The sequence below is a fragment of the Dermochelys coriacea genome, chromosome 2 (assembly GCF_009764565.3).
Source record: "Dermochelys coriacea isolate rDerCor1 chromosome 2, rDerCor1.pri.v4, whole genome shotgun sequence".
NCBI lineage: Eukaryota > Metazoa > Chordata > Testudines > Dermochelyidae > Dermochelys > Dermochelys coriacea.
The window spans coordinates 152697068-152818963 of record NC_050069.1 but is presented as its reverse complement, the minus strand read 5'-3'; the positions used below and the strand labels follow the sequence as shown (position 1 = coordinate 152818963).

Sequence of the window (121896 nt, the reverse complement as noted above, 5' to 3'; positions counted from 1 at the left end):
ACCTCAAACTTTCCCCGATGAAGCTTAAGCAGATCTGAGATAAAAAGGATTGGGACCCAAACATCTTTTATACAGTTCAGGCCTTCTTTGACAGGTTGGAATCCCTCAGGGAACAATAGGCCCTCATTTCCTAAGCATTGTAATTAATCATTCACACAGATTAACATAAGGCAATTGCCTGTTTTTCCACCATTCACAAATGATTTACTATACACTTTAAAGAGATGAATACAGCGATTTCCTATGTTTACAGTTCTTTTGATCTCTGAATAAACAGAATACAGCATAGACAGGGACTGTTTGATTACATTGTTGACCTTTACCAAAATATATATGTAAATACACAAAAACACAAACATTATCTCCCCATATGTTTTTAAGGGTTGAATTTGAGTTATTCATCCTGCAGGATGCTTAACCTTTTCTGGTCATGTGCCACAAGAGTGTATCAGGGAATTATAGGTACTGATGAGGATGGATTTTGAGAGTAACTGGCTTGGGTTAGAGAGGGAAGCAGTAGCATGGGGGATATATAGCGGGGTGGAGGGAAGTTGTTTGATTGTGGGATTACTGCATTTGGGTGAGTACTGAGGTGGGGACAAGGGGCTGTAGCGTAACAAGGCTAGATGACCTCCTGAGGTCCCTTCCAACCCTGATATTCTATGAGACAGTAATGTAGAGGTGACAGTAATGCTGGGGGGGGCCTATGGAGATGACTATCACATAGGAAAATAGCATGTAGACAAGTGTGGGAAGAGGCTGTGTGTGAGTGGCTGCACTGGGTTGGGGGAAGGGGTGGTTGTGTGTATGTGAGTAGCTGCACTGACTTGGGGGAAGGAGCTGTAGTGTGTATATATGCCCTGGGTTGGAGGAAGGGGCAGTAGACTGTGTGCGTGTGAGTGTGGATGCACTGGGTTGGGGGAAGGGGCAATAGTGTGTGTGTATGCACTGGGTTGAAGGAAGGGGGAATAGAGTGTGTGTGGGTGAGTGGATTCACTGGGTTGGGAGACAATGGGGAGGCTGTCCTCTGTGTATGTCTGCACCAGGGAGGATTTGATTTAAATCATGATTTAAATCACTAGTCTGGAAAACTCAATTGAATCATGGATTTCTACATAAAAGTGCATTCTTGTTGGTTGTTATAATCTTAATACATATTCTTCACAACTCAGAGATAGATGTAGGTTTCATTTTTAAAAGGTACACACTATACATTTTTAAAGTGATTTCTTTTGAAAACTGTTCAGATTAGTTTTACAGCTATATCAGAAAATGAATGAGTGTTTGGTTATTTCATTTACCAAATGCAATTGAAGCAGATAGTTCACCTCCCAATGACTTCATAAACATCTCCAATTCAACAGGTTAATCATTAATATTTGGAGGATTTTCTTGCCATGCTGTCTTAGGAGAACATCACCAGACAGACATTTAAATTGTTTTATTTAACTAAAACAACAACGTTATGTATTGTGGATTTTTTTCTTCAACAGCAAACATAATATTTTAACAAAACAAGCATATGATTTTTGAATTTAGTTAAACATTAAAGTTTTTTTAAAATCAGGTTTGGTTTTGTTAAAATTGTTTTTAACTAAAATAGTTAAATGAAGTATTAAAAAAATAATTATTGAGTATGTCAGCCAGGTCAACATGAGAAACTTAAAATATTCGCTTCTGCAGCTAATGCCGTTGTCTTCATCTTCATTTTCCTATTTGTTCATAATCTGGAAAAGAAAAACAAGCTTTCCTGCTGTTTGAGGTCCCAAACAATTTCTCAATTTGGAATGAATTAGTCCAAAGGAAGAAAATATTCTTTCTACACCGGCAGAAGAAGCTACTGCTGTTGAAAGTGAGATTATCACTTCAACAGTCTCTGAATCCAAGTGCTTAAGTGACTTCCAGTGACTTCCACCATTTCACTGGTGGGATTTTCTTTAAAACATCATCAGCAAACATCTATTTCTTGAATGGTTCACCTTTAGCTCTGAAGTTTATTATAGTTGCCATTATGGAGGGATGATTGCTAGATATCCATGTCATAGCCAACTCCTCTTCTTCAGCAGATAAGGTTTGACCCTTGTACTGAGTGTTAAGAATATTTGCAAGAAAATGTGCTTGTCCCATTCGTTTTTTTAATGCTTGTAATTTAACTGTCATTGTATATTTCTCTTTTTAAGATCTCACTCAGTTCCTTCCAAATTTCAACAGCTTCAGCAATAAAACAGCTATTTCCCTTCATTTTGTTCAAGGCTACAGAATATCTCTCTTAAGACCAAAGTTGAGAACTTTGGCTGTGATGGTGCCACCTATTTTTTCACGATTTTGTTCATAAACTGTCATCAGATTAGGCCCGTTCTTGCTATAGTGCTCAAAACCGTCCACTACTGAGTTCCATCGCACGTCTTGTGGGAGAGTTAGCTTGGTTCCTCCCACTTTTTTCAGAACAGCTGCTACAAAGTGGTTGTTACAGAAGTATTTTGCAATTTCAACATTAGCCTTTATTTCTGGAGCACTGAAGTCTTTGGCTAGGAGGTTTCAGAGTAGCAGCCGTATTAGTCTGTATTCACAAAAAGAAAAGGAGTACTTGTGGCACCTTAGAGACTAACAAATTTATTTGGGCATAAGCTTTCGTGAGCTACAGCTCACTTCATTGGATGCATTCAGTGGCTAGGAGGTGCATCAAATGAGCACTGCAACTGTATGTTATTAGCTTGGGACTCTCTTCTAAATAATTTCTTCTCATCTTGGATACATTTGCACTATTGTCTGTGACCAAGCGGCATACTAGACATTTGAATATTTTTTCACAGTTTGTTATAGCTTTTACTGCTGCTACTTGTAAGTATTCTGCTGTGTGTGCATTTCCTGATGTATCAATTGTTTCTGTAAGGAAGACATTCTCTTCTTCTGTTGTCACACAAGCACATAGGATCATTGTGCACATTGCTCCACCCATCAAGACTCAGGTTAACAATTTCGCCCTCTAGACCATTCTTTTTTTTGGACACTGCTCAATTTCTCTTTCATACACTTTATCCAGCAATTCGCCTGTGACATCTGCTCTGTTGGGTGGACTGTATCCTGGTCTTAATGACTGAACCATGTTAATGAAGTGTGGGTTCTCAATCATATGGAAAGGAGAGCTTGTTGAATAAACAAAGCGAGCAATTTTTTCATCAATTACCTCTTTTTGTAATCTGCTGGTTCTTATCACAAACTTATCTATGGTTGTTTCTGGATGATGGAGATTTTTTTTTCTTTTTGCTACAGGTGATATACTGTGGCTATGTGACATACATGATGTGACTGAAACACTATCACTGGCCAGATAACTCTGAAACTATAGAAAATGATAGTAATCTTGAAGGTGGATAGTCTTCAGAATCCTGTATGTTGAGGATAGATTCTCCTAAACAAAATAAGTCAATGCAGTTATTTAATTATTATTACTATATTGCTCATTTAGTATTACTCATTGCATTCACTGACACTCAGTACTATGTTAAAGGTGAAATTGTAAAAGGGAGATCTGCCTATTTCAGCTATTTTTTAAACATAACTGCATCTATGTACCATAGAGTAACAATTATATTTTTTGCCCAAAAATGAGAATTCAAGAATAGTCCAGAAGAAAGAAGGTAGTCCTTAAGAAAGAAGTATGAAATAAAAAAGTTTACCAACCTGAAGATCCTGCATGTTCAGGCATGTTCCTTTCATCATCTTCAACACAGCTTCCCCCTGAGAAGGAACACTTCTCATGACGTTAGGTTTCAGAGTAGCAGCCATGTTAATCTGTATCCGCAAAAAGAAAAGGAGGACTTGTGGCACCTTAGAGACTAACAAATTTATTTGAGCATAAGCTTTCGTGAGCTACAGCTTACTTCATCGGATGATGTTGTTTCATTCAGGCAACCAGGCCTTACATTTCTTTGTTGCACTGTTTGCATTTTGCACGCATGCCTGTCTTACCCACAGGTAAAGGAACTTCATTAAAATATTCCCAAACTGGGTCTCTTTTACGGCCTGCTGCCATTAAAGGTTTTCCCTTCTAATGAGAGAATGGTATGGTAGATCTCAAATCAATGAAGGCTACTCTCAAGACTTCAGTAATATGCTGCTCAAACAGTTTCACTTTTGTTTCTACTGCCTGTCCCTCCCGTCTCACATTTATCTCCAGACTTCTTCTCCTTGTCCAGATCTGTTCCATCCTCAACAATTTTCTATTCATTGAACTTTCTGGAACTTTGCACTTTTAGAGAGAGTTAAAGGATTGACTCTGAATACACAAATTTGCACCTCTATATATTATCTATTTATTTAAAAACATTTTTGCTGTTAACAAGCATGTTACCTCTGGAGGCACAAATCCAGTTTGAGAACTGCAAAACTAAGCATCTCTGATGGTATCTTCTAGACTGAGCACTGAGTCCCATTGGGTAGATAGAAAGATTAACTTAAATAATCTATACAGAAGCCCCTGAAACTCCATAAGATTGGGTCTCTAATCCATGAACTATTGGAACTCATTTACAAAACTTTTCTTAAACATTACATGAATTGTCTCATACTATAGAATTAGAATTTATAATCCCTATTCCATGATGAGATATCTTCGAGCTATATTGTATCTTAATTAAAACTATCTTTAGATAGGTTTTTTCCTCAAAAAGCATTTTATAAAAAAAATTTCAATTTAAATAAAAAAAATCTGACTTTTAATTTTTTTTTTAAAAAAGCATTGGTTTTTATCCACTCTGAGCTGCATAGATTGGGGGGGGGCTGTAGTGTGGGGTGACTAACGATCGGGGGGATGGGATCAGGAGTGAGGGGGGCTAGAAGGTGAGTGTTTTCAGCCGTTCCTATTCCGAGCGAGAGCCACCCCTGCTGCCGGCGGACATAGAAGCTGTGCTCTCCCCTGGCCTCAGGAGCAGCCCCGCTCTGCAGCCACCCCCAGGTCATATTATAAACTGCTGCCTGTCACAATTTGCTGTTTTGCTGTTACTGAGCACACACAAAGAAAAGCAGTACTTGTGGCACCTTAGAGACTAACAAATTTGTCATGAAGTTGACAGATTTCCACTCTATACGGCTAAATTCAGTGCCTTGCATAATGACAGGTTTCAGAGTAGCAGCCGTGTTAGTCTGTATTCGCAAAAAGAAAAGCAAAGCTAAGGTGCCACAAGTACTGCTTTTCTTTTTGCGAATACAGACTAACACGGCTGCTACTCTGAAACCTGAGCACACACAGTAATATCTGCTGAAGCCTCTGCGTTCCCTGGCATTTACAGTCTGCTCCATCCCTGCTGCTCTCGAGGACTAGAGGGGTCAGAGGAGGCAAATCGGATGGGAGGGCTTGGTGGAGACTGTGCAAGGGGCTGAACTGAATGTTGGGGGTCAAACAACTGGGGGCAGGGGAAGGAGAAGGGCCAGAGCAAAATCAGTGATGGAGATAGGAGCTGGGGTTGAGACAGTGGCAGAGGGAAGCCCTGGGATAGGGCAGGGCAGAGGGGATGAAGTTTATCACCAATGAGGTGAGGTGAGCCATCAGCAGTGTTTGCAAAAATGAGTGTTGAGGGGCGGGGCAGAGCAGAGAGGCTTTCCCCTTCACACTTTCATAGGACAGTACAGCTCAGCACCAGCTTCCCAGGGCTGTGCTCTTTAAAGGCACAGTGCACTCCAATGCCTAGGCAATATGACTCTTCCCTATCTGATATGATGTATTGAACTGCTGAAGGAAACTTGATTCAGCTAAAATATTTTACATATGCTCAACCCCTCCAAAAAGGAAAATTGTCAGTGTCTAATACAATCCCTTATCAGTTTATATGTCTGTATAAAGCCTCATAGCAGTTCACAAATTTGTCTTAAGTGGTGGTCTGATTGCCTGAACTGGATCGCCTTTTTCTTGTAATCCACTGTAAATAGAGTGTCACGCCTATATTTACTTTTTAAAATGTTATTTTTATTACCCTTAGCACTTCATCATTTACCTTTGTTAACATAGTGTAGATGGATATCTTTTGTGCAATTCAATTGATATTTTTAATAGCAAATAATCACTGAAAATATGAATAGTTGCTCGTCACCTCAGCAAGCACATTTCACGATATTTCTAGTATAGGTCTTCCTGTTTATATTGGGATATTAGTTATTAATTCTAAATGTTTGTTTTTTCATTTTTTATATACCAGTTTTTTCTTTGGAATCATATGACATCAAGGCAGGCTGATTTCCTGGTTTGGTGTCAAAACTTCTTAAGTTTCCTTTGATCCACCAAAGGGATTGCCTTTATAAACTGTTATTTTGCCTCTCTATCAAGCACAATAGTGGTTTTTCACATGTCACATGTGTGTAGAACTTGGTTCCCATATATTCACCACAGGCCAGAATTTTAAAGGTTGAAAGCACCTAGATGCTTTTGAAAATCTCACTAGTTGCCTAAATACCTTTAAAAATCTGGCCCGAAGGGCACTATACTATCTTTTATAAAATCCTCCTCAAAGGCAATTTCTACTGTATTTTTTACTTAATATAGGTTAGCTATACAACCCCAAGGCAGATTGACAACCACAAGTATTCAAAAATCATGAATAATATCTCCAAAAATCATGACATTAAAGTAGATAGATAAATACGTTTGGGGTTCTTTTAATTTTCCTTTCTGTTTTTGAGCCCGTAGGGCACATTAGCTCAATACTTTTGCTGTCACCTCACCCTAAAAATCATATACCTAAAGGAGTTGTACATTCCCATAACATTCCATACCATTTTGAACTTCTAGTAACATGATTTCTACCAACTACAAAAGCAGTTTCTCCTCCCTTGGTGTTCACACCTTAACTGCTAGAAGAGGGCCTCATCCTCCCTGATTGAACTAATCTCGTTATCCCTAGCCTGATTCTTGCTTGCATATTTATACCTGTCTCTGGAAATTTCCACTACATGCATCTGACGAAGTGGGTATTCACCCACGAAAGCTTATGCTCCAATACGTCTGTTAGTCTATAAGGTGCCACAGGATTCTTTGCCGCTTTTGCAGATCCAGACTAACCATGGCTACCCCTCTGATACTTGACTACCTTCTTTTGTAATTGAAAACATATTAAAATTCCTTATTTCTGTAAGTAATTCCCTATCCTGAAAAAAACGAAGTGCACATTTTACTCTCCTATTACTTCATTTGTTGCATAAATAAATGTTGATTTTTCTACGCAATTGTTTATATTTCTAATTGCATGTTTTAATTTCATAGCCTTTTATGTATGCTACATATTTGATTATGATATATTTCAGTGATGTTCTTCTTTCTGACAAGTTTACTGTTCTGTACTGCTAAAATCAAGGATTTGTAAGATGATTTATCCAGTTGCTCCTTGCATTGGTTGGCTGGGGTGGCATAGTGCTGACACATAGTGCTTGATGAAACTATGTCTACACTGGCAACTGAACGACAAAACTTTTGTCGTTCAGAGGTGTTAAAAAAACACACCCCCAAAAGACAAAAGTTTTGCTGACAAGTGCCGACGTGAACAGCTCTTTGTCGGCAGGAGCGCTCTCTTTCCGACAACGCTAATGCTGCTCATTGGGGGTGGAAGTTTTTTGTCGGCAGGAGAGCGCCTGCTCCACTCCCCTGGCTCCAGCGGCGCCGCCGGCGAGTGCTGGGGGGCAGTTCCCCCCAAGTCTGGGAGCCAGGGGAGCAGAGCAGGCTGGGGCCTGGTCACTCAACTTCCCACAGAAAGTGTCCAGCCCCTCCTCCCCTGCCCATCCCCTGCGGAGGCCTGGGGCCCCACACAGCCCCTCCCTGCTCCTGCCTGGGACCCCAGGCTGCTCTGCTCCCCTGGCTCCCAGTCTTGGGGGGGGAACTGCCCCCCAGCACTCGCCGGTGGTGTGGCTGGGGACCAGGGCCAGCAATGCCCCTCTGCCATGTACATTGGCCAAACTGGACAGTCTCTACGTAAAAGAATGAATGGACACAAATCAGACGTCAAGAATTATAACATTCAAAAACCAGTTGGAGAACACTTCAATCTCTCTGGTCACTCGATCACAGACCTAAGAGTGGCTATACTTCAACAAAAAAGCTTCAAAAACAGACTCCAACGAGAGACTGCTGAATTGGAATTAATTTGCAAACTGGATACAATTAACTTAGGCTTGAATAGAGACTGGGAATGGATGAGTCATTACACAAAGTAAAACTATTTCCCCATGGTATTTCTCCCTCCCACCCCACCCCCCACTGTTCCTCTGATATTCTTGTTAACTGCTGGAATTAGCCTACCTGCTTGTCACCATGAAAGGTTTTCCTCCTTCCCCCCCCTGCTGTTGGTGATGGCTTATCTTAAGTGATCACTCTCCTTACAGTGTGTATGATAAACCCATTGTTTCATGTTCTCTGTGTGTGTGTATATAAATCTCTACTCTGTTTTTTCCACCAAATGCATCCGATGAAGTGAGCTGTAGCTCACGAAAGCTTATGCTCTAATAAATTTGTTAGTCTCTAAGGTGCCACAAGTACTCCTTTTCTGTACATAAAATGTTTGTTTACTATAGAAACTATATGGCCAAATCTACAATGGAAAGAGACTAATAAAGAAAGAACATCTTCATTCAGTTTTACATACACTAGCCCTGCAGTTTATCTCTGTCAAATGGTTTTCCAAATTACCAAAATGTGTCTTTGTGTCCAAATTGAAAATGCAGATTTCACAGTAGTAGCAAACTGTGACAGTGCACCCCCAACCATCGCAACGCCCTGCCCCAGGAGCTGAGGAAAGGGAGAGCTAGCTAGTTGTGACAGGTTTCAGAGTAGCAGCCGTGTTAGTCTGTATCTGCAAAAAGAACAGGAGGACTTGGGGCACCTTAGAGACCACCACATTTATTTGAGCAGAAGCTTTCGTGAGCTACAGCTCACTTCATCGGAATGCATGCAGTGGGGAAAAAATTCCACTGAATGCACCCCATGAAGTGAGCTGCAGCTCACGAAGGCTTCTGCTCAAATAAATAAATGTGGTGGTCTCTAAGGTGCCCCAAGTCCTCCTGTTCTAGTTGGGACAGGCCGGCCCCCATCAGCCCCCGTTCGCCGCCCCTGGCCCAGAGGACGGGGAAGGCGAGGGGCGGCAACGCGCCAAGGCGCACCACGCTGCCAGGGAGCGCGGGGTGTAACCTTACACCGGCTGCCCCCCCCCCCGCGGGCGGAGCGCCGAGCTCCCCTTCCAGGGCGGCGAGGCCCGCGCCGGGGGCGGACGTAGGAAGCGGAGCCGGCTGCTGCGCGGCCCGATGGGGGAAAGCGGGGTTCCCACCCAGGTCCAGCTGTTTCTCCGCGCCTGCGACCAGGGGGACTACGAGAGCGCCCGGCGCCTGCTGGGGCTGCCCGGGGGCGGCGCGGAGGCGGCGGGCGGCTCCGCTTGCGGAGCGGAGGAGGCGGCGGAGGCCGGGGCAGGGGAGGCGGCGGCGGCGGCGCCTCCCCCCTCGGTGCCAGTGGACTGCACGGACGAGGCCGGCAACACGGGGCTGCAGTTCGCCGCGGCCGGGGGCCACGAGCAGCTGGTGCGGTTCCTGCTGCGCAAAGGGGCCTCGGTGCAGAGCCGGAACCACTACGGCTGGAGCCCGCTCATGCAAGCGGCCAGGTAGGGCCGGGCCCTGCCCGTATCCGCTCCCGCGCAGCCACTGAGCATGCTCCGGCCGCCCGAGCCCAGCGCTAGGGTGCCGGGGGCTGGGTGGGGACCGCCCTGCCCAGTGGCCGGGCGGGGGGGGGGGGGCGAGAGCGACTAGAGCGCAGCGGGGCCGAGGTTGGGGGGCAGTGGCCTGGGCAGTGCCTCCTCTCTAGCAGAACGGCTGCGGTTGGGGCTGCTCCTCTCCCCCCCCCCTCCCCGGCCGCCCCGGTTTGATGTTCATAAAGCGGCCCTGTTGTTTCTTCATTTCAAGGAAGCCGGTTAGAAAACAAAACAACCCCCACGTGCCCTGCTGAAGAGCCGAGGAAACCCGGGGGAGTGGTCAGCACAGAGCAGAGACGTTCCTTCCCGAGCGTCATCACTTATACACGACCTGGAGTGTGTCTGTTCTTCCACTTAGCCCTAGTTAGAACCCCTAATAAGCAATAGTCAGTTTCCCTAAGAGTAGCCCAAGTATCATAGAGCCAGTCCTTGGGGAGAATCAACCTGCACTCTGGACCGATCAGGGCTTCCTTTTTTGATCATTCAAACTATTATCAATGGCTCCAAACATCTTGTAAACGGGGTGGTCCTGGGGAGCCAGCTTGGTCGCTCCATTAGGGTGAACTGCAAAGAATGGGGCAGATAATCCCCATAAAGCTGGTAGATATTCCAATACCTAGATTTACCAAGCCAGCATAAAACAGCTTTTTTATTGTTACTCAGAAGTCCAAACAACACAGTTCCTTTAAAGTGATCCGGCCTCAGGCCTCAATCCAGGTACCCATGTCAAATATGATGAAAATTTCTGTAAATCTTATTTAATCATATAAAATAAAAGGTTCTACCAATCCCAGAGGATCTCGCGCATTACCTGCCAGGTTAATGAATGTTTCAGATCTTACCCAAATACACTCTACAGCCAATTCTTATTAACTAAAAGCTAAAGGTTTATTTATAAAAAGAAAGAAAGGCGAGAGTTAAAATTGGTTAAAGGAATCAATTACACACAGTAATTGCAAAATTCTTGGTTTAGGCTTGTAGCAGTGATGGGATAAACTGCTGGTTTAAGTCAAATCTCTGGAGTACATCCACATCTTGGATGGGTCATTCAGTCCATTGTTCAGAGCTTCAGTTTGTAGCAAAGTTCCTCCAGAGGTAAGAAGCAGGAATGAGGACCAAATGGAGAAGATGCAGCTGCCTTTTATAGTCTCTTGCCATGAGGCCTGTGCTTCCTTTGTTTCAAACACAAGCTGCCCAGTACATGGCTTGGAAGCCTTAGAGTTCTCTCCATAGGCATGTCCCCGCATAATTTTAAGTTCAAAGTACAGACATGTCTATAACTCATAATACAAACATATAAACAAGATTGTCATATCTGGCAAATTATAACATTTTTGCAGATATCTTACATGGCATATCTGGATGATTACTTCTTGGGCGTTACCTCAGGAGCCAACATTTGAAATCCAGGCATAGAGTCAATACTTATAACTTTAAAAACAAAAATGATACACGCATACAGATAGCATAATCATAACCAACAAATCATATCCTTTTCATAGACATCTTACTCTACAGCCTTTGTACAACATTTTCTGCAAATATATAACAGTGGTTGCAACAATGATCTATATGGTCAAATTTGTATCTGTACATGTAGGAGCCATAATGTGCACTTCTGTATGCTGGAATATTTTTGCTTTTAAAAAAGTTATTTTAAAATATTAGTTTAAACAATCCCATAACTTGCAAGAAAGTTACATTTTGCTCGTGAGGAAAGGCACAGCAAGTGTGAAATTGAATAAATGTCAGAATTTAGTGTTAGCACATTTCTTTTCCCATTGGCCTTTAGTTTATTATAATTACAGTAAATAGTGGTACAGGTCATGAATAGAGATCTATAAATTACATAAATTTTACCAAATCATAAGTGAAACCTGTATTTTTAAAAGTGATGTATAAATAAAAAATAACTGTTTTGTACCTCTTTCTTCCCCTGTGGGAATACAATATGCCTGAAAGTTTATTTTATTTGGTTTTGTTTCTTTGATTAGGAAATCTTGACTTAGAGAACTTGATCCAAAGGCCACTAAAGTCAGTGAAAAGACTCCTATTTCAAGGGCTTTACCTAATTTTTCTAAAAGTCTCACTGGACAAAATGGAAGACTATTAGTTTATAACAGTCAATAAATGGAATCAGATTTCATGTGCTGTATCAGTCATAGAATTTACTGGTTTCAGAGTAGCAGCCGTGTTAGTCTATATTCGCAAAAAGAAAAGGAGTACTTGTGGCACCTTAGAGACTAACAATTTTATTAGAGCATAAGCTTTCGTGAGCTACAGCTCACTTCATCGGATGCATCCGATGAAGTGAGCTGTAGCTCACGAAAGCTTATGCTCTAATAAATTTGTTAGTCTCTAAGGTGCCACAAGTACTCCTTTTTTTTTAAATAGAATTTACTGTATCATTTGTCACTGTACTAAGGCCCCAGCATTTGCATGTGTTATTTTTACATATGTGAGTACTTCATAGGTCTTAAGTCTTTTGCAGGATTGGATTGCAGAACCTAAGAGTTTACTAAAATAATCGAGCACTTGATTGAGAGGGAAAAATATTATTTTTTAGTCCATTGCTTTAAAACATTTGAAGAAAAAAATCTTGTCAAGAGTCAACAGCTTCAGCTAAAAACCACAGAAAGCTCCCAATGTACAAGTCCTTCAACTAGTTCTCAAGTAAGAACAGGGAAGACAAAAGTTAACAATCCTGGTATTTCTGAAATAAAAAACAAACAGAAAAGGAGTACTTGTGGCACCTTAGAGACTAACAAATTTATTAGAGCATAAGCTTTCGTGAGCTACAGCTCACAAATGCATCCGATGAAGTGAGCTGTAGCTCACGAAAGCTTATGCTCTAATAAATTTGTTAGTCTCTAAGGTGCCACAAGTACTCCTTTTCTTTTTGCGAATACAGACTAACACGGCTGCTACTCTGAAAAAAAAACAAACAGAAACCTTTGTTTGTTTGTTTTCCTTAAAATAATATACACCTTCTCTAAAAACAATAAAATTGCACAAAAAAGGGCACAAGACTTCCTCAGGTCACTTTTTAGAAACTGCCATTTTTTAAAATACTGCACAGAGATTTCTGCTTCATTAAAGCTCATGGAGAAAATTAAAAGTGGCTGGAGAATAGCCCTTGTCTTTAGTGAATTATGTCAGTGACACAACAAAAAATACTAAGGAAATTTGTTGCTTGCACACCATGTACTTTCACTGACTAATGCTTTCTACAGTCCTTACAAAGATAGGCTCCAGATCACAGACACTTACGCATATATATCTCTACCTCGATATAACGTGACCCAATAGCTGTCATTGCTTCTCCTCTTGGAACTTACGAAAACCTCTTTTGTCAGGAGTTAACGGGGGAGATTGTGGGGGAGAGAAGGTGAGGCAAGAATGAGGGAAATATCCTGATTCTTATGATATAAAAAAATATCATGGTAGTGTTTAAACAAACAACAAAACAACCCCCCCCAACAGCCCCCCCACCCCAATACTTGCCTGTTTCCAGTCTCCTGCAGGATACTGTGACTGAGATATTTATTAAAAGCCCCACGCATTTGAAACTGAAATTATTGTACTTGAACATTTCCCCCTTCCTTTTGATTTGTACACTGAATACTAAAAAAGGGGAAAGTTAGCATCTTTCACCACAGCCAAGCTTAGGTCTTTCTGGCTCATCCCCAATAATAAATATTCTGCAGTTGGAACTTTTTTGTTCCCCCCCCCCCCCCCACAGAATGGTTAAGAATCTCTCATTCTCTCAGAGCTATATTGGCTCTGCAGAGCTCACAGCAGTAGAAGCTTATTTATAGGAAGGAAAATTGAATTTGAAGTTTTGAATACTAGGCCAGTTGTTAATTGGACTGGTAATTTAAAAGAAACAAAAACCTCCCTTCTAAACTTTCAAAAGCTTGGGGGTGGGGAGAAGTTTATGGTGAAGAAAGAACCCCCCTAAAAGTGACTATATCTGAACTTAGCGATTTACAAGGGAAACACCTGTGCACAGTGGCAGATCAACCATAGTAGTATTAAAACAATACTTCTATTTTTTTAGGCCCTGATTCAGGAAATTCCTTAAGTATGTGCAGAATTTTAAGCATGTAAGTTCAATATGGGATTATTCACATGTTTAAAGTTGCACATATTCTTAAATACCTTCTTGATCTGGGACATTTGTGTTTTGTCCAGATCTTTACAGTTCTGTGGATTCTTCTAATCATAGAATCATAATCAGGATTGGAAGGGACCTCAGGAGGTCATCTAGTCCAACCCCCTGCTCAATGCAGGACCAACCCCAACTAAATCATCCCAGCCAGGGCTTTATCAAGCCTGACCTTAAAAACCTCTAAAGAAGGACATTTCACCACCTCCCTAGGTAACCCATTCCAGTGCTTCATCACCCTCCTAGTGAAAAAGTTTTTCCTAATATCCAATGTCAAAGGATGGGGGCTGGGCAGCGGTGATAGTCTTGAGTCCAGATGGTACATTTTCAGTTGATGTAGGTACAGTATGAGACTTTAGCATACTGGATATCTGCTGTAGCAATATTTTCTCACATGCTCTCTATAGGAGATATTTGTTACAATAGAATTGGTTCTTTTTTCAATTCTTTTTCCTCCTTCTAAGGTTTGGACATCTAACTGTGGCTCACATCTTGTTGGAGAATGGTGCTGATCTCAATGCACAGAATAAGCTGGGAGCCAGTGTACTTACAATGGCTTCTAGAGGTGGCCATGTCAGTGTCGTGAAATTGTTGCTGGAATCTGGAGCTTTTGTTGATAATTATGACCATTTTAATACCAGTTTGGTTGACAACAGCAAAGAGGAACTTCCCGATATAACACCACTAATAGCAGCTGCACAGCATGGATATGAGGCAGTGGTGCACTTGCTACTGGACTGGGGAGCTGATTGTAATTACACTGTGAAGACTGTGGGCTGGAGTCCTCTAATGCTGGCAGCTGTTAGTGGAAAGGTGAGCTTGGCACAACAACTCATGGACAAGGGAGCCAATCCTAACCACCTAAATGTGCTGCATAAAACACCTTTTGAAATCTCTAGTGGCTTCAAACATAAAGAAATGAAAGATTATTTGGAATCACTAACAACAATCAGACGCCTGACAGGTATGGGCTACTATTCTTTTGGTTTCCTTGCTGCAGGGTTTAGGTTAGACATTTTGAGACATAAAAATCAAAGAGGTAGTTATTAATGTACATTTTGTACTTCAAGGCACAGGGATCGTGATCTAGATGTTCTTGGAATGGATTTACTCACCTTTGCCTGCAAGCAGATTTCCTCCAAATAACATGGAGGCATGTTGGTATTTCCATAGTTTTATGGCAACAAGACTGTGAATTTGACTTGAAAAAATAAAACAAAAAAATTGGTGTTCTAAGTGGGATCCTATGTGTGCTCTTTTAGGGGGAAAATAAAAAGATTTACCCAAAGGAGCAAAGATGTTGAAAAACTGAAGACAATTCAGAGAAAAGCTACAAGAATGATTCAAGTTTAGAAATCCTGCCTTACAGTGAGAGACTAAAGGAGCTCCGTCTTATTAGTTTAACAAAGAGAAGGTTAAGAGGTGACTAGATCAAAATCTAAATACCTCTCCATAGAGACAAGAAATCTTATACTGGAGGGCTCTTCAATTTAGCAGACAAAGGCATAGTAATGTTGGAATGGAATGTCTAAATGGAAATAAGACAATTTTTTTTACAAAGAAAATAATTAATTTTTGGAACAGACCACCAAAGAATGTGGTAAATTCTTTATTGGTTGAAGTCTTTAAAGCAAGAGTGAATGTGTTTTTAAAATATATACTGTAGTTCATCCACAGATTGTTGGGTCTGATGCAGGAATTATTGAGCAAAAGAAATTATGCCACAAAATATATGTCGCCCAGGGGGAGTGGTTTTTCACACCCCCGAGTGACAAACGTTTTGCTGACATAAGTTCTAGTGTAGACAAGGCCTTAATCTCTGCCACACACTGGGTGTAGCTATATACTCAGACACGAAGGGCATATCTCTTGAAAGGGACAAGGCAGCAGAAAGGGACACTCACATGAGTTCTGCAGCTCTTAAGTCTCTGCTAATATGCTGTAAAATGGCTGGCTGATGCACCTGGTGAGGGAAGGAGAATTCACCCCCTAAAAACAGGACACTTCAAATTTTCTTCTCAGGGTTTTTTTAAATCCGCAAATATAAAACAAAAACCCCAAAATATTCTGACTGCCCTTCAGGGTGTTGTCTTAACCCTTGTTTCCAGGGCTTCACAGTCCTTATATGCCTTTGTCCAGGTGGTCTCCAGCTGAGGCTTTCTCCCAGCCAACTGCAGTTCCCTGTAGGTGTCTTCCTATCTGGACTTTAACTAGACAGGTGCAAGGAGTCCCCCTTTCCAGGTCCTTTTCTGACCCAGAGTCTCTCCTTTCTGGCCCTTTGCCTAAGAGTTAGCAAGTGTTCTATACAATTTCCTCTCGTGCATGTAACTAGAACCAGATATTACCTTCTACTACAGCTCCCAGTTTTAAAGTGTCCAAGGAATTCAAATTCTTCCTTTGGTTCCTCCTCCCAGCATTTGACACTATGCAGTATTTTGGAATTACTCTCTGTGAAGTCCAGTTATGGACAGAAAACTGTCTGTGTAAAAATGGCAACTTCTAACTTAGTAGTTCTGTCCACCTTTTCTTGATTTCATTTCAAATATGTCATTACTTTATACTCCTGTTAGCACTGAAATGCCAGTAATGCTGTGGAAGAGGGAGCTGGATTTATTATCTGACTCATATACACATAACAGAATATATCACTTCTTTCCTTAATTATGTGGTGCCAACAGTTCCTAGACACTTCACAGAGATTTATGAAGACAAACTCCATGCCCTAAAAACCTTAAAATTGGAATAATTTCATTTGCAGAATTGTGATCCGCTGACTGCCAGGTGCTGGGACTGGACAGCAGGGGATGGATCACTTGATAATTACCCTGTTCTTTTAATTCCCTTTGAAGAATCTGGCATTGGCCACTGTTGGAAGACGGGATACTGGGCTAGATAGACCATTGGTCTGATCCAGTATGGCCATTCTTATGTTCTTTTATCATTGATAAGGATGGAAATGAAGGCCTTGAAAAAGGGGGTTTAGAAAAATATTTTTTTATATGGAACTGAGCATATTTGATGTGAAATCCATGAGTAGGAATGAAAATGGAACCCCTCAAAGCCATTTTTTAGTTATGTTTCAGAGTAGACATGCACTTTGGGAATATTTACCCCAGCGCAGAAACCCACACATTTTATCCCAGAAATTCACACTAATGCTTTGAACCTTATTGTGGGCTTTCTGAAGTGAATGTCATCCTTTAACAGATATTTTACTCTTCCAGACTGTATACATTTACTATATAAATTTAAAGATTTCTTTTCCTTATACAGAACAGATGTTGAGTGGCAAACAACTCTACTGATGCTTTATACAGTCTGTAGTCCTGATCCTGCACTGAGAACCCTGCAGGTGGACCTCTTCTCCCACAGGGCCTATATTATTTTCTTTGTGCTTTCTTCTTTACTGATCAAATAGAAGCCGAAATGTACATAATTATATGTAGAATATTGTGATGGCGGTCCCAGGGAGCCACATTGGAGTTACTCAGTTAGGGAGAGCTGCAAAGAATGGGCCAGACAATCCACAAAGCTGGTGGATATTCCAATACTTAGATTTACCAAGCCAGCACAAAACAGCTTCTCTAATATCTTATTGATTACCCAGAAGCCAACAACACAGTTCTCTTAAAGCAGTGGTCACCAACGGGTCAATCGAGATCAACTGGTTGATCCTAGAGTGTCTCCCAGTTGATTGCAATCTCCAGTGGTGTAGTGTGGCTGCCGCTAAGGCAGACTCCCTGCCTACCCTGGCCCCACGCTGCTCCCGGAAGCACCACCCCTGCAGCTCCCATTGGCCAGGAGAGCTGCAGGGGCAGTGCTTGCAGAGAGGGGCAGCGCGCAGAGCAACAAGCCCTGCCCCTCCCCGCCCAGGGGCCCCAGGGGTGCATTGGCCCCTTCCGGGAGCGTTGTGGGCCGGCGTAGGGAGGGAGCCTGCCTTGGTCTGGCTGCACCTGCTGCAGACTGGGAGCCGCCGGAAGTAAGTGCTGCCTGGTGGGAGGCTGCACCCCAGCACCCAGCTCTGAGCCCCCTCCTGGAGCCAGCACCCCAAACCTCCTCCTGAACCCCAAACCCCAGTCCTGACCTGCCTCCCAGAGCCAGCACCCTATACCCCCTTCTGCACCCCAACATTCTGCCCCAGCCCTGACCCTCCTCCCAGAGCCAGTACCTCATGCCTCCTCATTTACCCCAACCCCATGTCCCAGCTCTGACCCTCCTCCCAGAACTGTACCCCCTCCTGCATCCCAACCGCCTACCCCAGGCTCAGCCCAGAGCCCCCTCCCACACTGTGAACCCCTCAGACCCAGTCCAGAGCCTGCACCCCTTCCCAAACCCCAACCTCCTATCCCAGCCTGGTGAAAGTGAATGAGGGTGGGGAGGAGCGAGCGACCGAGAGAGGGGGGATGGAGTGAGCGGGGCAGGGTTTTGGGGAAGGGCCAGGGCCTTGGGGAAGGGGTGGGGTTGATCCTGGGTTGCCCTTAGACTAAAGAGTGATCTTGGGTGTAAAAAAGGTTAGAGACCACTGCCTTAAAGCAAACCAGCCTCAGGCCTCGACCCAGACACCCAAGTCAAATATGACAAGGATTACTGAAAATCTTATTCATCATATAAGAAAGTTCTGCCAATCCCAAAGGATCGGACACATTACTTCCCAAGTTAATGAATACTTCAGATCTTACTGAAATACACACTTGCAGCCAATCCTTATTAAATAAACTAAACTTTATTTAAAAAGAAAAGAGAGAGAGTTTTGGTTAAAAGATCAATGTACATACGGACATGAGTACAATTCTGAGATCAGATTCATAGGAGAGATGGTGAGCTTTGTAGTTGCAAAGAGTTCTTTCAGAATTAATCCATACGTTATAGTCCAATGTCCATTTCAAGGTGATCCAGATGAGATTGGAGATCTCAGTCTTATGACTTAAGCTTCCCCTGCATGAAGTCTCAAGCAGATCTGAGATAAAAAGAATCAGGACCCAAGGGATTTTTATACAGTTCCAGGCCTTCTCTTGACAGCTCAGAGTCCTTAGGCAAACAATCAGCAATCATGGAGATTTTGAAGTAGACCTATTTCCTAAGCATTACAGGTAATTAGCTACATGGATTAACATAATGCAATTTATCCATTAGGCAGTTTATCACAAACTTCAAAGAGACATATAGACAATGACATTACTTGACCCAAGATTCATCTAAATGTTCATATTCCCTTTTGATCTCTGCATGAATAGCTATAGTGACAGATAGGAATATCTGTTTACATGGATAACATCTAACAAGATATAAATGAACATATACAATTAGTATCACCTCTAAGTCTCTAACAATACAGGTTTGCATTTCACAATTCTAGCCTATCTAACATGGAATGGCTTTAATTACCGTTTGCATAATTTTCTAACATGTCTCTAAAGGTTGACTCTGGGTCATTTAGCCTGCGAGCCGCTTAATCCTTTCTGGCCATGCGTCACACTTTGTATAAGATTTGTTGCAATTATATAACAGTGTTAGCAACAATGATTTGCATGGTCATACTCTAATCAGATAACATCAATATATTTTTACTTTTTATGCTAAACTAATTGTACTACAAATTTTTGTGTATAAAAAAAAAAAGCTACATGACTCAAATTTTAAGACAGATATTTGTATTTTCTCAGATAATGACAAGAGGCAGCCTGATGTCTTTCATGCTTTGAAAATGGGTAAGCATTAAAAAAAAACCACCACTACATCTGTTTCTTGAGACTGTAGGGCAGGCTTACTTGCTAACATGGGAAATTGAGACAGTGTGTACTGGAGTTACAGGCTACTTTGCCCTTTCCTTACTATTTAGATAAAGATATGAACAAAAGCTACATCAATGCTTAGAGTATCAAAGGATGCAAAATCAGAGGTTCTGACAAGCTAAAAGAGACATTCACTGCTCGTGATTCCTTTGACACACTGGGAGGATATCAAAATGAGAAATCCACTCTGACATTTTCAGGACTCAATTACAAGCAAATACCAAGGTGGATAGAGTGACAGTCATCAAGAATTCTTCTTGCAGTGTTGCAGGAGGACAGTACTGTAACAAGAGCTGTGCCATGCTGATTCTGTCAGTCTTTCAAAGTTTGTATATAGTCCCTCAGTTCCTGCCAGTAGACTAGATGATGTGTAACTTGATTAATCTACCTTTGCCCTGGCTGAGACTGATGACCAGGCTGTCAGGAGATGATGAGGTGGATGCTGATGTCCCAACTGGTATTGACAATCAGCTTCTCTAGATGACAACACTGGAGTATCTTCTGTATCCTCATGAGACCCCAGCAAGTCCAGGACATGGCTATCAACATGGATGAGACTTTGAACCTGTAGGCTCCATCAGTACAAGAAGAGACCCATGCATTCTTGAGCATAGCCCTGATCAAACTGACCATCTACATACACCCTTATCTGATATAAGTGTTATCAAGAAGTATAACACTTAGGAACACAGGAAGAACCCACCAGTGACTGGAAAGATAAGCAGATAAGAAATTAAAATCCAGTGTACACAGCAAATAGACTACCCAAACAAAGTCAAAACAGGTGTCCAGAGTAGCAGCCGTGTTAGGTCTGTATTCGCAAAAAGAAAAGGAGAACTTGTGGCACCTAGAGACTAACAATTTATTAGAGCATAAGCCTTTTCGTGAGCTACAGCTCACTCATCGGAGCATGTTTGGTTTTTGCCACAAATGCATCCGAATGAAGTGAGCTGTAGCTCACGAAAGCTATGCTCTAATTAAATTTGTTAGTCTCTAAGGTGCCACAAGTTCTCCTTGTCCTTTTTGCGAAAATCAAAACCCAGATACATTAAAATATTTTACAGCCTTATGCGATCAGTAGAAGGCAGCATGTCAACCCATTCATGCAAAATGAGTTACCTAGTCTACATCATAGCAACCTGGCTTGCTGACACCATTTGTCCCATGCTAGGTCACTTGGGCCCACCAACCCAGTCCACAGAATGCAGTTTAGTAGGTGATGTAGCCATAATTCTCACTTCCAGATTCAAGTGCAGGAAAAATATACTTGAAACAAAATCTTTGTGATTCATCTATCTGCCCGATAAGATCAGGGACAAATCCAGTGACTTTTTAGAAGAGCAGCTTGAGATGCTATCTGACATAGTAATGAAGAGCTGAAGATCCGTTGTCTTAAAACACCAACATTCAAATGGATGATGCCATAGATGCAGCTGCACAAAATCTCTTATCCCTGCTATCAGGTGGGTTCTTTACCTTTCTTCTGCAAACCTGAGGTGGTGTGGTCTAGGTCATTCAGGACAACAAGTCTGTAATATACTGAGTCATCAAGCAAAGAGGAGCAACAATAGCAAAATGTTTTGGCACTCAACAGTGAAAAAGTTCTGAAGGGCCTAGCTAATGTTTTTCTATCAGTCAAAGACCCAGTTACCATCTGGGATCTGATGCTCACTATCCTATCGAGAAAAAGAGGCTTCCTGATGACGGTGACATGAATAAGAAGAGTGAGTAAACTATAGAGTCTTGTGTGTGACCCTCCATTTCAAGTTTTTCACAAGGCCATGGTTGTTATATGTACCCACACCAAGACCTTAATGAGATAATTAATTTTCTGGTGTGTGTATGTTTCTCATAAGCCTCATGCACCTGATGAAGAAGCTAGACTTTACACTGTGGATTTTAAGAGAGCCTTGAGTTTTACTTAGATAAATCTAGGGTGTTTAGAAAATTACTTAGATTTCTTTTTATTCCATATGAGAAACATTGTAAGGGAAATGTCATTATATCTTGACATCTGTCCAGATGGATTAGATTGTGCACAGAGACTTGTTTTTATTTTAGCTAGTGTTCCCAAATTAGAAGGACTTTGTGGTAATTCAACAGGAAGTACCTCCTGTGGTTGTCTTCATCACATTTAAACTGAGAAGCATAAGATTATGATTACACAATGATAATACCTAGACTTGCCTCCAGATCTGATGCTTTTACAATTGATGTTAAATTAAAAACTCTTCAGGCCACTATTTCTGGAGTTTGTACTGCTTGTCAAACTAGTAGTACTGGAAATGGGCAGGGATTACCCTGACACAGAAAGAGATGATACTTGCCAATAACTGCAGTTCTTCAAGGGTGTTGCTTCCCTACATTCATGCTATCCACCCATCTTCCCTTTTTTCCTCGGAGTCCTCTCAAATCTGTTAAGGTGCTAGAGTACAGTAGAAGTAACATGACCTCAGAGGCTAACAGGCTCCTTTGTGGTAAAGTTTTGACACCACGTACAGTCATGAAAGTGAAACAGGATTTTAGGCCTGGTTTAAGTGCAAATCAAAGTGCGACCTTAACTACAGAGTCAGTACCAATGTCTGCATAATATTTAATAAACACATTTTATACACCTGCTCTAGGGATTTATCCTTGGAATTATGGGATAGTGTTGTGCACAGGAAAAGACTGGAGGGAGCACTTTATATGGATATGGACTATGTATATGGATATGTACATGGATGTATATGGATATGGACTACTTTACACTCCGCCAGTTTATGCAAAACAGGACAAATACGCTGATCAGATGAAGGAACAAATAGTGCTACAAATTCTTAGTTATAACATTTAAACTTGAAATAAATGTGCAGTTCTCTAATGTAAATGGAGCTATAGTGTATGTGAAGTAATTATATTTCTGTTGATGTTGCTATTTCATTTAATTTTCATAGTACAATACAACATTTTAAAGGTGATACATATTTTGATTCTTTATTTTTCTTTTTAAGTAAGAATATTTTTGTCAATGTTAGCAAATCAAAATATATATTAATTTAGAGGCTGAGAAATTGTCTATTCCTAATATATAACATTATTATATTTTGTGACTTTCTTCATAGGAAATTTTCAGCTGGTTAAAGAGATTGCAGATGAAGACCCAAATCAAGTTAATATTATTAATGGTGATGGTGCTTCTCCACTGATGATTGCAGCTGTAACTGGACAGTTGGCTCTTGTACAGCTGCTTGTTGAGAGAAATGCTGACATTGACAAACAAGATAATGTTCATGGCTGGACAGCCCTAATGCAGGCCACATACCATGGGTAAGTGATTTTTCCCCTTGATTAGTGGTAGGAGAGGGTTTATTCTACTTCCTAGATATGGACTCAAAAGTAATCAATTAGATATTGGCTCAGAAAAGCAGAGGGCAAGCTAACTAAAAATTCTAGATACTGATGCCAAGGAACAATAAGTCCTATGCCGGTGAGAAACAGGCCTCTCTTAGGTGCTGGAACTTGTGGTATTGTTGATGTGATTTTCCTTGGTGCTAGCTTCAAAAGAAGCATCAGTTTTGGTATTGGGACCCTCAGGTTTCTCTAGTGGGCGCTATCTCCGGTACGTGGTTTGGAGACCCAGGGTACCAAGCCAGTACCAAGTAGAACCCTGTCAGTGCAGAGTAGCACTGGTTCAGAAGCCTCAGTCTCTAGTTCCCTCAACCACTCCTCAACCCAAGGAGAATAAGAGGAGGAAAGTTCTTAGGGAGCCCCAGTTATTGAACCAGAACTCTCTTACGAAGAAATAGCAGAAGAAGAAACATTGCATGGATCCAAGAATTGAATGGCAGATCTGGGGACTTCAGTGCTGGAGACCCTGAGTGCCAAACATTCTAATTTGTTTCAAAGATTTTGATGTGAGGTGTCCACTGTTTTCCCCCCATCAGAAGTGATGCCTCACTTTCTATGTTAGAGGGTTCCTTACTGGTGCCAGTCCCACAGAATTGAGAGCCACCTAGGTTGTCTATAGACAATATCTGGACAAATTCTAATTCAGGAAAAAGAGTGTGGCGTAAGAGGGAAGAGATGGAACATTAACACTCTTTCACATATGTGACCAATTCTTTTTTCCTTAAAGAAATAAAGATGTTGTTAAGTATTTGTTGAATCGAGGAGCTGATGTCAATCTACGTGCAAAAAATGGATACACAGCCTTTGACCTGATAATGCTACTGAACGATCCAGGTATGTTATGTCATAGAGCCCAAAGGAAATGCTTGCAATAACAGCACATGCAACAAGGAAAAAATCCCTTCTAATTTAGAAAATACACTTGAGTTGTAGAAAATAATCTCCCATGAGTTCCATGTGACAGAGAGAGATTATTTTCTGGAAACAGTATGCTTAATGGATTAAAGGGTCAGATAGAAATGTACGGAAATGTATGGAGTATAGCTTGTCCTTTTAGAATCTGTTTATTCCTGCTACCTGATTTTTCAAGTGTGGTGTAAAAATGCATGATTTGTGTCACCAGTGTCTTTTCAGTGATGTTGAATTATGATGGCCCAAAGGCACTCCTGTGACATCACTAAAAATAGAGAATAAAAATATAGAATAATTATGAAAGTGAAAGCGTCCACTTGCACAGATGTTTTAGTAATCAACAGTAAAAGGAAAGGAAAGAGTGTGTGCCATCATCTGGAAAGTGGTAAATCTTGGCAAATCTCTTTTTTAGCTCTGTAAGATCGAGTAAAAGTCACATTTGAGGAGGCCAACATCTTTTTATTGAAAAACATCCTAGAAAGAAAGGAAAAACACCTTAAATGAGGCTTTGTTAAAATGTTTTTAATGTTTCTGTTAAGCTGTCAAATAAATGACTTTAGCTTAGATTATTTGGCACTTTTCTGTTATTCTTACCTATATCTGAACTGGCTTTTCTGAAGCCAAAGAATACTGTTTCTGATGGAATTAACCTTTGCTATCTCTGTATTTCCTTCACTCCATCCGAGAGAGAGAACGAATGAACAGGCAGGGGACTTCTACAAAATAATAATAATTAATAATAAGGAAGGTGAAAAAAACTGAACGCTAAATAGTTCTTACTTCTGTTATCACCCAGTTGACTAGTGTTGAATGGCAATCAGTAGAGCTATACTGACGTCTTGATTGGACAGTGTTCCAAGCTATACTGTGGGTTATTGACAGTACATATCTGCTTGTGACATGTTGCAGTATCACAGGCAAAAACGTAGAGAAAGAAAATGAATTCAGGAATGCTACTGCTTTGACAGGCCCTTGGCACTCGTGCTGATACAGTGCAAGCAGGGAGCAGAGAGGAAGACTGCAGCAGAAGGCTGGGTGATCTGCAGGCAGTTAAACCCTCAAGCTCACAGATCCCAGTCAGCTAGGCAGAACACCTCCCACTCCATGATCTTTTTCATTCAGGGCATCACAACAGAGACTCCTTTCTCAGCTGTGTTCTCTAAAGTTTCCCACTATTGCAGAATCACTTGTGGGAGCTCTGGTGTACACAAGGGGCTGAGGATTGTCATTTCTTTAATAACTGACAGGTACCTGCACTTTATCTGGATTGGAGCTCTCACTAGTAGAGCTGCACCCAGGGCAGCAATAGTGGGGATATTTTAGGTGGGGGGGAGGAAATCTACTGAAGTGTTTTTTCTTGTGGTGAATGTCAACTTGCAGAGCTGATGAAGGTTTCCGGTTTTCTACCCAGTCAGGCTACTGTGTAGGCCAGTTCATTCCTTCTGAAAGTCTCTTTTGGTTCTGTTGGAAATAAGAAAGTTTTACAGAACTTTTTTCGAGCATCAGCACTGCAAAGACACACATATTTAGTTCCAAATACAAAATGTCCATGTTTCCCTAAATGTCATGTTATTCCACTCATTGTGCTTACTAACTCTGCACACTCAAGTCTCCCTCCCAGCCACTGTCAAATCTTCCACTAGTCCATCTCCCCTTAGATCATTCTGTCCCCTTCCACTGCAGCATGTAAAATAATCAGGGATTAGATTTGCAAAAGTGCTTAAGTTAGCAAAACCAGTCCCATTGAAAGTCCTAGCTCCCTTAGGTGTTCCTAATGCCCTTGGATCTTGTCTTTGTGACACGTTACTGCTTGGCAAGCCAGAGTGTGACTCTACAGTGCACTAGCTTGCTGTACAGTAACATCCCATATAGGATGTTGACATCTTCATCATCTGGACCCATGGAAAAGAAGCTCTTGAGGAATTCCACCATGATTTCAACAATTTCCATCCCACCATCAACCTCAGCCTGGACCAGTCCACACAAGAGATCCACTTCCTGGACACTACGGTGCTAATAAGCGATGGTCACATAACCACCACCCTATATCGGAAACCTACTGACCGCTATTCCTACCTACATGCCTCTAGCTTTCATCCAGATCATACCACTCGATCCATTGTCTACAGCCAAGCGCTACGATATAACCGCATTTGCTCCAACCCCTCAGACAGAGACAAACACCTACAAGATCTCTATCATGCATTCCTACAACTACAATACCCACCTGCTGGAGTGAAGAAACAGATTGACAGAGCCAGAAGAGTACCCAGAAGTCACCTACTACAGGACAGGCCCAACAAAGAAAAGAACAGAACGCCACTAGCCATCACCTTCAGCCCCCAACTAAAACCTCTCCAACGCATCATCAAGGATCTACAACCTATCCTGAAGGACGACCCATCACTCTCACAGATCTTGGGAGACAGACCAGTCCTTGCTTACAGACAGCCCCCCAATCTGAAGCAAATACTCACCAGCAACCACACACCACACAAAAGAACCACTAACCCAGGAACCTATCCTTGCAACAAAGCCCGTTGCCAACTCTGTCCACATATCTATTCAGGGGATACCATCATAGGGCCTAATCACATCAGCCACACTATCAGAGGCTCGTTCACCTGCGCATCTACCAATGTGATATATGCCATCATGTGCCAGCAATGCCCCTCTGCCATGTACATTGGCCAAACTGGACAGTCTCTACGTAAAAGAATGAATGGACACAAATCAGACGTCAAGAATTATAACATTCAAAAACCAGTTGGAGAACACTTCAATCTCTCTGGTCACTCGATCACAGACCTAAGAGTGGCTATACTTCAACAAAAAAGCTTCAAAAACAGACTCCAACGAGAGACTGCTGAATTGGAATTAATTTGCAAACTGGATACAATTAACTTAGGCTTGAATAGAGACTGGGAATGGATGAGTCATTACACAAAGTAAAACTATTTCCCCATGGTATTTCTCCCTCCCCCCCTCCACTGTTCCTCTGATATTCTTGTTAACTGCTGGAATTAGCCTACCTTGCTTGTCACCATGAAAGGTTTTCCTCCTTTCCCCCCCCTGCTGCTGGTGATGGCTTATCTTAAGTGATCACTCTCCTTCCAGTGTGTATGATAAACCCATTGTTTCATGTTCTCTGTGTGTGTGTATATAAATCTCTCCTCTGTTTTTTCCACCAAATGCATCCGATGAAGTGAGCTGTAGCTCACGAAAGCTTATGCTCTAATAAATTTGTTAGTCTCTAAGGTGCCACGGGTACTCCTTTTCTTTTTGCGAATACAGACTAACACGGCTGCTACTCTGAAACATCCCATATAGGCATTGCTTCAATACACAAAAGGTCCACAGTGCGCTTTGCAATATGGCTGTTTGAAACAGGTGGTCACACAGTAATCCTTAGACACTTTTGCAAATCCCATCTCTAACCCTTGTGTATTTCATTAAAAACTTTGGGTGAAATCCTGACCCCAGTGAACTTAATACTAAAACTCCTATTGTCTTCAGTGCTGTCAAGGACCCACACTTTGTTTTTAGAATACGTATTGCCAGTACAAAATACTACTTTGCTAATGTATGTCTTGCTTATGGTTTATTCTCCTCTATCTTTCCTTCCATTCACTCCACTTTGTTTTTTTCTGCTTTGTGTCTTGGTGTATTCTCAATCATTTTCACTATCTTGTTTCACATAGATTAATTTTTACACTGTTTTTAATGGCTTTTAAAATGTGCAGTTTATTTTTTTTTCTAGGTTCATTGTCATTTTTTTTGTCTCCCAAATACTTTTTTTGATTCTGTCTCATTCTTCAGCATTTTTTCCCTTCAGGAGTCTCTCTCTTTCCCTCATTTTGCCCTCCCATCTTCACCCTTATATTCATTCTTTCCTCTCCCTCTTTTTCTGTTTTTTCCCTCCTTTTTTTTTTCCACATCTTTTCAGTCTCTTTGTTGTGTAATCTGAGCATTGCTCTTCCCTCTGGAATTTGTCTTCAAACTTCCTCCCTCCAATCTATGCTCAAGGAAAGAGAAGAGAATATCCTTTCTCTCTGCTCTCTTCTTCTGTTTCAGGTGAGAAAAAGTAACTTCTTGATGGTCTTGTTAGCCCCCATCAAGCAGCTGTCAGGTTCATTTGTTAAAGTGCTCTTGATTCTGACTGAGCAGAGCTCTCTTCTTACTGTTCAATACTCCTTAGTCTAGTTCTAGTGACTCAAGCACTGATAGTGCTTCTGTAGATCTGGTGGTATAAGTACCACTGTGTAAGTCAGCAGCTCACTGAGCGCAGGGCCACCATTCAATATTTGTGGTCAATCCACCTTTGTATCTGAATGTAACGGAAGTTTCACCTGGACAAGAATAAAAAGGGAGGGCAAAACAGCACCAGAATTTTAGATCTGTGTGTCTGGTGCTGTTGCCTTACACTCTCATAGAATGCATAGGAGCAGCTTCAGCATATCAATCCTGGTTATACATTTGAGATGAAAGGACATTTACGAGTAAAACAAAACAAAAACTGAATTTGTTTTTTCTAGACACAGAACTTGTACGTCAACTAGCATCAGCCTGCATGCAAGTAGACAAAGACAAGGGTAAGCAGAACAACAAATCATCTTTGCCCTGTTCTAGAAGTAGGCAATCTTTAAATACCCCGATGTTGCCAGATGACAAGGGAGGATTAAAGGTAAACACATTTCAAAAGTACTCTCTCTTTGACGATTTCTGCATAAATAACAAATGTACAATTTACTCTAAGGTATGAAGTATGGAAAGACACCACAAGAAAGTGTTTGGGACCTCGGACATAACTAACATATTTGCTTTCTGCAAGCCAAGTATACATTAGTCCTCTTTGATTTTCTAAGATGTGGATTGTGGTAGACTTTTTGGCTGCTGGAGTGGTGGTAAGGACAGGGGGTGGAACTGTTTCTTTAATTTTAGAGGAAAGTTGATGTAAGCACCCTTACAAAGAAACTTATTCCGGAGTGGGAAAAGTCACTGTGTAGTTAAGATTATAACTGAGTTTCCATTTTAATCCTGATTTTAATTCTCATTCTGAAAAAAGTTGTATTGGCCTAAAATTGGTTAGGTTACATCTGCAGCCAAGTTAGAATTTTTCTACAGCATTCAAAGTGAATGTGATATGGGATTTAATTAGTATTGTGAGTGGAAGAGGGGGTTGTGGGCTGCTCTTATGCTGACAGTAAGATCAGTTCCCTTCACTGCAGTTCCAGCTCTGCCCATCCCCTCTCTGCCAGAGGAGGAAGCTGAGACGGGGCAGAGGTGCAGCAGTAGGGAGCACCAGAGCACTGCTTCATGCTCTGCAATAGAGGGAACTGCTCTAAGTATCAGTGCAGGGCCAGCTATCTGGCTCCAAAGCTCAGGGCTTTTATGTGAGGAAGGGAGCCCCTGCCCTGAAAAAAAGGGGACATTAGTGGAGTTAATCTCTGAGGGTGGTGTCAGATCTACATGTCGTCCTCTTTCTGTGGTCTCACATGCTGCATCAAGGGTAAGGTGATGGGAGCATTCAGACAGCCCCACCAGACTATCCCCTCATAACAGTCCCAGGTGTTGGAGTTATGCTTCCCATCATCCCAGGTAGTGCTGTATTCCCTCTGCCTGGAACTGCAGGTGGGTCACCAGCTGAGGGAAGCTGTTAGAGGAGCTGGGCTGGCACTACAGCACTAAAGTTAGTATTAGAGGCAAGTTGTCCATGTGCCAGACAGCTAAAGCTGCTGTAGGAGGAATATTGCTACCAGCTCCTCTCTGCCAGCAGCAGGCAGGATAGGTCTGAACTCTGCATTCCTTTCAGACCCCTAGCTCCTCCCTCTCTTTGTTCCCTCTAGGCTCCTTGCTAGGCTCTGAGGGGGCAGGAAAAGGAAGAAAGCAGGTGGTAGCGGAAGTCTCTCAGCTCTATTATATAATGGAGTCTGTGCACTCATGTTTGCATTCCATGCATCAGATATGCAGCTTTCTATTGTAAAATGTATTGATGAAGGCTAATTTTTGTAGGCTAGGGAAATATGGATTCCATCAATGGCTCCTGCAAAATTTGGGAAGCACAATTATTTAACTACCTCAGTGTCTGGTGCATTGGCCATCTGGATCACATGCTGCTGTAATGCACTATAGCCCTGCAGACCTTCACCACAACGACACTCATTGCATATTACAACCCCCAAGTGAGACTCACCTGATTGATAATTATCCAGAACAGCTGTCTTTCACAGAACAATTATCATTTTTTTGCAGAATAAGGGGAGCCCTCATATTTGTGATTTGGCACTGTAGTGTCAGGACTTGCTCATCACTGAGCTACAGAGCGGACACTTTATCCTGAACAAAGAAAAGGAGTACTTGTGGCACCTTAGAGACTAACAAATTTATTTGAGCATAAGCTTTCGTGAGCTACAGCTCACTTCATCGGATGCATTCGGTGGAAAATACAGTGGGGAGATTTATCTACACACACAAAGAACATGAAACAATGGGTTTTATCATACACACTGTAAGGAGAGTGATCACTTAAGACGAGCTATTATCAGCAGGAAGGGGAGGGGGTGAAGGAGGAAAATCTTTCATGGTGATAATCAAGGTGGGCCATTTCCAGCAGTTAACAAGAACGTCTGAGGAAAAGTGGGGGGTGGGGTGGGGGGGAGAAATAACATGGGGAAATAGTTTTACTTTGTGTAAACACCCATCCACTCCCAGTCTCTATTCAAGCCCAAGTTAATTGTATCCAGTTTGGAAATTAATTCCAATTCAGCAGTCTCTCGTTGGAGTCTGTTTTTGAAGCTTTTTTGTTGAAGGATAGCCACTCTTAGGTCTGTAATCGAGTGACCAGAGAGATTGAAGTGTTCTCCAACTGGTTTTTGAATGTTATAATTCTTGACGTCTGATTTGTGTCCATTTATTCTTTAACGTAGAGACTGTCCAGTTTGACCAATGTACATGGCAGAGGGGCATTGCTGGCACATGATGGTATATATCACACTGGTAGATGCGCAGGTGAACGAGCCTCTGATAGTGTGGCTGATGTGATTAGGCCCTATGATGGTGTCCCCTGAATAGATATGTGGATAGAGTTGGCAACGGGCTTTTTTTGCAAGGATAGGTTCCTGGGTTAGTGGTTCTGTTATGTGGTGTGTGGTTGCTGGTGAGTATTTGTTTCAGGTTGGGGGGCTGTCTGTAAGCAAGGACTGGCCTGTCTCCCAAGATCTGTGAGAGTGATGGGTCGTCCTTCAGGATAGGTTGTCGATCCTTGATGATGCATTGGAGAGGTTTTAGTTGGGGGCTGAAGGTGATGGCTAGTGGCGTTCTGTTCTTTTCTTTGTTGGGCCTGTCCTGTAGTAGGTGACTTCTGGGTACTCTTCTGGCTCTGTCAGTCTGTTTCTTCACTTCAGCAGGTGGGTATTGTAGTTGTAAGAATGCATGATAGAAATCTTGTAGGTGTTTGTCTCTGTCTGAGGGGTTGAAGCAAATGCGGTTATATCGTAGAGCTTGGCTGTAAACAATGGATCGTGTGGTGTGATCTGGATGAAAGCTAGAGGCATGTAGGTAGGAATAGCAGTCAGTAGGTTTCCAGTATATGGTGGTGTTTATGTGACCATCGCTTATTAGAACTGTAGTGTCCAGGAAGTGGATCTCTTATGTGGACTGGTCCAGGCTGAGGTTGATGGTGGGATGGAAATTGTTGAAATCGTGGTGGAATTCCTCAAGGGCTTCTTTTCCATGGGTCCAGATGATGAAGTTGTCATCATTGTAGTGCAAGTAGAGTAGGGGCATTAGGGGCGAGAGCTGAGGAAATGTTGTTCTAAGTCAGCCCTAAAAATGTTGGCATACTGTGGGGCCATACGGGTACCTATCGCAGTGCTGCTGATTTGAAGGTATACATTGTCCCCAAATGTGAAATAGTTATGGGTGAGGACAAAGTCACAAAGTTCAGCCACCAGGTTTGCCGTGACATTATCGGGGATACCGTTCCTGACGGCTTGTAGTCCATCTTTGTGTGGAATGTTGGTGTAGAGGGCTTCTACATCTATAGTGGCTAGGATGGTGTTTTTAGGAAGATCACCGTTGGATTGTAGTTTCCTCAGGAAGTCAGTGGTGTCTCGAATATAGCTGGGAGTGCTGGTAGCGTAAGGCCTGAGGAGGGAGTCTACATAGCCAGACAATCCTGCTGTCAGGGTGCCAATGCCTGAGATGATGGGGCATCCAGGATTTCCAGGTTTATGGATCTTGGGTAGCAGATAGAATACCCCAGGTCGGGGCTACAGGGGTGTGTCTGTGCGGATTTGTTCTTGTGGTTTTTCAGGGAGTTTCTTGAGCAAATGGTGTAGTTTCTTTTGGTAACCCTCAGTGGGATCAGAAGGTAATGGCTTGTAGAAAGTGGTGTTGGAGAGCTGCCTAGTAGCCTCTTGTTCATATTCTGACCTATTCATGATGACGACAGCACCTCATTTGTCAGCCTTTTTGATTATGATGTCAGAGTTGTTTCTGAGGCTGTGGATGGCATTGTGTTCTACACGGCTGAGGTTACATCGCTGCTACAGTTTAGCCCACGTATCAAAAACAATTCTGCCCCACCAGCCTGTGGTTGTGCGCCAAACCCAGAAGTGTCATGTCATCTACAGAAGAACTGCAAATAGCGTATAAGGCCATCTACTCATACCCCAACCACCACTTCTTACTTGAAACATGAATGCTCTGAATTGCTGGTCTTGTCTCTTTCTTGCCAGAGTTACTCTCAGAACCACCACCACTGTCAACTTGCCACTCACTTTCAGGGACCTTGCTGAGCAAGGAACAAGAACAGAGCTTTCATCCTGGCTTCCATTTTTGAGAAAAAGGATACGAAATAGTGCTGGCACCATGGGATTAACAGGATTTACCCCCAGAGAATTATGGGAGTTTGACTTCTCTTCTGGGTTTTGAGAACCTCAGTAGCTGTACTGGAACTGTAGAGAAGGTAGACAGAGGGCAGATGGACTGCAGTGGTGTAGTATAGTGATAGCGTTGATGTGAGACAAACTGTACCTGAAACTGCCTGGCTAATATGGACATGGTACACTGTAGATACTCACTGGGGAGCCATCCCACCAATTTAATTCCCAATTGTTCAGTTATTCCATGTAAGCTAGGTCTTTGGAAGAAGTTAATAATTGCACAATGTTGCTCATTATGTTGCTGTGTAATATACCTTACGAACATAAAATTATTCATTTACTATCAAGTGATGTACTATGACCCAGTACCTCCTCTCGATGTCCTTGTAACAGTGACCAGGCTGAAACTGCCCACGTCTGCAGGATCCACAGTAGTCAGAGAGAGCTAGACGTCACTGGTTCCCCAGTGTCTCTGAACTGTTGTATCCTGTTCATCAGGTCCCCAGCTTACTACAAAAAAACCTGTAAGGTTTGCCTGGAAGCTCCAGTCCTTTCAATCCATTTGAAAGCACCAATAAAAGTATATGGATGTTTGTATTTTAATGCTTTTTCTACCATCAGAGCCATTCCTTGGGTAGGGTGAATTGGGGTGACTGCTCTGGGCCCCACACTTTGGGGGGCCCTGCGGGCCAGTGCAATTGGCCGGCGAGGTCAATCCTGGAAGAGATGAATCAGTGACTTCCACCCCCGGCCCTGCACCCCCCTAGGGATGGCCCTGTCTACCATAATAAGTTCCTTTTGCTCAAGAAGTACAAAGAATTTTTTAAAAATAGGCAATACACATCCCAGTTTCATCAGCCTTTGCTCTAATGCAAAACCTTAACAGCTATCTGTGCATTGTTAAAATAGAATAACTTTACACACATATTGATGTTATGACAGTAAGACGTGCTAGATCTTGATACTGGAAAGCATGACGTTAGAGTATGAAGTTGTGCGTTGATTGGAAGATTAAATTACAGTACTTAGTACTGTAGTTTTAAAACTTCCCACCCAAAGTACCTGAGTAAATGCACATGCTTTGCTTTCACAGACAACATGACTATAGTGGAAAAAAATATGGAAAACTATTTACTAGGTCCAAAAATTGACAAGAGGTAAATCACATCCCTTCAAATTCACAATTTGACAATGAATTTCCTGTGATAGAAAAAATGTAGGGGGGGAGACGGGGCTTGAGTGGAGCTTGAAGATTCATTCATTTAGATGTATTCTACTTCAGTGTAGCTTTATGTACATAATATTTTATATGTTAAATTAGTTTTACTTTTTACTAATTTAAAAAATGATCATGTTAACACAGACAAACCTGTAATTTTTTATACATTTATATCTACCTATGTCTGTACATAAAGCTGCAATTCAGTCTAGGGCAGAGGTTCCCAAACTTTTCTTATTGCATACCCCCTTCCAGATCTACCAGCTGCCCATGTACTCCTACCTTTCTCATCACTGATACTTCGTGTGTTCTTCTTAACACCACATGTCTTTAGCCATCTATCCATATTTCACGCTTACATACAGATATTGTTATAGTGCTACATATACAACCAAAACCAAAACCCCTGACTAAGTTCTGAGCTCAGACTGGACAGTTGCTGGGCAACTGAATCCACGCTATCCTGTGATTAGAGGTGAAGGCTCTGTACGTCAGCATCTGTATCTGTGTTCTCATTGTACATCCTGAAGTAAATTAATTACCATATTTTATATAACAAATCCCATGGAGTTTTAAAGCTTCATCTGAGTAACCTATTATGAAAATGCAATAAATTAAGTAATTAATGGATAAAATCCAGCATTATACAATTTCTCCCGTGTACACCCCGGAGATGTCTTGCGTACCACCAGGTCTAGGGTATCGGGTGACATTGATAAACGGCTCTCTCAACTCTTGTAGTTTATCACTAAAATTCCTTGTCAGAATTATAGCTTTGTGCGAAGCTGAATTAATGCAACTTTTCTTTTACTTATATGTTAGAACAAAGTTGTCCTGTCTTCTCATCCCCCTAGTCATGGTGGAACAGAATGTCTAATAGATTCCGCAAGCTGAAGTTGACCCAAACATTGCGTCATGGATTTTCCACCAGTCAGTCTGTGCCTTTTACTGATGAGCCTGAGTCATCTTTGAATTCCACAATAAAAGCCACTTCACAGCCAGATGTGAACAACTCTGGAAACTGTGATACTGCAACAGCTTGGACCACAAATGTCAAAGCTAGCGGTAAAGTCAGAACTGCTTATATGATGTATGGGAAGTGTTCTATCATCTGGTAGTTTAGCTGGTGCCATATTTAATGTAATGCATTTGCTACAGATGAAAACATGTAATAAGTATGCAGTATATGGAAAGACACTGCACAGAGAGTTATTTTATCAGACTTGCACTGTTTTTTGTTAGTGATTGCTGTTGAACAATACATTTAGCATCACCCAGGAAGGAAACTGCTTAATACTGTGTCATGCCATTAGTGCAGTGGTTCTCCAACTTTTGTACTGGTGACCCCTTTCACATAGCAAGCCTCTGAGTGTGACTCCCCTCTTATAAATTTAAAAAAACCACTTAATATATTTAATACCATTATAAATGCGGGAGGCAAAGCGGGGTTTGGGGTGGAGGCTGACAGCTCGTGACCACCTGAGAGGTCCTGACCCCCAGTTTGAGAACTCCTGCATTATTGTGTGCTAGAAAATACCCTTGAAATGAGCAGTAGATTCATATTAGAGAGAGAAGGTGGGTGAGGTAATATTTATTGGATCAACTTCCGTTGAGCTACACAGAGTTTTTCTTCAGGTCTGGGAAAGGTACTAAGAGTGTCACAACTAACTACAAGATCGAACAGATGGTTTAGCACAGTGGTTCTCAACCAGGGGTACATGTACCCCTGGGGGCACACAGAGGTCTGCCCGGGGGCACATCAACTCATCTAGATATTTACAACAGGCTACATAAAAAGCACAAGAGAAGGCAGTACAGACTAAAATTTCATACAGACAATAACTTGTTTAAACTACTCTATATACTATACATTGAAATGTCAATACAATATTTATATTACAATTGATTTATTTTATAATTATATGGTAAAAATGAGAAACTCAGCATTTTTTCAATAATAGTGTGCTGTGACACATCTGTATTTTTATGTCTGATTTTATAAGCAAGTAGTTTTTAAGTGAGGTGAAACTTTGGGGTATGCAAGGCAAATGAGAATCCTGAAAGGTTGAGAGCCATTGGGTTTAGCATAAGTAGTTAGCACGTATTCTAAGGGAATGTGCCAGGATGGGTAAGGAATGGTGTCCCTAGCTTCTGTTTGTCAGAGGGTGGAGATGGGTGGCAGAAGAGAGATCACTTGATCATTACCTATTAGGTTCAGTTCCTCTGGGGCACCTAGCATTGGCCACTGTTGGCAGACAGGATACTGGGCTGGATGGACCTTTGGTCTGACCCAATATGGCCATTCTTATGTTCTTATGGGAATAGTCAAGGTGAATTGGCCCATTAACACCCCTGTTAGTTATAGAACAAAAAGAGGGGTTAGTGGGTATGAGCCCTGCAGTTTATGATGTAAAATATAAAAACAACAATGACCCAAATTCATCTTGGATATGTTGCCAGGGAAGTCAATGAAGTTGCATGAGGGATAGATTTATGCCATTGTATTTACTGAGTGAAACTGTTGTGGCATACAATACATTTGTCAAAATTATCCTTGGGAATAAGCATTTAGAGTTTTTAAAAATCTTTGATGTGTTTTTCAGGTGTGTGCACAAGAGCAGGCAAGGATGATGAATTATTGACAACCATGGTATGTTACAGTGCTGTAAATGTTCTCAACACTGAATAGAACATCATGCAACTCTCAATCAATCATTTACAATCCAAATTAGACAGGCAGTACAGTTCACTCATATTATCATACAAATGATACAGTGGTCACCATTAATAAAATAAACAGCATTTGCTGATGATCACTAGACAGTTGTATCCAAACTGCTGTATTTTTTCTCGTGTGAGGACAGGAAATAACTGCAATATTGCAGATGATATGGATTGGTAACTCTTGGTAAATATTGACGTTTATAGCAAGTACGATCCATTAGTTGATGGATGAACTTCTTATGGTCAATAATGACTTAAAAAGAGATCACTTGAATAGTTGGTTTATTGCTGAAAAGCCACATGAAACATTGTGTTCTAAGGAGGAATTTGAATGTAGTAAGGGATGTAACTCAGACTTATTTCACAACCAGTTACATGAATGAACATGCTCTGTTAGATAAAAGGGTAAGCTATAGTAAAATTCATGATGAACAAGGCATCATGCATTTTCAGCAATTTTTTACCTATCTCAAAACCTTCACTTTTTGGAGAAAGTTACAAAAAAAGGTATAATATAGATTCCTCCTCTCCTTTGTTATACTCCACCTTCAGATTCTGTTATAGCCTAGAGACTGCATTATTTTCAGTTGATAATCCCTTCTTGGCAATTGTAAAAGGTCAAATCACTCATGTTGATTTTATTAGATCTTAAAGAACCATTTATTTGATACAAGGGACAATGTGTTGTTGACTGAGGGAACTGGGGAAGAAGAGGACTTCAGTTTTTCTTCTTCTTCTTTTTTAGGAGAACCCAAAGGGACAGAGTTAGCAATTGTTCATTCTTTCCCAGGGTCTCATCTAGGAATCCACAGAGTTTTTATCTTGTCACTCCTCCTGTTTATCATTTGGAAGTGACTAATTAACTAGTTAACACTCCTGTTGACTTCACTAGGAGCCAGGATTAGGCCCAAAGGAACGAATGAAATAGATTTATACTTAACAGGGCAACTTGCACTATTTAAGTGAGCCAAGTTCAGGATATTACATAAACCTAGTGTATGATAACAGCTTTAATGGTCATTTGCATTGCTTCTGTTTATTATTCTGTATTGTACATCTTCAAAGATGATTGTCTTGATTAAATTGTTCTTTTGCCTGTTTAAAATACCCTTACTCCCCCACCATCCTTTTATTCTGATGATGTATATTAAAAGTCTTCCATTCTCTACATAGCTTCATTTCCTATTTTAAATGCATATAATTAGAGTCAAATAGATCTTTCTAAAAAGAGGTAATTTCTTTTTCTTCTCAGTTAAGAAGTGGTGCTCCATTTACTAGGCTACCTAGTGATAAACTGAAAGCAGTTATTCCTCCTTTCTTACCTCCTTCAAGTTTTGAGCTGTGGAATTCTGACCGAACACGAATGAACAAAGATCGCAAGACTGAACAGATGAGGACTGCCTTGCCACAGCGTGGGATCAAACATGATTTTAACAGCAGTGCAAACTCTGACATAGTAAGTGAATGCATTGTACAACAAAATATTGTATGTTGTTACCTCCAGGAAATTTTGGTTGATAAGGCACAGTAGTTTGATGCTGTCCCTCAGACTTATGGTCCCCTTGGATTCTTGCAACGTGTAGCTGTGAGAACATCTTGTAGAATCATGTATTTTCCATTGCAAGTTTTTTAAAATTTCTATATCTTCAGAATGGTTTGTCCCTGTAAACTCAGCTACTCAGGAAGAGAAGCATAAGTAGAGTAAGAGCTTGCATGCCACACTTTTCCTTGAATACAATAAGCTCCAGCACTAAGATGGTTTTGTCACAAAGTTCTGAGGTGATCATAGATTCCAAGTGAGATGGTTTAGTCCTCCAAGTAAGCTGCCTCGGTGTCTCAGAGTAGGGGTACTTTGAGTTTGAAATGAGTTCTAGAAGGAAGGAGGGGAAAAAAACAACTGAACTGAAAGAAAACAGATCAGTTACCTATAAGTCAGTTATCATAAAGATGACAGCAGCATGAGCGGATAATGTGTGGAGGGAGCAAAGCAGAAGAGGGCCAAGTATGGAGTCGGGGAGGCATTCACTCAAGGGCTAGAGGAGTGGAGAAGGACCCACCAAACCAGAGACTGAAGGAGCAATCAGACAGGTAAGAGAACTACCATGAGAGGACATAACTGCAAAAGCCACTGGAAGATGGGATTTCAAGGAGTGGATAGTGATGTAAAAGAATTCAAGGAGGATGTGGATAGAGTTGAGACTTTAATATTTGGCCAGAAAATCATTAGAGCCTTTAGTGAGAACACTTGCTGTGGAGTGAAAAAGGTTGAAATGGGATTAAAGAGGTCGGAAGAGAGGAACTCGCAGCAGTAGTTGAGGTTTAGTTAGTGCAGAGGGGCAAAGGGATGGTAGAGAATCAGGTAGTGAGCCCAAGGGTGTTTTTGTAAGATGGGGAAACTAGAGCAGGACTTTGTATTAGATAAATTTTACATGTGATTTTATGTACTGATCTTGAGACTTTGTATTGCTCATGTTATACTGATGACAAAAATCAGAAGAAGAGGACTATTTTTATATTACTACTTTATTCCTTGTTGAATTAGGATTTTGTAATGTTCAAGAAAATAATCATATTCATTTCTGATATCCATTTTGATCCTCAGAGAAAGTCACTATCCTTTGTGGTAAGTAAAATTGTGTTTAAAGCTTTATCTGCCATTTCTTCAAGAAAGAAATTTTAAAAGTGTATATATTTCTTGCTCTTTTAGACATCTGTTACCAAAGGAACTAGACCGGTCAAATTGCCAGCCTTTGCAAGAAGACCTGCTTCTCCCTCAAATTCAAGCAACTTCAACCACTCGCCACACTCTTCTGGTGGATCCAACAACATCACTGGAATTAACAGACATGGTGGAGAACTCCATAATAGATCAGGTGGATATATATATATATATTTTCAATTTCATATATAAAAATTAAGACAGATTCAACTAGGTAATCTAAATTCACAGGTAAAGTAGAAATTACACAAATGACTGCAAAACTGCCATTAACTTTGTTGAAACCACAGACAGTCACAGTAGGGGACTGTAGCAGATTGAGTACTCACCGCCGCCTCCTGCTGGTCATCCGGGAATTAGCTCATTCCAGCACTCGAAGTGCCTCCTGCTGGCCGGTGTCTCTCCTGCCTCAGGCCCCCATGTCCCTCCCGGATCCCGGTGCCATCTTATCTTGGGGTGCTGCCCCACAGCAGTGCCCCCACTCTCTGGGTCTCCCCTCCCAGGGGAACCCCCAACCCTCTAAGCCCACCTTCCTCATCTATCCCCGTTTCCCTGGGGCAGACTGCAGTCTGTAATGGCCACTCATCAATGGCAAGGGGCTTGGACCAGCTGCCTCTGCCTATCCTCGGGCTGCACCTCTATAGCCCCAGTACCTCCTTAGGTCTTTAACAAGGCCTCAGCCTGGGGAGTTGCCGGCTGGAGCTCCCCAGCTCCTTTTTCCCTTCTCCAGCACTGCTCTGCTTCAGGTACCCTTGTGCTCCCAGGCAGCTAGGTCCTTCCCACTCCACAGATGGAGTGAGTCTCCCAGCTCCTCCCTTAGCCCTTCTTATGCCAGGCCCTGATTGGCTGCCTCAAGCCCGCTTATGATTGGCTCCCAGGATAGCCCTTTTCCACGGCTGGATTTAACCCTTCCAGACTGGAGCGGGGTGACTGCCCCGTTACAAGGACCTAAGGGCCCAGTCATGCATTTGGAATCACAGAAGCTGACCCTGCATCTGAGGAACCGCAGTGACTTTAATTGGGGTACATCCATATAGCTTAGATTGCAGGAGTGGGTATGCTGTCCTAAAGGACGTTTCTACCTTAATATTTCTTTAATGAATTTTAGTCTTTTTTTCATGTATCACTTTTTTTCTGGATGAAAATTTTTGATGTTTTAATTAAAAGAAACAAAAATCAAACTACCAGTGTTCATGCCAAGCCTATCCAAAAGAAGACATTCCAGGCATAAAAGCTATTAAAAATACATGCCTGCTTTATCCCATTTTTGCATATATTATGGTAGAGACTTTCATAGCATGATCGTATAACATTGGATAATGTAAGATACTGAAATTGAAAAATATTTATTTTGTAAGTATGGGTTAAGTCTGTGGAGGTACATACATATTTCATAAAGTAATTGTGGTAATTTTAACATGCCAGAAAAGATTTTGACTTCAAAACCTGTTGTAGTAATTTAACATGTGACAGGTTCCCAAAACACAGAACAAAAGATCATATCACTAAGAAATGTATTTGATACACATCTCTGGAAAGAATCTAAAGATTAAACCATTTTCTCAATATGAAGAAATATATTTGTAATATTTTGACACAGAATAGAGGGTACTGGCACCTGTCCTCCCAGGGGCATGAACCTGTCTGTAGCCACCTGAGGATTCTTTACTGATTATATCACAAAAGAGCTACATTTACTCACAAGTATCACTAGGTGAAATTCTGTGGCCACTGTTATGCAGGAGGTCAGACTGGATTGTTGCAATGCTTCTTTCTCATCTTGAAATCCATAAAATTTATACTTCTTTTGTCTGCCATTTTCCTCCGCAGTTCAATGGGGTTATATTATTGCAGTTGTAGACAGGGAGTTTTTTCCATGTATTTTCATCCTGAATGTAAAAGGTGTTTTACACCAAGAGGGGAATAAATGTAGTTTAATCAGAATTGCTAGGGATTTCAGATCCGGGGTGGATAGAAACACCACTTTCATTCTACACATAGATCAGAAACCACTTCAGCTCATGGTGGAAAAGAGCTGAATCATCCTTCTCCATTGCATCAAGCATTGGCCACCCCGTGTCCTCATGAACTGTTGCTGGGTCAGATAAAGTCTAGCCTTACTAGGGGGATGCTGTGATTTTTGCATTCTACAACAGATGATCACTGGACATTTTTGGGTTGTTTTAGAGTTTTCTCCTCATCTACCAAATATATTTTATTATTTGTACCAGGGTAGTGCCTAGAGGCCCCAATCAGGATTGGGACCCCATTAAGCTACGTAGTGCACACAAATTAAAAGATGGTCACTGCCCCAAAGAGTTTACAGTGTAAACTCCCAACCATGAGAATAAAGAACCTTACTGGATACCCTCTGTACCTCTGAAATGTTACTGCCGCTGCCCAAATTCTGCCAATCTGCTGAATCAGAAAACTAATGTATAGATGGAGTCTAGCAGCCCTACTCCAGTAGATCTCTACTCAGTTGATGTAATAGGATTCACCTCCTCACAAACACAAAAGTGATCCCCAAAGACCTACCGGGAGGCCACCAACAGGATCTCCAAGGGGCTGGCCTATTAAAGGTCTCCCACCTTGAGGAAGAGAAGACCAGGAGCAGCAGAGTGGTAGAAACAACGTGAATGTGTTTCACAAGCCCAGTGACCTGGTGGGTTCATCAGAAACATCTGAATGGTTTTCCTGCCTGCAGGCAGTGCCCCTCAGTAGGATTTGAGGAAATACTTGCAGCTAACAATGTGTGTCTTTCATCATCTCGATCACTTTGCTTACATGCATCTCTTTTCTCCACACTTCATTTGTATCTTTTCATATTAAGAAATTCTTCAGGATAGACACCAGAGGTTCAATTCTGGTTCTGTTAAAACCAGTGAAAATTTTGCATAATGACAGGTTTCAGAGTAGCAGCCGTGTTAGTCTGTATCCGATGAAGTGAGCTGTAGCTCACGAAAGCTTGTGCTCAAATAAATTTGTTAGTCTCTAAGGTGCCACAAGTACTCCTTTTCTTTTTAGTGAAAATGTTGTCGTTAACTTCCATAGATCCAGAATTTCATCCTGTGTCTTCATAAGGCCCCTCACACAGTAAGACCCTGTTACAGGGAAAGCTGGTCCTTTAAGGAGAATTTAGGCCCATCTCTTAGCAATGCCTAATTTTGTACTGGATCGTGGGACTTCAAGTCCAGGAAGCATTAACTGATAGTGAGCAAGTTCACTGGGAAGGAAGAAGCATCCTATCAAGAGCTTCATGCTGTCAGTAGTGGGAGAGATTCAAGAAGAGTAGCAGCTGCTCAGGGAAACTCTCCAGGATCTGGTGTCTATATCAAGGCTGACATGATTCCCTGTGAAGGAGCCAGAAACAAAACCTGTGAGAGGCTTGGCTGAAGAGACCTGAGCAAGACCTGACCAGAGACAGGCATTGTAGGGGATGTCCCCAGGAAGATAATGGAGAATGGCAGTCTTGGGTTTGGAGCAGATTGGTGTAGGGGCCTGTACTAAATGGAGGTCACAAGACACCTCCTAGAAAGGTTATGTGCAAGCTCCTGCATTGAGGAGAAAAAGGACAGTTAAGCCTGAGGTATTGCAAAATCTGACTGATCCCTGCAATGGAGATTGTTGTCAGCTCTTGATACAAGGGGAGAAGGAGGTCCCCTGTGTCAAAGGGTGAAGGACTACATAGCCGGTGAGGGGAAAAGGACTGCTGAAGCCAGAAGCACCTATATTTGTGTGTTTGGACTTATTTCCCTGGAAGGAGAGAATTTTTACTTTGACTGTTGCGGCAAGAGAACCAGATCATCTTATTAGTCCAGGAAGACAGTCTCCAGTGGGGGAAATGAGGCAACAGCCGCACACCTGACACTGGAGAGAGAAACACAACCTCAGCATGCCCCAGTTGTGACTGGGACCTTTCGGCATTACAAGTAATAGTAAGACCAGCATGACTACTAGTGTGTCACTAAACACTTCAGCCTTGCTCTCCTCAAACCAGGCAGCATTTTCAAAGAACGTTATGATGCTTGACACCCTTTGTCCAGAAGGCAAACCCATCTCTGTTAGCAGTACATAAACCTGGAACTGGTACCTGGATCCTGTTGTCCTTTAGAGTTCAGTGAAATGGATAATTAGAAAAAAGTTTGACTTTGGATAAAAATAATTGAAAAATGTTAACTTTCATTTGTCAGGCATCCCCCTCTTCTCCTGTCCTGCTGGAATTGCAAAACAGCGAGTGAAACCTGGAGACAAAGAGTAATGGAAGCCCAAGGATATACATAGACTGACCCCCCACATCCAGCTTTTTAGTCTTTGCTTTGCTGCTTTCCTGGAAGCATGGAGAGCAGCTCTCAGCCTTCTGTCTCCATCACTTTAGATAGTCTTTGCTGGCTTTATCTTTCCCTTCATTTGTCTGCCTTTCAAGTATTTTCCCTCTCCTGGTGTCTCTGTTCACTCGCGCTGGTGGCAAAACAGGCTACTGCCACTGTCTTGATACTGCCCAAAGGTGGTGGCTGCCTCCCCATATTTTTTTCTCCTACTACACTTGATACGCTAAGGGCTACTGCAGGATTTTGGGACCAGCAGATTAATAGGTGGGCAGGTGAACAGTTTCAGATAATAATGCTTGCCATTTATATTGTGCTTCATGCATTCAAAGCACTGCACAGAGATTAACAGATAAATGAGGTTATGGATAAGTATTATTGTCCTCATTTTACAGATGGGGAAACTGAGACAGAAGGTTGAAGTTAATTACCCAAGACCACTCAGTGAATCAGTAGCAGAGCCAAGATTAGAATTTAGGAACACTTATACTCACGTATCAAGTCCACGCTGGCTTCAAAGTATCTGCAACTCTTTTTCCCACTCCCCCGCAGCAGTGGGAATTTCTTGCATTGAGACCAGGGATTTAGTGGATTTTCCCATTCTTGCTAATTTGCTTCTACTTTCCTGCCCCCCACAGGCCAATCCAAGAAAGACACAAGGCTTTCCTGGGAGCCTAACTCTTTCCCCGGAAGAAACAGTAACTCCTACAAGGACTACCAGCATTGGTGTGGAGAGATTTTTGTCCATGCACTGAAGTTTTTTGGAGGGTGTAGGGTGGTGGAGGAGGTGGGCTAGGGACAAATCTGTTTGTTTTTTTTAATTATATCAATTTATTTAGTATGTTGCTTGTTTGTACCTAACTTTTTTTTTTAATTTATGGTTCCTCCTCAGGTGGCAGTGCAGATAGTGTTTTGTCTCAAATTGCAGCTCAAAGGAAAAAAGCAGCAGGCTTACCTGAACAGAAACCCAGCCAGCAATATAGCTCAATCCACACAGCTGCTTCATCCACTCTTCCTGAACTGCAGCAGTGCACTCAGATAGCTGGCAATGGACGTATTGCAAAGGTATATATACGAGTTTTAAGTTTTCCTGTTGCTAAAATACCTTATACTTAACAAAGTAGTTAATGAAACATGCCTTAGTCATGTGTGGTAGGAAACACAATTACACAACATATAATGGGGCTAAAATGTGTGAATGTCTGACACAGGGGTAGAAGCATGTCAGCTCCACCAAACTTTCCCTTAGTAACAAATCTGTACAAAGGCAGGCAAAAATAAAGAGAAGTTTTTATTTATTTTCTGCTTGGTTCATTTTAAATAAATGTAATCACAGCCCAGACTTTAATAGATTTCCTGAAAATAACTCTGTCAGCCTGACATGGGGCTACTTAGCATGCAAAACCTCCTGAATCTGACTCTGCTCAGCAGCTAATTCTTTGGAACAAAGTTTTCACAACCAGACTTGAATATGCACAAAGGGGGTTAGGAGGCAGCGTTTTCCTGGAAATTTAAAAATAAATAAATAGCAACGTTGACATCCTTTCTCTGTAGCAGAGGCAATAAAACAAGATGGGATATGCAGCGGTAGTGAAGTATATGCCCTTTCCAAGAATTAAGGCTCCGATTTGGCAAAATACTTAAGCATATGCTTAACTTTAATTTTGAAGCCAGTGGAACTTAAGAACATGTGTGAGTGCTCTCCTGAACTGAAGCCAGAGAAAAAAGCTTGTGTAATAAGGAAGAGATAACCCAAACATTTTTCTAGGGAAGCAGAATAATATAACTTTAAGCTTTAGCTTCATGAAGAAATGTATTTGTAAGCACTTAGAAAATGTCCAGCTGAAGCTCAAGGTTCATAAACAGCTAATTGTGGCAAACAATTCTGATGACCTTTTGCAATACTATTACGAGTCAGAGCCACAATTCAGCAAAGTACTTAAGCACATACCAAAATTGAAACACATCCGTGGGACTGTTGATATACCTTACTGAACAGGGGCCTTGGTGAAAAGAGGGAATCCAGATTAAACCCTATTATGTCCGGTGATCTTGTTACAGTTGTTTCACACTGCTTTTACTCTAGTGACTTCAAGACAGTTTTCTTAATTTACACGAGTCTGTGATCAAGATCAGGCCCAGTATTCTTAGATTTTGGTAAAGTTTTTGATGTGGTCCTGCCTGAGAATCTAATTGAAAAGTTAGAATATTTTTTTGCAATAAATTCTGGGGAATGGATATAAATTGACTGATAGACCATTAGTGGAGAGAAAGAGAGAGAATATGCATGTCATTTTGCAGGGATTACTTTAGCACTCAGTATTGTATTAATATTATTATAATTGATCTAGAGCAAGGTTTTTCAACTTCAGGACTTTGGAGCTGTGCTCCGGCTCCGCTCCAGCTCCAGGCAAAAACCTGCAGCTCCACTGCTCCGGATCTGCTTCGCACTCCAGCTCCAGGCTCCGCTCCAAAGCCCTGCTCAACATCTCCTCTGCTACCCCCAAACCACTAATTTTTTTCTTCTGTGATTGTATAAACAAGAATCTTTTATGCAGTTTCAGCTAAAAAGGCCAAAAATGCTGTAATAGGAACAGGAATGCATTTGTGATTTTTGTAACTGGAATAATATCTGTAACATTGTCTGCAACCATATGTCGCATAGTTTTTTGAGAGTGTGTCAATGAGGATCCCAACGTAGGTGCACATGTGGCTCATGCACAAGTCTTTTGAATAACAGTGTCTATTGAGGTCAGGTGTGCGCCCTGTGCCTCCTTGTGGTTTTGTGCAAGGGCATAAAGGATGGAGCTGCCACAACCTTCTCTCAGTTCCCTCTTGGTAGCAAGCAAGGAATCCTGTGAGTGTCTGAACCACTACCCTTTTCAGAGCTTTATAACCTTTGTTTTATTCTCAAATCTACTGTGAGAAGAACACTGTCCTCCCCCTTAATCTGTACTTAGGGTCCCACCAAACTCATAGCCATGAAAAACGTGTCACAGACTATGAAATCTAGTCTCCCCCGTGAAATCTGGTCTTTTGGGTGCGTTTACCCTATACTATTCAGATTTCATGGGGGAAACAAGCGTTTCTCAAACTGGGGGCCGTGACCCCAAAGGAGGTTGTGGGGGGAGGAGGGGATTGCAAGTTTACTGTATGCTGGTCGCCATATTGCCACCATTACTTCTGCACTGCCTTCAGAGAACAGTGGCTGCTGGGCAGACACCCAGCTCTGAAGGCAATGCCCTGCCAGAAGCAGTGCAGAAGTAAGGGTGGCAATACCATACCATGCTACCCTTCTGTGCTGCTGCCTTCACAGCTGGGTGGCTGAAGAGTGGCAGCTGCTGGCCAACATCCCAGCTCTGAAGGCAGCAGCACAGAAGTATGGGTGGCAATACTATACTATGTTATCCTTCTGCACTGCTGCTGGCAGTGGTGCTGCCTTCAGAGCTGGGCTTCTGGCCAGCAACCTCTGCTCTCCGGTGGCCCAGCTCTGAATGCAGCGCCACCACCAGCAGTAAGGCTGACAATACTGCAACCCCTCCACAATAACCTTGCGACCCTCCCACATCCCTGTTTTGGGTTAGGACCCCTACAGTTACAAGAGTGAAATTTTAGATTTAAATATATGAAATCATGAAATTTACGATTTTTAAAATCCTATGACCATGAAATTGACCAAAATAGTGAATTTGGTAGGACCCTATCTATACTTGATTGCTATTGGCATTAAAAAATTAATCTAAATTAATCTGACTGCTCCCTTGTCCAGTGGAGTAAGGCATTTTGCGTCAACCACCTTCTGGACTCTAAACTGTCTGGATTCAAACCTTGTCCATCCTACGATGGCCTCATCCCCCAGACTGATGGACACTCTTGATGCCTCTTATGCCTGTCACAGGTACTCAGTTTGCTGGTCTGTCTCCTTGAGGACCCGCAAGTCAAGGGACGTTTGTCTCAAGCTATACTATTGGAGAAGTCCAAGAGGGTCCCTTTGGATCCAGAGGCAGTAACTGCAAAGCCAGAACTGAAGAAGTTACCTGGGGCCCCCTCAAGCAGGCACTATACTCCGGGATCCTGTAGTGAGAAGAAGACACCCAAGAGGGTGCTGAGAACACTGGCACTGGCTTCCTCAGTGCCAATGGCCTCCATTCCACCAACCTTAGAACCAGCAATCTCAACACTGGCAGCCTTGGCATCGACCCAGATACCAAAGGATCCAGCACCTACGCTCCCCACACTTCAGCCCTTACCACCCAAGAGACAAGCCAATATGTAGTATAAAGATTGCTCCAAACATCAGGCTGGTTCTTCCTGAAGGAAGCATCCCAAACAAAACTACTCAAAGTATTTTGCCACCCTGAGTGCAGAGGATGCAGGCCAGACCATGAGTGCTGTGCAGAAGTTATCACACTGAAGATGACCATCGGTACCGAGTGATCAAGCCAATCACAGCCTCAAGATTCATGACACTTGAAGAATCAACATCCACCTCACAGGCCTGCTACACATTGAGACCTTCGTGGCACAGGCATCATCAGTACTGGGGCTGTACATCTCACATCACCACCGTTTGAGGAGGTATATCCTCATTCCCTTCTTCAAGCTATTCATTTTGCCAGTGTCAAATAGGAATAAGGAACTGACCCCAGAAGGAGATCAGAGGTCAAGGCTCCGCCTCAAGCCAGATGTGAATGGCACTAGACTGCCAACTGCAACTGGACCAGTATCCATATGCCACCCTGGCCATTTTGGTCTTACTGGGAAACATCGGCACATGTGTCCTGGAGCAGATCCCCTTTCCACGCTTAAAAAAGTGAATGTAGTTCTCACTCACTAGTGGTATTGTTAATGAGGGCCTCCCACCCAAGTGAACTGGGATCAACCGTAACCAACAACAGAGGGACAACAGGAACCCCAGACCTTACCCAAGGAGTCAGACAAGGCAGTGACACTGGAGTCCACTTCAGTGACTGTGATTTCATGTATTCCATGACCCCTGACCCTGACCATGGAGACCCTGGCAATTAAAACCACAGTGATACAGTAGAAGTCCACAAGCTCATTGACATCTTGAACTCTATGACAATGGCCAATATCACCCTTCCATCAGCAAGGGTATACTCAAGCTGGTGAAGGGGCTTCGGCAGACTTCTGCCACATCCAAACAGGTGGAAAAGAATATCAAATATCTCAATAGGGCATTGAACACTTCTATGCCCATCCATACCCAGGGTCCCTGGTGGTCTCAGCAGTGCAAGAGAAGTCCAAATCTAGAAAGGGCACCCTGAAGGACAAGGACACTAAGACACTGGACCTTCTTTGGACAGAAGGCATACTCCTTGACCTCATTACAACTTCACAATGGTGAACTGTCAGGCCCTGTTCGAAAAGTATAACTTCTCACAGGGTGGAAGTGACTCCCTTCCTATCCAAGTTCCCACAGGAGCATAGGGAGAAACTGAAGGAGATTATAAAAGAGGGTCAGAAGTTCATTAGAACAGCATTGCAAGTGGCTATGAATGCATTCAGTGTGGCTGCTAGATCAGTGATCATGGCCATAACCATTATATGGGCTTGAAGTGTCTAGTATCCCCAAAGAGGTCCAATCCACCATAGACTATAGAGGGGATAGAGCTCTGGAGCTCTTCAGCAGCCTCACTGATGAAGTGCACCATTCACTTAAGGACTCAAGGGCCAAGCTAAGATCCCTGGGGATCTGTACCGCAGCCCCTACCACAAGCCCCATAAATACCAGCCCAACAGAGGGCAGTGAACACTGACCTACTCTCAAGAGTGACAGCATCATCATTCCATTCCTTAAGGCTAAGGACTGGTTTGTGACTTTTGACTTGCAGGACATATACATTCACATAGACGTCTATCCAGCCCATAGGATGCACCTCAGAGTCACTGTCATCAGTCATTTGACTTTTCACAGGGACAGGTAAACCACATTCTAGGTTCATCGCCACGGGGTCTTTGATTAAGATGGAATTCTATACATTGATTATCTGTTTTCTTCCTGAAAATCTCACTGTGCACTGAGAGAGAGAAGTTACACACTCTGGATGTGTTCAGAGCCTTACTCTATTACATCAACTGGACCATGCTGTTCAGATGCTTCCCCAGTTATTTCTGGTGTGGCGAGGCACCTCCTTCACTCATCGGGCTGAGCATTTCCCCTCTGCCCATGCGGGGACCTGGTGTAAATCAGTCCCACTCCAGAGAGTTTTTTATTCCTCATGGGGTGGTTATTTTCTGATACTTACAACCTGGGCCGCAGGGTAGGCCCAAGCAGTACTCTTCAGCCAAAACAAAAAAAACAAATTCATAACACAAAAAGGGAATACCTCTTCTCCCTTCTCTCGGCTGTTGCCCTGTTATACTGGCTTCTGGGTGCCAGTTCTTCCCCACACAGCAGTTAGCTTGGTTGCTGCCCCTACAGGGAGGAGAGGAGTCTTCACCCAGAGAAGCCTTTTCTCCTTGTTGCCACTACCCTTGCTGCATCTTGTCTCTCTCTCTTCTCTCTCTCTCGCTCTGTCTCACAAGAAAGAGGGGGGGTTTAAATGTCACAGGCAGCCATTCATTGGACTCAGTGTGCCCTAGTTGACCATGAGTATTCTCTTTTCAGCTCATAGAGAAAAGGGCCTTTACCATTCTGTTGCTGATACACCTGCCTTCCACCACTCTCTCCTAGCTGTCCAGCCTGACTTTGTCACACTGGAGATGGCCGGCGATTCCATAAGTCAGACCATCTCATCACAAAGAGTATCTATGTTGATAATACAGTGCCTCTCACTTTGTTACCAGCTGGTTGGTCTAGACCTATTGAATGCTAAGGGTCACTCCACTAGAGCTCAGCAACATCCTCCACCTGCTTCTGATATTATTGCTATCTGAAATCTGCAAGACAGTGATGTAGAGTAACCCACTGACCTTGCTGAACATTATGCATTGGACTTAGATGCTAGGGTCATGTTGCTAAGTTTGGGGGAGCAGACTGATGTTACTATTGACTAATGAAGCTGAAACTCCTCAGTCCCACTATCTGATGAAGATACTGCTTGCCAGCTACTTACAGTGTGATCCTCACTGACACACACTGGAATAATAAAGAATGGTACTTTACCCTATAGTAACTGTAGTTCTTTGAGAGTTGTTGGAACTGTGGGATCCACAACTCCCCTCTTTTGAAGCCCATAGCAAACATGGACATTGAATTGCAAGGAGAAAACTCACTGAAGGTTGCAGCCACTCCACCATATGTTCCCTCACATGGGAAAATGAGGAGAGACAGGCGCATGTGTGCCCAACTGACACTGCTATTCAAAAGACACCCCTGTTGCACACATTAAGTGCATGTGCCCCTACCGTCGGATTCAGTATCTTGAAGAACCTCAACTACTTAGGGTAAGTAACCATTCTAGGTTGAAAAAAAAATGGCTCTGACAGTTTTACATATTATAAAAATGAAGCTCATCTGTATCTTTCACAGAACTACTCATGGCCCAATTTGAGGGTCACAGCCCGAAATCTGAGAATGACTAGTGTAGGAGGTGTAGCGATTTTACGTTGATCAAAGTTGCAGGCAGTGTCAAACTAGAAGAGATTAGAAAAGCCACGCAGAAAGGAAAGCAATTGAAGAATAACCTACAGGACTAAGGGATTGGAGAACTGAGCATAAATTACTGAGATTGTAAGTAATTTAGATAAATGCAGACAATGCACTTGAAGAAAAAAACCACTGAAGAACAAATGACAGATATAGGATAGAAAGAGGTAATATAGAGAGGGATTTGGGGATTCAATATGAGAGAAAAAATTAGACATGGGCTTGCAGCTGCTGCTGCAAAAAGCAATATCGTATTAGACCAGTGGTGGGCAAACTTTTTGGCCCAAGGGCCACATCGGGGTTGTGCAACTGTATGGAGGAACAGGTAGGGAAGGCTATGCCTTCCCAAACAGCCTGGCCCCCGCCACCTATCCACCCCCTCACACTTCCCACCCCCTCAGAACCCCTGACCTATTCAACCCCCCTGCTCCTTGACCCTTGACCGCCCCCTCCCAGGACCTCCACCCCAACCGCTCCTGGAACCCCACCCCCATCCACTTCCCCTGCTCCCCGTCCCCTGACCGCCTCCCCCTACCCAGAACTTCCATCTCATCCAACCGCTCCCTGTCCCCTGATTGCCCTGGGGATCCCCTGCCCCTTATCCAACACCCCCGCTCCCCGCCCCTTTACCATGCTGGAGTCAGCCACGCCGCCGAGCTGCCTGGCAGGAGCAGCGGGCCAGAGCGCTGGCAATGCATCAAGCTGAGGCTGCGGGGGAGGGGCCGTGGGCCAGCCTCCCCGACCAGGAGCTCAAGGACCAGGCAGGATGGTCCCACGGGCCGTAGTTTGCTCACCTCTGTATTAGACTATGTAAGTCATGGCTGTTTGACATGCAGGACTAAGGAGGTAATAATATTAATAAGTAATGATACAATTTCCAAAGGACCAGGGAGCACATTTGTCCCTGCGTAAATTCCAAGATGTGCTGGTGGCTAGCTCAGACTAGGATGGCCTAAGAGCTTCACTAACTTGCAGCCCTATAGCAATGACCTATATGAGCTTCTGCAAAGATACAGAATCGCTAGGATATTATGTCTTATGTGTGCCTTATAGCCCCCTTGCATCAGTCTAATTAGCAAAAAGGGGCCTTAAGACAACTGTGAATCTAGGAGCCTAGGGAAAAGTCATCTAGATTCCTTGGGCCCATATATAATGCAAACTTTAAACTAGGTGGTGCATGGCTTCAGAGTAATTTATAAGATGAGGTGTAATGGCACTGTTTGGCAGGGTCTCTTCAGAAACATGTATGCTCACATATATCATCCATGCCATTTTTCCATTTCCATGCTGTCATATATTTAATAAATATATGTGAAATGAATATATACAGAACAGTTTGTCACTTGCCCTAGTGTTATATAATCATATAAATACTAAGGATGTAGTGAAAAACTTCACACATCATGGCTCCAGTTCAGCAAAGCACTTAAACACATCTCTGACTTCTAAACTTTTGATGAAGTCCTATTGATGGTGTGACCGGGATTCCAGGGGAGCCAACTGAGGTCACTCAATTAGGGTGAACTGCAAAGAACGTGGCAGACAATCCCCAAAGGTGGTGGATATTCCAAGACTTAGATTTACCAAGACGGCACAAAACAGCTTCTGTAATACCTCACTGATTACCCAGAAGCCAACAGCACAGTTCCCTGAAAGCAACCCAGCCTTAGGCCTCCAACAAGAAACCAAGTCAAATATGATGAGGATTACTGAAAATCTTATTAATCATATAAGAAAGTTCTACCAATCCCAAAGATTTGGACACATTATCTCCCAGGTTAATGAATATTTCAGATCTTACCCAAATACATACTTACAGTCAATTTTTATTAATTAAACTAAAAATTATTAAAAAAGAAAAAAAAGAGTACTGATTAAAAGATCAATATACATACAGACATGAGTACAGTTCTTGAGATTAGATTCATATGAGAGATGGTGAGCCATGTAGTTGCAAAGAGTTCTTTCAGAAATAGTCCATAGGTTATAGTCCAATGTCCATATTCAGGGTGATCCAGGTGAGACTAGAGATCTCAATCTTATGACTTAAGCTTTTCCTGCATGAAGCATCAAGCAGATCTGAGATAAAAAGGATTGGGACCCAAGGCATCTTTATACAATTTCAGGCCATCTTGTGACAGCTCCGAGTGCTTCGGCAAACAATAGGCAATTATTGGGGACTTTGAATAGATCCATTTCCAAAGCATCTGCGGTAATTATCCACACAGATTAACATAAGGCAACTTATCCACTCGACAGTCTATCACAAACTTTAAAAGAGACATATAAACAATGACATCATTTCATCTGAGATTAATCTATATGTTAATATTCCCTTTTGATCTTTGAATCAACAGCTATAGTGACTGACAGGAGTGTCTGTTTACATGGCGAGGATTAAAAAATATATGAGTACACACATACAATTAGTATCACCTCTAATTTCTAACAATATAGGTTTGCATGTCAAAGTTCTAGCCTATCTACCATGAAATGGCCTTAATTACCATTACATACTGTTCTAACATCTCTCTAATGGTTGACTCTGGGTCAGTTATCCTGCAGGATGCTTAATCCTTCTGGCCATACATCATACTTTGTATAAAATTTGTTGCAATTGTATAACAGTGGTAGCAACAATGATTTGCATGGTCAGATTTTAATTAGATAACGTCACAGATGGTCAATCAGATGATCTTATGTATGTTGTTGAATCAGGGCCTAAATTATGTTTTTAAATCAGTAGTGTTTTAGTTAAATCTGTGCATGAAAAACTTGTATCCAAAGTTAAGATAATGTTATCCTTTATAAACAGTTATTTAATTAATATTTACATCTCTTTTGTTTGGAGTGGGGAATTATTGCTTTATTCCAGTTGAGAGATTAACAAATATCCTTCCTTTTGGGGGTGAGATTTTCAGTTGGTATGAATCAGTGTAGCGCCATTGATTTCAATGGGACATAAGCACAATCTTAAAGATCTGTTTAACTGCTTTGCTGAATTGGGGCCTTAATTAAAATAATTAATTGAAGGAAGTTTTAGTTAACAAAAACATTTCTATTTTTAACTGTAGCAGAAACTGGAGATGAACAAAAAGACCTCCATCTGGGACCTCATCTACATCTAAAAGCACATCGCCAACTCTCACACCATCCCATCTCCATCCCCATCCCCTAAGGTTCACAATGCGGAGTCCTCTCTCTCTTCCTTTCACAGAAAAGCCAAGAGCAATGGTGGCTCCAGCAGTGGAACTATTACTGATGAAGTGAGTGGATCACTATTGTCAAGAAAATAAAGTTTTAGAAGCCATAATGATACTGGCTTTGTGTATGAGGGGAAAAAAATTAGTCTTGTTTCCTTTTTAGAAATTTAAAAATATTCTGTTTCTAACAGTTTAAGATTGGTAGCTCCTTAACTCTTCAGCTGCCCCATCCCCCAAAGCCTTTGAGTCCCATCCACATAGAAGAGTTTCTTTGGTGTGTGACAGGCAGGGTTGATCATGTAGCAGAGCTATTCTGCCCCACATCCTCTACTATGAATCCTCTTTCTACACTTGTACAGTGTAATTTGAGCGTAGCAAGTGCCCTTTGATTACGTTCCAGATGGAACTGAAAGAGATATGGTTTTTTTATTGAACAAATCCATTTAAACGCTACATTATATTATGACAGTTTGGGTTGTTGATGTCAGCAGGTACTAATAATCTTTAATTAGAGCAGTGCATTATTTTTATTTTATTGATTTATTATTCTTTGAGAGCATGAGGGGTTTTAAAGAAATGTTTAGGACTTTCCCAATTAGATTACAACTTTTTAAGTTGAAATTTTGGGCCTAAGCTGCTGTCCTGATAAAAATTACCCTGTTGTGCTGTTGAAAATAGAAAATAGTTGATTTTGATATTTCTGAAAATTGGATTGTTAATATACGAGTCCTCTTAGAATTTTAGGTAACAGATCCCTAACTGTTTATATCATTTCGTTGATGCACTGTATTCATTTGAGAAAGTCAGGACTGATTCTACTTTCACATATTCTAATTTTATTTTGGTGGTTTAATTCCATTTACTTTAGGGAGTGACTTCCAATTTATATTAGCATAAAGGGGAGAAGAATTTGCCTCACTAACTGTTCTTGTATTGCAGACTGGCTGTTATAGAGAGGACCTACTAATGGAGGAATTCTTTTCATATGTTAGTTCATTCCATTTTAAGGGACCGGCTTAGTAGTGTAAGAATTTTAGGTTTCCAATAACCTAGAGACAAAAGACTCATAGACTTTAAGATCAGATGGAACCATCATGATAATCTAATCTGACTTCCTGCACATTGAAGCCACAGAACCTCACTCACCCACTCCTGTAATAGGATTGCCAGGTATCTGGTTTTTGACCAGAACACCAAGTCGAAAAGGGACCCTGGCGGCTCTGGTCAGTACTGCTGACTGGACTGTTAAAAGTCCAGTCATCGGTGCAGTGGGGCTAAGGCAGACTCTTTGCCTGCCCTGGCTCCTCATGGCTCCCTGAAGCAGTGACGTGTCCTCTGGCTCCTAGGCGCAGGGGCGGCCAGGGAGGCTCCGCGTGCAGCCCCTGCCTTGAGTGCTGACTCCGCAGCTCCCATTGCCTGAGAACCGCAGCCAATGGGAGATGCGGGGGCAGCGCCTGCAGGCAAGGGCAGCATACAGAGCCTCCGTGGCTAGCCCTGTGCTTAGGAGCCAGAGGACATGTTGCCGCTTAAGGGAGCGCCTCAGGCAAGCGCCGCCCGGAGCCCACCTCACACCTGAACCCCTCCGCCATCCCTGAGCTCCCTCCCATACCCCAATCGCCTGCACCATCCCTGAACCCCCTCCTGCACCCAGACTCCCTCCCAGAGCCTGCACCCTACACTCCCTCCTGTACCTCTACCTCAGCCCTGAGCCCCCTCCTGCACCCCAAACCTCCATCCTCAGCCCCACACTAGAGCCCACAGCCCCAGCCAGAGCCCTCACCTCCTCTGCCCCGCACTCCAACCCCCCACCCCAACCCTGAGCCCCCTCCTACACTCTGAACCCCTCCGACTCAGCCCAGAGCCCTCTCCTGCATCCTGATCCCCCTGCCCCAACCTGGAGCCCCTTTCTACACTCTGAACCCCTCAGGCCCCGTCCAGAGCCCCCTCCTGTACCCCAAACCCCTCATCCCCAGCCCCACACCAGAGCCCGCACCCTCGGCCAGAGCCCTCACCCCTTCCCATACCCCTGCCCCAATCTGGTGAAAATGAGCGAGTGAGCAAGAGTGGGGGAGAGCAAGCAATGGAGGAAGTGAGTGAGCGGCAGTGGGGCCTCGGAGAAGGAGCAGGGCCGGGGCGGGGCGGGGTAGGGAGCGGGGCAAGAGTATACATGTCTTTGCAATCAAAAAGTTGGCAACCCTGTCCTGTAATGGACCTGACCACATTCTGAACATTGACTGACAGGTTATCACATCCTGAAGGCCTTAGAACCAGCTGAAACTCTCAATATGGCATCCAAACTGCTCCCCCTACAAAATCGTGGAACTGTGTCACAATCGCAGACTTGATGCTTCTGTGCTACAGTAAAATCTGTTCACAGCAGGTCTACTCTGAGATTGAGGATTAAGGCTCTATGGCTACACCAGTAGTGCTGTGGCACTGTAAGCTTCCTCACCTCCAATGACATAAGGGTTCAGAGACCCTATTGCAGTGCCAGAGCCGCAGTGCTGAGCTTACTCAGCAGTAGTGCACACACACTCAGAAGCCCTATGATAAGTAAATTAATAAATTAAAAAAGAATAAATTCAAAGGGCTTGTTACAATACTTAAGCTTTTCTTTATTTCACACAAAAAATTAGGCAGTTGATTTGCACATATTCTTATAATATAGTTATAGTGAGCATAGTGCTTAAAAGATTTGTGTGGTTTCTTTTTAGGCAACCAGTTGGTGGACCACCAAAAACCTGTCCACAGTTTGAGAACCTCTGACATAGAGAATCATGAAAGAAGAAACTATGTGAGAGTAAAAGGAGTTTGTGAAAACTTGGAGAAAGGTAATCTCTCGTGCAGAATGTCATTGATGGGGCTTTAAATCTGAGCACAGTAGAAGTATTAGTAGATAGATCCCTCAGAGCCCTCTTTCTCTCCAGTGACATAATTGATAAAATTATACATTATTATCAACAAAGAAGTTCTGGTGAAAAAGGGCTAGAGAGCACAATATCTTCTGTGAAAGCCCAAAATCCAGATATTTCAGGATTGTTCAGAGAAATGAGAGAACTAGCTAAGGAACTGAGGGAAAAAAGGGATATAAGATACAAATGGGGTTTCCTAATTTACCTTATCTTCTCCTGTAAGAATAAAACCTTTAGATTTTACTGCTGAACACTGTTAAGCATTCACAATCGGTTTTACTGCTGACCATTGTAGTTCACAATCTGACCCTTTGCTTTTAAAGATCTAACGATGTCTACACTAGACTTTTCCCTGGGGATCAGTCTATGGTATAGAACAAACCTTTGTAGCCTGGATCAAACGTGTGAGCAGTGTCCTCACCAGCTTTTAGAAATATGTCAAGTATGTTGAATTAATTGGCAGTCAATTAACTTGAGGTAAAAGTGTCTAATGAAGGCAAGCATTAAGATGAGGACTGCTACCTGAGTTGTCCACAGTCTTGAAGCACCCCTCATTTGTAAACAAGGATGCTCCCAAGAGGGACTTAAAGGAGGAATCAGTCTTTCAAAATATCTTTTATTTTACTTGGCGTTTTTGTAAAACTGGGAGGGATTTCATAACTGCTAAGGCCAGAAGGAACCATTGTGATCATCTAGTCTGACTTCTTGTATAACAAAGGGCCATAGACCTTTCCCAAAATAATTCCTAGAGCATAGAAAAACATGCACCCTAGATTTAAAAATTGTCAGTGACGGTGAATCCACTATGACTCTTAATAAAATGTTCCAGTGATTAATTACCCTCACTGTCAAAAATTTACACCTTGTTTCCAGTCTGAATTTCTCTAGCTTCAACTTCCAGCCATTGGATCATCTTATACATTTGTCTGCTAGATTGAAGAACCCATTATTAAATATTTGTTCTCCATGTAGATACTTGGAGACTGTAATCAAATGATCCCCTTATCCTTGCCTTTGTTAAGCTAAATAGATTGAGCTTTTTGAGATATAGCTATAAGGCATGTTTAATCATTCCTGTGGCTCTTCTCTGAACCCTCTCCAATTTATCAACATCCTTCTTGAATTGTGAGCATCAGAACTGGACACTGTATTTCAGCAGTAGTCGCACCATAGCTAAATACAGAAGTAAAATAACCTTTCTAGTCTTACTTGAGATTCCCGTTTATGCCACTCAGGATCTCATTAACTCTTTTGCCACAATGTCGTATTAGAAGCTGATGCTGAGTTGATTATACACGATGACGCACAAATCTTTTCCAGAGTCATTGCTTCCCAGTATAGAGTTCCCTATCCTCTAAGTATGGCCTACATCTTTGTTCCTAGATGAATACATTTACATTTGGCCATATTAACATGCATATTGTTTCCTTGTGTCCAGTTTACCAAGTGATCCTGATTCCTGTTTATCAGTGACCTGTCATCTTAATTATTAACCACTCCCCCAATTTTTGTGTCATCTGAAAACTTGATCAGTGATGATTTTGTTTTCTTCTAGGTCACTGATAAAAATGTTAAATAGTGTAGGGCCAAGAACCCATCTCTGCAGGACCCCACTAGAAACGCACCCACTTGATGATTTTTCTCTGTTTACAGTTAAATTTTGAGAGCTATCAGTTAGCCAGTTTTTAAACCATTTAACGTGGGCCTTGTTAATTTTATATCATTCAATTTTTTTTCTTCAAAATCTTGTTTGGTACCAAGTCAAACACCATACAGAAGTCTAAGTATAATATGTCAACACTGTTACCTTTGTCAAACAAACTTGTAATCTCATCACAAAAAGATATAGTTAGTTTGACAGGAACTATTTTCCATAAAGCCATTTTGATATGTATTAATTACATTATCGTCCTTTAATTCTTTATTAATTGAGTCCCACATCAGTTGCTCCTTTATCTTGCCCGAGATTGATATCAGGCTTACAAGTCTATGATTAACCAGGAAATCCCATTTACTCATATTAAAAATTTGCACGTTAGCTTTCTTCCAGTCTTCTGGAACTTCCTGAGTTCTCCAAGACTTTTTGAAAATCAATGTTAATCATCCAACAAATTCCTGAGTCAGATCTTTTAAAACTCTTAGATGCAAGTTATCAGGACCTGATAATTTAAAAATGTCTGACTTTAGTAGCTGTTGCTTAACATCCTCCAGAGATATTAGTGGAATGGAAAGAATGTTATCATTACCATGTCATCTATTTTTTCCCCAAATACGGAACAGAAATCTTTACTGAAGATGTTTGACTTTTCTGCATTATTATTGATAATTCTACCATTTCCAGCTAGTAATTGACCAATACCATTGTCAGGATTCTTTTTGTTCCTAATATATTTTAAAAACTCCTTATTGTCCTTAATTCTGCTGGCCATATATTTCTCCTTGTGTCTCTTTGCTTCCCGTATCAGCTTTTTACAGTTCCTAACTTCTGATTTATATACACTACTCAGAACTTCCCCTTTCAAGTTCTCTTTGGTGTGATTGTATTAATGGGGGAAAGAAAAAGATAGTTAAAAGTGGAAGAAGAAAATATAAGGAGAAAAATGTTTGTGAGAGGATTGCAAGTCTCATTATTTAAAGTAAGTCTGTAGGATCTCCAAGGGAAATGTTTTTACAATAATATTATTATTGTATAATTCCATAATTTACATTTTCAATTTGGTTGCTTATTTTACTTTGGCTTCTCAAAATAAATTGTCTTTTTTGGTAGAATGGCAGAAAGAAAGTATAAATCAGGTGAGGAGTCGAAGCTACAGAAACTTCTAGGACAATATGTCTAGTCTAATATTAGCAGTGATGACTATTTGTAGAACTCTGTTGATAAATTAAATATTTAACTGATTGTGATAAAATTTCAAAGTGTGTTTGAAAAAGATTTTTAACTATCAAGGCCTCCAAGTTTTAATTTCTGTAGATCTTGCAAGGGAAACCCAAGCCCACAGATTGAAATTCAATAATCGGATTGTGCAGGTCTTTGTTGTGCAGGAGAAAGGGAAGAGCTGTTAGGAAGCCAGTTATGGCTTCTGTATTCTTAATCTGCCCCAACCCTTCACTTAATGGACCATATGCAAACTATGATTGATGCAAATTGCACAAAGCATCTCAGGCATTGCAAAGAGATCAGAACTTGAGCAGGGAATCTGGCCCCAAATATTTAAAAGCAGTTCTGAATAAGATTCAGTGTACAGAAGGCAGCATTTTATGTAACAAAGCTGCATGTTATGAGAATAAGAAATATGTTTATCTTGACTTTGAAACTTTATATTTTTAATTTTCAAACTGTCCTTAAACAACTTCAAAAGGGAGTCAGTCGTTTGGCATTATTAATGACTGATTTTTTCAAAAAATAGATTGTTACTATTTTTCTAAGAAGAACAAGCCCTTAAGCACTCAAGTTATTGGAGTTTAGAAATTTATTCTTGATGTGTGGAAAATTGATACTGTTGGAGTTGTGCAACATATCTCACTTGCAGCACCATGACAGAGATTTATTTATTTTTCTCCTGTCCAACTAAGATATAATTCATTTATTTTTCTGAGTCTATTATAATACGTGTTCTGTTTTCTTCCCATATTTTTGGCTAAAATACATTAGGCTATTTTTATGTCGTCTTTTAAAACTGAGACATAAAATAAGGAAAGGAAAATCTAAAAGACTTAGGTAAGAAAGTTCTTTGATGCCAAGGGATGCTCGAGGATTCTCTGTAGCCTGGTGAGTAAGTCACTCACCTAAGAGGTAGGAGATGTGGAGTCAAACTGCTCATCTGAGTCAGGCAGAGAGAAGATTTGAATCATATTTCCTGCACCTCCCAGGAGAGTGACTTAATCAATACGCTGTAGAATCACTTACTCTGAGCCAGTGAATAATTGTGTCTTTATACAAAGTGGAACAGCTTCCGGGGGAGAAATTGAGAGCAGTCCTCCCCAGAATAGCCTATAACCTGGTAGTTAGGCTACGCATCTGGGAGGAGGGAGATCTGAGTTTAAAAGTCCCTTCTGCAGAGTCGGGATGCTAACATGGGTTTCCCACATCCCAGGCAAATACTTTAACCATGGGGCTAAAGATTATTGTGGATAGACAGACACACACATATACAGTTTTCTGAAGCTGATCAGACCTTTTCAAATTTGCTGACAAATACCAAAAACATTTTTTGAACAATACTGAATATTCAAGAACATGAGTACCACAATTCTGGGCCAGACCAATGGTCCATCTTTCACACTATCCTATTTCTCACAGTGATCAGTACCAGAGTTTCAGGGGAGAGTACAGAACAGGACAGTGGGAATAATCCAACCCGTGTTCCTCTTCCAGCTTTGGGTAGTCAGAGGTTTAGGGTTGTCTGATCATGGGGAGGCATCTCTGACCATCTTTATAATAGCCATTGATGGACCTATCCCCCATGAACTTATCTAGTTCCTTTTTTAACCCAGTTATACTTTTTGACCATCACAACATCCTGTGGCAATGAGTTCCACAGGTTAATTGTGTGTTGTGTGACGAAAGTACTTCCTCTTGTTTGTATTAAACCTGCTGCCTATTAATTTCATTGGGTGACCCCTGATTTTTTGTATTGTGGAAAAAGAGTAAATAACACTTCTCTATTCACTTTTTCTGTACCATTCATGATGTTAGACTTTGATCATATGCCATTTTAGCTTTAGCTTTTCTAAGCTGAACAGCCCTAGTCTTTTTAGTCTCTCCTTGTATGGAAGTTGTTCCACACCCTTTATCATCTTTGTTGCCCTTCTCTGAATCTTTTCCAGTCCCACTGTTTCCTTTTTGAGATGGGGCAACTAGAACTGTACAAAGTGGTGTGGGTGCACTATGGATTTATATAGAGACATTATGATATTTTCCTGCCTTACTTTCTATCTCTTTCCTAATAGTTTCTAATATTCTGTTAGCCTCTTTTAATGCTGCTGAGCATTAAGCTGAAGTTTTCAAAGATCTATCCACTGTGACTCCAAGATCTCTTTCTTGAGTGGTAACAGCTCATTTAGAACCCATCATTTGCATGTGTAGTTGGGATTACCCCACTATTCTGATTTTTTGGTTTTCTGGCCAAATCAAAAAATCTATTATCCTCCCAGCCGTAGGTGGACATGATAAGATTTCTCATATTCAGTATCCCTCAATAATAATAAAAAAAAAACAACAACCGTGCCTCTGATATGTGAGTGTTACATATTTTTTTTTCTAGCAATCATTGTCTTGGAGATGATTGTTACATGAGAAATGCTTTTTCTGTCATAACATAATCTGAATAGTTATGGAGTCATTATTAGGCTCAATGGTTGATTGATTAAATTATTAGCAATATATAATTAGAAGCAGCATACTATCAGCATACTATTGAATGCATTGTTTGTATGTGTATTAAAATTAATGGTAACAGTCTTAATAATGTAGTAAAATAATGAAAGGCAATAACTGAAATTAAGAAAATGCAGCTTCATATTACCCTTCTACAAACAATGCACTTTAAATTGGGATAAGGGGATTCTTTAGAGGCTGCTTCATTTTGGTATACATAGTTTGTATCAGTACCTATAAAACTGTTGCTATTTTTCCCCTCGTGAAAGAAAACTGCAAGACATGGAAGGTAGTTACTATTATGTGAGGAGTTACTGAGTGGTGCTATTAACACATAATCTTACAAATTCTTTTTCTTAGCATGTGAACAGTGTATAGCCTTTGAATAAATGCTGTATTTTTGTTACATTTGCAATGGAGATTCTTTGGGGGTAGTTGTTGCAAACAGCAAGTATGGTTTGCTTTCTGCCCTAATCTCTCTAACTAGAGATAATTGCTTGGAGCAGAGTGGCTTCCTGGGAACCAGGCAGTAGAGTTAGGGCTGAGATTCCTGAGAGAGGGAATTGCATGTATGTTGTTTGTGACCCACTGCAGTTCAAAAGCAAGTGCACAGAGTGTAAATAAATAACTTGAAATTAAGAAAATATCCTGACTTAGCATCCTTGATTTCTCCTCCAAAGGGAAGCCAACCTGCCAGGTCCCAAAGTCTGCTTCCACTTAGCACAGAGGCAACTATCTATTTTCTAAAAGGAATCTTAGTAGCAGAAAATACTTCCAGTGTGGCCAATATGTGCTTCTAAATCAAGGGCTGGTTTCAGAGTAGCAGCTGTGTTAGTCTGTATTCTCAAAAAGAAAAGGAGTACTTGTGGCACCTTAGAGACTAACAAATTTATTTGAGCATAAGCTCACGAAAGCTTATGCTCAGATAAATTTGTTAGTCTCTAAGGTGCCACAAGTACTCCTTTTTTAAATCAAGGGCTGTCAGCATTCAACACCTGTTTTAAGATTCTAGACATGATTAGAGGAGGGGAACTTGTGGTAGGCAGGAGCTTCAGTTGCACTATAGAATCAAAACTTGATAGGGCTGTGACTGGGTGCCTGGATGGACCACATTGAGAATGCTACATTCAGGGCAGACTGTAGGGAATAGGGAAGACCATCTCCAAAACTAGTAATTTATTCTATAATGAGATTCACTAAGCCAGTAACAAAACAGCTTCTGTAACACCACATTGATTAGCAAGAAGCCAAATACAGTCCCCTTTAAATTCTAATCCTTGGTCCCCATCTAGACAGCCAAGTCTAATATAATGAGGGGTTACTGAAAACTGGATTCACCGTGTGTGAGGTTCACCAATCTCAAAGGACCGGACACTTATCCTCAAGTCATTATGAGTCTCAGATCTTACCCAGTAATCACGCAGATGCCAGTCCTTTAGTGAGTAAAAGACTAAAGGTTTAATAATAAAAGGAAAAAGAAAGAAAAAAGTTGCAAAAGGCTAAAAGATCAATATACATACAAATATGTGTAAAATCCTTAAGTCAGTTTCATAGCAGAGGTGGTGAGGATGCTGATTCATACAAGTCTTTCTGGAATCAATCTAAAAAGTTATAGTCCAATAGACAGTCCAGACGCAGAGTACAGTAACTCCTCACTTAACGTCCTCCCGCTTAACGTTGTTTCAAGTTACATCACTGCTCAATTAGGGAACATGATCGTTTAAAGTTGTGCAATGCTCCCTTATAATGTTGTTTGGCTGCCTGCTCTGTACACTGCATGTAAGATTTTGTGGAAGAGCAGCGACTTTACAAGGGAGCATTGCACAATTCCCTCTTCTCCGCCTCCTCCCCCTCCCTCCCAGCACTTCCTGCACCGCCAAACAGCTGTTTGGTGGCGCTTAGGACTTTCTGGAAGGGGAGGAGCGAGGAAGCGCTGCATCTCCACTCTTCCCCCTCCCTCCCAGAAAGTCCTCAGCGCCACCAAACAGCGCTGAGGACTTTCTGGGGGCAGGGTAGGAGCGGGGATGCAGCATGCTCCGGAGAGGAGGTGGAGTGGGGTAGCCGGGGCACTTCCTAACCACAGTACAGTACAGTAAATAATGCCTTTTGTCTGCCCCACAAAAATTTCCTTGGAACCTAATCCCCCGCGTTTATATCAAATCTTATGGGAAAATTGGATTAATTTAACATTGTTTCACTTAAAGTTGCATTTTTCAGGAACATAACTACAAAGTTAAGTGAGGAGTTACTGTATGTTCAAGTCTTTCCGTGCATTTCCATGTTATTCCAAAATGTTATTTGGAAGCTCTCTGTCTTATGACTCAGACTTTCCCTGTTCAGAGTTTAAGCAGACTATAAATGGCAGGATCAGGTGCGGAGCTTTCCTCTGTAGTTCCCTAACAAGCTGACAAGCCTCTTGTCACAGCAGAACATGAATAACCAGTGCAGATTGTTGCTTTGAAACTAATCTTCTATTTCCTGTGCATACACAGGTAAACTAGTCACATTCATTCACATAAGGCAATTAGCCGACAGTTCATTATAGCATAGACAATTAAGTTGAAGAGAATATAGATAATATGATTAGTTTTATGTAGTATCTTACATCTTTGATTTTAAGGTTAACTGACCCATTTACATGCATATTATAAAGCAGTTAAAACATGAAAGGGAATTAGCATCTATAAACTAATCTGGTTACATTGTTAAACTTCTAACAAGATACAGGTAAACACAGACAAATACACTTAGCATCTACCCTTGATTTCTATTGCTGCAAATAAATGGGTTCATGATTACTGGTCTAGAGCATTTCTTTGAAATTCATATACAAGTACGTTGTCTTGATAACATTTCAGAGCCTCTTGTTAAGTTGTTATGGGTAATACCCAAGTTGATCAGTCTGTCAGTGTCACAAGGGCATATTGCAGAATTCCCAAAGATGAAGGAATAAGCACCATTCAAACTATGCTAGGATATGGCTGGAGAAGTGTAAAAATGAAATATAAAGGTTACATTTATTTCTGTTGCCCTCCTATCGAGATTCTTTTCCTACTCTGAACTCTAGGGTACAGATGTGGGGACCTGCATGAAAGACCCCCTAAGCTACCAGCTTAGGTTAAAAACTTCCTTAAGGTACAAACTTTGTCCTTGAATCTTATGTTGACACCACCAAGCGTGTTAAACAAAGAATAGGTAAAGAGCCCACTTGGAGACGTCTTCCCCCCAAAATATCCCCCCAAGCGCTACACCCCCTTTCCTGGGGAAGGCTTGATAAAAATCCTCACCAATTTGCATAGGTGAACACAGACCCAAACCCTTGGATCTTAAGAACAATGAGAAAGCAATCAGGATCTTAAAAGAAGAATTTTAATTAAAGAAAAAGTAAAAGAATCACCTCTGTAAAATCAGGATGGTAAATACCTTACAGGGTAAACAGATTCAAAACACAGAGAATCCCTCTAGGCAAAACCTTAAGTTACACAAAGACACAAAAATAGGAATATGCATTCCATTCAGCACAGCTTATTTACTAGCCATTTAAACAAAAGGGAATCTAATGTATTTCTAGCTAGATTACTTACTAACTTAACAGAAGTTCTGAAGAGCATTCCTGACCTGGTCCCAGCAAAAGCATCACACAGACAGAGAGGACCCTTTGTTCCCCCCACCCTCCAGCTTTGAAAGTATCTTGTCTCCTCATTGGTCATTTTGGTCAGGTGCCAGCAAGGTTGACTTAGCTTCTTAACCCTTTACAGGTGAAAGGGTTTTACCTCCGGCCAGGAGGGATTTTGTAACATAGACTTCCAGTCCAGTTACCCTTTCCTTTATATTTATGACACCTACAAAATATACACACCGGTCAATATAATTTTTTTTTATCACATTCCTCCTTACAGTTAAAAGGGAACATCACAGATCATACCCCAGTCTAAGATCATGCCCCAGTTTCTCTGTGTGGAAACCAGTTTTGTGAACTGTTATCAATTCATGATGATTAGATTGCTTAGACAGAATACCTGAAGAAAAAAAGAGACCATTCTAAAGGATAGTTTTCAATATGTTGAACTTAGAAATAAATGTAGCATTAAAAGCGGCTTCAGGCAGGATGCGGTGAGAGAGAAGAAAAGTAGGATGGATATGGGGTATCATAACCATAAAGGCCTCTTTTGTACCCCTTTCACCCCGCCACCTCCAGCCAGTATGAGCTTTCTGTATTTTGTCGTTTGAATGACCCATCCCTCCCTGTTTTGTGACCGGCCTGGAGAGGAGATGAGTGATAGGAAAAATAGCTGTAGTGATTGGACTTCCATACAGGTTATTGGAACCTTAGTTCAAAGAGACAGAGAAATCGTAGTCATCCTGGCTTTGGGGCTTACTTCCAATTTCCATCATAACATAATTGCATGTAAAATGTAGTTAAAGGTAAGACTAGATGTCTAACAAGTACAGTTTGCTATAGTAGGTCATGGGAGTGAGATGCATTTGCACCTATAGTATATGCATAGAATAAAGACAGTCTTGTTTTGCAATTTTATATGAGTGGGTTCCTGGAATGTTTCCTTTACTTATCTGTATATCTTCATCAATTAAAGTTTGATACATTTTCCCCACAGGTTACCAAAATTGAATTGTTTTAAACGTTGTTTCTTTTTCTTTTCTGTTATTAAAGATGAGCTGACTAGTATCCTTAAAAAATTGTCACTTGAGAAATATCAGCCTATTTTTGAAGAACAGGAGGTAAGTCAGTTTTTTATTTTAGTTTTTTAAGTTTTAAGTGTTTCAGTATTTTATTTCAGCATTTTTGCATGAATAATCTATTTATCTGTTTGAAACCTGTGTTTTATTATCCAAGTAAAATCATGGCTCTGTGTTCACTACAGCTGTGCAGTTTGCAGCACAATTTACTCTTTGCTGCAGAATTATTATCTAAAAATCTCAATTTTCATTAAAAAAAAAAAAGACCTGGATTCTTTCAAGTATTTCTGGTGGCAGCAATAACCCGGAAAACGTGAACTGAATGTTAACAGATATAGAGATGAGTCTGCATAATCAGGAAGACAGCATGAAACAAATCTGAGAGGTGTGAGCTACTCCCTTCATCTCAGTCAGGTCTCCCTGGATTCTGTCATCCTGTGGCTGTGGAATGTGACATTTTCCCAGAATGCCATAAAATTCAACATGTTTGCCACTGAATCTGCCATAGTGCCACAAACCAGATATCCAACTTTTTTTTTCTTGTCTGGCATCTGTGAGCAGCTCTCTCTTCCTGTATATCTTTCCACACAATGGCATTAATTGGATTATACTCTATATTCCTCTACACTGCTCCACAAAACCAAAGCTGGAATCCAGCGTACAACCAGAGGAGCCAGCAGTGTAGAGAGAACAGTGCTTGGGGAAGCTAAGAAGATGAGCCACTACTATCTCCTCCTTTTCCTGAACAGATGAGGGATAGGGTGTTTGAACTGGACCATGCAGATAGTGCTGTGGCAGCTGAAGAACTGGGCTGCCTGGAGAATGCACAAAAACCATCGTTGAAAATAATCATCACATTTTTTTCATCAATGAGTATTTTCCACTCTGAGTCAAAATTGTGTGCTTGTTTGTAGGCAGATAGAGGATGAGAATGAAGAGTACTTTGTGGACATACAATAAGTTAACATTGCCACGGAATGTCTGGGTGCATGTAGAAGAATTTGGCCCCATTGTACCACAGAGTGTTCAGGGCCACGCATAAAGGTTATTCAGCTCAGCCACAAAATGTTGGGCTTGAATAATATTCACCTACATAATAGAGAAGATAATTGCCTCCACTGTAAGAATCACTGGGTGAAACGCCATGTTGTGTGTTATATAACACATCAGACTAGATGATCATAATGGTCCCTTCTGGTCTTAAAATCTCTGATCTGAATTTTCAGTAGTGACTCAGTACGTTAGGTACCACAATTTCTAGATACCAAACCGAGATACCTTACATGGGCCTAATTTGCAGAAAATGCTGAGCACCAGCTTCTGAAAATTAGGTCCCAAAAACCAATCTGTCCATGACAGTTTGAAAAAGCTTATGTTTATTTAATCCAGACCTGAAGAAGAGCTCTGTGTAAGCTTAAAAGCTTGCCTCTTTCACCAACAGAAGTTGGTCCAATAAAAGCTATTACCTCACCCACCTTGTCTTTCTAATATCCTGGGACCAACACAGCTACCACGCCACTGCAAACAAAGGTTTATTGCAACAGAAAGGGTATTGAGCTAGGCACATGCTAAAAAAAGTTATTTTGAGAAGTGCAGAACCAGATTCTATATTATGGGCAGAAAGGCCCCCTTACACTTCTCTCCACAGCCGCAATTCTATACACACTTGAACACATGCATTTAAGTTTGCACACATGAGCAGGCTCACTGAATGGGACTGTTCATGTGCATAAAGGCAATCATGTATTTTCAGGGTTAGTGCCCAAAAATGTAAGTGAATTTTTTTGAGCATTATACTTTGCTGTGAGAGTCTAAAGTTAAAGAAGGAAAAGAAATAGCATGTGGCATTTTGGGTTTTGTGGAACATATTTTTCTATAATTTAAATCTGTTTTTTTTTCTCCTAGGGAAATTATTTTGGTTTGTTTTATCCAATTATATAATGAAAAGGAAAGCTGTGCTCTCCGAATCTGAGAATAAAGCGATAAATAGGAAAAAACAGCACCAGTGTTTCAAAAAAATCAGTGAAGAAAGAATATTAATTATAAAATATGCATATGCTATGTATGTAGAGATCATAATGTGAAAAACGGAAAACTCATTTTATCACATGCTTATAAATGCATCGCTTAGCTGTATTCCATTCCCCTGGAGCTTTTTCTGACATTCCATACTCCTCAGCTACTTTAAAGAGCTTCTTTTTTTCCTTAAGCCTCCTCCAAGAGAAATATTTCCTTCTCCCCCATGTCTCAAAATGTGTAATTGTCCCCAAAATTATCTACTCAAAAAACTAGAATTGTCTTGGGCTCGTAACAGCTTTTCTAGATATATTAAAATGTCATAGCTTTGATATCCAACATTTCACCAACAAGCAGGACTAGAAATGAGAATTTTGTACCACTGAGTAGGAGTACTTTCCAGCTTGCCAGTGGGATACGTAGCATTTCTTCTAGCACTAGGAGGGCCTGATGTAATGGATTTTAAAGCCATGGTGTTTTATGTTTAGTTTTTCTATTTTAGTTCATTTTAGGAAGTATTTAGCATTTATTACCTTTAATGTTTCCCTCCTTAGGAGTCTTGCACAGTTTGATACATAATTACCAAGACACCTGCCTTTACGGGTAGAAGGCTGTAAGTCATAGTCCCAATTAAAACCTCTATAAAATAGTCCTAAAATTTGTTTTTCTGCAATATGTATATAGAGAGTACATGATAGTATGATACAATATAAAATGTTAGTAGCATCTTATTGTTCTGTTAAAATGAGATTGATAGCTAAGAGTGATTGAGAAAGATAAGGTGATGATGTCACTAGATATGACCCCATACAGGACACAATGTGGTATCTGATGTGATGTTATGTCCTAAACCAGTCCCCTAATCTGGGATCTAATCTAATACCTTCTTCCACCTGACACTTAATTGGAAGGCCTGCCACAGCAAGGGAGCAAAACCACCAGGCTTTGGTTTATGGCCCAGAATTTATAAATCAATGACTAATTAATGGTGCCACCCCAAGAAATTATGAGGAAAAAATAGGTAAAAGCAAGAAGACAACTAAAATATAAAAAGAAGTGTTTTAAGATACTTGCAAAAAGACCTGTTAAGGAAAAATGGACATTTGTAAATGTAAATGTTAAATTAAAAACTCCTCCATTTTTCCCCACATAATAATTGGAGAGTTGTAAAAGAACTACATATTTATAATGATACACTGTAATAATCTGAGATACATGTTATATATTTTAATTGTTTTTATTTAGGAAGAAAATTAGTTTTTTTTATTTAAAAATAAACAGAATTGATCATAATATAGAACTCATGAACTGGAGTAACTGTAATTGTGGGAAATAAATACCCAGTGAAGGTCTAATAAGTAGAAGGACTTCCAGTCATATATTTAGAAAATTTTAGGCAGTTAAAACTAGACTTTATATAGCACTCTGTGGCTTCAAAGTGTGGTACAAGCTTTAACAATGCCTGTAACATCCCCGTGAGACTGGTAGGTCATGTGTTCTGCACACCCAACTGTAAAAACTGAGGTTTAGTACAACCTACTCAAGGGCACCCAGTGTAACAGGGCAGAGCAAGGATTAAGAACGGGGATATCCTCGATACCAGACCTGTATTCAGCCATTCTGAGGTTATGAATTACATATGTGTGACAACAAGGTGTGTGTCCATGCCAAAAGGAGAGCATTGTGATATCAGAAGTAGCTCATCCAATCACTGCCTTTACTTTACAGCTAATTTGAATGCAACAATTCCATTGGTTGTATGGAGACTGCACAGCTGATGGATTTCTTGGCTAATTGCCATGCCTGTTTGACAACATGGGGTTTCTGCTTCTAGTGTGTGTAATATATATAAAATAAGTTCATAAAGTTAGATATATATGAGAGAGAACCAATCTGCCCAGTAAATGTATACCAGTGTATCTTTTTTTCCAAAGGTGGATATGGAAGCCTTCCTCACACTTACTGATGGTGATTTGAAAGAGCTGGGTATTAAAACGGATGGATCTAGGCAGCAAATTCTGGCAGCTATTTCTGAACTGAATGCAGGAAAGGTAGGTATGGTTTGAAATAAGAAAACTGATAAACTAGTTTTTCAGATTTGCTTGTGTTTCAGATCCAAACAATGGATATTGAAAAAATACCTAGTTTAATAAACAAGCTATTTAATGTAAATTATTAGTGATAAACAGTATTATATTTCTTTGATATTTCCGGGCCTCCTCCATTAATTCCTTCCTTGTTCAGTAACTGAACAGTTATTCACTTTTTGTACTCATTCATTCATAATAATAAAAAGAAACTAGTGGTGATTTAAATATTGGTCATATTACAGCTATTTGGCCTTCAACCATCAACTGGATTTATATAGCATTTTTCTCAAGCGGCACAGTTTTGTTGTCTTCTTGTTTGGTATTTACAGTTAGATGGAAATAAGGACAAAGGCAGAAAAAAGGAGAATTCCCTACAATGGATTTCTTTAGTCACAGATTGCGAGCTGGTGCATCTCTGCAGCTAAGTCTTACGGTTCTTCTCAAATCTTTCAACTCCATTCAAGTTCCATTCTGTCTTTGATCTTTTATACCAGTCCAGGCATACAAGACACTAAGGGCTTGGCTACACTTACATTTTATAACACTCTAACTTGCTGGCTCAGGGGTGTGAAAAATCACCCCCCTGAGCTCAGTAAGTCAGAGCGCTTTAAAGCACTAGTGTAAACAGGCTCTGAGCACTGGCAGCCGCATTCCCCTCGCTCGGAGCTAATCCCTTCATGGAAGTGGATTACCAGGAGCGCTGGGAGAGCTTTCTCCCAGCGCCTGTGTGCTACCACACTTGCACTTCAAAGCGCTGCCACGGGAGCGCTCCCACAACAGCGCTTTGAAGTTTCCAGTGTAGCCATGCCCTTAGACTTTTGATCACATCAACCCCACATTGTGAAAGCACTATTTGTGTTTCTATTTCAGGAGTGCTCTCTAGCTGTATCTATCTGTAGCGAGGTCAAGGCTCACCAGTGCAGCGCCTCCCGCTGGTCATCTTGGGAATTAGCTCAACTCCAGCTCCAGAATACCTCCTGATAGCCAGTGTCTCGCCTGCCACAGGCCCCTGAGTCCCTTCTGGACCCCGATGCCCCTTTACCTTCGGATTCTGCCCCCAGCAGTACCCCCTTACTCTGGGTTTCCAGGGGAACCCCCAGTCATCTAAACCCAGCTCACCTCAGAGGCTACTGCCAGTCGTTATCTAGCCCCCATTCACTGGGGCAGACTGCAGTGTAATGGCCACTCATCATTGGCAAGGTGGATTGGACCAGCTGCCTCTGCCTAACCCCGGGCTGCACCTCTGCAACCCCAGTACCTGCTTTGGCCTTTAGAAAGGCCTCAGCCTGGGGATTTGCCAGGCCTGAGCTCCCCAGCTCCTCTTGCCTTTCCCCAGCACTGCTCTACCTCCGGTACCCTGAGCTCCCAGACAGCCAGGTCCTTCTCTCTCTACTGCTAGAGAAAGAGTGACCCAGCTCCTCCCTGAGCCCTTATAACAGGGCAAGGTGTGGCCTGATTGGGGCATGGCCCCAGCTGTGGCTGCTTCCCCAATCAGCCTAGCCTTTCTTTACCCAAGCGGGTTAACTTTCCTGCTATACTATCCTTATGTAAATACTTAAGGGGCCAGTAGACTGTACTGCAAAATATGTAGACTAGTTTGTAGGTTTTTCATGAACATAAAATTTGTTGTTATGCACTTGTGACGTTCCCCCCGGTGCTATCCGGACCGGAAATCTGCTAGGTCACTCCAATCCTTGACTCTGGGAGCCAGCCTTACCCTGCTCTGCTGTGAGAACCTCCACTCCTGGGCTGTTCACGCACAGCCTCTAGTATGTAAGCTGCTCCTTGGATTGTGCAACCAAATAACACTAGCCAATAACTCCGGTCCCAGACACAACCTTAGCTAGGAACCTCCATCTTACAGTGTCCAGTTATGTCCACTGGACGCTGCAAGCTTATATGGGTTTGTCAATTTAACAAAGAAATTGATATGTACCAGGCTTGTTATCACAAGGAGAGTCTCTGACACACTTCAAACCAAACACACTGCTTCAGGTAGAATAAACAAACAGATTTATTTACTACAAAGATAAATTTTAAGTGATTATAAGTCAAAACATAATAAGTTGGATTTGGTCAAATGAAATAAAAGCAAAACATATTCTAAGCTGATCTTAACACTTTCAGTGCCCTTACAAACTTAGATGCTTCTCACCACAGGCTGGCTGGTTGCTCTTCAGCCAAGCTCTCTCCGTTGATCAGCGCTTCAGTCGCTTGGTGTGGTGTCTGTAGATATAGGTGGAAGAGAGAGAGAGCATGGCAAATGTCTCTCCCTTTTATCATGTCCTTTCTTCCCTCTTGGCTTTGCCTCCCCCCCTTCCTTAATCTCCTGCCCCTGCACTTGAGGGCATGTTGTCTTTTGCTGGAAAGGAGCAAGTCTCAGCCCCTCCCATATTTGGAAGCACCCTGCTTCTCTGTATTACAGGGTCACAGGAATCCTCACCCACCTTAGTGGTTTCTGGGATCCCCTGCCCCTTCTCTGGGACACATTGCTCTATGCTCCCTAGAGCCAGTTTTGCCTCTCGGTCAGCTGCGACCTGCTAGCAGCTAACAACTTGGATAGTTCTTTCCCTGGCAGGCATTACACCCCCATCCCTTCCTGATGTGGTGTTGCCTCCAGCTGCAATGCAGGAGTTGATCTCAACCACCCTCCCACCTGGGAGCATGTGGGTTCCCCCAGCTGCAGAAGAATCAAGGAGACTCTCTCCCATTCTCTCATCGGTTCCTGAGACCTTACCCTTTTCTTCGGGGTCCGAGCATAACACTCCCTCTTGCTGCAGGCAAATACTACACAGAAATAATCATTACCAAGGAGCAGGTTGACTAGGAGGCATTCCATTATCCCCACAGTCAAAATACTTCCCAAATCTTCCCAGAACACATGGATTTTAGCTAGTGGTATGAGGAATCTGCTTTCGCCCACCCCCACAATCTCTGCCATTTGGCCAGGCAACATACTGGCCTTTGGGATCACACTCTGGTTAACCAGAGAGATCTGGGCCCCTGTATCCCCCTGCTCCAAGTACTCCCTGCCATTAATTTTGACAGCCTTAACATGCCCCATATCTGATTTTGCAGAAGCTAACCTCACAGAACCAATATGGTAGGTTTCAATTGCTTGGGGGGTTTCTGTGTTGAGGACAGCAGAACTAACATGAGCTATTGGTTGCCTGCTTCCTCCTAGCACAGGGCATTTATTCCTCAGGTGATCAGTGTAATTACCCTGATAGCACCTTCTGGGCTCTTCTGCTTTTACAGGAGATTTGGAATGAGAGTTACCAGTAGAGGAATGTTTTTGCGTAAGAGAATGTTTAGGCTCCCAACCCCCTTCTCCCTTCCCAGGGATCCTCCCTTCACACCAGTTTGAAACCCCTCTTTCTGTGGCCTGCTCCCAATAGATGCCTGATTCTGTTTGAAGGCATCAGCTAAAAAAGCCATCCCATCCACAGACTTTATATCTTTGTCCCAAAGACACCGCTTTACATCAGCCTTACATACGCTTAGGAAATGCTCTTTAGCAACAAGATCCAACATTCTCTCAAAACTTGCCACCTCTTTGTCCCTCACCCATGTGGGGGAAAGTATTGTTGACCTGACCCCATCCCACTCTGTGACAAGGTCTATGCACTATATGCAGCATAGGTAAGAGTGGTAATGCAAGAGGCCTACAGGCCTGCATCCTGTAAGACTTAGCTTAAGCTAAGAGCATTTGCATATGCTGGGCCGTGGTATTTTGACCCAGATAACGAGCTAGGCCAACCTCTAGCCTAGCTCAAGTCCCTACCTGTCCATTATATGCAACCCCTCCCCTCCCAAATCTGCAAAAGCTCCTAGACAAAACGCTGCCACAAGCAAACGGCAGAACTTGATAATAAGGAAATGTGTCAGCACAGTGCTAATTATGAAACTGTTTACTTTGGCTCCTTATAAGGCTTTATTAACAATGCTTGAGTGATAAAAATATTAAGGAAATGTATCATTTGACTTGAATGTAAAAAAAACTATATAAGACTGGTATTATTAGGGGAAGGACAGAGAGAGACCAGGGTGGCACCTGCGTGTGACCATCTCTGTCTCCTTCTCCCTGCATGCTTGTATTCAATAAAAGGACCTCAGACTGTTTGAACCAAACAGATGGTGTGACTTGTTTACCACAACACCCATTTTCCCAACAAATCTTTCATTTTGTTTACATATTCCCCATTACTCAAACCAATATCCCTCTTAAGATTCTTAAATTTAACTCTATATGGTTCAGGGGTAATCTGAAAACTTCGCAAAACAGTATTTTTAAATTTACAATAGTCTAAAGCATCTTTAGTAGGAATTCCATTGAATACATTTCGAGCTTTACCAGTTAATTTCACAATCAGGGTAGATTTCAGAGTAGCAGCCGTGTTAGTCTGTATTCGCAAAAAGAAAAGGAGTACTTGTGGCACCTTAGAGACTAACAAATTTATTAGAGCATAAGCTTTCGTGAGCTACAGCTCATTTTTAATCAGGGTAGAAACTCTCTTATTATCAAGGATTTCATGTATTACACACAGCCTTTTGAAGGTAGTCAGATATTCAGCAATATCATCCTCTCCACTGTATGTAGGACATAAGTGTTCCCATTTGTGGATTTTTGGAGTGATGGGAGTCGTTGGGGTCGGGGGGTTCTGGTTCTGCTTCTCTAGAAGGTCCAGTTGGAGTTTTCGCTGTCTCTCTCTCTCTGTTTTTCTTTCATGGCCCTTCTGTGTGCAGCCTCCTCTCTGGCTGCCTCCCTGGCTGCTGCTTTTTCCTTTTCTTCTCTCTCTCTCTCTCTCTCTCTCTCTTTTTGCTTTATCTCCAGTTCTTTCATTTGCAATAATCTCTGGTGCTCCCTCTCATTTTCTCCAATCTGCAGCATAAAAAGCTCCAACTTTGCAATCGCTTCACTGCTTTCACTCATTTTCCTGCTTTTCTGTTCCTACTTCCCTTTCCTGAAATAAGCAAATAGAAAATAACAAAACGGTGACCTCCACCTGACTGTTCTTAGCCACTGCACTTAAGACTCACTTAAAATCACAAATATCAGTGTTTAAAGTGTGAACTTCACTTGGAGTAACAAGCTGTACATACACACTGCTCACTGTGCCACTGTGACGTTCCCCTGTGGTGTTATCCAGACTGGTGATCTGCTAGGTCACTCCAATCCTTGACTCTGGGAGCCAGCCTTGCCCTGCTCTGCTGTGAGAACCCCCACTCCTGGGCTGTTTACTCACAGCCTCTGGCATGTAAGCTGCTGCCAGCTACTTGCAACCGAATGGCACTAGCCAATATCTCCGGTCCCAGACACAACCCTGGGAACCTCCAGCTTGCAGCATCCATGGAAGAACATGTTTGCACCTCTGTCTACCAGCTATTCCCAATAGGTTCCATGGCCATGAGGCTGGGCACACAATGTCACACAATGACTCTGTGAAGGCAAAGTAAGGAAACAGAATTGCTTTTTTTTTGTTTTCAATCCAAGTAAATCTGAATTTTATAATTTCCAAAATTAAGAAAATAAAATAAAAACAATTAAATATATATTGCTTTGTGTTTGCAGAGCATAAGTTTTGATTATGTTCAATTCATATGATAATTGCTTTCCAGGATAGACACACATTTTCATATTTATGTTTAACCCTTATAAATGTATTATCGAATGAGAAATTTAAGAATGCCTTTTTTGTTTGTCTATTTCTTTTACAGGGACGAGAGAGGCAGATTTTACAAGAAACCATACACAATTTCCACTCTTCCTTTGAGAGTAGTGTTAGTAATACTAGACCTCCTGGCAATTCTCAGTGTAAGTATTATTCATATGTTGTTGGATCAACTTCAAGCAATTTTTCTTAAATCAGGGTAAAGTACAATATATGCAAACACGCTATGTGTTGGTTTAAAGATTCCTGCATTTCTGTCTCTTTCAGACTGTAGTGAAGATTTCAAAGTAAAAAGGCAGAAAGTTTATAAGATTTTTGTATAGGGATAGTATTTATGTGTTTCAAACACGTTAGTGTGTATTTGGTTAATTCAGAACTTTTTAAATTGACAATGCATTGCATTTTACATTGAAAGCCACTGGGGGGCGTGTTTTTCATATGAGGTAGGTCTCAACTGCATAATGAGATAGCTGGGGTTGTTCCTTGTCTAACCCTAGAAGCAGACCAATTTCTCGCCCCTTATGGTCATCAAATAGGCTACTTAGTGGAGTAATAGCTACTATACATGTTGCGCTGCATTTTTGCAGTACATGAACATCAGTGCTGAGCCCTGCCTGTTACGTTCTGGATAGAAAGAAGAGGAGATCATTTGGACATTGCTAATGAGTGTCTCAAGACCCACATGGAGAAACTCTGCTTTCTGTAAATTCACGGTTACAGAAACTTTTGGAAGACTGACAGTAACTTCGCCTCCAGCCAAGGCTAACTGGCCTTATGCAGTTTCTCCTGCTGGGGGTCTTTATGATGGTATAACAGCTCTCTGATCCTTCTATGGCTGCAGAGTCTGCAAATACCCGGGATCCCATGGCAGATTTGCAGTGTAGGTCTGTCTCAAGCAGTAGAATCAGTTATTTCGCCAACTGTAGGCAATAACCAATTCCATTATTTTTCCATGCCCCAAAACCCCTTGTACAGGCCATGAGCAACTTCTGTCGCTTGAATGACAATTGGACCCTCTGTATAGGACAGTAACCTCTAGTTCCTCTACCTGAGGGCAGTTCAGGCTCCCAGTTTAGCAATTTAGCAACTTGACTCAGCCAGCTCTCTGTCATAGACGTTATAGTTTTCTGGGGCGATTGCTTTTAGTTGGTGTAGCTGCAAGGTTGCTGTTTTAGTTAGGACAGGGGTAATAATTTCCCCACAAATCCTGGAAAAACAGCCTCCCAAATACACTAATGAAATCAAAACAATGAGAGAGACATTACTATTATCTAACTGTGCATATGCTGCCCCCTTCTTACCATCATCCCCAGATGTAAGACTGGTGAAGAGTGTAGAACACAACACATGCAGCGGAAAAGTATGCATTTCTCCTGCCAACAAGGTCCCAGCCAGATGCAGAGATGCATTCAGGCTTGTAGCAGTGATGGAATAAATTGCAGGTTCAAATCAAAATCAAGTCTCTGGAGTACATCGAGAACGTGGATGGGTCATTCAATCCTTTGTTCAGAGACTCACTGTAGCAAAGTCCCGCCAGAGGTAAGAAGCAGGATTGAAGACAAAATGGAGGGGTTTCCAGGACCTTGTATGTCCTCTGCCATGTGGAAGGACACCACTTTGTTCTTACTATGGAAAATCACAGCAGCAAGATGGAGTTTGGAGTCACATGGGCAAGTCACATGTTTATGCATGACTCAGTTCTTTACATGGAGAGCAACCATTGTTCACATGCTACCTTGAACATTCCCAGGAAGACTTTCCATGTGAATTGGAGTCTCCCAAGGTCCATTGTCAGTTAAGTGTTTTTTGATTGGGCACTTAATCTGCAAATTCCTTTCTCAAGAAGCTGACCAAATGCTTCACTAATGCTATTTGGAATGAAACACATTGAGATATAAGTACATAGCCAATATTCATAACTTCAACTACAAAAAAGATACACACATACAGACAGCATAATCATAACCAGCAAATTGTAACCTTTCTATAGACACCTTACTGGACCTCTTTTGTACAAGATTTGGTGCAACTATAGGACCTTGGTTGCAACAATGATCTATATTGGTCACAGTTCATGTCAATAACATCACAACTAGTGATTGCTGAGGTAGTCTGTCTGGTCCGTTTTCTACACTCCACTACACAAGGGTCAACTTGCCCAAAAGCTTCTTTTTCAGTACAAATACCACTGAAAACACCAGAGAGCTAAGTTTCCATTTTCAGAATAGAGAATTTCTGGTGATATACCTGTGGCAACTTCTGGATAACTTTATTATCAACATCTCAGGCATGAAAAGCATCTTATGAGCATAGTGCCAGATCGGCAGAGGCTGATGTTTGGATTCTGATATGGAGTGAGCTGGAGATTCAGGCAGAGCGGAGTGACTGCAGAAGAAACACTTGGGTATATAGCCTTACCAAATGGCCAGTATTTGACCAGCCTGGCCGTTATTTATGGATTTGCCAGTTGCCAGAAAAATAATTTAATCTGCCAGTTTTTTCTTTTTACATAGGTTTAAAGATTTTCATTATTATGACAATACACTGGGATATCTAATGTTAAAAGTTTCTATGTCCAGCTCAAGATATTTCAGTGTTCCCACTTATGTAGTATAAACAATAACAGATCAAAACTGTTGAAAATACAGCAGCTGTCTGCCTAAAAACATGCAAACACATTGCGGTCATATGTGAGAGAGGGTTTGAGTCACATGTGAGTGATAACATTTCACGTCTCCTTGATCTTATCGATGTGTGTTATCTCTCTAGATACTATAAGTGGCTGTTCAAGGGACGGGGGGTTGCTGAGTTGCCTTATGGTTGGTGGTTGAGGTTGCTGTGGGCTTGCCTTGGGGAGTTGAGGGGGGTGCCAGGGTTTTTTTCCATTTCAAAGGTGGTAACCCTAGGGTATATCATCATATTTAGGTCTTGTGATGGGGTATACCAGGTGCATTGAGGCTCCCTGCTGGAGGCCTCGTGGTCCTATCACACCCCGCCCCAGAAAAGAAGCAGAGAAGGAGGGTCCTCCAGGCCTGCCTAGAAAGCCTGCAGGGAAGCAGCCAGTCTGAGTCCAGCAGGCTCAGTTAAAAGTCGCTGCAGGGCCTGAGCAGGTCAGTTCCTGGCTGGCACCAGAGGAGCAAAGAAGGGTGTTCCTTGCTGGAGCTCAAGGGAGAACCAGCAGATGGGTTCTGGTGGCATTGGCATTTAGTGAGTAAGGAGAAGAGTTGAGAACTTCAGCCCTGAGTTAAGAATGAAGTGAAAGAGGGTAAGAGGAAAGTGGCCCAGGGAATAGCAGCAGCAACTATTAGAGGAAGCAGTACGTGGCTGCTATCTGTAGGATCCCTGGGTTGGGACCTGGAGTAGTGGATGGGCCCAGGTCCCCTCAATGGCCACTGGCGAAATGGCCTAAACCCCAAGGAAGGGATAAGACTCTGCATTAAAAGCCCAAGAAAGGGGCTTGGAGTTTAAACAGGCCCAAGGACAGGGCTGAAGCTCCTGAAGAGGTCTAACCATTAGTTGTAACTTTGTTACTCCAGAAGGAGTTCCTTCATGCAGTGGACTGTTTCTGATTTGGCCAGAGGGCTGACCCACTGAAGACCCACCTGACGAGGCCTACAGCTGATGGGAGGTGCTCATGAGAGGTGAGCACATCCTGTCACGCATTTCCAAGCAACTTGCTGAGCTCAGCACTATTCAGATTGGAAATCTGTGTTGGCAGAAAATTAAAAGTTTAAAAGTCCTTTTGAAGAAAACAAAATGCAATAATGAAAAGTCTAGAGTTACATGAAACACTACAAGGAGTTGGCCAACAATTGCTGTTGAACAATCAACCAACAAGATGCTGGTGGCTAGATCCCCTAGGAGGAGTGGAGGCTGCAAACAGCGAGGGGTTCAGGGATCCAAAACTGCTAGTCTTACAGGTCCTCTTTGGGGAAGAGAGACCAGGAAGCAGAGGTGGCTGTGAAGTAGTAGCAGAAATATTATCTGTCGAGGAGGAAGACAAATCAGATTGAGAAGGAACCTCTACACTAGGTAACAAGCTTTGTATGGTAAAATTATTCATTGGACACTTTTATGCAGCATCTAAATCGTTGGGAAGTGATTTCTGTTTGTTTGTAAAAGGATGGGTGTAGGTTCACAAGTGTCCACTTCTCTTCCTACTCTGTCAGTACCAGTGTTGTTAACTCTTGCAATTTTATCATGAGTCTCACAATATTCAGTGTTATTCTTAAAGTCCAACCGTTGGAGTCAGGTGATTATAGGAGAATCTCAGCTTTCATTAAAAAAGTAGGTTTCAGAGTAGCAGCCTCGTTAGTCTGTATCCGCAAAAAGAACAGGAGTACTTTTGGTACCTTAGAGACTAACAAATTTATTAGAGCATAAGCTTTCGTGGGCTACAGCCCACTTCATCGGATGCATAGAATGGAACATATAGTAAGAAGATATATATATTACACATACAGAGATGGTGGAAGTTGCCATACAAACTGTAAGAGACTAATTAATTAAGATGAGCTATTATCAGCAGGAGAAAAAAAGTTTTGTAGTGATAATCAAGATGACCCAATTTGACAGTTGACAAGAAGGTGTGAGGATACTTAATATGGGGAAATAGATTCAATATGTGTAATGACCCAGCCACTCCCAGTCTCTATTCAAACCCAAGTTAATGGTATCTAGTTTGTATATTAATTCAAGCTTAGCAGTTTTTCATTGGAGTCTGGTTTTGAAGCTTTTCTGTTGCAAAATTGCCACCCTTAAGTCTTTTACTGAGTGGCCAAAGAGGTTGAAGTGTTCTCCTATCGGTTTTTGAATGTTATGATTCCTGATGTCAGATTTGTGTCCATTTATTCTTTTGCGTAGAGACTGTCTGGTTGGCCAGTGTACATGGCAGAGGGGAATTGCTGGCACATGATGGCATATATCAAAGCAGTAAGTTTTATTGAAACTGGCACAATCCTGCAAAATGTTTGTCTCAACAAATTGGCATTTTCTGCCAAAAATAGTAGTTTCCTGACTCAGAAATGAGAAGGCACCGAAAAAGAACACATAATTTGTTTTTAAAAAATCTCATGACTTTTAAGCTAGTCTCACGCATCCGATGAAGTGAGCTGTAGCTCACGAAAGCTTATGCTCTAATAAATTTGTTAGTCTCTAAGGTGCCACAAGTACTCCTTTTCTTTTCACCCTTTGAGGAGAGCTGACTCATATTTTTGGAATACTTAGGATTGGCAACACTGCAGCACTCAGTGTTGCCCTCTGCCATTCCTCACTGCTCTCCCAACCTCTGCACAAATAAGAACTCTACAATAATTGTCCTGTTCCAATCCATCCTACCTCAGCCACCCCTATTTGAATCATGGACTGCCATTACCAGTCAGGACTGATTCAAAATGGTAGACAGCGTAGGGGAGGAGGATGGATTTAAAAATGTACCCACTGTCTGCAATGTAAAAGAGTTAGCAAAAAAACAAAATGTCATTTTAATCCTAGAAAATAAACCATTGTCACTATGACCAAAGCAATTTCATCAGCTTGTATCTGCTGGTATTTGGTTCCTCTGAAGCATGCAGACACAATCACATCTTTGGTTTGCAGGCATGAAGAGCAGCATCGTGCTGGCATTTCAAACAGCAATACCTGAGCAATTGAAAGACAGATAATTTTAGACAATTGTAAGCACAATTTTGGAAATCTATTGCGGTGCAACAACCACAAGCAGCCTAGCATAACATTCTGTTGATTTTTCCCTAGACTGCAGCACAGTCTTAAACGGCAATATCAGAGAAATGCCTATACGCCAATCTTTCTAGACTATTCTGTTTTATTCAGATTCTTAGACTACTCCTATCAACAGGGAGTCTGAGCACCTTCCAGAAGTGCATTTAGTATCATGAATAGTATCTGTCACATGTTATGCTCTCCTTATTCTGTAAATGGGGAAAAACTGTAGAAAAACTTTCTATTAAATTATATGGCAATGAGCTTATCCCTGGGGACCCTACAGTGGCTAATAAAGTCCCTTTATCACTAACTCTTTGGAATAATTCCTTTTTTCCTCTGGAGCAAGGTGATATTTCCTGGAAAAATGGCTGCCTGTAACAATTCAACTGCCTAAATTTCAAATAAGAAGCAGGCTGACCTTACTATTGCACTCTAGGGACCAGACTATGCTTATACTAAAGCTTGGTATTCAAAAATATATTGGCATTGTTATCTTTATCAAAACAGTTTGCATTCCCAGCTTGTGTGATGGAGTGCTATAACTACCAACTTCATTATTTTCGACTCAGTCATTGGAGTGGATGATCCAGCTCTTGAGGGAAGGTGTGCAGACTGCCCGCCCAGGTCCACACTCCCAAAATAATCAACAACAAGCACAAAAGTAAGGAGGATCTATGTGTGGAATTAGAGAGAGTATACAGATTTAAGGAGATGTAGTACAAGGAAAACAAAGATAGGCAGAAAAAGTATTAATAGGCTAGTAAGAAATAAATGGGTGATTTCATGGCTAACTAAATGCAATGTGAGACAGACTTGTGGAGGAAGGCACATTGTTCCACTATTGCTTTTTAATGTTTTTTTGGAACTATAAACTCAATTGCTGACTGTGCCCTCAGCCACCCAGTACCTCCTGCCAAGGTCACTGCTTCTAGAAAATATATATGAAATTCACTACAAGAACCTTTGGAAAAGTTGATGTGTATATTATATTTTTGGCAGCCAACCTGTTTCATAATAAAGTTTATTGTTGAAATAAAGGTTTATTTGTACTTAAGTTATGTCATCTCTCCCTGAAAACATTGCATTCTGTAAACTAGCTCATTACAACACAGAGAAACATACATTAACTTACTCCTTCACCCTTAAAATTTAGAACAGAGGACCAACCTATGGGGGTCCAAGCAAGATGTTTGTCTGAGCCTTGAGGGGATTATTCTATTGAATAATCTGTCTCCATCCATACCCTAACCTCACTGTAACACCCCAAAAGCAGGGCACCAGAAGGCATGGCTCCCATAACAGGCTACAAGGATACAAAGCTAAAGTCATTTGACTACTAAAGCGGATATCAGAGATTTACAGTTTGAATTCAAAGCTGATTTATTCTCCAAGATTTCTGCAATCAAAGAGGAAGTAAGTATAGAATTTGTAGGCTGGATGCTGCATTGGGAGAAATATCAGAGAAGAGAGAAAGTGTAAATTGTGTAAATTTGCTGGAGCCAAAAGAGAGAAGAAGCGACTTGAGAATTTAAAAAGTGTCTGAAAAAGATGACGAAGGAAATCGTATTATCTTTTTACAAACCTTTATGAATGAGTTGTTAAATTTCATGTCTGTGGCAGAGATTAAAATAGAGTACCGAGCCTTAGGCTGGTAGCAGACCCAGGGATTTCATTATGAGCTTTCACCATTACCAAAAAAAGTCTTGATTAAGACTAAAAGAAAAAAGGCTAGATATCACCCAGAGTCTATACTCCAAGGCCACAATCTTCAGTTTCTCCTAGATCTTCTGCTCTAATTTTTAAAAAGAGTAAAGAGTTGAGTAAAATTAAAGCAGCAATTAGAAGGGCAGAGATTCTCTATAGCAGAGAATTTCCATTCAGCTTCTAACATCAGATTTGTACAGCGAGAGCCTCTAGGGAAGGGAAAACTACACTCGGGATAGAGATCCAAAGCTTTATCATGCAAGAAAAGTCTATGGTAGTAACTGTTGAAGAGCTGGTCTGAAAATAATGGCAGACAGTGAAGCTGAAGAAAAGGAGAGCGAGAAAAGAAAAGAAGGACCTTCTCTAATAGAAGTGGAGCCAAAGGACTTAGATACCTGAAATGTAATTGAAGATTAACTAGAAAGGATTTAAATGAACAGTTGAACATTAGCTATGATTATGGTGAAAAGAAAAGACTGTGCAGTTCAGTTTAATTGTGGTAATCAATTAGCAGTAACTGTCTCCCTCCCCCTCGAGTAAATTAAAGTTATTAAGGGAACATGCAGTGAAATGGAATTTGTATTGGGGGGGGCAAGAGCAACACCCCCCCATAGGGATGGTAAAGATTGGAGAAAATAGATAGTGGGTGTGTAGGGACCTATAGGAAGTTTGTATAATTCATTATGTAATTCAAAATATCAGGTGATAGGCTGTCCTCCTGGGGTGAATAATGAGGTCTTGTTGGTGGAGAATTTACCTTACTTGGACTGCAGGGGACAAGCAGCACAAATATTCGTGGAGAGAGTATGGGGGTTGGTGTTCAGCCAAGTATATAATTCATTTAGGGACTGATTTATATGAAAAGTCAAAACAACATATTTGGATTCAAAATTAGAAATATATATGGAATTTATCCACAAGAGAGAATTGGGGAGGAAGTGAGGGGCTTGATAAAAAAGGGAAACAACTATGAAAGCTTACAAGCAGAAATCATGCCATATTCAAGTACAGTTTGACAGTTGTGGGAACAATACATTTAGTAATGAGATGTGTATCATAGAAGGGTTTGTGTCAGTAAATGGCCTCTTCATAGTCAAGTTTAGAGCATTGGTGCTCCAATTCAACAAGGCACTTAAGCATGTACCTAGGAGCAAATATCTCAGAGCAAGTAATTAATTCCTGGGGGGGCAAACAGCTGTGTATCTCTCTTTATCAGTGTTATAAAGGGCAAACAATTTATGAGTTTACCCTGTATAAGATTTATACAGAGTAAAACAGATTTATTTGGGGTTTGGAATCCATTGGGAACTGGGTATCTGGGTGCTGGCGGCAGGAGCACTTCTTAAGCTGTTTTCAGGTTAGCCTGCAGCTTTTGGGGGATGTGGTTCAGACCTGTGTCTGTGTTTGCAGCAGGCTAGCGTGTCTGGCTCAACAAGGCAGGGTTCTGAACTCCCAAGCTGCCAGGGAAAATATGCTGAGACTACCTCTGAGCCCATCAGGTGGCAGTTCACAAGGGGATTTCTGTGACCCAACCCGTCACACCTGTTTTTTTGTGGCGTTTTTTTTGCCTTCCTCTGCAGCATTGGGCACAGGTCACTTGCTGGTTTGAACTAGTGTAGATGGTGGACTGTAACTTGAAATCTTTAAATCATTATTTGAGGACTTTAGTAACTCAGAGGTTAGGGGTCTATTAAGGAGAGGGTGGGTGAGGTTCTGTGGCCTCCAATGTGCAGAAAGTTAGACTAGATCATCATGATGGTCTCCTCTGGCATTTAAGTCTATGAGTCTATGTGCTTAACATTAAGCACCTGAATAATCCCATTGAAATCAGTGGGCTACTCATGTAATTAAGTACCTCACTGAATCAGGGCCCTGGTTAGAGGAAAAGATTCCATGAGCTGGACTCCATAACCAGGGTTTTTTCTCCTACAACTTGTTATTGAGTCATGGGATCAAATAGACCACTGATGAAATCGAGTGCAACAACATTGAACATTGAAGTCAGGAGTTTTGTGTCTAATGATGAATGTAGTCCATTTTCTTTAAAATATTGCTATGATTGTTAGTTGAGCATGTTGTGGGAACTGCCAGAAACTAATAATAAATGACCTCTCTCTTTCTCTCTCTCTTTCTTTGCAGCACCTGGATACTGGATAAAACCACACGAATCTGTGCCTACCAGGAGGTAGCTGCTGGATAAAGATATTCTGATATTTTTAAGCCTGGGGCATGGATGATTGAGCTTGTGTACAGAAGAAAATATGTAAAGCTAGGTGCTAACCACGGTGTCTCAGCACAGAGTGTGCAGGAGGTTGCTGCAGTAACATTGTTATGGCTCCAATTCAGCAGAGTATCCCTTTAACTTTGAGAATAAATAGGTTTACTGACTTTAAGGGGACTACTCACATAGTTAGAGTTAAGCACATGCTTAAGTGCTTAGCTCATTCTGGGTCGATAGGAACAAGGCTAGAGAGTATAGTGGCCTAGGGAGATGTGTAGGTCACTCTTCAGAAGTACCAGTTTGAAGAGCTCACAGAAGACTTATGAAGGCACAGCCAAGCACCACAGAAATTCAGGAGGCAAAAAAGTTGTTGCAAATTCTGAGCGCTTGTAAATGTGGAAATCTCTACATTGAATATGCCACAATAGAATGTTATGTCTCTACACAGGACAGAGGCCACGTTACAAGATTGAATAGTTCCGTGAGAAGGAGTAGAAAGGAAGAATATTGATGCATATTAACTAACTAAAACATATTTAATTTAATCAGTGCTAGGAACACTAAATACAGTTATGCTGATTAAATATCTATTTGTGTAAATATAAAAATATCACTAAGATAAATTCATAGTCTGTCACCAATATTTACACAGAAATAATGTAAAAATGAAACATTTTAAATTGATGATTTTTTTTTGACATTAAAACCATCTAACTGGCTTTTGTATTATCTACTTTTGATTAACAGATGTTGTAACAGGTTACAAAACAATGTTCCTATTCATATTGTAATTGTTTTTTAAACAATGAATGCTGAAAGGATTAACACAAGAATTATGGATGGAGCTATTTGTTAGTGTTGTGCATAAGAGTTTTTGTTGAGCAATTAAAATACAAGCTATGATAAACTTCTAAAGTTAGTTTTCTCCTTTCTTAAATTTGCAAGTGACAAATGTTCAAAATTGCACTATAGGCTAGATTCAATGTGAGTCTGAGGGTATGAATACAACTAAGGTGAAGCAGAACTTGCTCAGATCATTGGTGCTGAGGACAGAGCTTTAACTAGTTCATTGGTTACATGAAAAGGCTATAGAATCACCATGGGCTTGCTGAAAACTGGTATTTTTAATACAACTGCACATACAGTATAACTGCCACATAGTAGTACTCCCTAGATACCTTGGTTACTGACTCCTGGCTCTGGAGTTCCAGTGGGGACCCTTTTAAATTGCTCTGCCCCTAGGTGGGGGCTGGTTATAGTGTGTCAAGGGCACTGAAATTTTTGACGGTGAGCATAGTTGCAGAAAGGCGGGTACAAAAAGGGCCCTGTAATGAACAGGGAAGATGGAGGCATAGCACCAGCGACTGACCCTACTTTCTCTGCTGCTCATCTATTTCAGTTCCACCAAACTCTGGCAGGTTTGTCAACCTCTTCGGTAATTGCCCTCCACATTTGGCTGTGTAACCTAATGTTCCAAGTAAGGGCAGAAGTAGCCAGCAAATGGAGCTGCTCTGAGTAGGTGGACTCAGCATGGCAGCCAAGTGGAGAAGGATTTTTTTGAAGTCGAACACTGAAGTACAGACGATGTCAAAGCAAGAGAATGTTAAAGAATTAAATCTTTGTAAAAATATCCTTTAAATAAGATAACCAGCCTAAGAAAGGGAAACAAATGGCTGGTGAGAGAAACACTAAAATAAAATTATCAAGTAGTAACCACTGATGTGGATCTGTTGGAGGAACACAGATGGATATAAAGAGAAAGATACAGTGGAAAAGGATTCTCTGTATGGACTTGAATTGCCACTATGATTGACACTGGATAAAGAAAAAGAGAGTGAAGATGAATATAATCTGTTGCTTAGAGCACTCGCCTATAGACTCAAGTTTCCAGTGACTAATTATTTTATAAAAATTGGGAGAGTTTCGGAATGCCCATACTAAAATATCCCATAGCCCAGTGGCTAGGGCACACTCATGCAATGTGGGAAACTCAAGATTAAATCCCTTTTCTACATCAGGTGCATGCGGGAGTTAAACCTGAGTCTCCGACATCTCAGTGCCCCACCCACTCAGCTAAAACTTACGATGGAGGTGGTAACAACCACCTGCTCCTTCCAGCTGTTTTATGAATCCTTTCTTTTGCTTTTGTCAAAATACCTGCAAATTTTAACAAAATGTATGGGTAACGCCAAAATGAAATGTTTCATTTCAATGTTACCAGAATGGTTTGCCCTTGTTGTGGACAAAACTATTTTGTGACCATGCCATGAAGTTGCAAATAGTTTTGGTAGAAACTTCATTTTGATGAATAAATTGTTCATCCAAAAAAATTCACCCAGCTCTATTTAGGAGTGAGAACGGGCAAGTAGTGCTTCACCATTGATTGAGATATTTAAAATTTGTACACAGCACTAGGAAAAGTGCTAGGAGAAGGTCCTCCAGCATAGACAGAAATATGAACTAGATGGATTTTCATCTGTACATTTTATACTCCATGACCAACTCTTGGTTACAATCATTGTTTGTATGCTGTAGTCAGTTATCCTCTGGGAATTTGACAGAGACCACCTCTTCATTTCACATAGGTCACCAAACAGCCATAATCTAATAAAGACTCATCATTAGTGATCTGTCCTGGATTAAACCAATCTTAAAATATCAGGGTTGGAAGGGACCTCAGGAGGTCATCTAGTCCAACCCCCTGCTCAAAGCAGGACCAGTCCCCAATTTTTGCCACAGATCCCTAAATGGACCCCTCAAGGATTGAGCTCACAACCCTGGGTTTAGCAGGCCAATGCTCAAACCACTGAGCTATCCCTCCTCCAAAAGTTGAAATGCTCTGTATATCATTTTCCTCTGTGACCCTGGACCTCCTTTCTATCCTGTTTAGGTGGAAGATTTCGTAAATGTGGCTTGTATTTCACCCTGATTAAAAAATTACTCCTTTAGAGTTTCATAAATGAAAGAAATATTTATTTTTCTCTTCACTCTAGAATTATGGATTCAGCTAAACTTTAGCTTCTAACTCTTGGCAGTACTGTAACACCAAGTAGCGGGAGTGTTGTGTTATTTTTATAATCAGCTTTTATAAAGGTACTTGAAATTTTGTTTTCTTTTTCTTTATTTCTAACATTAATCAAGATCAGATTTTAAATAGAGATGTCTCATTATTTGGAAATGATTCAGAATGTTGTCTGTAGTTCTTTATGCCTCAGAAAATGCCTCAGACATATTGTAGCTTCTCAGGGGACCAACTCTGGTTTCCAGAGTAAAGGGGGAACATAAAGGCTTTTACAAATTGAGATATTTTTATTGGGATCACCCCTGTTTAGAAGCTGTCTGGCTGAGTTTGCCTCAAACTAATAGCCCCAAATTTACCACTTTTAGATTTTTGTTTGATTTCAAAGTCCTCTTGACAGTACAAGGTACATTTACAGGGAACAGTCTTTGTCCATTAAACTATCAACTTTTGGAAATGTTTAAAGATAATTTGAAACAGTTAACTTCTATAGTTTCTCAGAAGTTTTTACCATTGGAAAAAGCTCTTCCATTGACTCTGGTACTCCACTGGAATGAGAAGCATAACGTAAGTCGACTTGAGAGTTTCTCCCATCGACCCAGTGCAGTGTAGACACTGCAAAAGGTCGACCTAAGTTACGTCGACTCCAGCTACGTTATTCACGTAGCTGGAGTTGCGTAACTTAGGTCGACTGTGCCCCGTAGTGTAGACCTGACCTTGGGAAAGGAGGACAGGAGGGAAGAGAATAATGAAGATGAGAGAAAAAAACAAATGTGGGATGAATGAAGAAAGAGAAGTAGGGGGAGAGATCCAAAGAAAGGACAGAGGGAAATGGCTGATAGAAACAGAGATAGCATTGATGATCACACCACTGGTTTTCCCACTTTGGGGGGTATGTTAGTGATGGAGGTCTAATAGGAGTGAAATATTTCTTTTTAACCTGCTGGTAACCATGCGATAAAGCAAGGAGCCAACTATACATCACTATAAATTTAGCATAACTCTGCTGAAGTCAATAGAGATCCCATACTAAGGATATATGTGGGTATAACAGATTCAAATCTGGCCCAAATTAGTTGTGACGCTTCCTGGGAGTACTCAGGGCTGTGACAAAGCTCACCACCACCTGCCCTTCACATGAGGTAGCCTTGTCTGTGCCTGCTGGGGGTCAGCTCCCCAACTGCACCGGCTAGCTGTGAGGCAAGCACTCCCCTCCACGCCTCACAGATCCTGCTGTTGTTTTACAGGTTAGCAATTAGCACATCCCAATCCTGGAGCCCTCTGTACCTCTTCCTGGATTGTCCAGCCCCTGGTCCACTGGACACCCACAGATTTCCTGCTTACAGAGGTGTTCATCTGTTGCACCTCAAATCACCGCTCTGCTTAACTCACAGCACTTAGATTTGTTTAGAGTAAAATCAAATATAAGTTTATTTAACAAAGAATAGAGAGTCAAGTAGAAGTATTGGAAATAAATGGTTACAGATAAAACAAAATCATAACATGCATTTTAGAGCCTAGACTTATTTAAGATACTCATGTCTTGTAGAATATTGCTCACCCAATGTCCTTGCAGCATTTCACAGCCAGGCTGGCTCTGGCCCTCCTTTCATGAGAGAAGAATGCTGCTAGCTTGCCTCCCAGGCAAAGAATAAGTGTGTTTCTTTGCCCCCAAGGTATACCGGTTCCATTCTTTGTCTTTATTCAGAAACAGGACAACCTTGCTGTTTTGTTTCATCTTGTAGATTTCCTTTCTTATAGATTTCACAATCCTCATTTAGCAACTGGCTCAGTATGTAAATAGGCATACAATACACAATACCCAAATGGCGAGACGGAGATAAGCGTCTGCTACCTTCTAAATGTTCTTTTCAGGCAGGAGGTATGGCAATGAATATGACAACAAGTGGGTTACTGGCCCACAGTAAAAAGAAAAGGAGTACTTGTGGCACCTTAGAGACTAACAAATTTATTAGAGCATAAGCTTTCGTGAGCTAGAGCTCACTTCATCGGATGCATTTGGTGGAAAAAACAGAGGGGAGATTGATATACACACACAGAGAACATGAAACAATGGGTTTATCATACACACTGTAAGGAGAGTGATCACTTAAGATAAGCCATCACCAGCAGCAGGGGGGGGAAAGGAAGAAAACCTTTCATGGTGACCAGCAAGGTAGGCTATTTCCAGCAGTTAACAAGAATATCTGAGGAACAGTGGGGGGTGGGGTGGGGTGGGGTGGGGGGGAGAAATAACTTTGTGGGGGAAATAGTTTTACTTTGTGTAATGACTCATCCATTCCCAGTCTCTATTCAAGCCTAAGTTAATTGTATCCAGTTTGCAAATTAATTCCAATTCAGCAGTCTCTCGTTGGAGTCTGTTTTTGAAGCTTTTTTGTTGAAGGATAGCCACTCTTAGGTCTGTAATCGAGTGACCAGAGAGATTGAAGTGTTCTCCAACTGGTTTTTGAATGTTATAATTCTTGACGTCTGATTTGTGTCCATTCATTCTTTTACGCAGAGACTGTCCAGTTTGACCAATGTACATGGCAGAGGGGCATTGCTGGCACATGATGGCATATATCACATTGGTAGATGCGCAGGTGAACGAGCCTCTGATAGTGTGGCTGATGTGATTAGGCCCTATGATGGTGTCCCCTGAATAGATATGTGGACAGAGTTGGCAACGGGCTTTCTTGCAAGGATAGGTTCCTGGGTTGGTGGTTCTGTTGTGTGGTGTGTGGTTGCTGGTGAGTATTTGCTTCAGACTGGGGGGCTGTCTGTAAGCAAGGACTGGTCTGTCTCCCAAGATCTGTGAGAGTGATGGGTCGTCCTTCAGGATAGGTTGTAGATCCTTGATGATGCGTTGGAGAGGTTTTAGTTGGGGGCTGAAGGTGATGGCTAGTGGCGTTCTGTTGTTTTCTTTGTTGGGCCTATCCTGTAGTAGGTGACTTCTGGGTACTCTTCTGGCTCTGTCAATCTGTTTCTTCACTTCAGCAGTGGGTATTGTAGTTGTAGGAATGCATGATAGAGATCTTGTAGGTGTTTGTCTCTGTCTGAGGGGTTGGAGCAAATGCGGTTATATCGTAAAGTTTGGCTGTAAACAATGGATCATATGGTATGATCTGGATGAAAGCTAGAGGCATGTAGGTAGGAATAGCAGTCAGTAGGTTTCCGATATAGGGTGGTGTTTATGTGACCATCGCTTATTATCACTGTAGTGTCCAGGAAGTGGATCTCTTGTGTGGACTGGTCCAGGCTGAGGTTAATGGTGGGATGGAAATTGTTGAAATCCTGGTGGAATTCCTCAAGGGCTTCTTTTCCATGGGTCCAGATGATGAAGATGTCATCAATGTAGCGCAAGTAGAGTAGGGGCATTAGGAGATGAGAGCTGAGGAAGCGTTGTTCTAAGTCAGCCATAAAAATGTTGGCATACTGTGGGGCCATGCGGGTACCCATCGCAGTGCCGCTGACTTGAAGGTATACATTGTCCCCAAATGTGAAATGGTTATGTGTGAGGACAAAGTCACAAAGTTCAGCCACCAAGTTAGCCGTGACATTATCGGGGATACTGTTCCTGACGGCTTGTAGCCCATCTTTGTGTGGAATGTTGGTGTAGAGGGCTTCTACATCCATAGTGGCTAGGATGGTGTTTTTAGGAAGATCACCAATGGACTATAGTTTCCTCAGGAAGTCAGTGGTGTCTTGAAGATAGCTGGGAGTGCTGGTAATGTAGGGCCTGAGGAGGGAGTCTACATAGCCAGACAATCCTGCTGTCAGGGTGCCAATGCCTGAGATGATGGGGCATCCAGGATTTCCAGGTTTATGGATCTTGGGTAGCAGATAGAATACCCCAGGTCGGGGTTCTAGGGGAGTGTCTGTGCGGATTTGTTGGAAATATTCCTTGAGTCTGAGACGTCGAAAATAGGATTCTTGTCACCACAGAACTGTATCATGTTCGTGGGAGTGGAGGGGCAAAAGAAGAGGCCCCGAGATAGGACAGATTCTTCTGCTGGGCTAAGAGTATAGTTGGATAGATTAACAATATTGCTGGGTGGGTTACGGGAACCACTGTTGTGGCCCCTTGTGGCATGTAGTAGTTTAGATAGCTTAGTGTCCTTTTTCTTTTGTAGAGAAGCAAAGTGTGTGTTGTAAATGGCTTGTCTAGTTTTTGTATGTGGTGACCTAGAATCCTATTTTCGACGTCTCCGACTCAAGGAATATTTCCAACACACCTCTGACCAACATATTAACCCACAGAGACCTTCCTACCAACACTACAAAAAGAAGGATTCTGGGTGGACTCCTCCTGAAGGTCGAAACAGCAGCCTGGACTTCTACATAGAGTGCTTCCGCCGACATGCACGAGCTGAAATTGTGGAAAAGCAGCATCGCTTGCCCCATAACCTCAGCCATGCAGAACACGCCATCCACAGCCTCAGAAACAACTCTGACATCATAATCAAAAAGGCTGACAAAGGAGGTGCTGTTGTCATCATGAATAGGTCGGAGTATGAACAAGAGGCTACTAGGCAGCTCTCCAACACCACTTTCTACAAGCCATTACCCTCTGATCCCACTGAGAGTTACCAAAAGAAACTACAGCATTTGCTCAAGAAACTCCCTGAAAAAGCACAAGAACAAATCTGCACAGACACACCCCGAGAACCCCGACCTGGGGTATTCTATCTGCTATCCAAGATCCATAAACCTGGAAATCCTGGACGCCCCATCATCTCAGGCATTGGCACCCTGACAGCAGGATTGTCTGGCTATGTAGACTCCCTCCTCAGGCCCTACATTACCAGCACTCCTAGCTATCTTCAAGACACCACTGACTTCCTGAGGAAACTACAGTCCATTGGTGATCTTCCTAAAAACACCATCCTAGCCACTATGGATGTAGAAGCCCTCTACACCAACATTCCACACAAAGATGGGCTACAAGCAGTCAGGAACAGTATCCCCGATAATGTCACGGCTAACCTGGTGGCTGAACTTTGTGACTTTGTCCTCACACATAACCATTTCACATTTGGGGACAATGTATACCTTCAAGTCAGCGGCACTGCGATGGGTACCCGCATGGCCCCACAGTATGCCAACATTTTTATGGCTGACTTAGAACAACGCTTCCTCAGCTCTCATCTCCTAATGCCCCTACTCTACTTGCGCTACATTGATGACATCTTCATCATCTGGACCCATGGAAAAGAAGCCCTTGAGGAATTCCACCAGGATTTCAACAATTTCCATCCCACCATCAACCTCAGCCTGGACCAGTCCACACAAGAGATCCACTTCCTGGACACTACGGTGCTAATAAGCGATGGTCACATAAACACCACCCTATATCGGAAACCTACTGACTGCTATTCCTACCTACATGCCTCTAGCTTTCATCCAGATCATACCATATGATCCATTGTCTACACCCAAGCTCTACGATATAACCGCATTTGCTCCAACCCCTCAGACAGAGACAAACACCTACAAGATCTCTATCATGCATTCCTACAACTACAATACCCACCTGCTGAAGTGAAGAAACAGATTGACAGAGCCAGAAGAGTACCCAGAAGTCACCTACTACAGGACAGGCCCAACAAAGAAAAGAACAGAACGCCACTAGCCATCACCTTCAGCCCCCAACTAAAACCTCTCCAACGCATCATCAAGGATCTACAACCTATCCTGAAGGACGACCCATCACTCTCACAGATCTTGGGAGACAGACCAGTCCTTGCTTACAGACAGCCCCCCAATCTGAAGCAAATACTCACCAGCAACCACACACCACACAACAGAACCACCAACCCAGGAACCTATCCTTGCAAGAAAGCCCGTTGCCAACTCTGTCCACATATCTATTCAGGGGACACCATCATAAGGCCTAATCACATCAGCCACACCATCAGAGGCTCGTTCACCTGCACATCTACCAATGTGATATATGCCATCATGTGCCAGCAATGCCCCTCTGCCATGTACATTGGTCAAACTGGACAGTCTCTGCGTAAAAGAATGAATGGACACAAATCAGACGTCAAGAATTATAACATTCAAAAACCAGTTGGAGAACACTTCAATCTCTCTGGTCACTCGATTACAGACCTAAGAGTGGCTATCCTTCAACAAAAAAGCTTCAAAAACAGACTCCAACGAGAGACTGCTGAATTGGAATTAATTTGCAAACTGGATACAATTAATTTAGGCTTGAATAGAGACTGGGAATGGATGAGTCATTACACAAAGTAAAACTATTTCCCCCACAAAGTTATTTCTCCCCCCCAGCCCACCCCACCCCACCCCCCACTGTTCCTCAGATATTCTTGTTAACTGCTGGAAATAGCCTACCTTACTTGTCACCATGAAAGGTTTTCCTCCTCCCCCCCCCCGCTGCTGCTGATGGCACATCTTAAGTGATCACTCTCCTTATAGTGTGTATGATAAACCCATTGTTTCATGTTTTCTGTGTGTGTATATCAATCTCCCCTCTGTTTTTTCCACCAAATGCATCTGATGAAGTGAGCTGTAGCTCACGAAAGCTTATGCTCTAATAAATTTGTTAGTCTCTAAAGTGCCACAAGTACTCCTTTTCTTTTTGCGAATACAGACTAACACGGCTGCTACTCTGAAACCTGGCCCTTAGTAGTGAGCTCATATGCCACCCTTAAGTGAACCATTATGCATATATTTGACCAAGGGTATCCTGTAAAACCCTATGAACTCCTGTGCCTCCAAGAGGTCCCTGGACCACAGTAGTTACCCTGGCTAAGATTTTCAAAAGTGACTAGTGAGTCTTAATTTTTTTGGTGCTCATCTTGAGACAGCTTAAAAGACCTGATTTTTAGATGGTGGGTGCTCAGCACTTTTTGAAAATCTGGCCCCTTAAAGATATCTCAAATTAGGCACCCAAAATCAATAGTCACTTTTATATCTTTTCCTTTGGCTACAGGGAAGAATCTTGTATTAAATAGTAAGGAGATGGAGAACATGCCTTCAGTGTCCCTTTAGATGGTGTCTTAATTTGTTGGGGCTCAGGTGACATTTACCCCAACCTTGCTTAAAATCAAGGAAAATCCTGCCACTCTGTAACATTATAGACATTAATCTGATAAAAAAAAGTGTTATGTTAATAGCTGCTCTGTGTTATATTGCTTCTCTAACTTCTATTGGATCAGGTTATCAGTGTGAATGAAGTGATGCATTACAAAAGTGGCTTATGTAGAGAACTTTTTTGTTCTGTTTGTTTTTTAAACAAAATAATCCAGTTTGGACATTATCCAATGTGAAGTTGGAATTTATACTACAGATTTTTATTTTATCCTGATGCCTTGACCAGTTTCTTTTATCAGGCAGGGTGTCATTTATTAGAACTAGCTGCATACTTTAAAACTAAATCATTTATTTGGCAAATTTAACCTTTTTTCTTTTTTTGTCACATAGCCATGCACACGTCATGGTTTTATGTTTTTGTTCACTATTTAAATTGTTCAATGGGTCATTTGTGCAAACAGATTTTAGTGTCTAGGTTGTTTGGTTTATAATAGATGACTTAAATCACATGTTGTTTTTTTCCCCTGGATGAAGGACCTAAGCTACATAAGCAAGGAGTGCATGTGAAGAAATCATTCAGGCTTTAATTGTCAGAAAGAGAATAGGAAGGAGAGTAGAAGAGAGAATATTGGATACGTAGAACTAAAGAATTTTTATATGTTAAAAACAATCTGAAAAGGAAAGAGGATTATATTAATTATGTTATATTTGTGTATTTGGCTATGTACAGCTTGGTTCTCTTGTGACTGAAGAAGGTAACATAGGAATGGCCATACTGGGTCAGACCATCTGTCCAGTATCCTGTCTTCTGACAGTGGCTGGTGCCAGATGCTTCAGAGGGCAATTTGTAAAGCTGTTCTTCAGTCCCAGCGTCTGGCAGTCAGCAGTTTAGGGACACCCAGAGCAAGGGATTGTGCCTTGACCATCTTGGCTAAAAGCCATAATGGACCTATCCTCCATTAACTTATCTAATTCTTTTTTGAACCCAGTTATACTTTTGGCCTTCACAACATCCCCTGGCAATGAGTTACAGAGGTTGACTATGCATTGTGTGAAGAAGTACTTCCTCATGTTTGTTTTAAACCTGCTGCCTATTCATTTTATTGGGTGAGCCCTGGTTCTTGTAAAGGGATAAATAATACTTATTCACTTTCTCTACACCATTCATTCATGATTTTATTGACCTCTCTCCTATCCTCCTCTTAATCCTCTTTTCCAAGATCAACAGTCCCAGTCTTTTTAATCTCTCCTCAAATGGAAGCTGTTCCATATCCCCAATCATTTTTGTTGCCCTTCTCTGCCTTTTTTCCAATTCTAATATCTTTTCTGAGATGGAGCAACCAGAGCTGCACCCAGTATTCAACATGTGGGCAAACCATGGAAATATATATAGTGCCATTATGATATTTTCTGTCTTATTATCTATCCCTTTCCTAATGGTTCCTAACATGGTTTGCTTTTTTGACTGCTGGTGCACATTGAGCAGATGTTTTCAGAGAACAATCTTCAGTGACTTCCAACAGCTGTCTCTTGAGTGGTAACAGCTAAATTAGACCCCATCATGTTGTATGTATAGTTGGGATTATGTCTTCAATATGCATTATTTTGCATTTATCAATATTGAATTTTATTTCCCATTTTGTTGCCCAATCATCCAGTTTTATGAGATCTCTTTGTAACTTTTCGCAGTCAGCTTTGGATTTAACTATTTTGAGTAATTTCCTATCATCTGCAAACTTTGCCACCTCACAGTTTACCCTTTTTTCAAGATCATTTATGAATATGTTGAACAGCATTGGTCTCAGTGCAGAAACTTGGGGCGGGGGGCCCTGCTATTTACCTCTCTCCACTGTGAAAACTGACTATTTATTCCTACACTTTGTTTCCTATTTTTTTAACCAGTTACTGATCCATGAGAGAATAGGCACCGACTTCTGCTCGCACCGGTGGGTGCTTGACCCCCCCCGCCCTGCCCTGACTCCACCCCTGCCCCGCCCCCCACCTGCCCTGCACCCATTCCAACCCCTACACCAAAGTCCCTTCCCCAACTCTGCCCCCTCCCTGCACTCCTTTCCCAAATCCCCACCCTGACTCCACATCTTCCCTGCCTCCTCCCCTGAACATGCCATGTTCCCGCTCCTTCCCCTTTCTCCTAGAGCTTGTTACACTGCCAAACAGCTGCTTGGTGATGGCAAGCACTGGGGGCTAGGTGGAGAAGTGGGGACGCAGCGCGCTCAGGGGAGGAGGAGGAGATAAGATGGGGCAGGGGGGTGAGGAGGGGACCTTGGTGCCGGTGGGTGCAGAGCACCCACTAATTTTTCCCTGTGGGTGCTCCAATCCTGGAGAACCCACAGAACAGTCACTTTAATCTCTCTGCATCAGTTTTCCTGTCTGTAACATGAGTTTTATAGTGAAGTGGTCATGATAGGGTTAAGTTGGTTACCCAGAGCATGATGGGATGGAGCCATTCTCCATCCTTTCCTTCCATTTTAGTCAAGTGGGAGTCCCCACATACACACACACTCTGTTGTGATGCAGTTAAATAAAACAGCAAGTTCCCAGCCTACAGTCCTGTGATTAGACTTATTTTTGTAGCACTGAGCGGTCTTACAAAAAGATTAATAACACTTAAGCCAGTCTCTGCCCCATGGCTGGTTGTACAAGGCTAATAGTCCTCAACAAAAGGCTCCAGAGAAGGTTAATATTGGCTTTGTTTCTAAGTTGCCGCAAAGTGCTGACATGCCCTCTTCCATTCTTAATCTTTTTATCTGCAGATCTGGAGGGAGAGGAACCAATATCATGACACCAAAAGTCACATCTGATGTGACATTCATAAACATGCTGGTGACCAGGTAAGAATGCCACAAGGGTCCCTTCTTTCCTCAGACACCCAACTAATTCTACGATCGATGCAGTTTAATTATCATTGCCTCCACCTCAATACTACACTGAAAAAACTGCCATCAAAAATGGCCCGACCCTTTTGTATCAATTCCAAAACCCATCAGTCTGACTTTTGGTGGAAACAAGGACTTGAACAAATACTCTGTCATCTTCAGATATACAGGAAAACTGATGCAGAGAGATTAAAGTGACTGGCCACAGCCACACAACAGATCAGCAGCAGAGCCATTTGATCCCCTGGGAGGGCGTTCCCACTCTCTTCATATGTCCACCCTAGTGATTAAAGTTAGGTAGAGTCATGATCAACTATTCCACCAGCACTTCTACTTCACTAAGCCAGAAGTGGGAAGATAAGCCTTCTCTTAAGCAGAGTGGAGCAAGGTATTACATGGTTCTGCTCTGTGCTCTTAAATAGTAAGCACGTTTCAGCCAAGAGATGACTACATTTCAGTAAAGGGCAAAGTAAATTGCAAGCCAGTATTAATTTGTAAAGTGCTTTAGGATTTGTCTGGATGAAAGGTGCTATGTAGAAACCATTATCATAATTTTAAATTGTGCATTAAAGAAATAGTTTAACAGTTTAGATTTAGCTTCCAAAAGTTTGAGTCTTGTTTGATCTTTTGATACCCTTATCATGGGTCCCTCATACTTTGTGACAACATCTTGAATTATTCATGCTTATTGACAATCAGAGGAATTAACATTTCTCTCAGCAAAAGCAAGAAGATACCCTCTGCATTCCATGATAATAATGATCAAAGATGAAGTGAGATTATTGGTGATACTTTAAGTACTTATTGGAGCTTACACATACGTTTTACCAAATCTTGAGAAATCTTTTTAAGAATAATATCAACCACGAGGGGGCACTCTGAACTAAACTTTGGGACTACGAAAGTCTCTAGTATGTTAATCGTTCTTTCAATGACATCTTCAACTCAACCAGAAAGCAGCCTAAATAATAAATAAAAATTGTATCCAGTTTGTTGGTTTTCTTAGAAGGAAAGGATGTCAGTCTCCCTCATAAGTATGACATTAACTATCAGCAGCAGCAGCAGTCTCCTTTGTTTATTGTAAGAATATTTTAAAGGATTGCTTTTTCACAGTTTGACCTATTGACAAGTTGTCTTACTCATTCACTTGTTTGCACAGTGCATTTCTGGAAAGAATTTACAATCACATAGGCCCCAATCCAGCAAAGCACTTACCTATGTACTTAACTTTAGGCATAGTGAATAGTGCCATTGATTTTAATAAGACCACTCACATGCTTAAAGTTGAGCACTTTGATTTTGCTGGACTGTGCTCAGAGTAAATAGCACAGGTTTCTAGAGGCTCACCACTCTGTTAACTAGTTACCCCAGAATGAGGGGAAATGCAGACTTTAGTTATGTTGCTGCTTATTTCATCTGTGTATACTGTGTAAGGTAAAGTGCATATATTCCCTGAATGTTGTCATCCCTGCTAGCTAGCAACATTGTGTCACTGTAGTCAATGTGGGAATTAGAATGAGAGAATGAATGTTTTGTTTTTCTATTTTTGGTGTACTGTAAATACAGGAGAAAGATCATTTTAATTTAAAAAGGAAGATAGTTGAAATCTGAACATAATCAAAAAGTCACCTAGCCTGTTAATAATTTTCAAAGTGTGGCTGACAAGCATATCTACATTGACATAACAACTTAAGCCATACTCTTGTTTGGATATTTTGCCAGTAGTTCTCTCATTTAGCTCAGTTATTATATATGAATTGGCTAACTGACAGCTGTCTGAGAAACTAGATGAGTTATCTAACACTTTTTAATATCTGAATCTAAATTTCCCTCTGTGTGGGTGCAAGAGAATAATACCCATACAATACTGGGGAAGTGACTGAGAAATTAACTACATTTTAAACTTTAAAGCCTATTGCTATGGTGAATTCCCTACTCTGCTCTTTTTGATGGATAGTTACTGTAGCAGATAAGGACAAAGAAGGTGAATTTGTATAGTACTTGGACTTGATCCATCTGGATGTCTTGAAATCAAAGGTTCAAATCCCTGCAGGGTCAACTCAGCTCTTCCTTTTTCTGGGGTAGATAAATTAAGTCCCTTGCAACCACTGTGGGTAAGCTTTTTGAATGAAGTGTTAAAAACAGAGGCCCTCTTTGTGCTATGTAAACACTGACAATCTCCTGGTCTTTTTTGTAAGAGCATAGATGTACCCTGGGCCAAAATTTCTCTTCATACTGTTCTGTGCTAACTGACATGTAGAAATTCTTGCAAGTCATAATCCACTTATTTCCTGAGAGATATTTTTCTGTTGCTAACCACATGGGTTTCAAAGTATGCTAATGTTAGCCTGCGTTGCATTCAGCATGACAAAACCTTAAAAGTGGACTCTTCGGGGCTCTTTAAAATGCATGCATCGACTTAAGTTATATAAAATGCACCATCACAAAGGTATTTTTAAGTCTGCTTAGATCCACCCAAATTTGTTTTTGAAATTGATTCATCATGTGGCCTTATCTCCTGTCAAATTGTTTTATGGAGTCACCTAATATAATGAGATGTGGTCTGCCTGGACACATCAAGAATTAGAAAGGTTCATTGCAGCAGACATTGTGGGAAAGTGTGGCTTTTCCATTAGAAGCCTCTAATTAGAAAAGAATGGGTCAGATATCAGGACAATGTGGGGAGACTACAACTATCCACAAAAGGAGGACAAATAGCACAGATGACAGTCCCCACAGAAATAAAGTGATTTAAATACTTTATAATGAACTGAACTGAAGATGCTTCATTTCGTCATTTAAAATTTTTGGCTAGCCCTTTCCCTTTTAGGGAGGCAGCCCAAAAAATGTATTAAAAACAGAAAACAAAACACCACCACAAATACCAAATTCCACAAACATTTTATAACACTAACTATAATATTTTGGGGGAGTAGGTTATTCTCATCATATCTGTCCTTCAACATCATCTCTCCCAGGTGGGAAGCAACCTAAGCCAGCTCTGTATAGCACATGGGGATATTGCTCCATGGATTGCTTAGCAAAGCTGATAGGGTGAGAGAACACAGTGCACAAGCTTAAGAAAATTATGCATTAGAAATACAAGTACCCAGCAGTTTGGCAGAAAAATGTATTCCTGAACCAAGGATCATATTAGCATTAAATTCAATACCATTATCACATCTAGTGCTTACTGCTAGGTAAGATAATCAGAGTTGAGAATGTACCTTTATGCTGTTATAATAATGACAGAAGTCCTATAATTCCAAGGAGAATAGTGGGGGCAAAAAACCTAACTGGTTTCAAGACTGAGCTTGATAAGCTTGTGGAGGGGCTGATATGATTAGACTGCCTACAATGGCATGTAGCTGATCTACGACTGCTAGCAGCAAATATCTCCAATGGCCAGTGATGGGACACTAGATGGGGAGGACTGAGTTACTACAGATAATTCTTTCCCAGGTGTCTGGCTGGTGGGTCTTGCTCACATGCTCACTGCACAACCCAGGCGGGAAAAGTGACCTGGATGCATGGAGCCCAGACCTTGCCCAATGTTCCTTCCCTCACAGCCCCCTAGGGGTGTGGGGAGGAGCAGCAATGCCAGCTGCTCTTTGCATCCAGGTCAGTTTCCCCACATGGCTGCAGGAGAGGAATGCAGGGTTTATAAGTGAAGAGTTAGGGGAGAATGGGGTACATTGCAGGGGTTGGGATGCAGGAGGGGGTCAGAGGTTGTGGTGCAGAAGAGGGATGAAGGGAGGACTGCAGGAGTTAGTGGCAAAGGGAGCACATGTAGGGGTTAGGACACAGGAGGGGAGCAGGGGTTAAAGGTGAATGCAGGGATTAGGTGCACAGGAGGGGAGTGCAGGGGTTGGGGTGAAGGGGGAGCTGGGGAGCCCACATGAGCCAGGGGCAATGCAGGGGAGCAGGAGCACTGCACCCATGGGTCCAGAAGCGCCAAAATACAAGTTCGCCCAAGGTGTTATTTTCCCTAAGGCCGACCCTGCTCAAAACAAAACATATTAGTGACTTATTTTGTAAGTCATCTAGTATGTACATGGCAAAATCAGAAATTTTATTTTTTTCTCTACCCAACAACATAAAAATGACTTTTCTTGGTTACCTGAATGTGGGAGGGATAAGACACGGGATTGCCAGTGCCAATCCTCTGCTTCAAGATGTCCCTATATTTTGGGTGGTATTTTCCTGCCAGCTGACTATAATAAACAATGAAGCAAGTCTGATATTTTCCTATCATGCACATGTATGTTTGTAAGTGTCCTTGTTGTGTTCTACCAGTAAAATTTATCTCAGTGACAATTACAGACATTTGCTTTATTTAATAAAAACACCAATCCATAGATTGCTCCTGAATTCCACAACATATTTACAATCAGTAGTGCAAACCAACAGTTCCTTCTTCAAAACTCTGTGAACACGTGGTTCCAATATCATGAATTCTTTGACTAAGTGCATGTTTCCTTCCTGTTACTTGATTAGTATATGTACACACATTTAACCAATCCTGAAAGCATTTCCCCCCATCCGCCCTCCAATGATCTCAAAACCAACACAATTTTAGAGAGAGAAAACAAAGGGCTTAGCAAACATATTCCCACAATTTCTTTTAAATTACAGCAACTGGATGATCCAAGGCATGAAATAAGAAGCATATACATTTGTACAACAAGGCTTTCCCCCTTAAGTTGTTGAATCAAATTCAGCCCATGTCAGTAGACCCTGAGAGTGAATTACGATCTGATGTCTTTTCTGTGGCCCTTGTGAAACCAGTTGGTAGCCTCAAGTCAACTCTTATATATCGCCACATTTGATATTACCTTGGTGAGAGTTTCATTGGAGAGGCCAAGGATGGAACAGACACTGAAACTGAACTAGCTTCTCACAGCTAGAGGAGGTCCTTCATTACAGGGTTGAGATACACAAGGAGGGATGCATGTGAGATTTAAGTGTTTGTGTGGCCAAATTGTACCATTTCACTGCAAAAGTAAAAGACTTCTGTTTCTAGCACTCTCAGTCTGACTCTTCCATAGACATTATGGCAGGCATTACAAAGGAGTCTAATGGAGTTAAGTGCCCCAAATCCAATTAAATTCAATGGGGTTGAACATAGCCTATATTTCACACAAAAAATAATTAAAAAGTTAATAATAGGTATAGTACTTAAGGTATTTTGTAACTGTCCCTTTAAACTGCTGCATTGAAGCTTTTATCCCATTGTTAATTTATCCTTCTCTTTCTTAAATTGAACCTTTCACCACCTATTTAATCCAAAGAGATATAGGGGGCCTTCAGAGGGGATTATAAAATTCACCTTATTTTTGTAAGTCATTAGTATCCTGCATGTATGCTTTTAATGAGCTGAAATGAGAAGCCTTGTAAACTAATTTGAACAAACTACAGTGTATTACTCACAGCAGGAGATCTCAAACATCAATCAAGTCATGAAAGTTTGGTTGCAAGATATTTCTGTAAGAATCTTTCATCCTCAAAATGATACTGAGAACTCTGCAATAGATCTTGACAAGATTCTCGTGTGTGAATGCCCAAGAGATAAATGATGCATTGTTCTACTGTGTAAGGTGATAAAAATATTCCATTTCTAAGACTATGTCTAAACAAAGCCAACCTGCTCATTAAAACATAATGCAATCTGACTGTTTTACATAATATTTTGTAAATTAGGCTTCACAAAACAGACCTTTATTTTCAAGTTTTCCCTGAAAACCCCCAGAGGAAGACAAGTTTGCAAAACAGAAGATTTCATACAAGTTTAACAGCTAGAATACCTTCTTCAGAAGTGTGGTATGTAGGAAGATTCCATGCTGCCATCAATGAACTAGACTTTTTAAAAACTTTAGTTTCAAGTTAAAATCTTCCTGAAGCCACAAATGAGGTCTCAGCTCAGTGCTTTGTGAATACAAATACAAATCAAAATGGGCACTTTTCTCAAAAGGACACTTTGAAGATTAGCTGTCCACTTTGAATGAATGAAGCACCTTCAAATGTAAGAATATTCTAATGCTACAGGACCTTCAAGGTTTGGAATACCTGCAAGCATTTCAGAGGAAGAGTATTCTACAGCATTAAACAGTAGCTGTTCAGAGCTTTTAAAATCTGGGACAAATTACACTAAAGGAAAAGATAGAGAAAGAGCTTGGAGCAAAATGGTTGTTTTTTGGCAACCAGAGGTCTTCACTTATCTGAATGGAGTTATCTTAGGGGGTCTCACATTTTAAAAGTCTCAGTTCAAATATATGTAATTCATACTACAGCTGCTTGACCTTTAGATATATGGGAATAGAGGCCCTATTTAATATCAGCAATAAATGTATGGATACCCAGGCTTTTTATTCATTTGTAATTTACTACACAAATCAAAATAGGTAAAAGGTTGACCTTTATTTTGTTTTGCAACTATCTCTGCTACCATCCAGGCAGTTACTGGATCCTCAGTCACTCAGGGACAGTTTTCTAAAGGTATTTTGGTGCCTAAATATGCAGATGTGAAATTTTCAAAAGCATGTGGGTACCTAACTCTCATTGATTTCAGTGGGTAACTCACTAAGGTACTGTCAATCCAGCTAAGTAGAAAGGGAAAAAAAGTTCTTTGATGGGCCAAGCAGTAACTGTACATTAATTACTAGTGTGTTGGTACTAAGCTACTTTGGTGCTAAGAGGAGGCAGTATGGTCTATTGGGTTCGAAGCTTGGATCTGCCACTAGTCAGCTTTGTGACTCTGGGCCTGAGATACAACTAATAATAAGATGATGAGTACTATGGAAATGCCTCACATACAAAGAAAGATTAGATAAACATGCTACGTGGTGTGTAGAACTGAATAAAATTAAATTCAGAAAAATGTCAGGGTATCATAAAAAGTAACTCCTAGCCAGACATCTCCAAGAGTACACAAACATCTGTGTCATTTCACTTTCAATGGATGTAAATGACTAAATAAGGTGCAACACAGTAGAAATTCAGGCCCCAAACCAAGAGATGCATGTGCCACCCTCAATTAAAATGGGGCAAAATGAGAGATGAGAGGTCAGGGATATGAAGTAGATTACATTTTAGATTAAACAGACTAGATATGTCCCCATGGATCCTATCTACAAACCCTGTGAGCAAGGTCCCAGCAATTGGCCGACTTCCTTTCACTGTGCAAAGTTGCTAGTTCCATCTGATCAGGACCATCTTCAGCCATAGAGTTTGGGGGAAAAGAGAAGGATTTATCCCTTTGTGTGCATGTCTCTCTGTGTGTGAGCAAGCAAGATTTTAAAGCTTGTGAAAGATACTGGACTGACTGTTCAAAACTTAAGTGCTAGTTTTTCACAGAACAAGTATAGCATCAGCAGCCATACTGAAAGTTTCCACACATTTCCCTGCTAAATATATCTTAGGCCATGTCTATACTTACAGCTGGATTGGCACTGCTGCAATCGATGCATCAGTGTCAATTTAGCGGGTCTGGTGAAGACCCACTAAGTCGATGGCAAAGCGCTCTCCCATCAACTTCCGTAAGGTAAGTTGATGGGAGAGCATTTCCCATTGACACAGCTCTGTGTAGATACCGCTATAAGTCAACCTAAGTTACATTGACTTCAGTTACGTAACTTATGTAACTGAAGTAGTGTAACTTAGGTCAACTTACAGCTGTAGTGTAGACCCGCCCTTAGTCTTCATCTCTAGTGGTTAAAGTTCATATTCCCTCTAATTTTTCAGGGAGTCCAGAGAAAACCATGTTTTCAGAATAATTAAAAAAAAATCTCATTATCGGTACATTTTTACTGAGCACCTGTGAGTAAAAAATCATGCCAAAATGGATGCAGTCCATGATATCAGATACCTGTGCTTATTATCTATTCACATTTCGTATTGTAAATCAGTTTGCCACCCTGCAATCATTAAACTCTTTTCATTGTTCTTGGGGAACAGCATTGACATTGCAACAGCACTTCCTTGATATCATATCCCCATAACTGCCATAATTCCAGCTTCATCATCTCTGCCCCTGCACAAATCCTTAGCTCTCTCACCCTGCTACCCCTTCTGCTCTCACTGCTTCAGTGGCCCAAGTTTGAGTTCACATGTTAGGAGCAGACTGCAGGCAGAGTACAGCTAAATGCACCTGGTCCTGGAGAAGCATATGTTCCCCTCCTGTTTCCTTATTACTGCTTCTTTACTGATAGGACTGTCCTCCTTCTAGGCCTGAAAACTGTTTCTAAGGGCCTGGATGTACTGGAGATATGCATATCACTGCAGCAATATTAATGTAGGAACACCAGTGCTACATCAGTGCAAACTTCCTGTGTAGGCAAGCCTTAAGACTGTTAGGCAAATGGGTAATGAAAAATAGCAATATAGTGACAGGAGGTGGGGGGTTAAGGTGTCCAGCTGGATCATGTAGAAATTGGGATTAAGACAAGTTTATTTAACATCTACATTTAATGATTTGGATCAGGGAGTAAATAGCACATTAATGAAATTCACAGCAAGGCCTTATGAACACAAGGGGGATAGAGAAATGCTGCACAGAGAAGACTCTGCAAGGAGCTCCTAGACCGCTGCACTGGCTTTTGACCCTCAACAGCTCTCTACTTGCACAGCTCCACTGGATTTGCAATGCCAGAGACTATCACTGGCTGCAGTAGTCCCCGCTGTGCTGGACAACCAGACTGGCCCAGTTTGGTGGAAACAATTAACTTTAGGTGCCCAGAGTCTTTTTATCTGACTATGAGGAGTACTTGTGACATCTTAGAGTCTAACAAATTTATTTGAGCATAAGCTTTCGTGAGCTACAGCTCACTTCATCGAATGCATGCCTCCAATGAAGTGAGCTGTAGCTCACGAAAGCTTATGCTCAAATAAATGTGTCAGTCTCTAAGGTGCCACAAGTACTCCTGTTCTTTTTGCAGATGCAGACTAACATAGCTGCTACTCTGAAACCTGTCTTTATCTGACTATGGTAGAGATGTGTTTTTAGAAGACTATAATTTAGAGATGCTCCCTCATAAGGACAGTATTATGAACATAGGAGTTTGGAGATGTGCCCTGGAGGCAGGGGTTGGGTACACCACATGGCTGTATGCAGCCGTTCAACAGAGATGCTCTCCAGTTTGTTCTATTAAAGTTTTATTCTTTTCTCATTCACTGGTTTGTTATTTAATGAACCCCAAGGTTGTTACATGGGGTCAGAAGGGCTGAATGAGAAGGAAACTGCAGTCGTTTTGAAGTTAATGCCTGTTTGCCACTGAAAGCAGAGACAAAGGGAGGCACCAGAGAAGCACTTGGAGTACCAGGCACAGAGACTTTTACATGTATTTGGTGAGCACATTAGTAGCTTGACCAGCTTAAGAAGGCCGAAAGCCCGAAATGGGTGTGTTGTAATCTCCTTCCAGTCTGCAATTGTCCGGCAGTGTTACAGAAAACTGGAAAAAAATCTGACAGAGATTTGAATTGTATTTAGCAGCGATAGGGGAAGGGGAGAAAAAAGATTAAGTGAAATTATCAATTGTTTTGCATGTTGGTGCGGAGGAAGCATTGGATATTTATAACAACTTTAAGTTTGAAGAAGGTGAAAGCATGAAGATAAGTAAAATACTGACTAAATTTGAAGAACATTGCATGCCAAAAAGAAATGAAACCTTTGAGAGATATTAATTTTTTACATGCAAGCAAAAAACTGATGACTCAATAGAGTAATATATCACAGAATTAAAATCTTTTGGTAAATTGACAGGGTCTCTGGCCAGAGATAGAATCATGAGTGACATTAAAGACAATGTGTTAAGAGAGAGACTGTTCCGTAAAGGAGACTTAACTTCAGAAAAGGCTCTCCAAGTACACAGGGCAGCAGAAACTGTGAAAGCACAAGTCAAAGAGCTGAATTCACCAGAAAGGGTTTGAGGTTAGATGTTGATTGCGTGTGTGTGTGTTCCCTTTGTGTGCTGCCCCAGCCCTGCGCAGACAGCTGGCTCATCAGACCTTGAGCAAACCACCCAATGACCACAAGATCCATTAACGGATGAAGGCACCCAGTCAGGTTTATTGTCGATGAAGCAAGGTACTAGCATCCCGCAGACTCTACTGGATCACTAATACATGTATGCCCATTACAGTGGACCATCTCAGTGAACAGCAGGACTTTCCATTCCTCCCTAGGCCAGACAAAGATACTTTCTTTGAGATACATTTTTATACCTCGATACAAACAAGTTAGTACTGCCCCTTTGACACAGTTAGTTACTGCCCCCTGACATGGCTAGTTATTGCCATAGGCGCCAACTTCCCCTCTGCCTGATGGGTGCTCGACTCCCCTTCCCCTGGCCCGCTGCATCCCGCCCCTTCTTGCCCCTGCACCACCCTCGCCCTACCCCCATTCCACCCCTTCCCCAAAGTCCCCGCCCCCTTCCTGTCCCCATTCCACCCCTTCCCCAGAGTCCTCGCCCCTGCCCCATCTCTTCTCCGCCTCCTCCCCTGAGGGCACCATGTCCCTGCTCCTCCCCTGAAAGCAGGCAGGGGGGGACTGGAAGTGCTGGGAGAGAGGGGGAGGAGCAGGGACACGGTGCACTGTGGTGGGGAGAAGGAAGCAAGGAGGGGGGAGCGTGGGTGCGGAGCACCCACTAATTTTTCCCCGTGGGTGCTCCAGCCTCAGAGCACCAACGGAGTCAGTGCCTATGGTTATTACCCATTACCTCGTACATGTTGGTTTGATCAAAACATTTTTATTACTTACTGTCATTCTGTACTTATCTTTTAGGAGGGGTCAGTGTGTTTCTGTTATCCTTGGGAAATGTTTTGTACCATCCTTAACATCAGCATTTTCTGGTTACCACTTGATATTGGGATGTGTTTGCATGAGTACTCTGTGACTAGCATTACTGGTTTACCAAAGTACACCTCTGGAGAATGGGGCTTTTCTCAGTTCGGCTGTTAATGGGAAGAAGAATCAGATTTAATTGACCAATTACTGATAACTTGCTATAATCTCAGAACAATGAAACCATATGGAAGATGAAAGAAAATCAGAAGTGGAAGCAGAAATATTATTTTGAGAAAAGGTCCCATGATCTCCTATCTTTTAAGCCAGGTGATAGAGTGTGCCTGAGGGCCAAAGGGGTACCATTAAAGAACAGCTACATCCCAGATTTTATATAGTTCAGATAGACAAGGGGGACACATTTTGACATAATTGAAAGGATTTACGAGTAATCCCAGAAAGTTCCAACACATTGACAGTAGTTGTGGACTCTGGCATTTCCCATATGACTGATCCTTTATCATCAATGCACAAAGGAGAAACTGTCAAGGAACAAGAGAACAACTCAGATGCTAATGAAAGGCTGATACTGAGAAGATCAGAGCGGGAAATTAAACATCATGAAAGGCTCATCGAGAGTTGCTAACTTGCTTGGAGAAGAGGTCTAGGTCAGTGGTGGGCAACCTGCGGGCCATGAGACAGTTTGTTCCTGGTCAATGGGAGCTATGGGAAGTGGCGCAGCCTGTGGGCTTCAGGTTGCCCACCACTGTTCTATGTAGTTGACACATTGGGTTTATGGAAATGTACTATATGGGTTGAGAATTTAATGCATGTGTTATTAGATAGTTATTAGCTGTTTATATATATGCATATACAAGTTAATTCACTTTTCTTTGAGAGGGAAGATGTAGCGATATATTTGTAGAAGATTATAATTTAGAGACGCTCCCTCATGAGGGACAGTATTATGAACATAGGAATTTGGAGATGTGCTCTGGAGCCGGGGGTTGGGAACCCTGCATGGCTGTATACAGCAGTTCACCAGAGATGCTCTCCAGTTTATTGTATTAAAGTTTTATTTCTTTCTCATTCACTGGTTTGTTATTTAATGAACCCTAAGATCTTTACAAATATAAACATCAATGAGTATTAGCACAATTTTTGTGTATTTTTCCACTATTTCTGCAGTGGAAGTAGTTTCATGCATTTGCCTTTTGACTGAAAACAAGAAAAATAATCAGTACTAGAGTATTTAAAACATAGCAAAATCAGCCACTGTTCATGTCAATTAATATAGATATATGCTATAGTAAGATCTTGGAGCTAGTTTTGGCAGGTCTCATTTACCTGGTTTCATTGTAATTTTAATTAAATGCAACGTGACTGTATATTTTTATTTCCATATGCAATAAGAATTTGTTTGAAAGGATGCAACTATTAGGTATGTCCTATTAAAAATTATCTCAGTTATAGCTATATCTGAAACAGTCCAGATGGAATTATTACGAATATGCACAAAGACATCAAAGAGTTTTCTATTCTATTTGACTGACAAGGCTGAAGTGGTCATAACTGTGCTAGATTGCTGCAGCTTCTACTTTGCATCCCATGTTCTTTCAAAGCAATATGCAGTTTCTATTTCCCTAGCACTATGTTGTTGTTATGATTGTATGAGACAATTCCTAGCTTAAAGAAAAAAAAAGGCAGCAAGTCAGGGCATTAAAATTAAAGGGGAAAAAAATCTACACAAACCACTTAAGTACATTCATTATTATAGCCCTTGCTACCTCGGGCCACTGGAGAACTTATAATTTAGTCAGCATTATGCAGTTTGAAGTGTTTTATGTTCTGCATGGGAGCAGGCTGCAATTCAAATATCAGTGGCCATGAAAAATATGCACATACATTTAGTATGAAAATCTCCGAGGGCATAACAGAAGAGATGGGCACATGTCGCTGTAGTGTGATGGAGAATTTCTGTGAATTAATCATTTGGACATAGTTTATCACCATTTTATATTTTGCCAGAGACACTTCCTCTCCATTTGTTGGTAAAGCTTATTATACATGCACATCTTAGAAAGCTAATAAGGCCAAAGCCTTTGATGCTTAAAGGCAACAGGCTTTGTTAGATTCTGTTATGACACAGACAACTTCTCCACTGACAGAGCCATTCAGATAACAAGAGTAATTGCTTATTTTATTGAGTTTAGGGAATTGTGCTTCATTCTCCCTCCTTGCCTATTACACCAGTTATTATGACCCATCTTCTATCATAATTTAGAGAGAGCAGAGTATATGCATTTTGAAAGCATTTCTTGAAAGAATAGAGTGCTCTGTTTACATGTTTCTTTCATATTTCCAAAGTGCACATATTTAATACATTTCTTACAAAACAGCATCATGGTGGTTTTGTGTGTGTGTCCCAGTATGCAATGTGCAGAGGAGCAAGGGGGACTCACCTGCTTGTTTCTGTCTATCCTTTTCTGATTGGAGACACTGCCATTGTAATAGCAAAACTACAAACAGAGCAATTGATTTTGACACTTTAAAAGAACATTATTGAAATTCACAAACACATTGGGAATTTTAAAGCAGAACTTTTCCATCTGTAAGACTTGGCATGATCAAAGATGACATAGCAACTTGAGATTAGTGAAAATGAGGCTCCAGAGCAGAGTTTTCTGTTCCTCTTGGAAAAAAGAGCTTGAGTTTGAGTCACGTTAATCCTCCCCAATCTTTGCAGAAACTACCATCACATGGAAACATTTTTTACTTTTATTTCCTTCAATTTTTGCAGCCTTCAAAATATTTCCAAAAGTACAAAAACAGAATTTTGAAATTGGATTCAATATTTAAAATGTTACCTTCATTTTACATTTTTATTACATAGTACATCACTTGTTATTTTTTTCTAGCATCAAAGTATATTTAAGGAAACTAAGGTTAACGTAAACAAAACACACACTGTAGAAACTTATAAAATGTTTCTATCTAAATAAAAGGTTGATATCTAAAACTGTACAAAACAATACTGAGGTTAACAGGAGAGTAACTTTAAAATTTGGAGGCAACAATAATGAAAATAAATGGAATGGAAAATAAAGTGAACCTACACCATCCTAAGCCACAGTCCCTCTCAGGCAGTTCACTGCCTCTCTCTTCTTGGGCTTCTCAGCTGCAAACCCTCCCTTCTCTTAGGTTTAGGTGTATAAACTGGTTTTGCAAGAGGGTATTAGCGAGAGACCTCCTTCACAGCTTTTATCCCAATGATTAGGTTAGACACCTGGGATGTAGGAGCAGGGCCAGCTCTAGGCACCAGCAAAACAGACAGGTGCTTGGGGCGGCACATTTCTAGGGGTGGCATTCCGGCGCCGGCCATGCCGCCCTTGGAAATGTGCCCCCGCCGCCCCAGCTCGCCTCCACCTGCTCCCCACGCTTCTCCCCATCCCTCCCAGGCTTGCCACGCGAAACAGCTGTTTGATGCACAGCAAGCCTGGGAGGGAGCAGGGAGAAGCGGAGCGGCGGCATGATCAGGGGAGCAGGCGGAGTGGAGGTGAGCTAGGGCTGGGGAGTTGAGGGGAGGGATCTGCAGGAAGCAATGGGGGGGGATATGCGGCACGCCTTGTGGGAGGAGGTGGAGCTGGGGATTTGGGGAAGGGGTTGGGAAGGGGCGGAGTTGGGGTGGAGCCTGGGGCAGGGGGAGGGGGCAGAAAAAAAAAACTTGGCACGGCCAAAATTTTTTTTGCTTGGGGTGGCAAAAATCCTAGAGCCAGCCCTGTGTGGGCGATCCCAATTTAAGTCCCCTCCTTGATTGATAGGAAAAAGGATTTGAACAGAGCTCTGCCATTTCTTAGGGGAGCACCTTACCCATAGTCCATAGACTAGTCGGGGTGGGGGAGGGGACGGGACAGAGGCTCTCTCAGACTCTCCTGTTGAAGCAGTTCCACTGTGGCTAAGTAATTTGGAACAGTCATTGGTATAGGACTGGATTGTGGGTCCCCCACTTCCCAGATGAATGCTTGAATCTACAGATTCATTCTCATATGCTCACTCTCTCTCACTCACCCATTGAGTCTTTCATTAGTTATTCACAGCAGAACAGCTTCAACAGGAGAGACTGAAGACACCCTACATCAGACTATCTCATATCTCTTTCCCCCTGGCACTCACATAGGAAATGGCAGAGCCCCATTTAATTACCCCCTTTTTTTCTCCCTCAGACAGAGGGTGGATTTGAACTTTGGGCTTCCCACATCCCAGGTAAGTATTTCAATCACAGGGCTAAAAGTTAGGAGGTAGCCTTTTCCCAGCCAGACTTTTTGTGTGAGCTCACTTGCTGGGAGACAATTTGGTAGGTGAGCTCTTTGCATGCTTGCAAGATATTGCATCACAGATGATTAGCGGAAGGGATGCCTTCTTCCCCTGGTTTGTGCATGGGGCTTAGGCATCTGGAGACTTAGAGGGGAGCAGCAGTATGCATGTACACAGGCAGAAATATAAAGCCCTTTACTGCAAACATGTAGGCACTGAATGAGTTTAGGCACCTACAGTGGTCAGGAGCAGCTGAGTGGGGGTTTTGTGAATCCCAAAGAGGCCGAATTCTGGGATTTAGGCACCTAAAGTGGCATTAAGGTACCTAAATCCTTTTGTGAACCTTGCCCATTGTCTGATATTATAAACTATGGCCCTGATACAGCAAAGGATGTGCTTAAAGTTATGCACTTCCCCAAGATCTTTGCAGGATCAGGGGCCATATATCTTGTATTGATTTTAAAGTCCTATCCAGATTTTAATCAGAATATCACATACATCTACAATTCAGCAGCAGGCAGTGGCATACCCACACAACAGCCAATATTTCTAGATTCATGATTCTCAGGCCGGAAGGGACCATTGTGATAATTTTGTGTGGCCTCCTGTCTAACACAGTCCATAGAACTTCCTCAAAATAATTCTTAGCGCATATCTCTTAGAAAAACAGCCAATCTGAATTTAAAAAGTGTCCATGATAGAGAATTCACCACAATCCTTGGTAAATTGACTCTTACTATCTACAATCTGGGAGCTCATATTCAGCTGGTTATCCACCTAGACCCCCAAATCTTTTTCAATGTCACTGCTTCTCAGGATAGAGTAGGTGTAAGAATGTCCTACATTCTTTCTTTCTAGTTGTTTACATTACATTTAGCCATAATAAAACACATATTCTTTGCTTGTGCCGAGTTTATCTAATGATCCAGATTGCTCTGTATGAGTGACCTGTCCTCTTTGTTATTTACTAATCCATCAATTTTTGTTTCATCTGCAAACTTTATCAGTGATGAATTTATGTTTTCTTTCAGGTCATAGATAAAAAAGTTAAATAGCACAGGGCCAAGGACTGATACCTACAGGACCTCACTAGAAACACTCCCATTCAATGATGATTCCCATTTACAGCTTAATCCATTTAATATGTGCCATATTAGCTTTATATCTTTCTAGTTTTTTAATCAAAATGTCATGTGGTACCAAGTCAGATGCCTTACAGATGTGTAAGCACATTACATCAACACTATTACTTTTATCAACCAAACATGCAATCTCATTAAAAAAAATATCAAGTTAGTTTGACAGGATCTATGTTCCATAAAACCATGCTGATTTGCATTAATTATATTACCCTCCCTTAATGTATTATTAATCCAGTATCATATCAGATGCTCCATTATTTTGCCTAGGATTTATATCAGACTGTCAGGCCTATAATAATCTGGGTCATCCTATTTAGCCTTTTAAAATATTGACTCAACACTAGCTTTCCCACCATCATCTGGAACTTCTCTGATGTTCCAAGATTTTATTGAAAATCAGCAACAATAGTCCAGTGAGCTCCTCAGTTTCTTCTTTTAAAACTTCTGAATGAAAGTTATCTAGACCTGCTGATTTAAAAATGTCTAACTTAAGTAGCTGCTTTTTAACTTCCTCCTGAATGGAATGAGTCTTATCATATAATATGTTTACACATCTTTTTCTTTCCAAATAGAGAACAGAAATAATTATCAAATGCTTTTCTGCATTATAATTTATGATTGTACCTTTTCCATCTAGTAATGGACCAAAACCACTTTAGGGTTTTTTTTTGTTCCTAATATGCTTAAAAAACTCATTGTCCTTAACTCTGCAGGCTATAGATGTTTCCTTGAATTCCTTTTCATTCCTTTTCAATTTTCTACAATTCCTAATTTCTGATTTATATTCATTATTATCAGCTTTCCCATTCTTCCCTTTGTTATAATAGCTGTTTTCACTTTCTCCCTAAACTAGGTAATTTTTTTAACCAATACAGCCTTCTAAAGATTGTGGTATTGTGGCTTTTTGAACATCTAGTAAAGTGTTCTTAAACAATTCCTAGTTATCATTAACAGTTTTCTGATTAAATTCTTCCTCCCAGATGATTTGATTCTTAAATGTTTTTAGATTTGTGAAACTGGACCTTTTAAAGCACCAAGTATATATATTACTGATCTGGACTTTATTCTGTTTGCACATTATAAATGAGATCAAGTCATGATCACCTGTACCTAAGTTACCATTATTTTTTAGTTCTGTGATCAGTTCCTCTTTATGTGGCAAGATGAGGTCTAATATCGAATTCCCTCATGTTGGATGCAATTCTTTTTGAGTTAGGAAATTATTGTCTATAATATTTAGAAATTCCAAGGATGTTTTAGTACTGGCAACATGGGAGCTCCAGGATGTATCACTCAAACTGAAGTTCCCCATGATCACGCAGCTTTTCCTCCTACACATTACAGATAGGTGCGTAGGAGCTCATCATCTTGTCCCCTAGTGTGGTTTGATGGTCTGTAACATACACCAGCTTGTACCCCATATTGTGCTTTATTTGTTTGGACATTGATCCATAAGCATTCAAGATAATTTTCTTCTGAGTTAATAGTGACTCGAACACTAGTAGTTCCACTTTTGGCATAGAGTGCCGTTCCTCCTCCCCTTTTGCCCACTCAGTCCTTCCTAAATAGGTTATAACCATTGATTATACAGCTAGATCTATTTATGCTGAGAAATGAACAATTCCAATTCTTCCTGTTTGCTACCCAGGCTCCTAGCATTGGCATAGAGTCAATTAAAATATTTTTTCTCTTCATGTTTTTTGGTTCCTTGATTAATTTTGTTCTTAACATCTCAATTTTGTGCTAACTGAATATGAACAGAGCATCCTAATAATATTGTTCATTGTGAATTAATTTTCACATGAAGAAAGTAGATGAGGAGTCATCCAATGAATATTTTTTATTCAGTATCCAGTAATCAATATTGTTACAGCATCTGGTTTTGTGGAGTTCTAAAGAGAAAGAAAGAAAAGTTACTGTATTAATTATTTTTTAAAATATTTTCATGGGCTAGTTCAAGTTTCCCTAAGGAAAGCTAGTCTCACAATTTAAGCAACACTGATACAAGGTATAAAATCAGATTAAAAGTAAGCTATAAAGCAGACAGAAGCGATTTCTACTTTTTCAGGGATGGGGATAAGAAGCCCACAGGAAGGGGAAAACAGCATGAGGTCATCCTGTCTCTTGAAATGAAGTCATTGAACTTTGGAAGATATAAGCGAAGACGGAAGCCATCTTTGGCATCTATCATGACACAGGTACAAAGGAAAAGAGCTCTTGCAATCTGAAAAAGATGGGTCTTTCAACCAGAGGGGAGATTGAAGTCTCTGGAAACTAAATATAGGTGAGGATCCTGAACAAAGCTCGTATCTAGCTAGATTAAGTTTTAGATTTTTAGATGTGTTTTCAATTTGATTTGCTTGTAACCATTTCTGACTTTATTTTTTTTTACTTGGCATTGCTTAATCTATGCCTCAGAATACATTTGTTTTATTTTCACTATAAAAAAACCCCAGTGCTGTGTTTAAATTGAAGGTTTATTTACCCCAGTTAGTTAATAAACTGGGTTGAACTTTTGTGTCTTTAGAGGAACAAATGAACCTTATTATTTCTTTGAACTGCCCAGGAGTGGGATGGACATGGCAGAGCACAAGAAAGATTAAGACCAGTGTGTTGGAGTCTCCCTGCAAGTATTAACCAAGATTGGTGGAAGCCAGAATGGGATTGTTGGGCTGTAGACAGGCTGTAGACAGGCTGTGGGGGTCAGGGCTGCTGAACCAGGGCTGTCTAGCACACAGACACCCATGCATGCTGGTAGACTTTTTGTGAGCATAGGAGTGATAGCAGCAAAGCATTGTGAAGCACCCAGGGTTTCAGTGGTGATACAACTGCTTACTGGTCTGTCTTGCATCCCAAACCCTGAAACACAACTGATATACCTTAACTCTAACTGCATGGCCTCTACCACACTCTTTCCATTGCTCACTTGTTAACATATATTTTCACCCTTCAAGTGCTCAAATGGGAAATATTTTTGAATAATCTGAGACTTGAAAAAGTCCCTTTTCTATAATGAAGAGACAACTTGAGTAAGTATAGAAACCTCTTAAGTTTACATTAATTGGTTTATCCATTACCTATCTAACTAGATAACTACTGAGTAGCATTTAGACCCCATGGAATTGCTTCATATGTAATAAGTGGAAGAAAGGACATCTTCAAGGAGTTTCTGTCTTTGGTTAATGGACTCTGTCTCTTTCCCCATCATCCCTCAAGTCACTATGCTTTCATATTTCTTTTCTGCAGACAACACTCCCCAGTGTTCAGAAAGAAGACACTGACATATAGATGCCTCATTGCAGATATTACAACTACTAAGTATTCCTTTCACTTTACCCCAGATGTGAGTTTCTTCTGAGGAAAACAAAAAGCACAATCACAACTATAGTTTTTCTAAACAAAAACTAAGGGCCATATTACAGCTGGTAAGGCACAGGCCACAGGGAAAGGATGTGGGTGAGAAGGGGGTACTGCACCAGCAGTAGCTGTAGGAACCATTGTGTCTGAGGGAAGCAGACTATCTCCAAAGGAATTGGAGAGCACACTTTTAAAGGCTGTAGAAAGTGCTCCATCAGAAAAGGCATTTTCAGCCATGCTGGTGCAGAAGGGAGGATTGAGCCAAAATCCTGCCTTACTTGTCTTGAGACCTCTTGCCCATCTCACATGCCCTAGAATGATCAGCCACCATTTGGCCCCAAATCTCTGCTTGCTCACACTGGATTATTATTACAGGTTTTCTTATGAATACTGGACTGTTTGCAATGTTTTTTCTAGCAAATACATTACCAGGTGTGATTGGGTGGACTAGGCCTAGAAGCCCTCTGTTGGAGGCCTCAGGGTTCTGCCACACCTTGTCCCAGAGAAGAGCAGAAGAGAAGTCCTCCAAGCGGCCTAGAGTGGCTGCATGGGAAACAGCCAATCAGAGTGGCTGCTGAAGTGCCAAATAAATAGAAGCAGCAGAGAGTGAGTCAGTCAGTTTCTGCCTGGAGCTGGAGGAGAGAGGATTGTGTTCCTGACTGGCTGAAAGAGTAGCAGGACCCTAGACAGCTCAGTGTGGGCAAGGACTGGGGGAGCTAAGAAGGAGCTCCTGGCTGGCTGCTCAGACTGAGCCCAGGGAGGGCTACAGAAAGAGTGTCTCCAGGGAGGAAACCCTGGGGGTACAGCCCCATACCCGGGTTAAAAAGTAAAAACTGTATATGCTGGAAGGGGTTTGTTCTGTCCACCTACAGACAGTGCATGTGGCTGGAAGGCTGAGTCACTGAAGACCCCCTGAAGAATCTATTGACCAATGGCGTGGGGTGCTTGTGAGAGATGGGTGCCACCCTGTTACAGCACCACAAACAGAGACTGCAAGCACACACTCAAACAGGGGGACACTTGTGAGAGGCGGGTGCCAACTCTGTTACAGATGGATTGTTTTTTAATCAAATAAAGGATTTCAGAATCCTGTTGAACTTTCATAGGCAAAGAGAATGAGACATCAAATTTGGGGGGTTTGGCTGTTGCTTTTAAATGTCCACATTGGTGTTCAGCTTGTAGCCCTCGAGGGTCTAAACCGTGATACTCAAGAGTGACCGTATTAAAAAGAAAATTATTTGATTAGGAAGCTGTTCCCAGAACTGTGCCTTCTGATTTTTAAAATGGGTAGGAGGTAGGGGCATTGCATCCCTAACTGCTTCCCCTTCAGGGCCACGAGCTGCTCAGATCTGAGCCAGATGTTAAGGTGGGCATATTTGCTGAACAATAAATGTTTTTGTGGGTAATATACTTTAGTTGTGAAATACTAGTACAAACAAATGTACAAATTTTTTTTTAAAATGTGTTTGGTCATTACAACCAGCTTGTGACTAAACAGAAATACATGGACATTTCTAAGAACAGAGGATTTGTTCTAGTAACTTTTATGAAGTTCTGGGTGAGTTATGATGAAACACTGCACAAGTGTCATTAACTTTAAGTGAAAGAACAGTACTGATAGTGACTGCATCTTTCAGCTTTTTACTCCAAACAGTGTTCATTACACTGAACACTCATTACAATGGACTATTTGTTCCAAGTAAACACAGGAAAAAAATCTGCTTTGTAAAGGTGTACAACTTGAACACACATTTGGTAATTGGTTATAAAATAAATTGATGAAAAGGAAAACTGGGACATTTCAGGGGTCCTGAAAACATGTCCCAAAACAGTGGAACATCTTAAGAAAAATCCAGACAGTTCTGGTAAAATTGGAGAGCAGGACAGGAACTTTACTGTCTATACCTGAGCCTGGGGGAGCAGATAGCAGAGGATGGCTCCTATCCCTCACATAGTCACCCATGGCAGCCCAAAAGAGGGGAAAAGGAGAAGCTGAGAATCAGCATACCACAATTGTCTTCTGGAGGGACCCTACTAAGAGCTAGAAGGTAGTTCAGTCCGTATACTCACTGTTATCATACAATCAACAAGGTTGCCAACTGGTGCCAGATCTGATGATGGATACCATGTTAAATGGCATGATTTTGTGAGATGGTTACTTATTCAAAAGAATTTAACTGAAGCCACATTCTAGTTCATGTAGGATAATGATAGCAATGATATTTTGGTCATAGAAATGTTCAATC

The 121896-nt window shown here is 41.5% G+C and overlaps 1 protein-coding gene across 1 annotated transcript; it reads left to right on the top strand.

Annotated features, from left to right (window-relative positions):
• The first annotated feature begins 9226 nt into the window (after window positions 1–9226).
• On the top strand, window positions 9227–87992 carry ANKS6 (ankyrin repeat and sterile alpha motif domain containing 6). Its single transcript, XM_038391931.2, is given in 19 exon segments — window positions 9227–9632; window positions 14352–14851; window positions 19551–19595; window positions 22784–22988; window positions 23797–23903; window positions 28517–28665; window positions 34940–35150; window positions 36689–36735; window positions 38062–38265; window positions 39517–39682; window positions 44749–44921; window positions 54543–54560; window positions 54562–54619; window positions 54622–54733; window positions 57384–57502; window positions 67633–67700; window positions 71609–71725; window positions 77483–77579; window positions 87004–87992. Coding segments are annotated over 19 exon segments (2796 nt in total). The 5' UTR covers window positions 9227–9282; the 3' UTR covers window positions 87054–87992.
• The last annotated feature ends 33904 nt before the right edge of the window (window positions 87993–121896 follow it).